This window comes from Aphelocoma coerulescens, chromosome 2, assembly GCF_041296385.1.
Source record: "Aphelocoma coerulescens isolate FSJ_1873_10779 chromosome 2, UR_Acoe_1.0, whole genome shotgun sequence".
NCBI classification, from domain to species: Eukaryota; Metazoa; Chordata; class Aves; order Passeriformes; family Corvidae; genus Aphelocoma; species Aphelocoma coerulescens.
Genome location: NC_091015.1, coordinates 156099905 through 156208117, shown reverse-complemented (window position 1 = coordinate 156208117; position 108213 = coordinate 156099905). Strand labels below are relative to the sequence as shown.

General features: G+C 44.8%; 1 protein-coding gene across 10 annotated transcripts; it reads right to left on the bottom strand.

Annotated features, from left to right (window-relative positions):
• Positions 1-11244: 11244 nt before the first annotated feature.
• On the bottom strand, positions 11245-86730 carry ZHX2 (zinc fingers and homeoboxes 2). Of its 10 annotated transcripts, none has more exons than XM_069005407.1 (5): positions 86635-86730; positions 54573-54619; positions 24588-24658; positions 17659-20346; positions 11245-12517 (listed from the first exon to the last, which is right to left on the bottom strand). In XM_069005407.1, exon 4 carries the CDS (start codon positions 20159-20161, stop codon positions 17663-17665), a length of 2499 nt encoding a protein of 832 aa, XP_068861508.1. In that variant the 5' UTR covers positions 20162-20346; positions 24588-24658; positions 54573-54619; positions 86635-86730; the 3' UTR covers positions 11245-12517; positions 17659-17662. The 10 variants fall into 10 exon arrangements, with proteins under 10 accessions (XP_068861508.1, XP_068861507.1, XP_068861506.1 ...); XM_069005406.1 differs by lacking the exon at positions 86635-86730 and adding an exon at positions 55060-55146 and having other exon boundaries at positions 54569-54619; XM_069005405.1 differs by lacking the exon at positions 86635-86730 and adding an exon at positions 55060-55146.
• Positions 86731-108213: the final 21483 nt, after the last annotated feature.

The window sequence follows — 108213 nt, the reverse complement described above, 5'->3', positions numbered from 1 at the left end:
GTGCCTGTAACATCCCTTTACCTGTCTTTCTTAGCAGTTGTCCGTTGGCTCTGAATTGCCTGTGCTTATTGCTGTTAAGAATTTAAGCAACTGGGAAAAGAAAATGGAATGTGTGTGCCTTGGGCATTGGCCTTATTTGTTTTAGGGACTTAAGCTAAGGAGTTAACTTTAACTAATGTTAATGGTTTGGTACTTTCACTCTGGAGCTTTTACACACAGAATAATTTTCTTAAAATCTGATTCGAAGCTCAGCTGCTAGAGGGTTTGGGGTTTTGAATTTATAAACATGTAGGAAAGTTAATCTTGTCATGTTTTCTGTTCTGTCTTGCTCTTCTTCCCCAAGGTATGTTAGATCAAAATCAAATTAATGTTGAAAAAATAAAGCAAAGATTCTGGGGCAGCTTCAAGAAGCCTGAAGACCCCAGAGCTTTATGCAACTGATGGCATAAAGAGCTTTTATTGTTCTTTTCAGTCCTTGTGTTGTGTAAATTCAGAAACCAGATTACATCTGTAGGGATTGATGTTCTTAGAAGATCCTGGTCAGGATCTACAAGCAGGAGTGCAAAAATTTCGTAAGAATTCAAACTTCTGGATCATCCAGCACAGTAATATTTGGGTTTTTTTCTACTCTGCAGTCTTGCTTCTGTCTTAGCAATATTCAGACTGAAGTGCAGCCCTTGCTTGTTCACAGGAACAGACATTCCTCTCTAGCTGTACCAACATCTGCTTTGGATTTGGTAGTACAAGGTGAACATAGCCAGGGGCAGGGGCTCCCCAGGGAGACCAGCACACCTAAACATGTCCAAAAAATCCTTGTGAGCTAAGAGGAAAGGGAATAGTGGGTGTGACCTGACAGTAAGGTTGATATATTTGACTTTCCTTAGTTGGCTGGGTTGAACTGGTGAGGTTGTACAACCCAGGAGGGAATAGGACAAACAAGGATGAAGAACTGGCCATGTAATTTTGAGGGAGTCCTGGTTTGCCACCTCTGGGGTGCAGCCTTTCCCAGGGTATTTCAGGATAGCCTCTTGCGATGAAAACTGCTGCTCCTGAAGGCTGTAGAAGGGAAGGCTCCTAATCTGAAAATAAAGGGGCAACGCCTTGGTGTGTGCAGAGGGGAGGTTCTTAGCTGGAGAGCCGACCTGTGTGTGCCTATGGCACGTAAGGTTTCACTGGAACAGGATTGCAAAGAAATGGTGTGTGTGGGGCGGTGGGGTTGCAACATGAGAGTATTTTATTTGAGTGATACTGATGAGGATGAAATGCTTCAGGTTTTTATTTCTAAAATGACATTTCAGTTAGCATAGGAAGTATGATGGGTTTTCTGTTTGCTTTTAAAGTTCAAATCAACCCTTAAAAGCTGAAATCAGAGCCTACTTTTTTGATTGGGGCAAAACTTTGTTTCCAGAGGTGTTATGGTGGTGGGGGCTTTTCACTGCAATAAAATTTAAAAAAAATTATATGGCTCTTGTCTGAGATGAGACTTGCATGTTGGAAAAAAGGCTTCACTTGAGTCACTGTCAATAGGTTTCTATCTCCTTTGCTCTCTGAGCAGGGAGTACCTGGAAGGGCTTAAGAACCTGCAGCTTCTGGCAGAGAGTTTCAGCATTCATGGTGAAAGCTTCCTAGCATGTCTGCTGCTCTCATTGGGGTAGCTACAATCTGATTTTTAGTTTTCATCTATATTTTAGAGTAGTGTTATTTCATTTCAATCTACCTTCCTTCTTTTTCATTTGAAACCACGCTCAAAGCATTAGGGCCAAATTTAATGCCGAGCAGGCTGTAACAGGGACTCCTGACCCATTGCCTGCTGTGACAGCCATCACATATAAAGAACTTCAAACCATTTTCAAAAGTTGCGTCTTGATCCTTAAAATCGTGTGTGCAGTAGCAATATTGGTTTTACAGCAATTTATAATCTTCTCTTGCCTTCTCTGTTGACTGTCGTGCAGGCAGTAAATTATGAATCTCTTTTTTTATTTCCTCCCATTTTGGTGATAACCAGTTTAATACCTCTTCCCTTGCTTACATCCATCTTTGTTTTCCAGATATCAGCTATTTGTTCTCTAAGATGATCTGATGAATGTAACTAGTTTAACTCAAGAGTTCTTGTCCTTAAATGCCACATGAGTTTTTGGAGGTGCTGCTTCAGAAGAAGAGTTTCTGTGCTCTTACCCAATCTTTTTCTAGCTGTTGTAACTGAGCATCTAATGGTTTCTCCAAACCTTCTCCTTGTTTCTGTACTTCAGAGCCACCCCATGGAGATGTGCATGGACTGTTTTGGGAGCAGAGGGGAGTGTGTAGTCATTGCAGTGTCATTGCAGACATGTCACTCTTCCCAAACAGAAGGGAATCTGTGATTACCCAAGTGGTGATCTCTGCTTGCTTCTCACCTGGACTGTCTGACACTGGGAGGTTGTACTAGTCTGACTCCGTGGATGAACCATTGCTTTCACAAGAGATGGATTTGTGGGGCTCACAAAGCTACTTGTTAAGAAATTACTTTTCTCATCTCTAACAAAGCATTTCCCCCCTCTTGCACACATTATTCTGTCCTTTCCAAATAGTGGATTCCTCTGTGTAACATATCTTTTAAGAAAAGAAGAAAGAGAAAAAGCAATTGATACAAGTTGGTGTCATCTAACCTTCCTGGGCAAGGTGATAGTAGAATTAAAGGAGAAAAAATCCTCTATTGGAGGTGTAGGTGTGGTGATACTGCACCTCGAAGGTCTACTAAATCTCTGGGAACTGTATCAGTCCAATTTCTCAAAAGCAGACAGATAACAACAGGCCCTAGGGCGGTATTATCTGGTTGAGTAGCTAAGTGGGCAGGGGGATGTTTTAGCTGGACGCAGTCCCTGTGCTGAAGGATCTCAGACAGCTCTGTAGCTGCTATTAGAGCACAGCTCATCGGGCCCAAATATATACTGTATAATTGAATACAAACAACATAAGCTAATGTGTCTACTCCCCTATAGAAAGTCTTTGTCCTCTAAACCTGCTCCTGCCAGTTCCTCAAAGTTGTCCTAGAGCTTTCCGTGTCCCATTGTGAATCTTGAATGAGATCAGTGGCTTCCTAGGCTGGCTCCAGTGGATTGGCTCATTCCACAGAGCTGCCCTCTGAAGCCGCAAGGAAATCCTGCTGAGTAAGGAGAGCTTCTGTTAATGTGTAATCAAATTGTGATAAGAGCAGCTAATAAAGATAAGGTTCCCAACAAGTGGCATGGGACAATGAGCAGGGAAATGGAGTATGGAAAACTCTGTGATTAATCATGACCCCTGGCTGCATTGTTCAAAGGAAAAACCATGCTGAAGAGGATGCATGGGCATGCTACTGAAGGAAGCGGGAAAAGCAGGAGGAACCTAGGGAAAAGAGTAGGAAGAAGGAAAATTATTGTTCCTCTGTGACTATGAAGGCAGGACTCTGACCCTGGGGAAGGCTGTCTAAGAGTAGTTTAGTCCTAATGCCCTCATAGCTGAAAGGCCAGAGGGAATTCATTTGCACTCTGGGTTGATCTGGTTTTTAATGCATTGAGAAGGGCTCGTTCCTGCTCGATCTCTGGGGACTTCAGTGGAACACTCTGCCCTGGACCAGTTGGTCAGCAGGGTCTGGGACAGTGGGGCAGGGCTGTGTGTCCCCTCTAGCCAGAGGAGGGGCAGGACAGCACGTGGCATCTCCCTCACCTTTGGTGATCTTTAACTCAGCACTGTTGCCACTGCCAAGATCATTTACGCTGGATATGTACCTCGCTGTGTCACTGCTTTGCTTTTTTTTGACCTGAGGTGTAAATTAATCTGTGGGCCAAATCACTTGCTATCTGACCTATGAAAATTTAATCTTTTTCCTTTTCAGAGTAGTATCTTAAAATTGCAAGCTTTGTTAAGTAAATGCCAAAAGGTAAGCTTGCTCTTAGATGTTCCTTGCTGGGCAGGGAGCAATTGTAAAGCCAATAAATGAGGGCCATTTTGTAGACTTGCATTTTTTTCTGAGTATGCCACTGTATGTCAGGCTTCAGTTTTGCTATGTGTTTGCCAGAAAAACAGCCACTGACTGGCACTGCAGCCCTGGTAAAAAGCTGGGGAACAAGGGTGGGAAGGGACTTGAAAGAAAAATTATACTGGTGCCTTGGACCTACAGTCCCTCTTTTTGAATAGCAGTTAAAACAGAGACCATTTAGGCATAACTATTTTTTCCCCACCCCTGTACATCTGTCTTGCAACCTGAATGGTGATGGGTTTAAGAAGCTCTTAGCCTGGGTCATATTTGAAGGACTGGTCTAGTGTTGAACAAGCATGTGTGTCAATTAAGAAATTTTTACCTGCATATGATAATTCAGGGAGAACATGATTGAAAAGAAGTGCTGATTTTTCCTATCTGTCAGCTTGATCCTTGACTTGCTTAGGTGCTGGTGTCCGTGGTTCAGGAGTATCAAATTAATGTAAGTTATGCAAGGCATGGAAATAAGGCAGTTCTACCTGGCATCAAGAAATGGATGACAAGACCTGATAAGCTGTAAGTAGCTCTTGTATTTAGTCTTATGTTTGGAATGTTGGTTTCTTTTTAAAAATTATTAATGCTGTGGCTGTGAAGATGAGTTAAGGACTTCAGTGTGCAGGATGCTGAGGAGATATCAGTTTTGGCTCTACAGAGAACTGGGATGAGGTTCACTGAGTATTGCTGGAAGAGTCTTTACAACAGGCCAGCAGGAGCTGTTTGTGTAAAAGCTGCTCCATGCCTGTGTCCTTAGGTTCCTTTGCAACTGTTTAGGTAAATCAACAGCTTTTGCCAAAAAGCTGGGATAAGGAGGAGACTAGGAGTTATGACTCTGGCAAGCTGAAGCTGCAGATGGCCACAAACAGTGGCTTTGGGAGAGGTGGGAACTGCTCTTTTTCAGAAGGGGTGCCAACACCACGGTGAAAATTTAAACACTGTGTAGTTTTGCCTGATGAAGGTCAGTGCAGCAGCATCTGCAGCTACCCTGAATTAGTGGGTTGTGCTTTTACTGGGTGAAAACATTTCTCTCCTGCCAATGGCCACCTGTAAGTTATTTGTAAGTAAAGGAGCAAAGCTTCATCAACCTGTATGACTTCAGTTCCCAAGTCACTTGTATAAAAAAAATCACCTTCTAAATGGATAAGCAGGGGTGGGAGGTGTAAGAGGCTCAAGAAAATAATTCAACACCCTGAAAGGCCAAACACATTATCAAAAAGCCTATTCTGCTACTGCCTAGTTGAGGACAAAGTGCTGAAGACATTCTTCAGTGCCACCACCTGCTTGCTCCCTCAGGGAGAGGTGTTGACTTTTACAGGTTGACTTGGCTTTTGTTTAGATGCTGAAATGCCCTTGAAACTCAGGCGCAGGTTGTGATTCTTAAATGCCCTGTGCAGGGCCAGGAATTGGACTCAATGATCCTGATGGGTCCCTTCCAATTCAGCTAGTCTATGATTCTATGAAAGCAAAATCCTCTGAGAGGGGGTGATTTGGAGATAAATTTCCATTTGGCAAAGCCTTGTCTGTGCTGAGGGGCTGTGATGTGCCGTGGTGGCAGCAGCCCCACTCTGGGACAGTGCTGAGCACAGTGACACCATGGCACTTCGTGGCCAGCACAGTCCTCAGTCCAGTGTCCCTCCCTCAGATGGCACAAAATTACTCTCTGTGAGTCTGAAAAGAGAGTGGTGATGTCCAGGTTCAAGTGCAGGCCAAGTATGAAGAAAACAAAACAAAGATTCAGCAGCCTCCTGTGATTTAGACAGGCAAAACTCCCACGCCAGAGGACAAAACTGTGCTCTTTGGATAAGCACTTATCGTTCTTGAAGCTGGCACAACAGAGCAGAGCAGTCCATGCTTCAAAAAGCAAAGCAATTAATTCTCCTTGCTCTCAGCTGCAGCAGTCTCTGATGTGTAAAGCTGCACTGCAACCAGGCATGGAGAAACTTTCTTCCCAATCAAAAGAAGTATTCATTTTTTTTGCTCTGATACAGCAGGGTTGGTCTTCGTTTTAGTATTACTGGAGACAATGTCTTCCTTGCCTCTCCATGACCTTCAGTGTTTGTGCTTTGTGTTAAAATTTCCATTCCCCCTCCCTATTCAACTGCTGGTATTAAAAAGAAAAAAAAAAGATTAAAATTCCTTTTGTTTAAATTCCTAATAAAGCAGCCTTAGAGCATGCCAACCTTCAGATGTAGGAATAGGTCTTGGCTTGCACTCCTGGCTCTGGACTCTTCACCTGGGCCATACTGGGTCAAAGTCCTGGACCCTCACCCCAACGCAAGTGCTCTTTGCCTGCTGTTTGCTCAGTTGTGGTTGAAGTCTGGTGGTATCTGAATTTGGGCTGGAGAAGAGGTTTGGAGCTGTGCTTCCCAATCTGGGGTATTTCTACTCACCCTCTGTATAATGGGGCTGACAGTGCCTAAACCTCTGGCATCCTATTTCTGTAGCAGATGCTCCAGTTGTGTCCCCTTGCTCTTAGCATGTGTAGTGGCCATCTCCAAATGTGTCACAAATAATAATGAATAACTATAGCAATCAATCAAAATCAGTGCTGATTTAAATTCCTGACCCAATGCTTAGAGGGACTGCTGGGGTGATGGGAAGACTTAAAAAGCAAAATACGAATATTTGAACATTTAGGTTCAGATATATGTTACGTGCCACTGCATAGCAAAGTCTTTTGGTGTTAATGACTTGGTGTGAGTGGTTCAGAGAGGCCAAAGAGGCTGAATGGTTCCATTCCTCTTGGTCTGAGGAGATAATGCTCTTTAAACCATGAGGGGTTTAATTGCACATGCTGATTTGTTTTTAAAGCACCCCTTGGCACGCTGTGACCTCATACTGTAATGGAAGAAGAAATTCCCTCTGTGTGGGAATAAAAGAGCAGCTGCAGCAATGGCCAGAAATGCTACCCAGGCTGGGGGGAGCACCTGGCACCTCCCCCTGGGGTCCCCTGTGCTGGTTTTGGCTGTGGTAGAGTTAATTTTCTTTACAGTACCTGGTTTTGGGGGTATGTTTTGGATTCGTGCTTCATTGAGTTGAATATAGCAAGGTCCCTTCCAACTCAGACTGCTCTATGAATTCTGTAATATCCCAAAGCATTGGTCATCCTCAGCAGTAAAAGCTGTGGAAGAAGGAAGAGTGGGATATTTGGAGTGAAGGTGTTTGTTTTCCCAAGTCGTTGTTACGCGTGATAGGGGCGCTGTTCTCCTGGCAATGCCTGAACACCTGCCTGCCCATGGGATGTGCTCAATGAATTCCGTGTTTTGCTTTGTGTACGTGGCTTTAGCTTTACTTATTAAACTGTCTTTATCTCAATCCATGAGTTTTCCCACTTTTACCCTCCCAATTCTCTTCCCCATCCAGTTGAGAGGGAGTGAGTGAGCAGCTGTGTGGGGCTGAGGTGCCAGCTGGGGTTAAACCACAACACCCCCCAAAATGGGTCTCGAGAAAAAGTTGGATGGAGGATGTTCAGGAAGAGACTTAAAGGTGGAAGGAATTAAGGCAGGAAGGTGAAAGCTTTGCCTGGAGAGTTGGGCTGGAGAAGACACATGTCCTGGCAGGACTGTGTGGGATGAGGGTCTCTGAAAAGCCCCAGTCCCAGCCTGCTCATTTCTTCCCTTGTGCCTTTGCCTCTTGTAGAGGGAAAGGCTTTGAGGGAGAGGCTTAGAAATGCCAATGAAACAGCAATGATTTGATACAAATATAAAATGAAGCTTCCCTGCTGAGGAGTCAAGACAAGGCCAAACTGAACTCTTGCCTTAACACATTTACTCTTGTGAATATCTACGTACATCTCAGTTTCTCTGTCCATAAAGTTGGGTTAATGCTACTATTCCTTTATTGTTTTTTAGATTAAAATTGCTCCACACTAAATTTTACATGATATATTGCACTGGGATGATCTAGACTTTTAAGAAAGATTAAACAAGAGGAAGGTGAGGGTGAGTTTGTATACTGAGGAAGCTACAAAGTTGTCCCATTTACTGTGCCTGAGCCAGCTTGCTGGATGTGTTAGGTACATGTAAATGATGAGAATTTTAATATAATTGGAACTACCATTTTGGTGCATCAGTTTGAGGGAAGTAAGAAAACCATAGACCCCCTGCTTTTGCTTGCTGTGCCCAAGACATGCTGTGTGATTTGCTCTGACAATTACCTGGTCACTCAGCTCTTACCTCTGTCCTCACCAGAGCTTGCAATAATCTGATTGGGATATGGTTCAACTGCATAACACCCGAGAAACCCTGCCTGGTGCTTTTTATGCTGCTTTTTCATTCCTTCACTGCATATCTCACATGCATTCACTTTTCCTGCTGTATTATGAATATTTTCAGTGTTACTCAAGAGCCACAGGCCCCATTCATAACTGCTTTCCATTAGTCTCTGACCAAATGAGTACAGAAGATTTCCTTCTCAGATCTCTCTTTTTACCCAGCAGACAGTAAAAAAGTTCCTTTCCATCGCCGGTGTGCTTTTTCCTTGCTAACAAGATGCCAAATGGACTTCCTACAATGTTGCCTTATGTTCTTCTGAAATTTATTCCTCTTTCCATAAGCTGGTAAGGTTTCAGAATGAGTCTTTTTGCCACCTAAGAATATCTGCGGGCTGCAAGAAGACTAGGAATGCTTAAGTGGTTAAATTTCTGCTGACGGCAAATATAGTGCATAAATATTACTTATCTTGGTTGCCACTTTACCTGCGTATTTCTCTAGATTTTTAAATTATCATCACATAATTATAATTTCTGCTCATGATCACTCAGATTTCTTGTATAACCCAGCACTTTCCTTCCAGTTTGTACTGGTCCACGTGGTGCTGGGATACGCCTTCTTCCTAGAGTGATCCCTGCAACTGCCGAGTTTTCACCTTGCAGGTGCAGGTTTCTTGCACCACTCACTGGCTGACTTTCAAAGTGACACATTAAATGAAATTCCCAAAGGTCAGAATTGGAGATTTGAGGTTAGAAATGGTGCCGCTGCAGAATTGTGATTGAAAAGTGAAAAGCTTTTTTTTTTTTCTTTTCTTCCTTAAAAAAATCCAGTATTTGAGAAAACGGAACTGAATCGTGTAGACTGCAGGGAATTTATAGTTGCTTAAGCTGCTGCCTCAGAAGTTCCCAAGGCTTGGTTAAATGGGGCTTTGAGCCACCTGATTTAGTGAAAGATGTCCCTGCCTAGTGCAGTGGTGTTGAATGACATGATCTTTAAGTTTGGATCCTTGTGATCCAAACTATTCTGTCATGCTCTTCTCTGTCATCTGTGGTCTCTCACTATTCACATTTAATAAGGCTTCTGTCTGACCTGTCTAAATTGTTTACTTGGAGTCCCCAGATCTCTAAGACCAGCAAAGAGCTTCCCAGCATCTTATGGATCAAGCAGGAGAAGTAATGTGTGCATATAATGAAAATCCATCCTCTTGTCAGCAAAAATAAGACAAAAAAGTAGAGGCCACCTAATTTGTTACCGACTTCCCAGCCATGGGTTTTTCTACAAGCCACAATTTTTAAAAGTGTTTCACAAGTTTAAAAATCTGATTTATTTTTTGTGTTTAACTACATTTCTTCTGATTAGAAAATGTCAACACTTAGGTTAAAATGCACTGTGAAAAACATCAGTCAACACCTGAGCAGCAGGGGCTGCTGGTGCTGGGGGACCCTGCCCAGGCAAGGCTGTCCTGGGCCGCCTCCTCGCTGCAGGACTTTGCCGGACAGGCCCTGCTCGCCGTGGTGCCAGCGGCAGGCTCCGGGGATGCAGGGCTGTGTGGGAGGAAACTCCGTGTCAGCAGCCTGTTTTCATCGTGTGCAACGCAACCCCAAGGCCCCGGCCGTCCCTAATGGCTGCCGTGCACAAACAATGTCCCGATTGTCCCTCGCCGCTTGGACTCTCCTAGAAACGCAGTCACTGCGTCTGTATTAATTAAAAACAAAGCCTGCTTCCAATGGCCGGCTCCTGAACCCATTCCGGCAGCCACACTGAAGCAACCTCTGTGGGGACCTGGGTTGCTTTAAGCTCACACAGAAGAGGTCCTGGGCTCGGCTTTCCTGAGGGCTGAAGGTTTGATCCCACACCAGAACCTGCCTGCAGAAACCCCCTCAGTGCCGCCAGGCTGCCCACGCTGGCAAAGGCCGTGCCAGTCCTTGGCCAGGCTGTTTGCTGGGGGACAGCTTCAGCCTTATTATCTGCATGATGACAGACTGCAGGGCCACTGCTATTGTTTTATTTGAATCGCAGAGATCTTAAAGAGCCCCAGTCCTGTGCCCTAATCCCACCGTATCTGGGATGTACAAATACAGAAAAACCCAGGAGGGTCTTGTTCTTCCTAAACCTCTCGCTGAGCTTCCTGGGAGCACTGCTAGTTAAGAAAAGTAGGTCAGTGCTCCAAACACACAGATGTACTACACACATCAGACAGGAGAGATGCAAACTGGAATATTAAGCCATCAAGTGGCTGCTACAAACTTCTTAAGGACAATTAAAATATTACCACCCTTTCATATAAGCAATGTGAACAAAAGTGTCAATTAGTTTCAGTTACAACTTTGGAGTTGGACAAGCACCTTCAGATGCATTTTCTTTTTCGTCACCTGAACTGTGCATCCATGACTACAAAGGCATCTGCCTCCACCCTGCAGATGAACATCTGAGCCGTGTGTGACAAGACATGTCCATGCTCCCTGTCTGGCAGCCTTTGTCCTGGGAGGAGCTGATGTCACTTTCCCATCTTTTGCTATTGCCTTGTGACACACAAATGCAGTAAGCAAAGTGCTGCCCCATCCACTCACTCCTCTTCAGCAATGAACCAGACAACTTTATTGTAAGGAAAGGCACTTATTGCCACCCACTGCAAACCTCCCTCTACACTTATATGTTGTGCCGATGATTAATAAAAATAACTACATATGGGTGAGTCACCTGGGGTGGTTTCATTCATTCATTCATTCAGTTTGTAACTGCAATCAAAATAAAAGGTGTTCCCCAAAGGCTGTTCCCAGGCACTATCTAAATCCCTCCTGCAGGAAAGAGCTGACTGATAGGGTGGTATAAACATCAATACTCACTGAGTTCACTTTAATCTGGTTAGTATTTGCCAAGCCAAATATTGCAAAACTAGTTAAACCCCTCATCACACCTCTAAAGAATCAAGCTCCCATGCACAAAGTTTGGGCTGAGTTTGGTTGTTTTTTTTTTGGGGGGGGGGGGGGGTGTTTATTTTTTTTATTTTAAAGTAAAATAAAAGAGTTGAGAAAAAGGTTACCAAAATTTTTAGCCTTTGTTTTATTGAGTTACAACAAATGAGCAACAAGTTAGAAAAGTTGGATTTATGCAAACTCCCTGGCATCCTATTTGTGCAGCGTACTGAAAGGTGGGCAAGTTTTCCAAACCCAGCACGGCAGAGGAACGCACTGGACGGCTCTTGCACCTAGGCTCCTGCTCTCCCTCAGTTCCCTCCTCACATGTGCACAGACACCCCCATGCAAATCCAAATTAGCAGTATTTGAAAAAAAGTGCACTCAGGAACCTAGGAGTCACCTAAAAATTTAGTGGCAAGGGTTAATAAGAAACTTCTGTTGTGTGCTACAATGTCTAAAGCTGGAGGGCAGACTGCTGGTTATGGTGTCCATCGCTGTACCAGCCACAGAAACACAAACAAGTTTGGATTATGAAGCATCTTGATTTCCTCGCTCCAACCCCTCTGGGAGTTGTACTGCATGTTTAAACAAAAAGTGCTAAAAAAACCCCCAAAACCAAACCAATAACCAAAAAAAGGCATTCTAGCCAAATCTTCAGAGACCCACAGCTGGGGCTGGCTGGTGAAAAGTGAAGTACAGGAGCTGGAGAAGACTTGCCTTGTAGGAGCATGGAAAAGCAGAGATTTAAATACTTCAACCAGTAGCAGGTGGCCATAGAACAAAACAAAAAAGTCAAAGCAAGACGAGAAAAAAAAAAACAAACCCCACCGCTCCAGAACATATTTAACTGGTCTGAAATGTAAACCAGGGTGGGGATCTGGGCTCAGGTGTTGATCTGCACCAAGACAACTCCAAAAGATTGCAACTCTTTCTTAAAACACTTCAGGAAAAAAAAAAAAAATCTCCTCTCCCTCCTCCACAAAAGACACTTCCCTCCCCCCAACCAACCCCAAAATTTCTCAATTGCATTATATGCAAGAATAGCTTGCACCTATTAAAAAAATTAACAAAATTTTTATGTTGTACAAATCTGTTCCAGTAGAGGAAGAGGCTGAGCAGGAAAGTGGGTGGGAGAGAAACTAAGAGAAACCTATGTACAAGGACCTTTTCCTCTTTCTTTCTTCTCTTTTGTAATGCAGTAGTAGGACTTTGGCACTATCAACAATTCCATGATGATGCTCCATGAGAGTATTTCTCACTGTGCCTCCACAAGCACAGTTTGAGACTTGGGAGTCACAACACACTCTCTCACCCAGGCAGGAAAATAGAGTTTTCTTCTATTTTCAGGCAGCATTTCCCCTTCAACATCAGGACAGTGTAGCTGAGGAGTACCCCTGCAAAAATTATAACAGCAGCATGTTATTTTTTAAGGCACTATGAACTGTTTGAGCTGTTAACTAAGATGACATCTGGTTTACATCCCTGCACATATGGTAACACTGTTTTGTGTTAACTGTACCCTGAGGCCTATCCTTATCACAGCCTCATGTGGTAGGGTGTTGGATTTTTGCTGCATGTTAACACCCAGCTAATAATCCCCTACAGATTTCTAACAGGGATATATGGTCCAGCCTTAGCTCAGGCAGGTTCTCACACTGACTCAAAGATGATGCACGCACGTGTTTGGGGCAACTACTTCGCAACCACAGGACAGACGGTGCTAAAGCCAAGAAGACTTCAGGTCTTTCTCCCCCAGTTAATCCCCTCATAATACTTTTTGTTTTTCATGATTTTAGAAAATTATACAAACTACATGACAATGGAAAAAGGATGTGCTTGTGCTCTGCAGAGCAGCTTCCTGGTTCTGCTAGGACTCCTGCACTTACAAAAAGGCTGCACAGTGGACCAGAGATTAAAAAATGACCCCTCAATACCCAGCCTTCAAATAGCCACCACTTCACAGGTATCCCCAGTTTCCAGCAAAAAGCAAGGGCTCTATGACAGGGATTATGCTCAGTTTTACCACACTGAGGTGTGAACGTGCAAGAAGTACAAACATCCTCCTCATCCACCCTGCAGCAGTGCTCACTGAAACCTGAGCTGACTTGTTATTTCACACCTCTTGTGGATGTTGCTATCTGGTCTGTTATTTCCCACAAAAGCAGTGAGCTCTATCTGGCATCTGCAATGCAGAAAGCAATGCAGTCAAGCCCAGGAAAAGGCAATAGGCTTGCACCAACATCAAGGGGAAAAGTCCTCCCCCTATCCTCGAGACCTTCCCACACAGGCCCCTGTTCCTCCTGACTCACTGGAAAATTTTAATTGCTGCACTGGGTTTTGCTTCTCCCTCTGAAATCCTTCATTACATTAGAGCATGGGTCTCTAATGCACCTCACTGGTTTCAGGGGAAAAAGCATGTCCTCCCTACTTCAGCCTCATTCCCTTGAATGTTTAAGGGTGACCTGAATTCTGCAAAAACCACTGGTCAATTCCATGCTGACTTACTTTAGGATGCTGACTTGGAGCCCAGCACCAGCAACAGACACTATAGTGAGCTTTTTAAATGAAACCCTAAACCTCAAGAAAAGTGAGAACTTGGGCAGAAAGTGAGAAACCCCAGTGCTGTTCACTTTTAGTGGTTTTGGACACTGAGAACTGCACTGGGCCACGGGCAAACAAGTGATCTCAGCTCCCGCAGCAGTGCAGAAGGAGCTGGAGATGCCAAGAGGACCCAGACTATTTCTGATGCTCAGTATCATGCATTCAGCAGATGCAAGGGATGACTGCCTTCAGGCTTTTTTTTTTCTCCTACTCTGCAACTTTCACGCATGGTTTTACTTTGGCAAATCTCCACAGAGCAGTGGTCACAGCCATCCAGCGACAGGGTGTTCAGCTACCTCGTTCCCACCATGAGCCACAGACTTTGGTGCCTACATCTTACAGGGTTCATGCTTAAAAAAGGAGGTCAGGAAATAACTCTAAAAAAAGCTTACTGTGGAAAGGTGGTGATGGGGGAAAAAAATATCATTCTGAGAAAAAACAAAAATTCTGATCTTGGGAAAACCCCACAGGGAGACAACACTGAAGCAAGCCAGCAGTAGCTGCCAACCACTGGCACACTCTGGTCCTGCTCTCCTGTCTGAGCTGTAGTTTGATGTATTTAATTCAGAACCAGTTTCTGTTTGTCAAGTTTGCACAAAGAAGGACAACAGACCTAATTTTGACCTGTGCTGCAAGAAGGCAGGAATCTCCCTATTGATGGAAAGGGAGCTAAAGCACTGTCCTGACAGAGCAGTGGGGCCTCACTACAAAAGGGACACAAGGCTTCATGACAGTCTCTGGAACACTTTCAGAGATGGCTTTAATGCACCCTACAGCAGGCACTCAACATCTGGAAGGCTGCAGTACCCTATGGGGACAGGTCTCCCAGCCTCACTGTTCAAGAAACCTGACCTGCTCCATGGAATAAATCCAATTTTGCCAAAAGCTTCAGATACAGACTTAGACATACAGAGCCTCTTAGTCCTGGGATGGCACTGCAGAGCCTGGCATGAATCCTGCTCTCACAGAGGCCCAGTCCCTTGTGAAATTCCCTCTTGCTGCAGCAGCAGAAGAATCTGCCAAACATGGATCAGTTTTGGAAAAACTCAGTTTTTTAAGGCATAAGGTCTGCTTAGGCTATAACGCAAATGCTCTCTAAGAGTTCAAAAATCTCCTAAAGATACATATAGGAGAAGAGAGTGCCCGAGATGGTCTGGAAGACCTGAGGTTTTACAGAAGCTGCACATGATTTCAGTCAAGAGGAGCATGGAGATCAATCACCAACAAACATTCATTTTAGACTACATAGATCAAGCTGGTAAAACAGCAACACCATCAATATGAAAGGAGCACACTTCTGCCTGATGTAGGGTTCAGCAGTGAAAGACTCACACAGTAAGTGTGGCTGTGTGAGAGCCAAGAGGAGTCCCCTTGTCAGCTGTTCAGTCGACCTCTTATATGTGGTACCTGAGGAGCACGCTAGGAAAAATCACGCTTTTATGACAACAGGCAGAAACAAGCTCTCTGTCACGTCATGCAGTCTCTGCTTTTGAGTCATACCCTGGATGTCACTCAGGATAACACCTTGCTAATTTAACACCAAAGTTTTAGCTGAAAATTTCTAAGATTGGCTGCACAATGAAAGCTTAGAAAAAGTACCTGAGATTTTTCCATGAGACCCATCAGTGCAGAATGTAAAGCTTCCAAATTCTGTGTCACAACAACTGTGACAACGCTTCCATGTGTGCACCAGAGAGCGGGCACCTACATTTCTAGGCTGAGACTCACAGGCAGAATAAAGGAAAATTAGAAAGACTTTTGTCAAGTCCCCAGACCAGCACACCGAGAAACTGGCGAAGAGCAGAGGACAAAATGGCCCTCCAGTCTTACTGCATGCTCTTTGCAGCGGAAGTCCTGCTCCAGTGCACCTCTTCTCAGCAGGTATATTTTACACACAGCCACCAGAAAGCTCTTCATCAAAAGGATCACTCAGCAACAGTTTAACTGAGATCAAAGTTCTTATAAAAATTCCTCTCTAATAACACTTGAGCACCTCCAGAGCCCTGGAGCTTTATGGTCAACATCTGTACCAGGGCACAAAGGCAGGAGGTTCACTCCAACATACCTGACACTGCTCACAAGCACAAAAATGCAGGCACCAAACCTGTGCTGCTGGAAGGGAGCTGTTGCAGAGCTTGGTTTCATAGTGGAAGAGGCTTGTAAGAAACAGTGGTTTCAGGCAACTCCCCCCACTCCTGCCTTCCTCCCCATTCCCCCTCCGAGCCCCTGGTCTGCTCCCTCTCCTCAGAATCAGTATTTGTAGCTGGAAGGGGGAAATGATCTGGAATAACAACCCTGAGAAAAAAAAAATCCCACAATGCATTTATTCATCACACATTTGACTTTAAAAGGCAGATCAGATCCTGGCTCTCCCTTCTTATGTGGCTGCACAACAGTGGCACCCCAGCGTGCCTCTGGCTGATGTTCCCACATCCTTCTTCCTTTAATCCCTGCCTTTGACACACAGGTAACACCTGTTCCTCATATCCCTAATTACCAACTTTTTCAAGAATAGTGCAGGACAGTGGTTTGCACTGCAGACTGAATCTTTAAGATATTTTGTTACATACTGTCATAACGTTTCTCAAGCGTAGCTGACAATTCAGAGTCAAAAATAATGTCATTTCAGAATTTTTTTTTTTTCAAATCAGAGAAAATGTGCAGGAGACTTCTGGACAAGTACTGCACATGGAGAAAGTGGAGTGCTAGCCAGCAGGGCTTGATACCAAAAACTGCATCTGTCCAACAGGTAGTTCAATCCAAGTACTGGTAGCTGTAAAAGCAGAAATCTTAAATACAAGTGTGGAGGCACTTCTATCAGTCCTGGCTTTTTTAATTCTTTTTTTTTTTTATTTCTTAAAGAAATGCTAAAGTGTATTTTACTTAATAGATGTCAGAAAACTACCAATATTCTCAAACAGGTGTTCTCTCACTATGATTTTTAATGCAGGATGCTGATCTTTCTATAGGATAAGCTCTAAAGTTCTGGCTTAAGGAACCTCTGGTTTAGGAGAAACAGATTCAGTTATACTGAAAAATGTTACAGGCTCCAGTGAACTCAATTCAACATGCAAGAAATGCTGACAGTGCTTGCTCCAGATTTACACCTGTGCAACTGTGATCAGAAACAGGTTTTAGATCTCCAAATAACAAGTCCTTTCACGTTGGGAAAGATCATACAAAGCCCCCATAAAGCCAGACCCTGCAGCTTGCTTTTAAATTCAATATTCTGTGAAGAAGAGCTGCTAAACACCCACACAGCTTAGTCTGGGGCACTTCCTAAGCCTCTACTGTGAGCAAGCAGAACAAAGCAAGACTGGAGACAGTTCTCACCTGCAAGAGGAAGAAAGCACATTTGCATGAGGCATTTCAGTACCCACTTTTGTTTTTTCGCTTGTTTTTGCATAAAGAAACATCTGTGTCCTAGGCCCTTCCCCCAGTGAGCTTTTGTTTTGAACATCGCAGAATGCTGCAAAGGAAGGACCTGAGATGCAAAAACAGGTGCAGCCCCTATTCAGTGATGTCTCAGGCAAGGGGGATATTAGCAACTAGTGTTACTTACTATTTCTTCGTGTGGCTCAGCTAGCACGTTTTATATAAAGTGCTGCAGAGGTTACATATGTTGTTTAAAGGCAGAAAGTTTTAAGGTTTAATCGCTTACTGCCAAAAAAAAAAAATCAGAAAAACCTCCCTTATCCAGGACTCGACCCACAAGGAGACAAGAAACAAGGCAAATGGCACTAACCCCTCCCCTACCATGCAGCTGGCTTTAATTTACAAGCATGATGGGTCTCCCTTTTGTTCAGGCATCCAGCAGGCACGAGCATCCGGCAGGGATGGGCTCCAGGGATTTACACTGAAGAGGGGCTACAGAATGCTGGAAGTACACCCAGACAAAGGCAGGCTCAGAGAAACAGGGCACCATCAGCATTACCTGTCTATACGTGGGAATTGTCTCCAGATATACTTTCAGAGTCCAAGTCTGCCAGCTCTGTGTGGCCCTCGGGGGCCGTTTGGCTCCAGCTGTCCGTACAGTCCGAGGCAGCGTCATCCTCGCCCACCGTCACCTCCACCCAGTTGACCTCCGCCGGCTCCTCGTTCTCCTCGCTGCCGTGGCCATCGTGGCTGTTGCACTCCAGCCTGTCCACGCCCTCTGCTTGATTCCCTAACAAAGAGTCTTTCAGTGGTTCGCAGTCTCTTTTTGCTCTCACCACTGGTTTCCCCCCATTCTCTTCATTCAGTTTTTTATGCTCCTGGTAATGCTGCCGAGACACCTCATTACCATTCTTTGGACTCTCAGCATGTTTTGAGCTCTTTTTCTGGCTTTGCTTGTTATGACCATCACCAGCATACTGCTGCTGGTACTGGTCAATCCATTTAAGTGACCCTGTTCTTAGTGAAGACCGGTTTTCCTTGAACCAGCGAACTATTTCAGTTCTCGTGAGCCCAGTCTGAGATGCCAACTGGTCATACTCCTGGGGTGATGGCCACTGGGTCCTTGCAAATGTGCTTTTCAGTAGATGAATTTGCTCTTGTGTTTTCTTCAATGTGGTGGAGGACCCAGATAAAGCACCAGGGAGCTGAGAGCTACTCAGAAGTTCTGCCTGGCTTATTGCACCATTGGGAGTTCCTTGATCCTTACTTTTTCTGTATGATCCCATTGAGTCCAAGACAGCTTGCTCCATGCTGTCCCTTATCTTTCTCCGCTCAGAGAACCATGAATCTATCTCCCTCCGACTCAGCTTAGTCTCCATTCGCAGCCTATCCAATTCTCCTTGGGTAGGAAAAGAGCATCTCAAGAAACTCTCCTCAAGGGCCCTAAGCTGCTCTTGAGTTTTCTCCTTGAATCTCTGGGGAGTAAAATCTGTGTATGGGTGAAATGACCGGCCATGTCGACCAGCTGAAGGTGCTATTTGATCTTTCCCTAAAGCATCACCAGGAATTTGCACAATGCCCCTCTGACTTCTGTACCTGTGGTCACTGAACCACTTCTTGATCTCACTCCTGGAAAGACCTGTTGCCTCTATAAGCCGGTAGACTTCTGCATCATCAGGAAACTGGCTTGCCATGAAACTGGCCTTCAGCTCCGCTATCTGCTCCTTGGTCTTCTTCCGCTCACTGGCTGGTGTCATGGGAACAGCAGTCAACTTGGCAGGAATCTCAGGCACCTGAACTATGTGAGGACGCTTAGCCTCTGGGGCACTTGATAAGGTCTGTATTGTCCTCTTCTGCCCCTGGTTTGGGGCAACAGCAAGTGTAATTGGTGAACAGGAAACAGTTGAACCATTTGACACAGGAGTCAAAACCAGGCCAGTCTGGCCCAGTATCTGACAAGGCAAAGCTGTCTGGATGATAGGCTGTGGCATTTTTGCAGTTGCCAAAGGAGCTGGCAGGACGGTGATGGTCTGGGGAACTGCCTGGATAGTACCATTGAACATCTTCTTTCTTGCTTCCTCCACTTCTTCAGGAGACCAACTTATACCGTGCTTCAAACGTTGCGTAGCAAACCAGATTCGGATTTGTTCTTCTGGATGTTTTGATGCTGCTGTCAACCACGACAACTCTGCTTGTGTTGGATAAGGAAACTTATTAAAGGAGTTGATCATGGTTGCGTTAGTGTCCAGTGCAGAGTTGTATTTGGTACTGTTCAGAGGGACCGGGACCTTGGGGACAAGGTTGATATTTGGTGGCAGCTGTACAGAGGGCATAACATGGGCTAACACATCCTGGAGAAGGTCTCCATTTATACAGGCAATAGCTTCAGTGGCTTCAGTTATGATGCGGGGGAGAGCACCATCCACGTGGTTTTCTGTAACTCCCTCTTCTGGCTTTTTGGATCCCTTCTTGGTCTCCCCTTTAGGTTTTCCCAGTTTCATCACTGGCACTTTATTCGCACTAATTCCCCCATGTAGTGAATCGTCACACTCTGCATTTTCTAGCCCACTGCTTGTGACAGTGACATCATTAGTGGTGGTCTCAATGGACTGCTCTAAAACAGTCTGATTATTGCGTTTAATTAATTTCAGTTTAAAGTTAGTCTCTCCCGGGTGGTATTTTGTGTTGTGGTCAGATAAAGAATCATATTTTTTGGTTGTGAAGTTGCATTCAGCACAGACATACAGGGGGTTGAGAATGACATTTGGATGCTGGGTGTCAACGTGCTCTGTAAATTCATTTAAGTTTTGTGTTGAGTAAGGGCAATACTTACACTCATAACCACCTTGGGGTTTCTTAGACTGATTTTCAGCTGGGGGCTTTGCCTCAACCACTTCACAGTCTTTGACTGAGTTTTCTGAAGGCCAACTTTTTTTGGAGTCCTGCTGCGATGCACCAGTCCCCTTGTCTTTAGGAGTCTCTATGCCCTCGGCACCTTCCTGCTCCATGACTTCAGAAGTTCGCACCATACAGGGAGTTGTGGACTTTCTTTTGCTAGCCATGGCACCTGCTGGCACTGTGCCGTTGTCCCAGATGGTCGCTTCTTTTGACAGGGTGAGCAACCAACTCAGTAGATCTTGCAAACAGCTCCAAACTTCCCTGATTATTTGACTCTGTTTTGTTTAATGAATTTCTGCCCTGGCTGTGACCATCAGCTCCACCACTAGACCTGTCAGCTGCATGACACCTGTGAAACAAAGCACATGTTGTTAGGCACTGATCTATAAAACATAAATTTAGCAGAAAGCCACAGCTCAGGGCATGTGCGTTTGCAAGGCATGTGCATATTCTGGATATTGCCAAACTCTTCCTCCTCCCTGTCATCATTTTAAAAGTCAAAAATCACCCCACAAAGAATAAAAGCAGTGGGTAATTTGCAATAAAGTGTGCCACAAGAAGAAAATCACTTTAGAACAAATAAGATGAATGGACAGGGGATTTTAATCTCCACTAGACTCAATGTGTTTAGCTGGGAAAAGAAGACGACACTGCTATAAATACTGCATCTTTTTATAGAAGCTGCAATTCTATTAATTACTATTTTGAAGCCTGCAGATTTGAAATTGAGTGTGATTTATATTGAACTTAATTACTTCCCACTGTCACTTACCTTGTAAATATGTCTACTAAATGATTGTGGTTACTAATGATGGGTGACTTCTAAATAAAACTATAGGGTCTGCCTTGGTTGTAAAAGTAATGGCAGAAAGATTTAATGCAAATCAACACTTCCAGAGGTCTGTATTTTGAGAAAAGGTGGGCTCAAAGCAACTGCTGCAGGAGACTACAGCAGATTTGTGAAGTCTATCAAGTCTTTTCCAGAAGAGAAGTTTCCTTAAAATACCACTTTTCACTCAACATTGACAGAAATAGCTACCAAAGGTCACAGAAGCCCTCAGATACCTTTTAAACAGGGTCCCTTTCTGTGACCCCACTGATGTTCTAATTAAGTCCCAACTTGAGCATGTCACTCCCTACAGAACTAAAAAAAGCCAAATCAAAACATTCTAAAACTCAATTTTTATGTTGAAGCAGTTTTGAAAGTTCCCAAATTCAAGAATTCTGTAAAACGCATTTTTTGAAGGATCTGAGGCAAACATCAGTCAGAACAAGCACGAAGAAAAATTACACCAGTTTTTCTATGATCTACCTGCACTCATCAGGACTGGGTAGAGGGAAAAAGTGGAGTTCAGTTGTCAAAAAAGTTTCATTAATCAAAAAAAGATAAAAAAGGTCACTTCCCTATTTGACAGGATGCTTTTTTTTTTTATTAATCGTTGATTCCAATTTGCTATTCTTCCTGATCTGAAAGTCTCTGGTTTCATAATACTTCTACAGTCTTGGCAGAAAACTCAGATTTAACAGTCAAGAAGTTCTTGGAATTGATTGAGAGAGGTACTGGTGTTTACAAACTGGAGCAGGACAGAAAGTGGAGATTCACAGAGTGGGTCAGGCCTGCACTGAATTCGGCAGAAGTGTTCTAAATGGAGAATCTGAATTAGAGATCCAGTAGAAGATGCCCCTACCCACTACAGGCAGGACAGACTGGATGGTCTTTAACGATCCTTTCCAAATGCACATTTGCTTATTGTGAAGATTGTAAATGATAAACTGCATCCAGAACTGAAGACATGAAGATCTAACAAAATAAAATCCCACCGCAGTCACATCTGGACACATCCAACATCAGCAGACACTTTACAACCATCTGAGTGCTGTCCCTGTATCTGCTCCTCTTGCTTGAGCCTTGGCATGAGAGAAACTGTGAAAGCAGCTGCCAGCTTCTTGGTTCTGTTTGCAGCTGAGGAATACTCTGCAGGTCTCCAGAGCACAGTGCTGCTGCTCTGCCTGTCACAGATCACACCATTCCTGTACATATGGAAACTCAAAATGATATACTGCCAGAGGAAGCAGCTCCAGCTGGGGATAAGAGCAGGGATGGCAGCTTCCAGCTCTATGCATTCAAAACCCAGCATGAAGCAATTCCCCATACACGAAACACTTCATGCGTGAATTCTCCACACAGCACCTTCATGGATAAGGCTCTTGTGAGACTCAAGCTGTGAAACACCAAACACACCATGGAGAAGATGCCATGCAGACACTATTTGTTACAGTGCAGATGCCTCTGCATAACTGCACGGTGGTTTGTGTTCACAGCCACTGCCACCCCTGCTCCTCCCAGCCCTGACACAGCCCAGGCATGCTCCTGCACACTTGGTAAAGCATCAGAGAATCTGGCTGACTTTCAAGGGTGCGTTTAAACTCCACGAGCTTCCCTGGGAAATGGAGCATATTTGCTGAGCTCTGTGAAACAGGGATGGGGCTGCCCACAGGCTTATGGCTCTGCCTCAGTCAGGATGACCCAGTGCTATCTTCCCCTAACCTGGGACCACCAACACTGTCACCACCAATCCCCAAAGCATTTGCCTCTGAGCCAACATTTACTTTTCTGTTTCCTTCTTTTCCCTTCTGCCTTTTAATGATAAACAAGCAGAAGAACAGTAAAAACCATGATGCCTGGTTTTCTGTAGATTTGTGCTGACTGACCATTAAAATGGATCACACTGAATGTTCTCTATCATTTCCACATATTCCTTCAAAATTCCCCTTGTACTTCCCCTCACAATCGTCCTTCCACAGATATTTTGGCTGTGATCTGTGACTTGCTGCGTCCCACTGCAGATGGGATCAGAGGCTAGAGACAAACACACAGCTGTCCCAACTCCCATCTTCCTGATCACTGGTTTTTAACTGTGCTTGCAGAAAATGAATTATCTTTGAAGCTTCTTCCCTTATACCAAATTTGGCTGAAACAGGCCAAAAGATGAGAGAAGGGGGCAGAATGAGCTCTGTTAGCCTAGCTAGTGCTGGAAACAGGGTGAAGGTGACCAGGTCATCAGGTCATCTCACTCTTCCCTGCATATTCCCAAAACATTTATGATACTGACTTTCTTATATGAGGGAAGGGAGGTGCAAGGCAGTGCCCTGGGCCGGGGTGATGAAGATGAGGGTGGACTCATGGCTCCTGGGATGCTCCTCTGAGTCTTGCTCTCCCTCCCAGGCCACAGCTGCACCTAATAGTCTGCTCCTGTTTTAATGTATGACCTCCTGCAAAATTCATTTGGCAACATCAGCAAAAGGAAGAAAATTCAAAGGACATCAAAGACAGAGGAAGGCTTATTTGTATTTCACTGAATTTCCCCCCTCCTCCACAGGAAGAAAAAGCTAGGAACATAAAGGAGTGTGATGGAAGAGAAAGAGTGGAGAAGGAGAAACACCTAGGCTACAGCTTTGAATCAATCAAAGGTTTCTTAAAAGACTAAATGTTTTGAATTCCCCAGTCTCTGGAAGCTCAGCAAGCTCTCTGTTGCACCAAGCTCCCAACTCTTATGAAGACAAGAGGACTGACCTCAAACAAGAATGCTCCAGTAAAAAGGAAGGGCCAAGGTCCCTTCAAAACATATCTAAGTGTGTGGAAAGATGAAAAATTCTTTCTGCTACAGTTTTTCTAAAAAATTGTACAGATTGTTGCTTCTCTTCCTTCTTCTTTTCCACAGAATGTTTTTCTGCATGTCTAATTGCTAGTTTTCTAACCCTACACTTTGAGTAGTTTTTTTTTTCTGCCACATGAGAATCACAAGGCACCACAGAAATCAAGCTGAAGTCAAATATTTCTTTTTCAATACATGAAACAAATGACTTTTAGTCTAAGATGCACAGTTTGGGGCACTCATAACTAGCTACAGACTATCTTTGTCCCTTCAAGCCACACTCTGAAAGATGGGGAGGAGGAAAAGCTCAACATTTGCCTGAGCAAGTAGAGTTTATTGGGACCTCCAGGCTATAGGACCTTAATAAGGATGTAATTTGGGATAAAGCAATAGAAAGTTCCAAAGGAGGATGGGACCCCCCCCAGACACATCCTTGGGAGGTGCACCATGTACAGTTGCAAGGACTGCCACAGCCTAGCCCAGAACATTAGAGGAAGCATCAAGAGCATCTCACAGCTTTCAAACATGAGCCACTTGCCAGAACATCAAAGCCCCAGCAGACAGCTTTAAATACGTGGTGTTGCTCCTGACAAAACTGATAAATGATGCCACTTCAGCTCCTGCAATGCAATGGCTTTTAGCAACCAGCAGCACATCCTGATGGGAACCTGAGCTACACTTTATCACCTGAGCCCTGTCCACAGGACATGCACTCCTTCAAGGGGCAAAATTCACATCTGATATTCACTGTGGGGCTGCACCACAGTCAGGTCAACTTCTATCCCTAAAGCTGGCCCCGTTCACTTTATATTTTATTATGGACAGGACCCTGGACAAATGACCTTTTTTTGGCTGCTGCCACTGTGGAGTACCCACAGGAGTGGGGTGCAGGGGTGCAGTCAGCAGCTTCTTTGTGAGCTCACTGCGTACTCACTGTGCATGGAGAGGGAAGACAGTCCTCATCCCTCCAGCTCACATGCCACATCTCTTGCTTGTCTCCCCACACTGCAGGGGGTTGAAAGAAAAAAAAATCTCATTTTTTGAATTTTCTTTTTAAATGAGAAAATGCACAAAGCAGCAAAAGGCAACCAGGTGAAAAACAAAAGTGCTTGGCTCCAAGCAGAATCTGTCATTGTGAATGAGGTCTAAACCAAACCACAGAGAACCTGTGTGCAGGAACAAAAACTTTCGATTTGCTTTGCTTCAGCAAAGACATCCAGGACAGGACCACACAGGTCAGAAGCAATGCCTTCTTTTAAACTTATCTCCCCAAAAGTGCATCACAGCACTTAAGAGTGAGGCCCTAACCTGTCTTCATTTAATTTCTAAAATTTGTTTAAATAATGAAAGAATCCAGTCACAGTCCTCTGATCAATGTTAAAATGGCAACAGAACATCTGAAAAGAGAATGAAGTGGGATCTTAATGGCAACTCTGTGCATGACTGAGGAAATGCCAGATTTCCTACCTGATCGTCTGGCCCCAGAGTGGGAAAACTGCAGAGACTCACACAGGGAAAATAAACCATGTTTTTAGGCCTGGCTGGCACTGGAAAACGCTTGCCTGTGTAGCAATGCCACCTTCCATCAGCATAAAGTGACTGTACAGTTCAAGCTAAGGAATGGTAAAAACAAATTCAAAAGGTTTCTCTTGCTGAATACTGAAATCTTTTCACTCTCTCCTATCTTTACCTTGTGCACATAGCTAATTTTATGCCCTACTTCCCCCACAACAAAAGGCAAATATTGGGGTAGAAACTGAACTCCTTTTCTCCAGTGTTATTCCCACAGGCTCCTCCAAGTTGGTGGCAGAACAGGAATTTTCCATGGCACCTGGGACACAGCTCAGTTGCACAAGCCCTGTGAGCTGTGGCTGGGGAAGTGGTAGGGCAGGGGGGAGACAGGGCAAGATGCTGCCTGTTTTTCCTCATACCCCAAAACATGACTGAGTCTGGAAAAGGCTGTCTAAAGACAACCAAATTTGAAGGTATGTCTAATTAAAAAGCACAGAAAACCTTACTTTCAGCAGAAAGGAAAAAGCGCATCAGAAATATCATCGCTTTGTGCTGCATCTTGCTTTCAGCCAAGGGCTGGAGTAAACAGAGGCTGAAAGAGTTTGAACCCCCCAGGCAGTGCAAATGGATCTTTACTTTTCACAGATAAACCTTGCTTTTAGAAACAAACAAACAGAAAAAACCCAAACACTTTAGGGACACTTGTGTAATTTGCCAATAAAATCTTCCTTTATTTTTTCATCTTGCTGCCTTGTTTGCTCTACCCTGTGCTGGCAGAGAGTTCCCAGCACCTGGCCTCATTTGAAAATGAACAGTGGGAAAACCACCAGCATGAAGATATCTGCAAACAAGCACAGAAATATAGCAGTGCTCATTTGCAAGGGCCGATGTTTGAAGAGGGTGGAAATATTTTATTGCTTTACTGCTTAGGAGCTCAGTCTCCACAAACAGCATCCTCTCTGCTATGCAGGACAAGCACCAGCAAATTACACTCTTGTAACTTAACACCCACACCCCCCTTGTCTGAACATGACATTTAATATCACAAAGGTACAAACTCCTCCTTACAGCTTTCCCACGCCCCTTCCCCAGCTTGGCGCCGCAGCAGAAGTAACAAGAGGAGGTACACAGCACAGAGCTCACTAGAAAGGACTTGTTGGGCACCAATTGTTCACTCCCTGGGTTCTTTTGGAAGAACATCCCACTTTATCTCACAGTAACTGGATCTCAGCAAACCTCAACACAGATGCCATGCTCTGCCCTTGGACATCAGCCAGGCTCTGCTGCTCACCGCCTTGCAAACACTGCAGGTTGCTTTTAAAGCAGGGACACCCTTTTTCAGGAGCTGAAGAATTTGCCACCCCTTCCAGGGTGTGTGACTGACCACACCATGATGGACCGCAGTACCTCTGTTCATTCCTGGATATCTTCAACCATCTCCTCTCATAACCTTCCAAGCCTGCGGGTCCCTGACTTCCCTAGGACCCAAATGCTGTCTCCCTCTGAGCATCCCGGATTTTAACACTTGACTACAAATTCCGTGGCTGCCTAAAAGTCATGCTCAGAGAGTTCAGAGCAGAGCAGAAACTAACTGATACTACTCAACAGCATCATAAGCCCCCATGACCATCTACTCGTTGTCCATGAAGGCTGCAGCAATGCAAACACAGGCAGCACAAAACAGAGCTGTCATCCTGCTCCCAATCAGAGATGCTGAACTCACATTCATTAAAGTCGTGGTGACAATTTTCTCCTACAAACACAAGGATGAGAGGGGAGATACACATTTCACGGTGCAAAAAAAAGGAACATGCCTAGGGTGATGTTTTTCCTTCCTTACAACTGTTTTCAGCATGCAGCTGCTACAGTAGTATCAAAAAGCACATCAGCTAGCACAGCAAAAAACATGCTGTTTCTCTCCTCTGTGATAAAACACTTTAAAACATTGCTTAATTACATACAGAAAAATAAGTGGAAGCAAACCAGGGCAAATAATTCCTGCATGATAGATTGGGACTGTAACAATTTACAAAAAAAAAAACAAACAAACAAACCAACAAAAAAACCCATACAGAAAGGCAGGTTTTGTGAACTAGGGCAGAGCTCTTAAAACAGCATTTAAGTCAGACCAGCCCAGAGCTCCAATACTTCTCTACAGTTCTTTGTGAGCTGAATAAATCCCAGTTAAAGGGGAGGTATACAGATTGTTACAGCAGTAAATTTTGCAGGCACGTGAAAATATAAAATTGACAGTTTGCATATGTGGGTGCAGACATTTCTAATTATAAAAATATTCCCACATTGATGTCTGTTACAGGATGCCGTGACCAGGAGTATTTGTCTACAGGGAGCAGCAATTGATAATTTCTCTTTCTTTTAAGGATCAGAGACTCACACCTTTCAAAGGTGATCAGCAAACCAAACTGCCTCCAGGACTCCTGACTTCCCTGGCAACACATCCTGTGAAACTGGATGTCAACAGATGAACGGGGGCAGAACCAAACCCAGCGCACATCCCACCTCTGCCCTGCATCCCCTACAGCACAGTCACTGAGAGACTCTGTAAAAACACACAGATAAAACAAAAATCAGAAGTATTGGTGGGCCGAGGGTAGAATGAAAGGGTTTTTAAAAGGCAGCAACAGCTGTAGAAAATCCTGGAGCAGTGCATAATGAAATTAATTACATGAAAGCTGCTTCTTAACATTAACAGCTCAGCTGTGATGTGACCACTGTGTAGAGATAGAAAAACTTACACTGAAAAACACAGGTATTTTGGGGGAAAAAAAACCCCGTTAGTAGGCTTCGCCAGAATAGGTTGTGTGGCAGAACCATGCAATCGAGGCTTATTTCAGAGTACACTGCTAACAGGCTGTTCTTTTGAACTAAAATGTTCTCATTCAAGCTGCTGCTAAGCCAAAGATGCGGGGAAAATGGTGATATGAACACAAGAGGCCGAGCCCTTCCCATAAAAGGGGAAGTTGAACATTGCGTGCTGTGAATTTTCTATTATAAGTACCAATCTGCAATCACTGCCTTGTACTTTTTTCCCCCACTTTTTTTAAATGCAGGCTTAATTCAGCTGTTAAAAACTGGATTAGGCCCGACTAGTTTTGCTTTCTGAAAAAAATCTACTCATGATTAGAAACTGCACTTTACAGACTGGTTCATGCCCTGAAAAAATACTTACATTGTAGCAACAGTCACTTATTTCACCTAAAACAGTGGCCTTAATCTCAGTGTAGGCAGGAGATGGTCCTTCTCCAAGAGGGCACACACCGAAGCAGATGGGGCAACAACAGGCAGGAGGGAGAGAACTGGAGTGCCAAGGTGGGGACAAAATCCAGGTTTCCTTGCTTCCCACCACTGCTTTCTCCTCCAAGAAAAGGGCTGGCAACCCACAGCTTGCACATGAAATGGCACATGTGGGTAACTGTGATTGCTGCAGCTTCCACTGGTTTGTGAAGTTGGTGCAGTCTGGGAAAAGCTTTTTTACTTTGTAGTGTGTGCTTCTGCCACAGGCACATGCATCCATGTCCTGCTGAACATGTGACTTAGCTAGTGCCCTTCTCAGGGACACAAAAGGACCCCAAATCCCAGTGGCACTTGGCTGCGCACACTCAAAACCCAGAAGGTGATAGTGGATGCCCTGCTGAGGCATCGCTCTCTTCTTTGGGAAGGAGGAATACAAACTGACCTCCTCCAAGCAAGATGATGCACGAACAACCCATGCAAGATTACAGTCAGATTCATCAGCAAATGTTCTCAACACCCACAGAGGGGGCTGATCCTCTGTCCATCACCCTCCATTGGTGGCTTCCAGGGGTAGCAAGCTCCAAAATAATAGTCACATGCCCTATCAAAATTATCTCCTTTAATCAGTGATGTGTTTAGTGTTTACTCCTAGGGTAGGTATTTGCATGTTCAGAAGAGAGAAATAAAGACCAACAGACTTCTTATGAGAGAAATAGAAATGCTAAAAAAACATTCATTCTAATTAGTTTAATTACTTGTCTGTGCAATTCCTTGAGTTATCATCATTGGACTAAATTAAAGTCACTGGATATAAGTAATTTTTCATATTTAGTTTTTATCCAGCATCATGTGGTAGGGGGACAAGAGACTCACAGACACAAAATAAAAATTATCTGTAGACACTACCTTCAGCTTAGTGGGTTAAATGCTGGATGTATCCGTCTACTATTTTATGCAGGAAAAGAATAGTTTATCCTGTTAGAATTCAGCTTAACTTCCTTTCAAATATGCTTTAAAGAACGATTTTTTTTTTTTCTGGGAAAGGGTGGGTATGTTAAAATAAGTATTCTTTGCTTAGAACAATTTTAGTAATCATTTCTTGTTTGTTTAGATCAAATATCTTAACAGCAACATCTGGTCCCCTTTCTCCTTCATGTCATCTGCCATTCCATAACTGCCACCTAGACAAGGAACAGCTGTACACATTTCCAATGCAACTATATATTTTATATATTATTACATATTTTCTCTCTTCAGATTTATTGTTACTATAGAGACACTCTAAATTAAATTTCTTCCAAAGCAGAAAGAAGAAGAGCTGTGACAGAATCCAGACATTTGATTTCTTTTCTTTGCTTACAAAACTTTAAGCAACAGTGCAGAAGTTTTCCTGCTTTAGTACTTCTTACACTACTTGTATCCCTTCTCAAATTTTTCTGCTCTGGAAACCAGAGCATCCTGCCTTTAGTCAGTTAAGTGTCAACTTTTCCAAATAGAATTATCAAGGCTCTCAAACACTTTTGCAGGTCAATTGCAAAGGAGAAAACAAAAATCACATGCACATTCTAGGTATCCCTCTTACAAGTCTGCAAGATAGAAATGAGCTCAGAATTTCTCAAAAAAAAAACCCCCAAAACCTTTCACTTCTCAAAAAGTAGCCCCTAGAGCCCTGCATGTCTTGGCTCTGACACATACATGGCACATACCACAGCCGGAAATGGGAAAAAGCGCCCAGAGGCGCTGAAGGAGGGGAAGGAGAGAAGGCTGAGGCCACAGGACTGTTTTGGTGACCACTTCTAAAAAGTGCTTAGATTTGAGGGAAAAACAAAGGAGAAGAAACTTCTATCACCAGCATGTCATGTCTGAACAAGACAAGGCGTACACCAACACCTATGGGCGGTTTGGCCAACTCTGTCCTATATGGGAAGCAGCATCTCCATCAGCCTCATTCACCACAACTGCAGCACTGAAAGAATCTACATAACTCACAAGAGAGGAAGGGGATCAGTAATTAACAGAAAACATTAGTAACCTCGGTGTCTATAGCTGCACAGCTCCCTGCTTGACTCATTCACAATGTTTTCGGAAAATGCAGATGGTTTGTGATTTATACAGCTGATGAATCACTGTACCTCTTTCTTCCCTGCCAAGGGCTTCTCTGGGTATCTTCATATTCCCCAATGAGAAGTGCAGACAAGAGGATAACATGCTACAAGCAGAGCAGCATGACGTCCCCCCCCCACAGGATGGTTTTACCTGTGGCCCACAAGCACTGCTGCTCTCTCCTGTCCCCATTTCCCTATCCACTCACCACACATTGGTGAACTCAACAGCTGTTGCTTCAAGTCATCTTGATTGACACTGCTTACACAGCCTGAACCTCTGCACTACTGGGAACAGCTTCAGTACACAGTAATTTTGCCTTTTAAAACATCAGGTCTGACTTATAAACTCTAACAACTAAAAATATTAATTCCTGAATGGAAACTCCTGAGCTACAGTACCAGATGCTGTTGAAGGAAGAAGCCCAAAAGCTGGGTTTGGGGTACAAAGCTGTGTCTTGCAGCCTACCACACTGAATACTTGCACAGTAATGAAATGGGAACGTTTCACCTCAACACTTCCAGAAGCAGGAATTTCAACATATCTTTTTCAAAACAAGACCACGCCTGGAAACTGCCACACGAATTTTCACAGGACCTGAACACCCAGTGACCTCCAAACTCAGCCAGGGGATACCAAACAAACCTGGTGTCCAAGGCACTTCAGGGCAGCTCCAATTTTAAGCACATGAAGCATCAGCTGTTGGCCGAACTCACACAGTTCAGCGACCTGATGAACCGAGGAGGCAAACCTCAGGTGCCCCATGTCAAAATGCCATGAGCTGTTTGCCATGTGCAAGCAGACCCCATACAAGCAGAGCTGCAGACACCCATGCTGCCTGTGCCCAGAACCACCCTCACAAGACAAACTCAGATGAATGACCTTAAAGCGCTGGCAGATGATGCATGTGTGTTTCCCAGCCTGGATCTCTATTTAGGAGACTCCTGTCTGATACAGATGAACCCTTATACTGCTAGGAAAAGACATCTTCTTCTTCAAACCCAACACAATTTTTTCACTACTATAGCCAGACCCCAATCTCCTAGCCAAGACAGAGACAAAAAGCAGCACGTTGGAAAGTTGTCTGCTGCTGGCTAACAGGAGTGAGATGCTTGGAAGAACTGCATAGGCAGTGCTTTGCATCACTCTGATCTCCTCGGCTTCCTGGTGATGAGCAGATTTGGTTCAACAGAGGAGAACTGCAAATATCTTGGTGTAAATAATTTTCACTCACTCTCATCCCATTTTACGTTATCTTTTGTTGTGCTCTACTTGCTTAAAGAAAACGCTGTTTTGAAAGTGGCCAGGTATCAGACCATGAAAAATGTACATTCCACATTTAGAGGCTTTTCTAACAGCAATGACATGACTTCCACTCACCATGTAAATCATGTATCTTTTTTAGGGCCTTTCCCCTGATGTAGGAGTCTGTCTTAGATAGTTAATGACCTGTGGTGATCACAGGATCCCACTGGTCCAATATTTGGAGTCTTTACAGCTGTTAAGACACCTATTCTCACAGCAGGCTTTTGAGTTAGGGCACTGCTGTTATTCCCATTGCTCAAATGGGCAATTAAGGCATGAAGAGAGCATGGCAGAGGCTTTGCTAAGTGGCCAAGTCAATTTACACATTGCTGCCACCAAAACAGGGAAGCACAGTGCAAAAATCATGCCTTTCCAAGGTCTTCAGCAGGGCTGGAAACTGCTTCGAGGTTTTTGGTTACTGCTCCAATCTCCAGTAAATTCAGGTTATTCTCCGAGCTCACAAGTGGAAAACATTTAACAGCCCCTGTGAAAGGAGCTGGTAGTCATAGATTAGGTCCCAGCAAAAAAGCACCAAAGTCACAAAACCACCACAACTTTCTCCAAGGGGAAGTCTAAATATAAAAGGTCTGAACTCTTCTGCCTTCTCTCAGAAATCACTCCTTAGGCCAGGCGCACATATACAAGAGAGAAGCTTCTCTACTGAGGTTGCTAAACCTCCCCCTGTCCTTACCCAAAATAAAAGCTACCGTCCTCTGCAACCGCTGCACAGCATATCGTTAGCAAAAACCATACCAATTCCTCCTGGTCTTCCTTTGCTTGAACCCTACAGTTCAAGAATTCTTCCCCTTTCCACTTTTTGCCATAATTCTGGAAAAAAAGAAGTATTTTAGGGAGGGTTTCCATGTGATGGGAGATCTTCTTGTGACAATCCCATCTCACACACATCTGTGGGCACCATCAATGCACTTGTTCTCTTCTCTCTCTCTGGAGGTCCTGGATGAGTTGACCCACACCATATTCAGTCAAGAGCATACATTTTTTTTTTCTGCTTGTTGGCGATACAAGCTAAGCATTCCTAGCATGCATCACATTATTCCTTGGTCAGTTCCTCCGTCATCTCTGAGGACAAATGCTGAAAAGAGCGACCATCTAAAAGATGCTTAGTTACACTGCTTTCTGTCATTTTAATCACATGCTGTACCAGTGCTTGTTGAAGTTGTTTTACTAAATCTGCTGTACTTCATTACTTGCAATTCCCACTCAGATCACCCCTACACATAATTTCCCCCTTATTACCTTCAAGTTTTATCTCAGTACTTTGTTTTCAAAGTGTATTTAATTATTTCTCCTTCTCTTAGTAAGCACCCAGTCCTCATACACATGCAAAACACTTTGTTTTAGAGTAATCCTATAAACTGTGTCACAGAGAACCTACCATGTTCCACAGTAGAGGATGAGACAATAAATAGCAAGTCCAGCAAGATCCTTTTGAAATGTTTGCATGCTTTCCTTTCACTGCAGATTACAAAACACTTTCCTCAGCTTACTGAGCATTTAAGGCATCTAATATAAGACCAAGACACCAACTACTGTCTGCCATCAGAAACCAGAAGCCAGCTGAAGCATCACTGATGTTCCAGATGTCTACACCCTACGAAGTGCGAAATCAAAAGCTGTTTGGAGTTGAAGTTATTCACCGAGTGACACTATTCTAATTTCTCCAGTTGTCCAACAAATATGCTCCCAATCAAATATTTATTTTCCCTAAGAAAATCATTGATTATCAATATAATTTTTAAGTAAAACCCCCCCAAAACCAAACAAAACCCCCAGAGTCAGAAAGCCTTTCAAAACTGTGCTTACTTATGGGGAAAAGGCCTGTCTTGCCACACAGGACGCTGAGGTTTCAGGTGGGTATGTACAGTTTAAGTGTCCCCATAGGCACCTATCAGGCAGGCACACAAACGCCATTTTTCCCCTGGAGATCACGGGATCAAATGAGTTTCCTCTTCCTCCCTGCAGCACCCGTGGCTGCTGCAATTTGTCACAGGGCAGAGCCACTGCCCTCTGTGCACAGTAACAGTTTTGCTGCCGGGAGAATTTGGCACAGCCACAAAGGACCTTTGTCCATGCCAGAAGTTGAGCACACAATGCAATCCTTCCTCCTTGTCACACAGTTGGGTTTCCATAGCTGGGTTAGAAACACTCCCCCAGTGACTGTGACCCAGAAACCCAAACACCGTCCCCCTCCCCAACATGAAATCCTTCTTCCCATATCAAGTGCTGCAGGCCAGTGGAGACAGGGGAGCAGTCACTGCTTTTGGGAGCCTTTAATTCTGGTGACCTTGACCCAGACTTGCTGCAAGGATGAATCTGAGCAAGTGCCAGAGCTCTCCCCTCCATCTCTCTGCACAACTTTTCCTACTTGGATACTACAAGACCACCTGAATGTAAGGCTCTCCAATTTCCAGGTATATTCTTGTCTTCAAGAGGCCAGAAACTTGGCAGACACATCTGATCTCACCTAACAGCATGTGATTCCTTTGTGCAACATTTCTCTGTGTTTGATCTGCCAGGCTGTGTGTGCACGTATACGTAACTTTTTTTTTTTTTTTTCAATGTAGCAGCTCTGAATCCAGCCTGTCCCACCTTTTCCTCAACAGGCCCTTGAAATGAGGGTCCCTAGGCCAGGACAGGAGCTGCCAGCACCTTGGAGCTCTAGGAAAGGATGCCAACATGGGACGCAGGGGACAGAGGATGAGGACACCCCAACACTATGCTGCTGGAATAAAGTGGGATTTCGCAGGATGCAAATATCTCTGCATTTTCATTTCACTCTGGAAATACAAAGAGGAAATGATTACTGGATCATTCACAAACTATTTAATGCTCTAGTTCAAAAGAACCAGGGATTCTTCTGGAAAAATACAGTGGATCTGGAAATATACAGTGGAGAGTGAAAAGGATCTTTGGAAGTAAATGAAGTTTCTTAAGACCTGATACATATAAAAAAATAGTAGGAATTGACACAGTTGTAAATACAATCAGACTAGCACAATCCATGCCTTTGGAGACTTTCTCCCCAGCACATGCCACAAAGAAGGACATGTTTTGTTTCTTCTACTTCTCATTTTAAGCATCAAGGGATGCTGATCAAACCAGTTCCTACTTTCATGACTGAGTTTGATCTGGACCATCCACAGCCTGGATGCTTTGGCACGAAACACCCCTGGAACACCCCTTACAATCGCAAACCACAAAAGGAACCATGTTTCACATGGAAAAATTATTACTGTACTGAGGAATAAAATGCCAAGGAAAACAACAACAACAGAAGAACTGGCTAAACCTCCCATTCATTTATTTCTTACCAGTGGAAGGGTTTACCATCAGAACACCTAAGTGTGACAAAGTACGCCTGGCAGTTGCCTCCTCCCACACATTTTAATCCCAGCATACTCACTATTCCCAGCTCTGGCTCAGAGCTGGAGTCAGTGCAGGCATCAGCCTCTCTGTCTCCCTGGTGCCTGGATTTCCCCTAGGGCTACTTCATAGCTCCTCCAGATGAAGAAACTGTAACAATGATGCTTGAGCAATACTTGAGAAATGCAGAAAAGGAGGAGCACTGCTCCATAAAACGGCTTCTCACTGAAGGTTATTTGTTTAAATCTTTTTTTAAAGAATTTTTTAAAACTTGGTTTCTTCTCCTCCTGTTCCTGGGATGCCAGGACCAGGCCTGCAGTAGCGTGCCCAGGGCTTATCCTCACCCCCACCCTCTCTAGCAAACCCTCCTCCTTCCTGCTCTCTCCTCAGAGCTGCAAAACAGGCTCCAACCATCCAGTCATCAAAATCCAGTGGGACACTAATATTCAGTATTTGTTTGCCAAAACACATGTGTACTCCTTCCAAAGGAAAGAACAAAAAACGAAAAAAATCCTTAATGATATAATTTCAAGAGACACTGATTCTGTGACCAGCTTGCATTAATTTAGATGGTCACCCGGTTTTAAAATGTTTGTGAAAATCCTCTCAAAAAGAAACAGCCACCAGACACTCCACCATGAACTCTGTGTGATGTGGCAGTTCTTTCCATGGCAACCCACCAGCACCAAGCATGCTTTTCTCCGCAGACTTTGCTGCACAGCAAAGGAGAGCAGGGAAAGAGCCTGCTGAAAACTCTGGCTGTTGTTGCCATCCTGGCAATCCTGTCACCCCTGGGAACCAAATACACTGGGGAAAGGCAGCACTTCCACAGCCTCACTGCTGAAACGTGTCGTAGCTACTGCTAACCAGCTGCTCTGTCGTTTGCAGGTTGGTTGGTTTGCTTGCTTTGTAAGCCCAATCAATCTATTTTGTTTCCTAAACAGCATAAAATACTATCCTTGTAGTCCCAGAATCATTCTCCACACCAGAAGGGAGTGGAATTAAGGCAATTGGGCTATGTTCTCAGATGGTCTCGACATGTAACAGCAGGATGCTCACTGAGGGCATCTCCTTTTGGAGGACAGACCTGCCACTGCTGTGGGCAGCCCAACCAGTGTGCAGGGCAGGCAGGGAGGGCATCCACAAGCTCCCTGATGTTCTGCTAGGACCAACTAGACACCAGCTAGGCTTTCAAACTTGTCTCTGCAACTATACATTTTCCTTCAAAACATGCCCCCTGCCCACGCTCTTTGATGAATACTTTAGCAATTCAGCATATCCCAGAGGGTGTAGACGTGGGAGCTATGACCTTGGCTTTGGCTAGCCCTCAAGCTAGCCCTGTAGCCAAACCTCTCATGTAACTACTGGCAATCCAAAACTGACCCACAAGCCATCTCCCCAGGACTTCCTCCCTTCCACCTCATCTCAGAAGCACTCCCTTCCTGTCTTATCACCAGCAAGAATGCCTTAAGCACTGTGAAGACCCAGACTGAAGCAGTCCTGGGTTATTTCTCCTGACGATTTACGTGAAAGCTTAATTACACAGCAGTTTCTGAAGTTTAGGAAAAACCATGTTCCACAGCAAGAGCTGATGCTATTATTTGACATCACCTGAGCCCAAAATCCAAATAAGAAGCGGGGAAGGGGACAAGCAAAAGTGCCATCAATAAGGCTGGAGATGGCAGACTTGAAACCAGATCTCAGAGGACCATTAATCAGCCAGGACCTCTCATATCTAGCCTGGGTTTCAGACCCCTTTCCCAACAAAAGCATTGACAAAACACACTTATGCGGAGAGCTCCACACTTAAGTGGAGAGCTTCAGTTCCAGCAGATCAGCTGCCTTCTGGCAGGGAAACACTTGCCCATGAATGTTCCCTGAACCAATTCCTACCTCAAGATTTCTGTGATACTCAGGGAACTAGGTCAAGACTTACTGCATGCTTCTCATCTGAAAGAGGAGCCCAAGAAAAAATAATTAATTATTGAATTACTTTTGTCTTTTCTCCCCAAAGCAGCTCTTCTCTTCATGGTTTCTTTGCCTTGTGGAAGTGATCTGCTTCTCTTCCAACACCTTTTGTCTTCTCTACTCTCACCAAAACATTCATGAAGTGAAGGAAGCTTAGGCAGAAGAAACCAGACAAAGCGTTCACACAGTTCCTGACTTGTGTGGTCTCTAGAAATGCTTCAGAGAGGCAGTCCCTGCAGAGAAGGGCTGCTTTGGGCTTGGAGCGGAATTGGGCCACACATGACCCAATGCATTCTGTTTCCCTGGTACGTCTTGTGGACTCACAACAGTAAATTAGAGGGTAAAACTCAGAGGGGAGAGAGAGGGAACAAACAAGAAAACCTTTAAAAGCCCATCCTGCTCACACAGGCCACGGGCCTCTGCTGCCCTTTTGAAAAAAAGATAATTTCTAAAGCAAAGTCATCCCATGTGTGGTACTGCAAGAGGAGGAAAGAGAGCCAGGAAGTGGGAAAAGGCTGCAGAGCCTGCAATGGAAAATCCTCACTCAGTCACTGAACAGGCCTCTTGTAACACTTATTTTAATAAAGTGAATATGATGAAACACAGCCCAATTGTACACAACACTGCTGAGAAACTGGATCCCACTGCTGAAATCGGCTCTCAAACCCCTACTCTCCAAATACTGGCAATTCACATCAGTTAATTGCATCCAAACCACCCCCAGACAAGAATGGACAGGAGAAATGAGACAGGATGGGTCAACCCAGATTTGATTCATCTTCAGAGTAGGGCCAGTGTGTAAATCTTCACTGGTCTCTTTTGTCGCTTGCCAGGGTTCAAATGTGGCATCTCTGGCTGTTTCCTACTGATGAAAGGTGACACTAACTAAAAGACTTCAAGGGCAATGTCCATGGAACTTGGCCTTAGCTATTGCATGAGCAAGTGAGAAAATAGCCTTCATATTAGGTATAAGAAAGAAAATTTTAAAAGGGCCTGTTTTTTTCTCGTTTGCTTTTAATTCTAGATCTTATTCTTTTAAAACTGAATTCAAACAAGAATAGACAGATTTTCCTCCTTTTGTGGAATAAATCAGCCCAGCTGCTGAGGTCAGTGTTTTCAGACCAACACATGAAAGCAGAAGATGTGTCTGAGGAAATTCAGCACTGGCTGATTCATTCTTTAGAAAGGATGAAGAACAACCATCCTGGCACGTCAAGTTTGTTCCTTTGAAGGAAAAACAATTTAGTGCTGGTATCAAGACAGCAGGAGCTGGAGGGAAAAAAAAAAAGCAGCAACCCTGTCCAGACTGCCCTGAAATATCTTTTCAAGGTTTAGATGCTGAATAACAAAATAGCCTCCATGGTCCATCAAATCTGCACTGAACAGAAGTGAGGTGAAAGGCATCCTTCCTCATTCACTTCTTGCATGGTGTCTCAGCACTGCTGGTCTCCCCATACTCCCTGCCAGAGACAGGCACAGAGAGACCAGGGCAGCAAAGGAAGAGAACCACAAACTGTATGACCCACTGAAATGATTCCAGATGGAATCCACACCTCATGTTTGAGAGGAAACAAAGCACATCCTGAAACTTGTGAAAACAAAACTGCACAGCAAAAGCCCACCAAAAGCACAGTATGAGAGAAAGAGTGAAAACAGAAGTGCACTCAGATTTCATTCAGATTTGGAGAAATCAAGAGGGTGTCAGTGCAGAAAAAAAAAGGACGTATTTCCTCCTTGGACAACCCCATTTTAAGATGCAGGTACATACACAACGTGTATCAAGCTATACAAAACCAGCACATGCCATCACTATTTCCTTAGGGTGTAAATAGCATCAGGAAAGAAACACCTTTCAACCTGGCCTTCTGCTTGCTTTCAGTCCCAAGTGACTCATAAGAAGGGCTGTGTGAAGATGCTCAGTAGCAGGTCAATCTTTCCCAGCAGGTAGGAGAGCTATAAATCAATTACTTTAAAACAGGGGGAAAAAAATTAAAAAAAAAAGAAAAGAAAAAGGAAAGAAAAAAAACCAAACCAAAAGACCCCTGAAGCTTTCTGGGAAGAAGTAAAATTGGGGGGAAAAAAGATGTAAGATGAAAAGAACCTGTAATCTCTTTAATGCAGCACTGAACTTCTTCTGAAGAGAAAGCACAGAAATGATAAGAAAACGAAAGAAGGTAAGGAAGAAAGCAGCCCATTGACACTAGGTACAGATATTTTTTAATGGGCATTAGGTCAGCAGTGCCTTTTCCGTCTGCCCTTCTTAAACCAGAGCTCTGATGATGTTACATCTGTGATTTTAATACAGCATTTATCCTGGTGGGACTGTAAGTTTGTTTCATGTGTGCATGCATATGGATACTTTGATGGGTTTTCCTGAGGGGAAGGGCAATTTGTAGGCAGATGATGAAAACAGCAGGTGTTGGGCTGCACCTCTACTGGTTTTGGGGTTGCTTAGATGAGAAAGAATTGGCAGCAACAAAGGGCTACAAGGACTTTGAGAGGAAGGAAAGAGGAGAATGAAGAAGAAACAACTTTGCCCTCAGCCTCCTGAAGTCCCCCTCTGAGTTTAGCTCAATGGGCCAAAAGGCCAGCCTTGCTGCTGTTACCAGCAGAGCCCTGGTCAGAGACTCCAGGCTTTCTTCTCCCATGCCAAATACACAGGAACTGCAGTACCCCTCACTCCCGCTCAGTTTTTAGCCCAACCTCCAGGCATGCTCATCTTAACTCAGAACCCTGGTCAAGGCAGCAATGATAAACACATTTTTCCTGTGTTTTTGTTAGTCATTTGATGATTCACATAAAGACCATCCCAGCCTTCCTCCTTCAAAAAGTTTACATAAAAAGGAAAGATCACAATTCCACATTCTGCTTTTCTTTCAAATTCCAAGTGCTTTTCCAATCTAATTCAATAAGGACTATGCAAACTAACTGGAGCCTGCAAGAGTTCCCAGTTAGCTGCTTGAGTAACACAGTGGAAGTTAAAGAAGCTTAGTAAGAAGCTGAAGTCAATGTTTAAAACAGAGATTAGAGACAGGTTTGGAAACTAACTCAGAAAACCATACCCTCCCTACAACTTCAGTAATCTCTTAAGTTTAATTACCATGGTTTTAGGATAGGTTACCATAATTAGATTAGTCTATACATTCTGTCAAGGTGTAAAAGATCCCTGGAGAACACCACCATTAGTGCCAGCACCAGTTCCCTACACACTTAACTACATGCAATGCCTTCTAGTTGAACATATCCTAAATAAACCCAAAACAAGCCTAGACTCTTTTTCTGTCCAGTGATATGCAGCAGTGGTATTACCAAAAATGGTCACTGTTTCAGGAAACCTGAAGACCTGAAGAACAGCTAGCAGACCTGAAGAACAAAGCAGAAAACATCTGTATCTCTGTGGGGAGCCTCCACCACGTGCAACAGAAGTGTGTGCTACAATGGATGGTGCAGGGATTCACTTTGTCCTTGGCGTGTGAAGCTCGGGAAGGAAAAAGGCACTGGAGACCCAACAAGAAGCTTAACCTTCACAAGCTGCTGTAACAGCAACCAATGGGTTAACAATTTACAGAGGTTTTACTTTAAAAGGGGCAAGATAGAACTGGGGATACATTTTCAAATTTAATTTTACAGCCCATGAAGATTATATTCCAGGAAACTGCTCTCTTCTGTGAATATTGTTACAGCATGACATTTTGGTCACATTATCTTAGACTCTTTTCGGCACATCTGTCATATGTGATTCACCATATATTTAATGATGTGCAACACTGGTTCAAATATATTTTACTAATACAACAAGTTAAGAAAACCTTTTTCCTTATGCTTCAGGTTACAACTTAACTCAGAAATGCCTTCACACAGTACTCATCCAATTTTAAGATCTCCCATGTAGATTTCTGGAACTTTAAACAAGAAAAGAACACGCCGCCCCCCCAAGACAGATAAAAACTGCTTTACATAAATTAGAGAAAGACAAGATACAGTTTAACTGCACTAAATCATGCCAATCCTAATACCTTCTCCAGCATTTTTGAGTTATTCATGTGAAGTAATTTCTTTGTATGATTCCTAGGCAGGATTTCTATGGCAAGAAGGTGTATCCAGATCAGCAGTTTTTCTCCAACCACAATGTCACTGCTACAAACCCAAACAAGCCCCACTCCTTGTCCCAAAGAGTTTACACATTATGTCCCTGCTAACATGGGAGTCAGAAGGACTATTAGTTATAAATTGCTTTGAAGGTTAAAAAAACCAAAGGTGTTAAATATTGCTGTCTTCACCAGTCAATATACTTCAAAACACCCTGCTAACACTATGGTAAAAATAGCAATTTTGAGCAACAAGATGATGTTCTACAATTGGTGGCTCAGGAGCAACAAGCAACACCGAGCATTACTGTCTCTGACAAGAACCCCTTGCAGGCAAATCTGTTCTAGGGTTAAACTGAACAAATTTCAACTCATGCAGTCAGACAGATTTTGTTCAAATCCTTCAGGCAATGAGCTGAGTGTACCTGTACCCTGCAGAGGGCAAAGAGCAAGTGGTATCCACCAGAATAACACCAACCTTTGCAAAAGGAGGACCACCATCCTGGACCTCCTGGACTTCCTATGAAACACGGCTCACTTTGGGTTAATTGCTGCTGTGCTGAAGGTTTGTGTGCACAAAGCAATCTGACACCCAGCCTCTGCTGAGGAGGGTCTCAGAGAAAGGGATAAGGAGCAGCAGAGGAACACCAGGCACCTCCAGTAACCCACACAGGGCAGGATACACAGACTGCCAGCATGCATCGATCTAGCCATGCTGTCAGCCACCTTTTCAATCAAGTAAAAAAAAAAAAAAAACAAAAACCAAAAAAAAACCCCAAAACCAACTCACCAAATTCACTCACTGGAATACAAAGCCCTCCCACCCCCAGCTTCTAATTGCCTGGAATAAAATCCAGCCTGTGTAAAGGAGACACAACCTAATTTTCCTATGTGTTCTGTACTCAAATCTCCAATGTTATTTAGGTCTGTGCTGCCATCCCAGCTGAGGCTCCCACCAGCAGGAAGAGCCAGGGAAAGCCCCTGGAGACACAGTGAGGTCTCTACAGAATGCCCTGGCCAGCAAACTGGACGGCTGGCTCCTTGGCTCAAGCCAATTGGGGAGTATCTAAAAAGGAAAGTGCAGCTAATTACACGAGCTCTTTGAACATCTCTGTTTCCTGTGAGGTGACCCAGGGTTGTCCAGCCTTTCAGAGTTCTCAGGGCTGAGTGTTTGAGGAAAAGGAGAGGCACAGAGTGCTGTCAGACAGTGCCAGCAAGCTTAATACCGGCTAGAGTCCTCTGAAAAGCAAACTGACTGGCAGCAACCAAGGAGGCTGCACAGAGGGTGGTTCCTCCCCAAAAGAGACGTGGTGCTGCACAGCTGTGGCGATGACACAAAACGTGAGCACGCTCAATACGCAGGCAAGGAGCCTCCACCCGAGCAGACACTACACCAGGCCCAGATGAGGCCACAAACATGCAGTGCAGGGGGCAAGAGCCGATGTATTTGAAATCTCTTTTCTTGCAGAATTCTGGCATTTGAAAGTGATACAAAAGCAGCATGTGTTAAAGGAGACATTCAGTTAACAGACAGTTTGTATGACATCACATCAGTGCTCAGGGTGTTGAAAAGGGGTCTTGTAAAGGAACAGCTTCTGGAAAATTGCAGAGTTGTGCATTGCTCACATTGCTCAGAGCTCATTATGATGATGTTACCACCACTAAATTTACTGATGTGTTTCAGCAGCCAGGGAAAAGGACACAACACCTGAGCCCAGTGCTCCACACCCCTGACACATCCCAGAGCACAGTACATATGTTGAAGAGGAGAAGCCACAGTTAACAGGTCTCTATCTATGACTAGCCTCAGAGACCTGATGGATACAGCTATGTGTCTGCTGGCAGGTAAGTGACGTGTTGCAGAAGCCAGGTGTCAGAAGCAGGGACTGTGATTTGCAGGGGTAATTCACCAGCTATACCTCCCAGTTGCTTTACTGTGTTTTTTTTTTTAATATTTGCTAAGTGGCAAGCCCCAGTCACCAGCAGTGGCACAATAAACCTTCTCTCGCAAACCCAGCACCTCTGGGCAAGGAGAGCATGGATGGACAAGAAGAGGGAGGTGCTAGACAGGTATGAAACCAAGCCTCCATGAGCCTGAAGCAAACTAAGATACCGGAATGATCACATGGCTCTCCTAGCCCTGGGATACTGCTGAGAGATGCAGCCTTGAAACTCCCCACCGTTATAAATGAGATTTTCTAATGTTTATTACTTTTGCAACTAGCTTATGAAACCCTCAAAATACCTTCTAATTGTTTTGCTATTTAAATGCTCTCTGGAGTCACTTACCCCTCTACCAAGAGCAGCTAAATCACTGTTTCCCTCCTCTCTGCCACCACAGCAGCTGTTGGGAGGTCACCATCTCCCTCCTCTCCATTCACCCTGTCCCCAAGAGCACAGCTTGGTGTGTACCAGACATATCACAACTGCAGAGCAGTGCTGGGGCCATCGCAGGGGCTGAGCACAGGTTTTTTTTCTCCTAGTTAGCTTCAGGCTTAAAGGACACACTGAAGCTGTTCTCTGCTGGGAAAGAAGATGACCACTGCCATTCCCTCATGCTTGCCCATGCCACCACCGTGGGCACATACCACATGCCAGGGGATGCAAACCTGACCCCAGCCAACCCTGTCTCCCTTCCTATGCTCAAAACCACTCTTAGGAATCCTCAAAGGTGATGTAAGTTATGGCAGGCTCTCGAAGCTTTACACCGCTTTTAACACACAGCGTGTACCTCTGATTTCACTGCCACCTCCAGCAGTCAGGGCTAGCACAAGGCTAATGTATGCATCAGGAGTTTGTCCAAATGACACAGTTACTCATCCAGACTCATCTGGAAAGAGATGCTCAGAGATCCTCATGACATGCACAAAACGCACCTTTCAGATATTCAGAGTCAGCAAAAGGAGGTGCTTTTGGGTCTTCTCTTACAAAAAAGTGGCAGAATTTCGACAGTAACAGATCAAAACTTATTGCTGCTACAGACAGCCCTACATGTTACACTACCAATGAAGAGATGTCTTTCCTTTTGATAACATGCACCAAAAGAAACGTATTCATAAAGAAGCAACATTTATTAACAAGGGTGTGCTCCCTTCCACCCCACAGGCAGATAAGCACTGCTTCTCACCTACTCACAAGTGCTTTCCCCTAGTGCCTTGGGAGTATTTTTAGAGGGCTGATCCTGGCTCATTGAAGTCCTCTGAAATTTTGCTACTGACTCCAGCAATAGCAAGATCAAAGAAGAAAGCTGCTTCTTCTCTGCAGTCCTCCAGTATCAGAGGGATGGCCTGTCCATGGCCACTCAGAGGGCTCTTTTACTGAAGGTAAAACCATCGGAGATGTTGAAGAATACAATCAGTGCAGGTAGTTCGGTGAGCAGCTGCAGTGAGAGCTGCAGATTTGAGCTCTGGGTGGAGGGACCCCGAGGGAAGAGCTGGCACCAACCCTGTGCACAACAAAGGGCACAGAGGACCCGTGTGCAGCCAGGTGATCCGATACTCAGAGACACAGCAGGAGCCAAAAACTCAGCAGGAAGAGCCCAGACTTTCATGCACTTAAGACTGTGCAGATGTAAAAGCCCAAGGATTCCTTTGTTTGGGGTCCCACCTCCAGAGGCACCAGTTCAAGCTGTTATTCTGTTATTGCACCCTGATTATTTTAAGAATCCAGACAGCTGAGACTCAGCTGTGGGAAAGCCTGGGTTGAACTGGGTTGAAAGCCTGTTCTGACTGAGTGTAGGGAGGCAAGCGGGGCACCCCACAGTGAAAGGGCTTCGGTCCTGGCTCAGGTGGTGTGGGTGCAACTGCCAGAGCAAATCCTGGATGGTCAAACAGGAGAACTTCCTGAACAGGAAAGCAAGGTCACATCAAGATGGGAATCTACTGAATGCCTTATAGCAGAGCTAAAAGAAAAAAGGCAGTTCTTCTTTGCATTCACAGAGTATATATCAGCTAATACCTACTCAGTAGATACAATTACATATATAATACAAATAAAAGAAAACACATTTTAATTCAGTATTTATAACAAATCCAATAAATGTAAGGCCATTCCCTGTCCTACTGGAGCTCGAGTCTCCTCCTGTAGATGCTCTTCCCAAGCATTGCACCCCCTCCTCGCCCTTCCCTACAGACACTCACAGCAGCACCTGAAATGCAGCTGCCCCAAGCACTGTGGGGTTTGATTCATCTGTTGCAAGCCTGGCTGGATTTCAGAGCGTGGCAAACACAGCAATAGTCTGGTTTGAGGCACGCAAGCAGAAGAGTGTACTTGGAGAACTGCAGACAGGAAACATGCCAGATTGGTTATACCTGAGTCATAACTAACGTTGACAATGAAAACTGAGTCAACTCAGAGACAACTACTGTGCTCAGTGCCTCTGTGATGCTCTACCCTAATGCCACTAACAGCACAACTGGGACTAAGCACGAATTACCCATACAAATATCACAGTTTTCTGTGTGAAACTGTTGGTGATACAAAGCATGTGATACCCCCACTGGATTTGCTGCCTCAGGAGACAGGAGCACATTCTCCAAGACACAAGCAGACTCACAGGTCCAAGCGCTCCTGCTTTCAAGACATCGGGCTCCTGACTTCCACTAGACAACTCCATCAGTGAGCAGCCACTGAGAAGACAACACTACCAAAACCTACTGATGGCAGCAAAAAAAAAAAAAAAAGAAAAAAAAAAAAGAAAAAAAAAAGGGAAGGTCTGGAACAGGTGGAGATGGGAAGCTGCAGGAAAGTTCACTGCAATTTTTGTCACTTCTAACCTCTCTCCTCTCAATTCACTTAACTCTATTCCATCCCTTGATGTTCTTGCTTATCAGGCAGACATGGAAATAGCAGTGTACCTTTTAAATCCCCTGGGACCAGCGAAGAGGAAAGCCAGCAAAGCCTGGTTTAGCTTTAAGTGGAGGGAATAAGGGTTTAAGTGAGGGGAGAAGACTCCATGCTCGGTTACATGGGGATTTGCGACACATCACGGACTTGCCATGCAAGGTGTGTACATGGATCCCAAATCACCATAAAAAAAATCCCAAAAGCCCACGACCCTTGGACTTCATTTGGGGGGAGTCCTTGTTACTGCAGTATCTCTGAGCACTCCCTTGGGTAAGATGTGCCCTTTGCTCCCACACAGGGCTTTCTGCCAGCTTGGATCCACCCTTATCCTCAGGTGGGAAAGTCAGACTTGCTTGAGTGCATGTCATACCTCTGCAGACTACATGCAAGTCCCAAATTACTGCAAATTGAAAATCTGTATAGCACATTACATCCATACAGGGAGGCTGAGTAGTTGATGCTGAGCTGAGGACCTGACAGGTAAACTCTCTCACAGCAGTCTGTGTTTGCTGTGGAGCATTTATTTCCCATTGTAAATCACATTTCAGCTTTTCTAGTACAACTCCAGTGCACATCTACCCAAACAAAAATACAGACTCCCATCTTCTACTTTTCCCCCCTCTTGATGAACCCGATTTCCCTCCCTGGGAACAGCTTTCCAGGGCAGATCTGACTACCCAGACCTGCCACCCATCACAACACTCAGGAGCATTATGCATCAGGGACCCCCCTAAAACACTCAGCACCAGGTCTGCTTCACCACACAGACTCCTGGCACAGCCATCCCTCCCCGAGAGCCCACTTCTCACCTCTGCACCAGCTCTGCTCAGGGACAGGGACAGCAGAGCTCCTGACCTTCCCTGCTCCCCCATCTGCTGTACTGTCAGTATTTGGGCTATCAGCCACATCTCTCTTACCCATAACCTGGGGCCTTTTCTCTTAGCATGTGGCCTAAACAGGATTGCTCTTCTCCAGCACTTCTCTGTATTCTTTGCAAAATTTCACCGTATGATGAAAATTTTGGGTAGAAATGTTATTTCTGTACCTTCTCACAACAATTCCCATTTCAGCTACTTAACTAACTGCCTTTTGATATTCAAAAGCATCACTGCTCAGACTTCTACCTTTGCCAGTCACCATCAACCAAACCCTTCTCACCTCCTCCCAAGGAACAGTTCCACAAGTTCCCTTTGGTCGGGGCATTTGGTTCAAACCTCTCAGCCCCCCAAATCCCTCTGAGGAAGCCTGATCACATCTACTAACATAGCAGCACTCACCTCTTCCACTCCACTGGTAATGCCAGCTTCATCCATCTGCTTGTCAGCTTCTCCCACAACAGCCACTGCCTGTCCCCCCACTCCCTGCCCCCCACTATGCTGCCCTTCCAGCACAGCAGGACTTCCCACCATCCCTCTGCAAAGCCTGCCCTGGCTGCTGCCTTGCAAGCCCCATGGAGACCCACGTTTGCTATGAAACCAGTAGAATTTGGTTTTTGCAGTGTGTTTCAGGTCCTTGGTGGAAAAAAACAGTAAGGATTCCTTCCCAGACCTTGCAGGAAGCAGCAGTTGACACAGGTGGCTGCAAGCATGTGCTGCTTGGTGGCTGTCGCTATCCACCCAGAGACCCTGCTTCCATCACAGCTCCTGCCACATCCTGGGATCACCTTTGGATTCACTGAGATTGCCATCAGCTAGCAGAGGGGTTTAAAAAGAGAACAAAGAATTTAGCAAGAAGTATGGGATGCACCGTAGAAGGATTTTTTTAAAGAACTGCCTAACACACCCATACTGCTTGTTGTATTACTGCAGCAAAAACATTATCACTCTAATTTTGTTCATGACAACACACCTTCAGTGTAAATAGGAAGGAAAGCCTTAATTCTCTTCCTGGCTTGCTAGAAGAGTTTAGACAAATCTTTAGCACCTTATTTTACATGCCTGGGGACTGGTTTTGCATCTCTTTCCGAGTTGTTAATCTCTGAAGCCCAGCTGTGAGCAATGTGTAGCAGAGATTAGCTCTGCTGCTTTGGAAGGGGCACCTGACACTGTGTGACCAGAGCAGTGTGACAAGGACATCCTGCAGCCTGGAACAGTGTTATGAACCACCTATAGAAATTGTATAGAAGATCCTTTGTCAGGGTGGCATTCCTCTGGGCTACTTCTTCCCCATCTAGTTTAAAGCTCTGAGTTAAATGGGGAGAGACAAACAACTCTGAGGGCTAAGCCTGAGACCTGCCTCAAACATCTGTCCTAAAGCAGGGTGAAACATCTCTGGAAATGGTGTAGGTCTTTCAACTGATGGTAGAAGTGATCAGACCGCTACTACAGAGTAACTGCTTAACTTATAGGCAGCTGGGGCAAAACACATCCGAATCCATCTCTCCAGGTTTACTTTCACTCATTTATAAAATGGTGTAACAGCACCAACCCAGACTCTCAGAGTGAGAGGCTGAGCTGATGAATTCCCAGGTCCTGGCCAGCTACCACACTGATACATGATGGAGGTAATATAGCCTCAGACCCATCTGCATAAGTCAAAACCCTCAACACCCTTCCCCTCCCCTCAGGAAATAAAGGTGTTACCTTCCAAATAAGGTTTCAGTACAATATGAAGGAATGTGATGTGAATAGAGACAAAGTGTGCAATATTGAAGTTAATCACAGGAAATAGGGGCTGGAAGGGAATCCCATGAGAGCAACACATTCATTTCATTATTATATCACAGATGACATTAAGCATCCACTGAGTCCCTCATGGCAGAATTCTTGCATAAAAAGCACCCCCACTTACCAAGCATGATAGAACCTGCAACTGTTCTATAAATAAAGTTATTTACAAAGAGCTGTTAAATATTTATTTTTCTCTGGAGACTGAGTTCTCTGTTCATTTGTCTCCGTTACAGAATCATCTGGTATCAGGGAGCAGAGGAGCTCACCTAAAAAAAGACTAGGAATCCGTCCAGAGCCTGATCCGGACACAGCACCAGCCTCCTCCACAAGCTGGCAAGGGAAAAGCATCCAACCTGACACAGAGGGAACACGAAGCAAACAACACAGGAATGATCTCATTCAGGAGGCAAAGGTAGAAGAAGAAACACCAGTGACACAGCAGCGACTAATAAATGCTATCACACTGCTTCGTCCTTACAGAGCTGCCTTGGCACTGTACATTGAAAGAAGTGACAACCTTCAATTGTGAAGAGTAACTGCAGATTTGCATTACATTTGCTTTGTGTCTTAGGAACAAGAATACATTTCTCACAAGCAATAAATTAGTGATTTTTTACTTTTTTTTTTTAATTTTTTGAACCTGATAGATCAGAGTGGGGGACACATGACATAGGCTCAACCAAAAAACCCATGGCTCTGGAATACACTTCACTGCTAACCCTTTGTAGTAGTAATTGTAATAGTTCTTACTCCAGCTTGCCAAAAGCTGAGTTTTAATTAAATATTAAAAAGCTATTTGTTAAAATAATGTTTCCATAGCAACTAGAGAAAGCTAAAATACCCTGGCGCTTCTGACTCACAGCATATTAATCAACCAGCAGCTATTATATAATGAGCACCTCCCTGCAAGCACCAGCAGGAGCCATGGCACCGAATGCCCGAATCCAGAGCCAGACTCTGCTCTCTGTGTGCTTGCTGCCTGCTCCCAGCACAGACAGGCCTGGGGAACTATCTGGGCTCAGCTCAGGAATGCCCAAATATTTTGGGGAAGCCATGCTGGAGCCCTCAGGGTCAAGTATGTCCCTGTGGGTATACAAAGGGGGGTGGCACTGGGCAAGGGGAAGTTCTGGCGAGGGGCACACGGACGGGGGCTCCCCACATGCCTGCAGCAGTGACAGGCTGAGGTGGCTCCCTCCCAGCAAGCCCTAACCACCTGCCTTCAGTGCCTGTCTTGCAAATGCAGTGCTCATACCAGATCTATTTCTGTAATTTATTTAATTTTTTTTAACATTACTGGAATTATTTTTTGCAGCAAGCACCTTCCTACTATTAGGCCAACTGTGCAAAACTCTGAAGGTGTGATTAAATCCTGCAGGGGCAAACAAGCTCTGTTGCTCACCCAGAAAAAGCTTATTTTACAGATTCAAGAAACAAAACAAAACAAAGAACTGCAAACAACCACTCCCCCATCACATCTAATCCCCCCCAAAAGATGAAAAAAACCTTTCTATACTCTATCCGTGCACCACAAGAATGGCAGCCTCAGCCATCCAGCAGTCAAAGCTGGCTGACATGTGGCTGCTGCTGGCCCTCACTGCCAGCCTTTGGGAGGCTTTGCCCTGGGGACACAGCTTTCGTTAGAGGCAGTGGAACGTCTCCCATTGCCTTGTCCGTGAGGAGCACCACCATGTGGTCCCCAGCCACGGGAACAGTTGCAGAAGGGAGTTGAGTAGTTGATGCCAGAGCAACATTACCTCAGGGAAGAGCACTGGGAGGCAGAAGTGCAGCTACATTGATCATTTGGAGTTGGAAACTACCTTCCTCCCCCTCAGTGACCCAATTTTTCGCTTTTAAGTCCCCTTCCCTCTTTTTTTTTTCCAATGGAAAATAAATACCTAACCATGCAGTTATTAACCAAAAGGAATGTGATGAATATTACAGCATTTGTATGCCAGCTTTGGTTTCCTGCTGCTTTGTTTGGGTGTCACAGACTGTGGCTATGACAACCACAAGCAATTATTGTACTGATGTCATTTGTGACATCATACTTAAGGGAAAAAAAAAGCAAGAAAAGACATTATCAAAAATAAGACGAATGGAGCAAGATCCCAAAGGACCATCCCACTGGGCCTGCTGGAGAGCCAGGCAGCAGCAACCCTGTCCTCACCAAAGCCCAAGCAGCACTCAACTCTTGGGAAAACCTGCCCTGGGCTCCAGTATGAACTGCGTATTTGCAGTTACATGAAAGAAATCCTGTCACCCCTTCTCATCTGGGAACTCTAATGGAGACTTTTGGCTAAGCCTCATCTCTCCTGACTAAATTTCTCCTGCTCTCCAACCAATTTCTCCTCCAAACCTTTATCCTTAAGATAGAGTAGTATTTCCCCCCCTTTTTAAAAATAAAACACAGTCTTTCCAAAATTTCCAGACAGTCGCCTGATCAACCACTGGGAGAACGAGCGCTGATTTTGTGAGGAGCACATTGTTTGGAGAAGTGGCTTTGTGGTGACAAGTACAAGTGACAGTTTCAGCTTTTCAGGGCTGCCACAGCTAGAGCCCAACCTCTTGCCCCATATAATAGCAAGGAGGCAGCACCACTGTTGCATTTGGCAAAGCTGTTTCTGTACATAGTGCTGGCACTCCTAAGACACACTGTTGTCATTTCTCTGCAGAAAATGTTAGTAAATTTACTGCTCAGGCTCCAAGTAACAAAAGTAACCCCAAATCTATCTAAATCTCATCTGATAAGAGAACACTTTACTGCAACAAGTGTTATTTTTTTAAAGTTACACATCCAGAAGCCTTGACATAAATGAGTTAATTTTTCCAAGCTACTTTTGCCTAAAGGACAGCTTCTCTGTCCTTCCTGCTCCCCCACCAGACCTGCTGTGCCTCTGCAGTCCAACGCTGCAGCCTGCCCTGGGCATCCTGTGATCTGCAGCCACCTCACCAACCTGTCCTGCCACAGAGCATCCTGGGGTGGGAGGGCAACCACACAACCACACGCCAGCTGAGGATGCTTCTCCTCCAGCACATATGACCTGAAAGAACCCCTCCCCTGCATCCTCTCAGGGCTTGGTTCCCCACCAAGAGATGGCTCTGCCTTGCACTGCTCAGAGAACAAAACTCCATCAGGGCAATCCTGCCTGAAATAAAGTGGGTATAGCTTTTAAATAGCAGGACAGAGATGCTGCCTTACAAAGGGATGGTGTATTTTAAAGCCTAACAGGTGAAGCAACCGCCACTCGCAGCTTGCTCATAAATGTCCCCAAGCCCACTGGAAGTGGCAGGAGCTTCCCAAACCAACACTTTCCCTGACAGCTCATAACACAGTGTGTCAGCTCTTGGTCTAGGCCCCTCTGCAAGAGTGTCAGCCAGAGCCACCCCAAGCCACTGTTGCAACCCACGTTGCCACCCCTCACAGGGGACAGGCACCTCTGGGAGCAGCCACTGGCAAGTTTCACCTCCAGGTGCTGGCAGGCAAGCAGAGAAAGGGAAATGACAAGAAAGCCTCTTTTTCCTTCTCTCCCTCAATTCTCTTACAGAACAACTGATCCTGAAGCATTTTGCAGGGCAACACTGCAAGAGGACAGAGAGAGCAGACACACAGGAGCCGAATTCTTCCACCTCTGGGTTTTCCTGAGCTTCTGAGCAGGAGATGAGTTTTTCCATCAGCATTGTCCCACTGCAGCTACCTTATGCTCCCCTGTTCCTGTCATGCAGCCAGAGTGTGAGAAGACAGGTAAATGGGAACTTGCAGTCTCCTTTCATTGCTGAGCTGTGACTGTATCTTGCTGCGGTAATTTCAGAGCCATCTGAGGCCATACACCAGTTGCCTGAAGAGCTCCCAAGGAGGATACTCTTGGCTTTATCTCTCATCCTCTTAACACAGCTATAATATATCAGAGGCATCTGTGGATTACATGCCTGCATCAGCACTGCTGTTTTACTTTGACTTAATGACACAGACAACATCTACCTGGGACCAGCAAGTCCCCCCTTTGAAGGGCAGGGGCAGCTCCCCATGTTCAACCCCTTTGTGGAACCAACCACCACAGGGGTCCATTAGGATGTAGATTCATTAGGACCTGAGAAAACACTTCCCAGATTTCAACACTGCTTACCTAACGAAAAACAATCAGGTTTTGTTTTTGAGATGAGCAAAGAGCTTTTCTAGCATGTGGATATACTTTGAGAGACACAATATAAACTACATGGATACTTGAATTGGTATCTACTCTTCTCATCACTCTGAAGCCAACACAGCTGTAAATAAACAGAGACCAGAGACCACCCTGTGCAATGCTTTGTAAGTGACTCACAAAAAATAAGCCCCACAGCTCAATTAGCAAGTCTCGTGTGAAAGTCTAAACACCAGGGAGTTAGAAGAAAACATTTGTGATTCAAAGGAAGAGTATGAACCATGGATCTTACTGAGGGAGATCAATACAAAACACTGTCATCATTTCACATCCCTCTTTTCCTCCAGTAACCACACTCATTGCCAGTATCCTTCACAGAAAGCTGAAAGAAGGATTCGGTTTTTTTGCTTACCAGTTTCTGAATGCTTGATAGGTGTTTATTGGGGAATTTCTACCACATCTTTACCAAACATGGAGGGACTCAGTTCTTCTCCTTTAACAAAACTAGCCCTTATTTTTTCAGGCTAATTTCAATTTGGGTTTTTATTCCAATCTAGCCCAAATAGATTTTTGTTACTGTAACAGAAAACAGACTTAAGCCACTGAAATGAAAATAGAAACAAAACTCTGCTGATGTCCAACTAACCACAGATTTTCACCACCACAGAACAGGAGTTGAGCTGATTATAAAAACCTCAAAAAAACCCCTTATTCACCCCCTTTGCTAATAAAATTTACTTACAGAAAGCAATAAAGCCCAGAGCAACAGCACCCAAACTTTTGCCCTGTTATCCAGCCTCACAGCAGATCAGAGAAGCTGCCTCAAGAGCCTGCACTGTGCCAGGCACACCGTCAGCAACTCCAACCAGGACTTCCTGAGGTTCGTTTAAAACAGCACTGGCTGGTCCACCTGGAGAGCTGCAGACCAGCCACAGCTGATGGGAAATCCCAACCCACACCATTTAGCAATGCATAGGAAAAGGTCATAGGGCAGCTGCTCTTTAAATATACATTTTCAGGGTTCAGAGTTTTTTTTTAATAGATATATATATATATATATATAAAAGCTCCTGGCTAAGCTGCTTTGAAGCAAGTGTGCAGGTGTCTCTTGTGATATAAAACTTTCTTCAAAGCTATTTTATCACATCAGGGAAGACTCAAATACTGAATAGTTTCCTGTTTTGATGACAGGGCTCAGGTGCTGTCCACACACACAAAAACAACCTCACAGCTAATCTGTGCTCTTTTTCCCTTCCAAAAGATGTAAGCTCACTTCCCAAAGAATGCCTCAACTCTTCAGCAAGACTCTGTCTTTCCATAGCTGGTAAAGCTTGGAAACAACAAACAAGCTTCAGATGGTGTTAATGATCCATTCTGCTGACCATATTCTCAGTTAAATGCATTCATGTGGTTTATATCTGTAGTGAGAGAATTATTCAGCCTAGGTGGTAATACAATGCTGACTTTATTTTGTGAGTTGTAAAGAGGTGCCAAAGGCACTCAACTGGTTCCAAAATACTGGATTTGCTCCCTGTAAACATTTCTTGAAGTGTCTTTAAAAGAAAAAAATTAGAAGATTATCCTTCTGTTTGGGCAAGCTTGGACTTCTCATGTAAAGGAAAATGGAAAGAAAAAGCTACTCACTTACAGCACTTGATTTCTTACATCCTGGAAATCTCTTGGTACTTCTGATACCTAAAAAAGTGGGAAAAACCATGTAAGTCAGTGAGAAAAATAGAAGAGAAAAAAATAGCAGCCATCCCTTCCCCTCTATGACTGGTAATTTAGTTTTTTCACCAGCACCAGGAATGCCAGCAGGAATTCAGCAATTCCCTTTTCCACTGACCACCACTGACAAGCAGAATTTGAAAGATTTGGTTCTCCAGCCCTTTTACAGTAACATGATGAACTTTGGGAGCCTCTCAGGGAAAGAAAAAATCCACATTTCTTAGGCCAAGCAGACAGTGGAGAGCACTCACACACTGATGTCCTGAGATACCACCACTGTGGTTTGCACTGGAAAAACCCACAAAACAGCTGCTGCAGCTGACACATTCCGGAACAAACTCTTTTATTATTGGGAACTTCTACAAAATGCCATCAAAATTGTCCTTCTCCTCCTTAAATGGACTCACCTGCTGTCTCCCAAAACTAAAGCTGGCTTTCCTCATTTTTGCCTTTTTTTTTTTTTTTCCCTAAAAAAACAGGAGAGGAAGGTTTAGCTTCAGCAGCTGCAAGAGCAGGAGTAAATAGAAAAATATTCCCCTTTGGCAGTGGCTGTATACACACCTGAAAAACACTGTGCCTGCAGGTCTGCAAGAATGGCTAAAGAGATAATAAACAGCCAGGGGACAGCTCTGAGTAAAAGAAATACAAACAGCAAACCACCCCACAAGCCCCCCAGGAAAAGAGGCAGAAGCTTATTGATTGCTTCAGCAGGACTGTGAACACAACATGCACTTTCCGTTCAAGCTGAAGTATTTGGGTTTAAAACTCCAGACTCCTGTTATCTGGCCTGAGGAAGGTAGGCTGACAAACCCAAAAGAAATCACTTGGAGTCTTTTGCGGCTTCCCAGCAGGTTAGGTTGATATTGTTTTGGATCTTTTCAAGGGAAGATATGACTTGATTTCCTGAAAGAGAACACTGGCTACTGCAGGAGCTGGGAAACCAGAAGGTATTACACAACCATAACCATATTTTAAGAGCTTAGGCTAGAAGAAGCTGCATGTTTATTCACAGATAGAAGGGAAGCTGCTTCCCGCTTTGCTCCATCTAAGAGTAAGGCAAAAAAATGCTAGTTTCACTGAATTGTAAGAGAGAAACAAAACACATGGGATAGCTGCAGATTTTGTGCTATTTATACCTCCAATACTTTGGGACCCAGCAGGCCACCTTCTGCTGCTCTTCATCCCTCTTTTGGGTCAGATTCTCCATTCTCACATGGTAGGCTTAGGATGAAGCTGTTTCTGTATTTAAGGGGTTTAGTCCAGTTACATTTTACTAAAACTGCTATCTGAAATCCTGCTTTTTAAAAGTGCTGTGTCCAACACACGACAGTGACCCTACAGCTTGCCAACAGAAAGAAATAAACCCAAACCTATGAATAAAACACTTCTAAAGAACAACAAAATCACCTACAATGCAACACAGCCCACTCCTTCCCCCAGTTTCAAATCTCTGCTTAGAACGTTAAGTAAATATATATGTGTATGGTGCTCTTGCTTCTTGGGACTGTATACTGACCCTCACAATTTTTGGTACTTCTCCTAAACACCCAGCTGGTGAAGCTTCTGCAAGGATCTCCACTCTTGGAAACATAAAGCAGAAAGAAATCTTCAGGGTTATTAAATCCAATCCCTTGCTGTTTTACTCGTACTGCACGATCCTCTTCAGAAAGTATGCAAAAAGTTTCTGCCCCTCGTGGCTATGAGAATGATTTGGGTTTAATGTAACAGCTCAGAAACAACTTGGTAATATATGTGTATATATATATATATATACACACACATACATATTTCAGCTCTCTCAAAACTATTTCACAGTTCTGGGAGATCTGCTACTGCTTTTGAATGCTTGGAGTTAGGCAACAGTGAAATGAAGGAGTCACAAACACATTTCATATAGAAACATCAACTTTTTTCAACAGGTAGGTAATTACTAATGAAAACTCTTGCCTGAGTTTGTTTGTCTTGAGTCTCCCTGCGTAGGCAGCTCTTGAGCAGCCTCCCATGGGGACATGCTTATTCCAAGGCAGCACAAGGCAGGAGAAAGCAGCTTTCCTTGCCATGAAAACACCACTTCCCTGAAACGCATCACAATGCTGGCATCAGGCAAATTCAGACCAGACCTGCCCTCTGCACAGGAGGCATTCACACAGCCATTATCATCTCACCTACATGAGCTGTGCCACACCAGCACCTGCAAGTAATGGACAAGAGCTGGGGAGATCTGTATCTGCTGGCTCCCATGTGGTGTCCCGGGGAGTACATGTACGGAACAGTTTATGGTGATTTATGTGTTACCACACACCTCCTGGTTCACAGGAATTGCCTGTCTGTGTGTTTACGTGGCCCACAGCATGCAGTGAATAACTCCAGCTATCCCAGCCAATCTTCATTCTCTGCACACTGAGCAGGAGACTCAGCCACCAGCTGCTTCATCATTCTAGATGCTTTCCAAAAAAAGTTACATCTCACGGCAAAACAAAACAAAATAAACAAAAAGGCTTTTAAATACTTGATAAACACCAGCACTCCACATGGTTTCTGCAACCCAAACACTACAGCACAAACCACCTGAAAATGGGATTATTTTGCTTTATTCACCATGGAGTTGTTCACAAAAAAGAGATTGTCAAGACATCTTTAGAGAGTTAAAAGGTAAATCTCAAGCTGCTGTTACAACAGAGAAGAGAAATAATGGCACTTTTTAGATGCTTGACAGAAAGTTCCTTTGAGACTCTCTCAACCTACAGAAATTATCAATTTTGCAAAAGCCTATTTTACAGAGAGAAACGGAATTGGAAGCCCTGAAAGCACTTGCTTTCACAAGCTGTGCTTGAGATGAAGGAAAATAAACCCCACACTCCTCCTGACTTCTTCTCCTGAAAGATGCCAGCTTGGTGGTTTAAACCTGGGGCCAAAAGCATCCCCACAGACCAGGTCGTGCCAACACTCCACAGCTCCACCACCTTTGGTCCTCCCCCCACAGCACTGCTGGTGACCCATCAAATGCCCTGACTGCCTCAATGCCCAAAATTGGTGTAGAGGCAACACGTCAGGAAAAACTTCCTTCACTAAGCTAATGTGCCCAGGATGTTGCTTTCCTTTGCTGCTGGCTCAGCGAGGCAGGAACAGGGCAAGCCCAGGATGCGGGGTGGGGCACTGGCAGCCACTCACCATGTCCCCCCTGCTCCTCACTCCCTGGTGTTTGTATCATACTAGGCATTTATTAACTCTTCAGTGTAGCTTACACCTATATTTCCCTAAAAACCACCATGATCAAAATTACCACCTTAGCGATGTGAATTACTTCTAACAGCAGACTAGCAATGCCTTCTATCGAATTAAATATGCACAGCTGTGTAGGAAATGGGGGGTTTGCAGCCTCTCGACTGCAGACTGTTATTACAGCATGATTAGCAGATACAAATGTTCTTGAAAGTCATCTGTCTCCACACACTGAAAATCACAGTTACCCCAACAGATCCCAAGAGCCCCAACAGCTCCCGGCTGCTGGTCCAGTCCTGGTTAAACATTCACCAAACCTGGCAGAATGCAGCATCATGGACTAACGTGCTCATGAGCATGCTTGCCTTCAATGCCTTTTCATAAAGTTATTAAAATTAACCCATCCTTGCCCCCATCCCTATAACCTAAAATATAACTGAAAATTTACATCAAAAACCTAAATATGCAGTGAAAAAGCCATTAAAAAACCTCAAAGTGCACTGAAGTCCCCGTGTAAGCTCACACACTGTGTGGATGGTGATGTTTGGAGAGACCACAGGGTATCTCCCACACCACTCCATCCCCAGCAGTCTTATCCCTGTCCCACTCGGCACTCAGCTGTCCTTCTCCAGCCTTTTGAACGAAGCTTAAAAGGAGAGGGGTATTTCCACCCCACAGCAGCTGCTGCTGGCAGACCCTGAGCTCCCCAGGAAAACCACTGGTGCTGACCTGGAAAACAGAGAGTAGGAGGCCCCTGCCAAGAGTCATATTTTCCACATCATTAGTATGACAACCACTTGCACAAAGTCCTTATCCATGCTGCACCATTTTCAGGGATCTCTGAGCAGAAGCTGTCCCAGACAGTCAATCCAAGGCTGCACTATGCTTCAGCTCTCCAGCCTTAGCTTCCTCCAGGAAAATTTCTATAGACTACAGGAATAAACCAAACCCCTCTTTGCAATGCCTTCTTAGTATTACCAGCTGTTTTTGGAAATATTAACAGCAAAATAAGAGTAAATAAAAACAACAAAAAAAATTAGCTGTCTTCAAAAAAAAAAAAACAAAACAAAAGTAAATTTCATAGGTTTAGGCTCATTTTCACTGTGCAGCACTGTCCCAGAAACTATTACCCCTCTCTTAGAGCTTCAGAAGATTTCAGGAAACGTGTTCTCTATCAGGATGAAACTGATCTGATATGCCTCTAGGAGAGAAGCAGGAGCATGATACCCCAGGGAAGTGGATGGCTGAGCCAGGCAGCCTGGGCAGCCACAAGGCCACCTTCACCTGACTGTCACCCCCAGGGGACTGCTCCAACCCCTTGGGCACAGGCTGCTCAGGGCCAGGTTGTGCCCATCCATAGTTTTACCTGAAGCTGGTAAGAACTGGTTTGGCTGCTGGCAGCAGCTGAGGTTGGCCTCAGCTGCAAGGTGAGATAGGGGCTGGTGAGGGTCCTGGACTGGCTTCCCTGGCACTGGACAGACAGACAGACAGTGATCCTGCCACTTCTCATCTCAGTGCTCTCTTGAAAAATTTGCAAATGAACAACAACATTAGTCCCACAGCCCTAGCATGGGGGATGATCCCCAGCCTCTTCACTGAGGTCCTACAGCCCTTCTGTACCTCACTTTCCATCAATATGTCTAGTTCACTGGGAACCAGAACACCAAACCAGAATGAAAGAGAATGGGAAAGCATTGCTCAAAGTGAATTATATTTACTTTTCAACACATCCCCCAGTTGCAGATGTCAGCACAGAGAAAGGTATATTACTTTCTTTCCTATCTCCTTAACTGTTCCTAGCTTCCTTCAACAAATCAAAGTGTTTTCTTGAAGGGTGAGAAATCTCAGTCTCATACTATTTTAAACTGGCAGCAAGGGGTTTAGAGCAAGAAGAAGATTTGATCACATAAGGAAATTCAACCAGAGAGAGAGAGTGATATCCTGTAGGGTTCTGGATAAGAAAAAGTTACTAATTTATTTGGCTTTTAGTAAGGTTAAACCACATTATTCCTCTTAAACCTTTCAGACTGTCAGTCTCTGGTTAGTTACATACTTGCCCATAGTAATAAATGTGTTGGAAAACAGTTGTTGGACCCCTCCTCTGCCAGGGCCATGACTGAGAACTGTTTTCCAACAAAGTGGTTGCTGCACTGTTGTTGGACACTTTTTCTGCCCAACATTTGTACAGCAATAACTTTCTATTTTTAAACAACCAAGCTGCTGTGGACTGTTAACGTGCTAATTAATTTTCAACACCATGGGATGTCCCCTTATAGAATCACAGAATCATTTATGTTGGAAAGAACCTTTATGCCAAGTCAACCACTAAACCACTTCCCTAAGTGTCTTAAGTACCTCCAAGGATGGTGACTTCACTGGACAGCCTGTTTCAGTGCCTGACCACCCTTTCTGTGAAAACCTGTTTGCTAATATCCAATCTAAAACTCCCCTGGTGCAAGTTAAGGCCACTTCCTCTCATCCTGCCACTTGTTACCCGAGAGAAGAGACCAACTCCCCACCTGGCTACAGCCTCCCTTCAGGGAGTTGCAGAGAGTGGTAAGGTCTCCCCTGGGCCTCCTTTTCTCCAGGATAAGCACCCCCAGCTCTCTCAGCTGCTCCTCATCAGACTGGTGCTCCAGACCCTTCCCCAGCTCCGCTGCCCTTCTCTGGACATGCTCCAGCATCTCAGTGTCCTTCTTCAAGTTGAGGGGCCCAGAACTGGACTCAGGATTCAAGGTGTGGCCTCACCAAAGTAAAGAGAGACAATCACTGCTCTGGTCTTGCTGACCACACTGTTTCTGACACAGGCCAGGATGCCACTGGCCTTCTTGGCCACCTGGGCACACACTGGCTCATATTCAGCTACTGTTGACCAGCATCCCCAGCTCCTTTTCCTCCAGCCAACCTTCCAGCCACTCCTCCCCGTGCCTGTAGTTTTGCAGTGCCTGTATTCAGATCCATCCAGGTGTCATACAAGTTTGATGGAGAGACATAGCGTAAGTTGTACACTGGGGACAGAGCCAAAAATCACACACTCCTTCCACTACCCACCAAATATCCAAGCTCCTAACAACAGCAGTGTTAGAGTGGGAAAAACCAGAAGAGTACTGAAGTGAACACAACAGAAGAACATGCTACCCCACATCAGTCCCTGTGGTCCAAACACATGTGCCAATTTGGGAAGGACGGGGGTCATCACTCAAGGCTGCCTGTAAGAGCAGGCAGGTGGGGAAAGTGTTGTGAGCAGCAACTCATCAACACAACTTCACATACGGATGATGCTACACTGCAGCCAGAAACATCACCAGCTATTTTCACTGCTTAGATCCACTGTCAGAGTGACACAATTCAAGGCCTCCCAGTATGACTGTTAGGTTTGGCCTGGTCTCTCCAGTTTCAGCCTGATTTCCTCACCACATGACAGAGCTCGGCAGCAATCACTCTTTTCCCTTGCTCTTTATTCATTCCCTCTTTTGTTTCCCTCAACCCTCAAGCTGAAAAGAAAAAAAAAAAAACAAATAAAAGGGGAAAAAACAAGACTTATCAAGACCAGACAGCAATTACATTTTGCTGCCATAAAAGTAAATACAAGAGGAAGGGGTTTCCCTTTTCCGGCTGTTTAGACCATTTCTACTTTTGGCTGTAAGCACTAATGTGCTTGCAAATTCCTGCCAAACACAGAAGCCATTGCTGCAAAACTGGTGCAAGAAATGAAATGAGCACAGGATATAAACATAAAGCAAAAAATCACTTTGCTCCTCTCAAATCATTGTGTTTGTGCTTCATTTGCTCATGAAGACCAGCACTGTTACATGTTAGTGGATCTCTTGTTTTCAGTAAGAGCATCCATGTCCCTATACCTGGAAAGGTCAGTGAGGTGCTCCTGGGCCAGCAGCGCCATACATTCATGCCAGTGGACCTATTTTCAGCTACCAGTAATCACAGAGCCACAAACAGACCCTCAGAAAGTTTGCCCAGAGTCCCTTATGTGTTGCTATACGTTCTTGCTTGGTCCTGAGCTTCAGCTGCTCTCCCCACCGCAAACTCCTGGAGCTCCTGATTGATGAGAGCATCTCCCGGGGCATGTTCCTGCCTGCTGCACTTGTCCCAGCTGCACAGCTCCGGCCCTGTGTCTTCAGTTTCCCCATGCTCCAGTAAATGGAGCCAAAAGGGGAAAGTCTGCATACACTGAGCATTTAAAAAAAGCGACTGACCCCAAGGACTGGGAAGGGTTGTGGAAATCCCCACAAAGCAGTTGCTTTTGTGGCCTTTTCTCCCTATCCTGGGGATAGAAAACAGCCTGGGCAGTGTGTCTGCTTATTCTGTTAAGAATCAGTAACTTTAAGCCCATCCTTCCCCTCCAGCTAGACTTTAACTTTTAAGGCCAAGAATACAAAGGGATGGAATGAAACTCTCCTACAGCCTGTCAGTCTTGCTGTACCACAAATTTATCCTATCAATTTATCATCTTCACTGCACTGATGTCTGTATTGAACAGTAATTTGTTATGTGTCCGGGTACACAGCCCTGAACAGCCTGGGATGTTTTTGGAAACCAAAGCAACAAGAGGTTCACTGAACGTGTGATTCCTCCAGATCTAAGTGCTGTACTGGAATACAATTAAGGTTTGGATCCACCTTAGTATGAGGAGTGGACCCATGAGAACTCATGAAGTTTAACAAGACCAAGTGCTGGTGCTGCACCCAGGTTGGGGCAACCCCCAGTATCAATCCAGGCTGGGGACAACCAGATCAAGAGCAGCCTTGCCCAGAAGGACTTGGGGGTGCTGCTGGATGAGATACTGGACACCATCTGGCAATGTGTGTTTGCAGCCCAGAAAGACAAACAGTCCTGGGTTGCATCAAAAGCCTATGGCCAGCAGGTTGAGGGGAGTGATTCTGCCTTTTCTACTCTGCTTTGGTGAGACCCCACCTGCAGTGCTGTGTCCAGCTCTGGGATCCTCAACACAGAAAGGACATCAACCTGTTGGAGCAAGTCCAGAAGATGCCACAAAGATTACTAGAAGGATAGAGCACCTCCCCTATGAAGAAAGGATAAGAGAATTGGGATTGTTCAGCCTGCAGAAGAGAAGGCTTCAGGGTGACCTAATTGCAGCCTTCCAGTACCTAAAGAGAATTTATAGGAAAGATGGGTTAAGAATATCTACAAGGGCCAAATCAAAGATGAATAGGTTTATATTAGATATTATAAAGAAATTCTTTACTGTGAGGATGGCAAGACACTGGCAACAGGTTGCTCACAGAAGCTGTGGGTGCCCCACCGTGGGAAGTGTTTAAGGTCAGGCTGGATAGGGCTCTGAGCAGTCTGGTCTAGCGGGAGGTGTCCCTGCCCACGGCAGGGGAGTTGGAATGAGATGATCTTTAAGGTCCCTTCCAACCGAAACCATTCTATGATTCTATGATTCTAGTGGAATACATCTGGAACACCAGATACTTTTTAAGCTTTCTACCTGATTCACAATGGAGGACATAATTTCATTTCAGAGAGAGAACCCTGCTACTGCTTAGATACACCTTTGCCACTCACTCCAGCAGAAGCAGGTTTGAACCAAGGAAGATAAAGTGCAATTCCCATCCTGCTGTGAAGACTGTTCAGGAGAAATGCACTTTCACCTTTTAAAAATCAGACAAAATCAGAATTCATACAAAATTTATCTTATCCTTCCACATAACCTGCAACATGACATTACATTTCTTCTGTCTCACGATATATTTAATGAGGGGGAGAAAACCATACAAGTGCACACCCCTTTCTCCAGTACTCCTTGGTATTCTTCCAGAACAATTCTTCAAAGCTGCTGAGATCACTGTATGTTACCTCCTTTTTGAAGGATCAGATACATTGCATCAAAAAGCATGCAGGAAAAGTTCTAGGGCATGAAACCAATTTTTGCGCACTTTTATCTGGGTCAGCTTTTCTATTGATTCTGCAAATACTGTATCATTTCTTTTTAAGTTAAGGGTTTTCTTCGTTTAAAAAGAAGAAAAAGAGAACATCAGAATTTAAGTCAAACATCCATCTGAGCCAAGGACTGGTTTTGCTGAGTGATTCCAGATCAAAAAGGTAGATTTTGAAAATAATAAAATCCAACTAACAGTGAAAGGGCATCTGGATTGACTTCCAAATTCAGTAAATGCCCTCTTCCCATACTGCTTCTATTTTCATTAATAGCATTAATACCATCTTTGCTGTTGGGTGTACAAAACAACAGCTGACAACATCTAAGAAAGCTAAAATGAAACAAACACATTAAAACCACTCAGCCACATTTTAGCATTAATTCATCCCTTCCTTTCTCTGCCCCTCTGCCAAGTTTTCCTCCATGATTATGAACTATTTTGCACAGCCTCCAGCTTTGCTTTATATTGTTTCATCAACCTGATGTGTTTCTTGAGGTGCTCTGAAATAGAAATAATAAGTAAGAACTGGCCTCAGGTGACATCCTGTTTTAGGAGGAGATGACTTGTTGCAGACATCTTGAAGATCTTGTATCAACTTCATCTATACACACATAAGGTAAATGGAGATAGGACACTTCTCAGAGGACTCCCACCACCAGGTGACAGTTTGTAGTATGGACAAACTCAGAAAATTTGCTTACAACTTCAGATGACAGCAGAAAAAAAAATAAATAAAATAGTTGGGAATTCCAATTAGGTTGGTGAAAATAAAGAGCTAATGAACTGTCTCTCAAGTGCTTTTCCAGAATGGAATGCTTTAACTTCTGAGAGATGCTTTTTGTGTATTTTGGTGGTGGTGTGATGCTGAGACCACCGTGACATTGTCCAAAAGTCTGATTATCAAGTGTGCTTCTGCTGGAAGCTGGGTGCCTGCTTTGACAAGACCTTGTTCCATGGGGATCTGGGCATATAGCAAGAGAGACTGTGTACTTCCAAGTCAGAGCTCAAGAAGGGTCTGACTAAGATGAGCATTTATTCCCTTGCTCTGGGACTTATCTGGCATGCTCAAGATCCAGAGGATCGTCTGGACAGATCCATTAACCTTTTTATAGTCACTTTTCCCAGTCTGGAGAGCTGTGATGGAAAGATGAGTAATCATTTCCATCATACCTGCTGTGTGACACAAACAAAACCCCCAGTCTAAATGACTTCTGATATGCAAATAATTAAACCCCAACACTTTCCTGCCATGATTTTACCCAATAAAGCCTTGTCTTCATTAGGAACACACCGTCCCAGTCCTGCACTAGGCTGCTGGATGCTGCCTCCAGCATCGCACATCTATAACCAAAGAGCTGCAGACAAGTGAGCTGCCCTCTCTGCAGCAGGGCTGGAGGTCCCTTTGCCCAAGGATGGCCCTCCTTCCAGAACCCCACCCTGCTCTACTCCATCCATGGCCCAACTGCAGTTATTAATATACTTCTAATTGCAGGAATTATTGCTCTGTTACACTCTGTCTTCTCTCTTCCCCCATGCATTAACTGGTTGCTTGGAGCTCTGCAATCTTTCAAAGAAAATGCTTTGAAAAACAAGACTGAGAAGACTCACGTTAAATTGGGAAATGAGCACGCCTTGCTGGCTACCCCGGGAAACTAGGACAGGCTTCTCTCGACCAAATCTCCAGGTATCTCTGAGGCAGTAACAGTCGGCACAATTCTTAAAATACGCACAGGCTGATTAAAGGCTGGCTTACAGCACTCACTAGACTTGCAGCATTAGTGCAGACTTTTAAAATCGAACAGACATGATGATTTATGAAAGAAACCTTCTCCAAATGCAAGGCTGCTGCTTGCTAGACCCCCTTCCTTGCTCTCCCACCTCACAACACACCAAAAGCTCCCCTTGGGAAAGCCTGAGGTACCAAACTGGGCATAAGCAGAGGTACCCACACCTTGGATGTCAGTCCAAATTCAAACTAGCAGCTGTTTCAGTGTTAAAGTCAGGTTGTAATCCACACTTTTCCAGGGCTCCTGCTCACCAGCCGCCATCCTGCTTCCTCTCTTGCTGGGATATGCAGCACAGATGTCTGAGGAGAAAGTGGAGGGCTGAACCGGGACAGCTGGCCAACAATCTCCAAAATGTCGGAGGAGACAACTGCACAGCAGACTTTAAAGCAAGTATCCCTTCCCAACAGGACGCTTTCCCTGGGGGAAAGGTTTTCCCCTGTACACCACATCCCAGGCCCTCTCATTCATTTGCTTGCCTCACATTGAAAAAGCTTCGTTAGTGGAGAGGAGCCGAGTGCTGCCCGGCCCTGAGCTCTGCTCAGTGACCGATAAAAGCCGGACTGAGTAACCAGCAAGTACCTTCCTCTCCTTCCCCTCACAACAGGGGGAACAGGGGCTGCTTCCCTTCTGCTGCCTTCCCCACCTTCCTCTCAGCACCCCCATTGCCAAAATGAATTTAATATGGTGTTTTCATCCTCTTATTATGGATGAGGCAGAGCAAGACTAATAGTTTGGGTTTATTTCTGTTATGTCAGTTTAAATTAAGGCAAGGTTGCAAATCTGGCTTTGTCGCACCCATTACTTGGCTGAGACCACCACACCCCAGCAGTGCAAAGTGCTGTCTGGTTACAACCTCCAGCAGGCTTCAGCTGTGGCAGATGGTGCCCTGGCAGGGTATCACCCTGGCCATCACTGCTGGCTGCCATTTCTGTGCCAGGCTCAGGGCTGTGGCACTCCAATGCCCGTGGGAGCAGGGTGGGCTCCAGCTTCCCTCGACACCACCACCCTGCACCAACACTCACTCCACAACCTTGAGCATGCATTCCAGCCACCTTACTAATTTAAATATTTAGGCCACTTTGCCACAAATGTAGATGCTTTTGTTCCTCTGCTCTTTCACGTGGACTTCAATAAACAGGTTTTGGTCACCTGTCCCACAGGTGATAATACAGGGGACAGTTTAGCATCTTGAACAGAGCCATCAAGCAAATAGGTTGGCGTATGAATGTTAATGTACAAATATGCTGAACCTAAATGGACTCTCTTGTATGAGATTCAGAAATTACTACAGGAAATATAGTCAGAGGTCACCAGAGAAAGCTACTGGTAATTTTCAAATTTATACAGAATCATAGAATAGTTTGGGTTGAAAAGGACCTTTAATTATGTATTAATTACAATTAAAATGGACCATAGTCCAAGCCTCTGCACAGATACAACTCCTCAGTGAAGGAAACATTGGCTCTGAAGAATATCCTATAAAGCAAATTAAGCAAACACCTTTAAACCAAGCTCAGCAACCCTCCAAACCCAGGCAAGGTAGTTACAGCTCTCTTTAGCCTATCCTTCATGGATCTTCAAAGCAGTCTGTGGAATCAGTCATAACTTTCCCATTCGTCCTTTGCAACATTATGACAACTTCTGAATAACTGGGAAGCAGCACAGCAGCATCAACTAGAACATGCTCCACTGTCCAAATGCAAAATGCAGAATTTGGATTTAATTTGTATTTATATGGCTGTGTTTTCCAGATGAAATGTGTGGTCTCAGCAAAAAACAGACCCAGAGTCTCCACTGCCTTCATCCAAACTCAGCCATATGCTCTCACATGTCCCTCTGAAACAACCAGTGCCCCACCTGTGCCCCAAAATCCCTTAGAGCACTCTGCCCTTGCAGGGAGCCTGTAATGCTCTGTTGAGAGATGAGCAGTGCTCAAAAATTTTATTCTTGATAGAGGCTGTATTTAAAAAGTTTTTCTACTGTCCTCAGATAGTGTGGAGTTTCACATTTTGGATGTGTGACAAAGCAGGCATCGTGTGCAAGGAATTATAAATTCTGACTGCACAAAATTACCCTGAAGCTTGAACTTCAGGGCTGGATACGGACTGAACTTGACCCCTTGAATCAAATTGCTCAGATCTTCTCTGCTGCTAAAATAAAGGCAGAATTTTGTCCTGAAAGATTCCTGTTCCTCCTCAGTTTGCAGCAGAGTTTAACTAGAGACCTGTCAAGTTTCTAGTCTGCACCTCAAATAGCCTTGTCAAGTCATACAACCTGCAAGAAGCAGCCATGGTAGGGTTTTATTGTCAGGGAATGTAAACAAATAGCAGGCGGTGCTGTTCAGCTATCTCAGGTTGGTGCATACAATTTTAATTAAAGCATTTATGTAAATACAGATGCAAATGAGGTTCAGTATAGCATCTGGCAAATTACTATCAAAGAGCTGAGGCTACTGGCAAATTATCAGCATGAGCTCTCATGATGTGAAGGTACAAAATCCAGTCTTGGTCCAGACACTGTATATTTTATTTGGCTTAAATTGGCAGTAAAACACCATACTGATACATACAAAAGAAGTTAAATAGTCTTTCATTTGAAAAAAGAGCACTGAGGAGGTAAAACAACATCCTTAAAATTCGTCCTTTGGACAGCCTGTGTCTAGCAAGAAAAAACCCCTTTTTGTGCATTTCTGCAACACCTATCAAAGAAACACAAGGTGTCTCTGAAATGTTAATTAATCCATACTCTCCCCAAGGGATATCTATTTTAAAGATGGTTATATGGAGTCTGCATTCATCTCTCATTTGCCAAAGGCTCGCAGGGGGAAAAGCCACGGAGATCAAACCTGGACTTTGGCCCTGCTTCTCTGCATTCTCATCATAAGACTTCCCTCCACAAAAATCACAAGAACTCACTTACACCAAAGAGGTGTGAACCTCTTTGGCCTAGATATCACTGCCTCAAAGTAGTGTTAACTTCAAAACCTTGTTAAACTTGCAAAGGCTATTACAGGACAAGAAAAATAAAGGAAAACAAATCACACGAGAAAAAAAAACCATACACACAACATTTGAAAACTGAAAGAATCTTTAGATCATGCTGAAAGGATCTGATCTTTGGAAAATGAATAGGTATGACCAAGGTAATCTTCACAGAAGTATCAGCATGAACTTCTGCTGACTATTTCTTCCCTCCAGGTTCAATTCCATCTTTAGGGCCTTGCAAGGGGAGAGCAATTCTCCTTCTTTCAGAACTGCCCAGTAAGACCAATGCTTGGAAAGAGGCAATAGCTCCCAAGGTTTCAAAGCAGACTTAACTTGATCACCATCAATGATGCTTAAGTACATGCTTAACATTTTCCCTGCAATACCCTTGCATATTTCCCAGGATATGAAATTCCCACTGGCACTGACAGAAGTGAAATCACATTTCCAATTTATTTGGAACAGATGCATTAAGTTCCTTGGAAACAATTGTCATTATTGGTGATGAATAAAAGGAGGAAAAACACAGTACGGTTTAGAGCTGTACAGGTACATTCACAGTGCGACAAAATGTGACATACACATGTCATATCATTACTATGACAACAGTGTTTGGAAGATGTGTAACCAGCATTTTGTAAGCATATGGTCATATACTGGCCCCTTCCTGTGCTCAAAATGAAAAACAAAACAGAGGGACAGGAGCTAAAGGCATGAAGCCACAGACTGGCCAGTTTGCATTCCTTTGCCCTGATATCAGTTATAATGACTGCACAGTCATTCAAATGCTTTGCCTATTGACTTGTTTATTTGTCTTTAGCATCTTGCTTCCAAAAAAACCCAAAAAACTCCAAGAAACATATAGAAATAGCAAGTGTTAGTTTTGAACATCAGGGCACCAGTGTGAATTCCTACAGGAACTGTGATTTCGTGGCTGCAGGGAGAGTGTGGAAGAACAAGAAACAGTGATGTAATTAAAAAAATGATACTGAGGTCACACCTCCTATTATCTGTTGGAATAGGCTAAATGCAAGAGCTTTATGCTCTTTATGCTCTTGGAAATTGGACATCCCTGCCTTCCATGGCTATCAAGAGATACATATATGTGCATATATGTATATGAAACTTGCTGGAGAGCAGTTAACACTTCAAGCTCTGCTTCTCCATAGCATGTCTGCACTTTAACTGGAGTACCTGCTCTAGAAAAATAATTTTCTGGGTCCCCTTTGCAGGAAGAAACTTTGCCACTGGAGGGGGGGAGGGGTCAAGACTGTTACAAAGGATGAGACACCTCCCATACTTTGGGAGAAAACCAAGCCAAAATCACAGCCTTACCATGTACTGGTTTCAGGTCAGAACCCACATTCCTAAAGGAGGCCACGTTGGCCATCTTGACGATTTCTTCTTGATAATCACATCTCAGTAGACTTTTATCTTATCTGATGATTTAAGCAGGCTATTTCAATAGATTGAATGATTGCACTAGTTTTGCCAAAAGCAGTAAGTTACTTGCAACATACAAGCAGAGAAATAAAAGACTTGCAGGTCTGATATGGCCTCAGCTGGCACATCCTCAGTAATTCCTTTGGAAATCAGTGGTCCTATCCTGTACTGACAAGCTGAGCCACTCAGGTAGCAACTCATTACCCAGGGACATGGGTGGACCAGAGGAAAAGGAGAGGGCAAGAGGGTATGGTTCCAGCCAGGGTATGGGAGAGGTTTTAATTCCCTGACCTTGTGTAAACCGTTTTTATTCCTCAGAGCTTCTTCACTTAATTCTTGTAACAAAACTTTCCTGTATCACAAATACTGATATGGAAAATAACCAAGAGGATACAAGGTGCTTGTATTTTAAGAAATACGAGATCAAATAAGCACCAATAAACCACTCTCCCCTCTGCTTCTCCAGTGAGGCTGGGGATAACCTTGAAGTGTTCTTCTTGAGCAAAGAAATGTGTAACTCTAAAATGCTGGGGAGGAAGAGAAGAGCAGTATTTCATCAAAGAACCTGTACTAGCAGTGTAACAACATAATCTCTTGAAGGGAGCCAAGGATTAAAAGCTGGTGTGGAAAGACAGAGTAGGTAGTAAAAATACAACAGTATCCATCTTTCAAGACTCAAGGAGTGAAGCTGTGCTAGATAGAGGGAAGGAAGCTGCTCTGCCCAAGAGGTAAAGTTGTGCCTTGTTTCCTCTGTCTGAAAATTTTTCCACCTTTTATTTTTGGATCTCGCAACATTATCCAGCACTAGATGGCACATAGCTAGAATAACAGCCACCATACCCTGCTCAGAGCACAGCAGGAACACTGGAACCGCCCGGCAAAGAAAGAGGGCAAGAGAGAACATGGAACATTAAAATGCATCTCTCACCTCTGTTTTACTCAGGAGGATCAGAAAAAACACCTTTAAAAATTTACAGCAACTAATTTCCCAGAAGTACTCCAGCAGCAGAGGAACACCCGTGTAACCTCACAAAACGCTGCTCAATGGACAGGGCTACTGCGGCAGAGCCGGGCCCACAGGAGCCCAGCACGAGTCACTCCCAGGCTGCAGGAAGGGTGGCTTCCCCAGCACAGGCACGCTGTGCCTCGGGGCTGTGCCAACAGCGCCGCGTCACTCAGGAATCGCACCTCTCCACGCGTTTGGCCGGGACAGTGCTGCTGGCAGGAGTCGGTAGTGTAGGCACGGCTTAACCCCGAGCTATTTTCAGCAGAAGGCAGGATGCGAGCTAACTCCTCAGCATACAGTGCAGCCTGTGTCGTAATACAAAATCCAGCCTTTGTGCTTTGCCACACAGATCTGCTCAGTCCACTGGAGGCGGGGACCATCGGATGCTGTCAAGTAAGAGCCAAGATGCTGATGCCATGAAATAAATGGTTTTATAAACCCCCCAACAGCACAGTTTTCATTGATACATAAACTCTGGATGAGTGCTGTTTTGGGCCCCGTCACATCAGGCTAGGGCAGAAGGACCCCCCTATACAAGCAGGGCAGTCAAAAGGACAATCTGCAGTCCTTAAGCCAAGGCAAGCACAATGCATAAACGGCATCAGAGGAAAAAATGAGGAACTAACACATCTCAAAGGAGATTAAACTCTTCTGAAAAAGCCAGGTTTAGCAGGTGTTCCAAGATAACCTCATCCCAGACTCAGCCAGGAGCCATTTCATTTGTCTGTCTGACCCGTGCCCCCATTTCTGCCTATGAACTGATTTTGCCCTTTCTTCTCTTAACTTTAGATAATTTGGATAACATTTTCCTGGGTCAGAATTTACTATAACCCAAAGAGGCTGCTGGCTGGAGTACCCACCAATCTAAACACACATGAAAACTTCAACTAACATTTCCAACCCTGTGTATCACCCCTAGGGAAACAGGCAAACACAGATATAGCTAATCAACAGCTGGTTTCTACCAAAAATGCTAGAGACCCACAAGTCCCAATGAACTCCCAGTGCTCCACAGATCACTCAGACACCAAGAAAAAGGCTAGACTTTAGAAACCACTTTTCATAAATATGAACAATCATTTTTATCTTGACATGACTACACTTCCAGAAAAGGAAAATTAATAATGAGTTGTAGCATCCTCTAAAGCACAGTCCATTTCTCAGTCCAAAAGTGTTGAAATCAGGAACTTGCCCAAGACTGCAAACACGTGCTTTCCCCTTGGAAATGTAGCTCACATCTGAGCAGCAGGCAGAAGATACATCTGGAATTTCTCTGCTGCCAGCCACCGTTTTAGTTCATGTTATGATACCAAGAACTGAAAGTTGTTGTTTCTACAGAGAACACCTCCTTCTTCCAGTTATTTCATAGGATACAGTAAGTTTCTACTTACTGGAAGTGTTAATTATCACAGTTTTCTCACATAATTGATACTTGATAATTGATGCCTTTGGCAATGATAAGACACGGCCCCCAACATTTTGAATTACACTGATATTCCCTCCGCATAGGAAGAGAGATTTTACATCATCTCTTACCTGTGATTCAGCCTCAAACTCAGAGCTGGAGGAATGGTGTCTGTTTTGGATGGCAGACTCCTCCTAACTACCAAGGAAAGGGTGAGGAAAGGGCTCCCAAATCTTGGTGGGCTTGCTGAGAGGCATATCTTCCTTGAGGAAGGGAGCAGCTCTACAAAAGGAGAAGTAATGGCATCCACTGGTAACTAAAAACCACCAACGATCTGCTCTGCAGCCTCCACTGCAGCTGTCTCTAGAAGAGCTGCACCAGCCAACACACAGGGACTCAACTCTTGCACCTACCCATTTGCCAGCTTTTGGAGGAACTGCCTCAGTAAAGAGCCACAAAAGTAGCTTAAGATCTGGTTGTTATTCTTGTAGCAGCAGAATCCCAGAAGTCTTCCCCAGAGACATGCAAAAGCAGGTGGCAATCAGTATGCTGCTGGAATACTGCTGGAGATCAGCTTGACAAGGGAGTCCCATCAGTGCCTACTGAAATCATACAGGGCACAGCATGACCACTAACTTGTGTCTACCACATTCACCTTGCCATAGCAGCGTGACATAAACATTAACTTAAACACTGTTTCAGTGAAGAGCTTTGAATTTCTACCCTGCATCTGCCCTAACTTTGTTCAAGCAATTAAAAGGAATAGCTCCAGGAGAGAAAACAAGCATCCCTTGCAATTTGATATAATGTGGGATAAAATATTCACTCTATAAGAAATAACAATAGAGTTGTACCAGAGAATGTTTCTGATATGGATTTATTTTGCCACCCGGCTCCACTTCAGCACTACTTGCAAGCCCAGAAGCTCAAATACTATTAAAGGCTGGTCATTCCTGACACACCCTGCATCTTCCAAAGACAGAGGACCTTTTACTCTGAAGGCCAGCTGCAAATGGAAAATATGTTAAACATTGTGCAGACCAGTCCTCATTCCTGGAGTCATATGGAGGAGGGCTTCGGTGGATCAAGGCCGTGTTTGTCCCTACTGGGTCCCTCGTGGACGGCTCAGGCGGCGCTCTGCCAGCACCTACGTGTGCACACAGTCTCACCTTGGCAGGTGGTCGCCAACAGCCGCTCACACCCACAGTCTGTGCATGAGACTGAGAGGCGAGAGGGGCTCTCTGCAAGCCATTCCAAGGTGCTTAATGGCAACACCCCGAAGGGAACAGAGGCAAGAAAGAACAACAACTAAAAGCCCGTGCCAGTTTTATCCCAAAAACTCCCAAAGGCGGGCAGAGCATCCAAAACCAATAGTCTGAGGGCTAGGGGGCAGAGGCAAGGTTGAATGACATAACAGAGGCCAATGGGAAAAGGGACTGGGGGGGGAAGAGGACCAGTGACCAGCAGAATCTAGACAAAGGGAGAAGTTTCTAGCACCGTGTTGTAAGGAGAGACAAATTTTAAGGCAGCTTGGGGAGTGTAAAGTGGACTTAGCCACCGCAACAGAGTCATACCTGTTCTCTTTAAAGTGTATCTCCCCACTTTACAAAAAAATGCCTCCCACGTGTATTTACACCAGTGTCTGCTCTGCAGATGGCTGTGGGAAAGAAACAGAGATTTTAATCTGCCTGGTGCACCACCAGCTGAGCTGCAGTTGGGATTCAGTGGACAGTCTTTATTGATGGTAGACTTAAGCATGAGACGAACACAGTTTTACCTCCAAAATCTGAATGGAGGGGTAAAATAGCTTCCCTGCTGTTTCTTGGCACCAGAGAGAACTAAAACAAACTGGCTTCTTCCCAGAGAAAGCACTACTCAATGCTCCTCTCTGCGATCATGTAGGAGCTCTGGAATGGGACAGGAATGACTCGGAGCATTCAGGTGAGGCTTAGCAAGCGTACACCTATTTGACACTAACCAGACTTCAATCAAAAGTAGCACAACAGTTTGGGCACAACATTTCCATCCTCTGCTGGCTTTCTATTGCTCAGCTCCAGGCAAATTGTTCAACTTCTGTGCCTCAGTTTCCCCACCTCTTAATAAAATCTCCCCTGGAGGTATCAATTACACCATGGTGTTTGTGCAGGAGGATGCAAGGAAAGCACTACAGGAACTAGAGATCATCAATAAAGCATCCAAGACTCTGCCACCGATGCTTCAGCAAACCACCAGCCCACTCGACCCCTAGAGCCAGATGTGCAGCACTAGCTCAGAAAGCCAAAAAACAGAAAGAAGCTGCCAGCTTCTTCATATTCATGATCTCTTTAATAAAGCTCAACAAAACTTGGAGGCATGTTCTCTGCTGTTGCTCTTGCCCTTTCGCACAGCGAGCAAGTCATAAATATTTCAGGGAAAGAGTCCAGAAAATTTGCAAGATTGGTCCTAGCCTCTTACAGCATTAATGAGCAGGCCATTAATAGTTAATGAAGCAGCTGCTGGTGATCTCAGAGGTAAAGGCAAGACGAGAACAGTAGTGTTTGCCCATTCACTACAATGTGATAATGTGAAGGAATGGCTTGATCCTTCTATCAAATTCTCCCCGTCATAGCAAGACCCAGAAGCTGGATCACAGGACTTCCAGCAGAACCACATGCAACCCCCTGCCCCACTGCTGTCACCCAGCAGGGATGCAGAAGTGGTCTGAACTGACCATCCTGATGCTCTGGGCACATCTGTGGGACTGAAAAGGCCTCAGTGCTGTGTCTTAAACCTAAGAGTAATGTTCCAAACACTTAATCAGGTAGGACCACGCCATGCCTATGTGCAGGTGCGTGTGTGCACCCCACAGCAATACAAATGTAAAAATGCCAATAAAAAGAGTGGGGGTTGAGGCCTCTTAAAGGTCTCAACTGTTTGTTCAAAGCTGCGCTTTGAAAGCCAAATTCACAATACAACTGGGAAGCCACCTTCAAAGAACAGTTTCTGTGATTTCAGCCTCAGATGCAGTGAGGACTTTGGTGAAAAGGTATCTTTGCTGTACTTACACTTTCATATGTCTGAACTGACATCCCTTGGCTGTATGTTTGCAGACAGGAAAGCATGTCACCTTATGGCATTATCCCTGCCAGTATCACTGATTTTTAAAAGATCTGTGAGGTTTGTTTTTGTCTTCCTCCACATTCATGTGTATGTGGGTCTATCAATTCCAGCACAGTAACTTCCTACTGGTTTAATGGAAACAGGGTGTGGAGAGACCCCTACCACTCATGCTCTGGAGAGTGGTTAGTCTGACCCAGTGCACGCAGGAATTCAACACCACAAATCAAACACACTAAAAGCAGTTTGCGTCGGTCCTGCTGGCCCCAGGAATAATCAGTCTCCTCGATTTCAGCTCACATCACATCTGGCTTGTCACAGATTAAGCCTTTTCTGTGGTTTTCTAATAGGGGTCTGCACAAAAAGCAGGGATTGGTAGCAGAGAGGCTCCCTGAAGACCCCCAGGTGGATAAGGACAGTACAGACCCACCTTCCTCAAGAGCAAACTGAGCAGGGTTTGGATTCAATCTGAGTATCTCCCTTTTATGTAAGTGTCCTTAGCACAGAGTGCAAAACTTCTCTGTTCCAGGACTGGCAGTCAAGAGCCTTGCATTCAAAGGGAAGAGAATAAGGAAAAGAAAAGCTTAATCTCAAAGTTACAGTCTTAATTCCACCCTCCAAACCAGAGATGTTTTAGTAGTGCAGGAGTCAAAGGCAACCGCAGCACCGGGCCCTTTGTTAAATAATTAACTACAATTTGCCTAATCTATCTGCAGGTTCTCACTGAAGAGACAAAAAATTTCCCCATCAACACCCCACTCTCACCTACGAAATGAGCTTCCTACATCCCCTCCTGGGATAATCCTCTAGTTTTTAACAAAACTGGTCCTTGACTTATCTCACCTTCAAACATGATTCTGCCTGCTGCTTTCAATGCAGGTCAAAGGCGACCTTAGTAGATCCTTACTGCGCTAAGACATAAACCAAATTTATTAAGTTAAATTTCAAGTTATTACTTTATACTGTAATTTTATTAAAAATTATCATTTGCCAAACACGCTCTGGAAAAAAAATTACTACTCAGACTCAACAATAAGGTACATAATTAGCAATGAATGCATAGTGTCTCTTTTTAAAATCCACAGCATGTAACACTCCTTCATGCTTTGAGTGGGGAGTGTCTTAAAGTCCGTATAAACATTGATTTCAAGACTTTAATACCTTAAACTATTTAAATCACATTAAGGCTGAAACTTCATATAGTTTGAAACTTCAAACCCTGCCAAATCCAGATGTCTGTTGGGCTGTTCCTCACTCTCACACCATCTAGTCTACATAATTTAAGAACAGATATTTTAAAACAGCAGACAAGTAAAAAAAAAAAAGTCTTTAATAACCTAAAAAACCTACCCAACCTCAAATGTTTCTTAATCAACTTCCTATTAACTGCCTGTTTCATTTAAAAAAGAAGAAAAAAAAAAGTTGGTATTTTACCTTCTCCTACAGCTACACTACAAAACTTTCAGTGCTAAGTGTGCGTAAAATTTTCTTTCCAACCCTTTGATAACTTAATTTTTTACTGATTTTACAACACAGCAAAGGAACATGGGCCACCCATGCACTAGCCAAAAATTAATCAAGCTGCAACTCCAAACAAGCCAAGTGGCCACAGCAGAAGTTGAAGAGTGTTCCAAACTGAGTATCTGTAGGCTGCAAAGACCATTAATAAAGGGTTGCAAATCACAGTCCTTTTCCGCTGCTGTGCTGACCAGCAATCATGAATCTGAGCAGAAGAAGGGTATGTCAGCCAATCTGTGCCAGCAGCTCAGCATGGGAACCCTTCTAGAAGATGCTACAGCAGGGCCTAGATACACAAACTGAACAGTGACCTCACAACACACAGTAGCACCCTCCACCCTGGGACTCAGTAAAAGGGTCAGGATAAGACAAAAGGAACAAATAAAACCCCTATCTACATAGGGATGAACAGATTAAAAAAATAAAATAACTAAAGCATGTTAGATGAAAACATGAACCAGTGTAAGTCGTACTGCTTGTGCCAGTGAGAGGCAAATAGGAAATAGGAAAGGATGCCTTGAGTGCAAGGCAGATAACTAAAAAATAGGATCAAATTCCAACCTTGGCTGCAGAAATCAATAGAGAGGAAACTCAGGTATGAATTTACCTTTCCTGTGCAAATACACCATTCAAAATGCATCAAACTACATCTCACATCACTCCACACAACGTATCTAAAAGCTAAAAGCGTGGCAGAGCCCAGGTGGTAATTCCCACCCCTCTTGCTGTCTGCTACCATCTGTAAGTAAAGCAGCCTGCAAACAGCCACAAATGCTTTGCCATACAGTACTGCATACCATTGACATCACCACCAATTTTGGGATGCAGCTTGTGTTAAATACCCAATATCTCCTTGCAAAGTACCTCGAACACTTTTCCAGCAGTGCTTCCCATTCAATAGCACATTTCAAAGCAGATCCCTCACTCCATCAAGCACCACAACAGTGCTTTCCCTGCAGATGGCAAGGTGCTTTCCCTTGTCCTGCAAGCACCCTGCCACAGCAAGCTCCCTGCTGGGATCTGGATGGAGCCCTCCAAAAAAATATCAGGGTGGGAATAGACTGTTAGGGGAAGAGCTGAAGCAAGAGGGTACTACAAAGAAATTAAAAATGCAAACCATGTACTCAACAATGATCTTCCTCCTAAACTGGGCACAGGGTGCAGACAGGGATTTGTGGACATTTTTTAAAATTATTTTTTATTTAGAAGAACCCCATATTTAAGTCCCCCTGAATATTTGTGGGAGAGTTGCAGAGGGCTCAGCATGGAATTGAAGCCAGGTGTCAAAGGGTGTCTGGTGCCTGCTCACACCTTGCACCCTAGGGCTGTGGACCCTGAGGTTGGAAGCACTCACCCTTGAGCACTTTGTGGTGAGAACAAGACCATTCACCACTCACCAAGAAGAAAGAATAGAGTAAGCAAAAAGGAGTTCAGATTTCAGGAGATTAACTTTAAATCCACCAACTCAGTGCTCTGATTTGCTGCTGCAAAGGGATGGGGCTGGAGCTAAGATCATTCCTATGCAGAAGTTCTTTTAAGCATAAAAAATACATTGTGACACTCCTCTCCTGACTTGGACACGTACTAAGTGTTTGCACGCTCTCCTGGACCATCACACAGAGGGTAAACACATAAAAATAAGTTCAGTAACAGGACAACAGGACAAGCAAACAGAATCTAAGGCACTCAAGCATATTTAGGGTTGAAAGCAAAATCCTTCAGAGAGCTAAGATTTTTTTCCTTTATCTGATTAAGCATGGATCTTGAAGCTTGTGTTTGCCTTGAGCAGTATTTCCCAAACCACCTCACCCCCCTGACATCACCAAGGCACACAGACAATAAGCCAACAGATACACAGAAAACGGGCATCCTGTGAAAACTATTCTGGCAACAGTAAAATTGTGAGGATGCTCTAACTCTAAAGACATGCCTATTTAAAAGTAGTTAAGAAAATAGTTCCCTCCAAACACATCATTCTTTCTTGTCACTCCAATTGTTTTAAAACACACATGGAGCTGACTCCTCTCTTGTGCTCAAGAATCCCAGTCAGGTAGAGGGAAGTAAAGGCTTCTTTAGGCAGCACTTTACTCTGAATTTACTCATCACCATTTGTAGCTGGGAACTTCCTACCTGCTGAAGCTGGGCAAAATCCTGCAGGTTCTCAGTGGCCAGCAGCCCCTGCCCTCAGCAGCCCGGCATGGGCGCGCTGGGGACTGACGCATTTGCCCACTCTTCCATGTGGCAACCCCTGGCACTTTCCCTGGTTTGAAAACCCCACGTGAAGCTTTTTCAGCAGCATCAGCCAGCTTTTTCAGCTGGCTTCTCAAAGAAAACTAAACCTAGCCCTCACAGTGGTCACAGAGTGGAGCTGGTACCTTCCTAGCAAGATGCATGTACCCAAGCACAGGTTGGGAGGACCTGTGCCTTAGGTTAAAGCCCAGGTAAAAGGGCTACTGTCTCAAAAAAAAAAAGGATGCAAAGTCCTGAGATGTGAGGAACGGATCCCAAAAATCTGCAACCGCAAGGTCATGACTCCTGGTACTGAATATCACTTGATGGTAATGAAAAGCAGCATCATAATGGTGACAGGCTGCAAGAGGTGACATGGGGATGCTAGATAGTAAATACATGAGCGATAAAGGACTCTGTAACTACCTTTGGCTGAGCAAAAGGAGGGCACTGGTGTGCTGGTCCCATGGGTGGGAGCAGTGACAGACGTGGACTTCCAGCCAGGCAGCCAAGGGCTCTCCCCAGGAGGGAGCTGAGCACTCAAACAACTTCCTCGCCTGTTAATCACATGGAAATAAACAACACTCTTCACAGAAGACCAGGAAAGGGGATCTCTTTGGAAAAATGCAGAAAAAAACAGCTTCAGGGGAAGCCGTGATTCTTTGAGATAACCCCATCTTCCACAATTTTCAAAAAACTGTACCAAAGTCCAAAAGACAACAAGCACCGAAGACTTTAACAGCAGCGTGCTCCCAGCAAAACATTTAAATAAATCAGTTTCTGGAGAGACAAAAGAAAAGGAAAAACTCCCTGTGATGCCTGACAGCTTGTGCTCAAGAGGATGCTGAACAAAAAACCCCACAACAAGACATATTTTCTTCTGAGGTGGGCAGTAGGAAGAGGGGGGGGGGGGAAGGCATATCCCCAGAAACACTTGAGGCCAGAACCATCAGGACTTTCCTTCATTTTGTGTGAAAGTGAATCAGCAGTGCTGTGCCAGCCCGGCAGCAAAGCCTGGAGATACTGCCGCTGTCTGCTTCGTACTGGCTTTCACTGGAATGAGAGGAGGCAAAAACCTCCCTGCACCACTTTCCAGGCCACCATCCCGGCACACTTTGAAACCCTACTAAACTTAACTGCTTCCAACTGGTATCCTATTGGATATTCGTCTTGCTAATAAGATTTAAGAAAAAGAACAAGTATTTTCCCACTTCTGCTATCAAAGTGAAGTGCAACATTAAATAACTGAAACTAATAAGCATGAAATTAGGTTAAGAAATGTAAAAAACAGATGTCCAAAACTTGGAGTGAGAAAAGGGAACACACACATCAGAGGCAAGGGAAGGGGCACAGAGTTCTTGAGACATACTGGTATTTTATTAAATCCCTCTGAGGGTGCCTTCAGCAGCAGCTCAGAACCTGCTTTTTTTGGGTGGTATTTAAAAAAAAAACCCAAACCACAAATAACAAGATTCTGCTTAAAAGAAAGGAACCACATTCTTCCCTATACAGTCTTGCTCACAGGACTTCTTCCTCCACTCATCAAACTGGACAAGAGGTTAAGTAACACTGAATCTGAGGCTTCCTTAGTTAAAGTCACTGACTCAAAAGAAGCAAGAAAATCTCTTTCCATTTGTTTGTTGGTTGGGGTTTCTTTGTTTATTTTAAGCTCCAGTGAGTGAAGCATCAAGTTTTAACACTTATTAGAAAATTGTGGGAACAACATACAATCAACTACAAGAGAAGCCAAAATAAACAGGTAATTTGAGGTTGCAAGTTTTAAAAAAATATTTAATATTTAAGAGGGGGAATAAGGTTAGGACAGGAAGAATGGGGGGAAGAAAGGGAAGGAAACCCCAAGATTTCGCGCCTCTTATAGGACATGAAAAGCAGTGCAAAACATTCCCATCCCACCCCATCCACTGCTCACATGAAATTAATTGTCCCCTCCACCAGTGCCAACTGGGACCACACTGTAAATCACACCATCAAAATGGTACAGGTTAAAAGCTAACACTAAAGATTTGTATCTTTACATGTCACTTATGAAAGGAGGGAGAGAAGCAGATGGCTGTTTCTGTGCAAAGCCACAGCTAAGGGTTTGCTAAGTGAAGTAACACAAGGCAAGTAACTTTGCTTTTCATCTTGCAACATTTTTCCAGGGAAGAAGATGAATTTCAGGCTGTGGATGAATTTACCAAGTGAACTGAATTACACTGTGGGCAGGTAATACCGGTCTTCAGGAAACTCCGTGACTTGCACAGAGCCATTGCATTTCCCGGGATGCGCCCATTCCTGTGATCCCAAGCCTACAGTGCCTGTACCTGCAGGAGGGTCTGCTCCTAACTGCGGCTTAACTCCAGCAGTAACAAGGCTTTCCCAGAGGGGAGAGTTGATGTGCAGACATCAAGAGCTGAACACGCACGTGACAGCAGGAATGTCTGCACGGGCACATCTCATTCCAGGTCTGTACCACTAACCTTGTCAAGCGTTGTACCTGCCCAGGGCAGGACACGTCACTGAAGCAGCTGTGCTGGCAAAACCCATCAGCAAAAGGGCTGTTACACCAGCAAAGGGACATTTTTGCCAATGTCACGTACTGAGACAGGGTTGGGACGATAAACATCAACACATTCACCCAAGGATAAAGTTTTTGGTGTGCTCATGGGATGCTGACCAGACCAAAGTGCCTGTGTGCTCCAAGGCCCTGGGTACCTTTCCTTATGAGATATTAAACATACACATTCTCACTTTTTATGAAAGCCTGTAGAGATGGGACAAGGAATAACGGTCTTAAACTGAAAGAGTGTAGGTTTAAATTGGAAATAAGGAAAAAGTTTGAAGGTCCCTTTCCACCCTCAGACTGGGCAGTCCCAAATGAAGGCAGCACGAGACAGAGACCTACATGATTTCAGAGCTTTTGAACCAAGCAGATGGAAACTGAATCCAAGGGTGAGCTTGGACCACGGTACTGTTTAACCTGGAGTCTGTGTGGGTGGGAGGTGTAGAGATCTGCAAATTCCTCCCAGTAAGTCTGTAAAAGTTAATTTGAGAGGCAGACAAGTGGTGAGCAGGCTCCACTTTGCTAGACCGGGTCCCTGCTGGACAACAATGTGGAGAAGTTATAAACTGCAGATGTTGTTGGGGAGGCTTGTTCTCAGAGCAAAGCTGAATTCCCTGCCTGTGCCCTGTTTTCAGCACCCAGCATGTGCCCATGCCCCCCGCCAATTTGCAAAAGGTTGTCAAAACTTGCTGCAAGCTCACTCCTCCACTCCTGATGTGCAATTTCTAACCATGCAGGTGTTCCAGACCACCTTCTTTCCCATTTGCTTCCCAACCCTTCCTCCTCAGTCACCCCTCCAGATGGCAAACGCTCCCCTGTCAAGCACTGACATGAGCCTTCCCACCGCCAGCCCCATCGGGGCATTGCCCAATGCAGGCCAGGCACGTGCAGTCTCATCCATGAATTCAAGGAGATGTTGCACCATAATCCACCTCCTCAGCTATCAGAACCTCCCAGGATGACTTTTCTGAAGTCCCCTCCTGGTTGCCAACACCTAAACCTTCTCTCCTTGCCTGTGTCGTTCTCTCTCTGCTCACAAACAAAACCCAGTGATCTGAGCCTTCTGCAGTGCTAAATACACAAAATCATTTTACACCTCTCCCTGAGTTTCACCAGCAGACTCACAATACTGGTCATTCTATATAAATTCCGCTTACGGAAAATTCAGTTTTCACTTCAGAAACTGGTTTGAGGTCTCATGGTTCTGAAAAAAGCTTGCCAAATGCATTGTCTTATTTTCAAACTCAACATTTTTGCAACAACCCCAAGTGCTAATTTTTAAAAACAAAACAACCAATGAAACAACCCTTCTGCCTTGCAAAGGCACGGCAGTTTTGGGGAGAGGGCTGGCTTGGTGATTTCTGAACTGTCTCTGGAAGGCAAGGCTGGAATTGAATGCTCTTCCCTTCATCTTCCAAGTGCCCAACTTACTTTATTTCCATTTTGCTACATCTTCACAAATTAAACTCTCAAATACTACCCTGTATGAAAAGTATTTGAAACATTCTGGAAACCAACAGCTCTTTCAGCTGCTCAGAAAGAAACCCAACTTACTGTTACCCTGGGACTGAAATGTACCATTACATCCCGTAAACTTCAGATCTATTTTTGAAAGCTTGATAAAATAAACTAACCACGAATATTAGTTCCAGATGATGGGACACATGTAAACACACCTTGACAGAGGAGCAGCAATTATTTTAATGGCTTTAAGTTAAAGCCTTCATAGATTACTTTAATGCCAATTTTTGTTTATTAACTTACTTTCAGTATGAACAGATACCATCATGCAGATGTGCAGTAACTTTTAGGGAAAGAACACACTTGCTGAATTACCCTCACACCTGAAAGAAAGTCGAACTACAATTACACTCCACACAAAATGTAAATGCAGCTTTACCTGACAGCCATGCTGAAATCTCAGGAAATTCAGTTTTGACACTGCATGTTTCTGAACAAATTCTAATTAAAACACTCTTTTGATTTATTTTCAGTGGATGTTTCCATTCCTTAAGTGGACACAAAGAAAAATAATTTAGATATGTATCAAAACATCCCTGCCAGAAGAAACTCCAAATAGTATTTCTGAAGATCATCCAATTAGGGCAAAGCAAAAAGGAATAAAACCTGAAGATGTTGCACATGCAAATACAGTGATGTCATGCCTGGCATTAAACTCTTTGTCTTTTACGAGGATGAGCAAAACCTGCTGTGTTCTCATTCCAGCCTGGAGCAGTTTGAAACTGGTCTGAAAATGTAAAAAGAAGCTAGTAACTTTACTAAATTTAATGCTGGCTTTTTTTCACTTTTAATAAAAACACAAAAAAACTTCCCCCCCACAAGAAGAATGAACCCAAATATGACACTACAAACTTGGGCTGTTTCATATAATGGATTATTCACTTTACAGACATTGTCTAGAAATTGCTGATTTTAACTAGAGTAAAAAGGAAAAAAACAAGTGGTACTTTGAGAGAAAGCGACTGGAAAGAGTGTGCTACTTTCAAACACTGACAGCAGGAAATGTCCTGTGTGACGAAACTCTGACAGGCAAACTCCTGGGGTGGACAGGCAGGAAAAATGTCATTTTACAAAGGTGAGTAATCACAAGGTCTTTGGGCTGATAACTGAGATATACAAACTGATCCATGCTTTCTGGCACTGAGTTTATCATGGATACAAGAACAGAGGATAAACATGGGAGAGCTCTTAGCCATTACTTTCTGCAGAAGCCTGAGGGGATAAACACACATATGGGGGCAAAGTAAAATAATGACCAGCCAATTCTTAGCATTTATATTCTTCCCAATTGCTGGCCAATACCTTGCTTTCCCTGATCGGAAGATCAATTTGCAATTCTGTTTCAAAGAGCTGCTGAGTTCATACAACACACTGAAGCCACATCTACATTAGAAAGGCTTCACCGGGACAGAAATACATTATCCTGGCAAAGCACTTCGGTCACAGATACCTCTTAAACAATAATATTACTCATCTGCTGGTCTAATAAAACCACGGCAGCACACACCGCTCTTAATTCGCATGCCATTTCCCAGTAAGGCTGCATGCACGAGGTTTCTGCTAGACACATCAGACCTCCTCTAGTCACACCGGTGCCTGCACGACCACCCCAGCCCCGGCCAGGAGGGACAAACCCCGCACAAAGTTTAATCTGTAGTTAGAAAACAAAAAAAAAGGCACCTCATTGACAGCCTTGCGCTGTGACCCTGCTATTGCTGCAGAAAATGCCCTGTGCTGCCAGAGGTGCAGCTTCTCTCTGCCACTCTCATCCGCTGCTCCCCGCGCTGCTGCTGCGGGACCCGGCGGGCAGGAGCTGCATATGCCCAGGAATCCTGATCACTTTCACACCCAGCCAAGAGCCCTCCTCTTCCCTCCTATTCCTACTTCTTTGGATGTTTTCTCCCCTTTTGCTCTCCACCTTACAATCCAAAACTTTTGCTGGATTCCCCTGCACGGCAGGACACTCACAAGTTCACAGGGTTTCCAAGGAGCACCTGCCCCAAGACAGGATGGAGAGCCGCCATCGGAGAGGTGCTTGGGCAGCCAAGAGGGGAGGAAATCAGAGCCATGCCCCGCCCCCCCGGCCGTCTCCCTCAGGAGGGATTCCCAGGCTCTGAGCGAACAAAAGTGCTCAGGGAAGAGCTTGGCATACGGATACCCCAAAGTCAGACAGGTACATCCCTGTATCATTTCCAAGTTCTATTCCTGGGGGGAAGGGGGGGGGGTTGGGAGGGAAGAATAAATCAGTGTCCTTCCCTGTCGCCTTCATCCCAGAGGGAGAGAGAGAAGGAGGAAAAAAAAAGGAGACGGTTCTGTGATGTCTTTGGAAACCGGCTAAAAAAACGGGAAAGTCACCCCTCATTAAAAAAAAAAAAAAAAAAAAAAAAAAAAAAAAAAAAAAAAAAGAAGTGGATGCAACGTGCCAAAGCCCGAATTTCCCCAAATCTCCCCATTTCAGGGAAAATAAAGTGCCACGGGAAGGCAGAGCCTTTCACCGAGGGTGGTGGAGGAGGGATGGAGCGGGGCGCCCCGCTCTTCCCCGCCGCGGTCCCGGCTCGGTGCCGCCGCTCCGCCTCGCCGCTCCCCGCAGTTACCGGCAGCGAGCCCCGCGCCACGACCACGGTGTCACGAGTGGGAAGGGGGCTGCCAAAGAGGGGAGGGAGGGCAGGAGGGGAAAAAAAAAATAATCAAAAATTAAACCAGAAGAATCCGCTGCCAAGTGCGGCCGCGGGCGCGGAGCCACGCGCGGCGACGGCGCCGGGCCCCTCCCGCGCCCCGGGGCGGCTCTGCCCCCCCGGCCCGGGAGCCCGCGGCTCCTCGTCAGGGACCGCGCTGACAAAATCCCCTGCTCGCCTCTACGTAACGCCCTGTCGAAAGCGGACGCCATATTTTGTGTTGCTGATGTCGACATAGACAAACGTAGACATGTTCCCCCCCCTCCTCCTGCTTTTCCCCCTTCACCCAAACTTGCGATCGGGAGGCGGCGGGGAGCGGGAGAAGGGCGGGGGGAGGAAGGCTGCATGGCCAAAGATGAAAAATACAAATAAAATAATGAAAAGCCCACCGCGAACAACCCTCCCGGCTCCCACCCCCGGCGGTATCCCTCGCCCTCCCCCCCACCTCCCGGCTCCCTCCGAAGTCCAGGGAACCGGACAGTTTCTTGCAGGAGGAAAAGTTGGGTGCGAGCGGTCGGGGCGGGAGCGCCGGCGAGCGTCCGTGCGCAGGGAGGGGGCGGCTGGGGAGCGCCGCGCACCGGGGGAGGGGGCCCCGCCTGGGAAGTTTCCTACCTGCGCCCAGGGCGGCGGCACCGACTGTCCCGGGCGGAGCGGCACCGGGGCTCCGCTCCGCGCCGCTCCGCTCCGCGCGCCGCCCGCGGCCGCGGGACCCCGCGCCCCCCGCCCCCGCCGCGCCGGCCCGCGGGGAACACGCGCGCCCCGCCACGCGCGCACGCACGGGCCCGGCCCCGCCGCGGAAAAAAAAAAGGGGAGAAAAAAAAAAAAAAAAAGGAAAAAAAAAAAAAAAAAAGGAAAAAAAAAAAAGAGCCCTCGATCGGCGGGGATCTACGCCAAACCCCACATGATCTCTGACGTCAGCCTGCGTATTTGCATACGATACCACCGCCGGCGCGGCCGCCGGGGTCCCTCGGCGTGGCGGAAAGTTGCGCGCGGGGCCGCGCCCCCCCCCATCGCCCGCCCGGCCCGGCCGCGCCTCCCGCGGCTCAGCCCCAGCAATGCTCCACGCACCCCCCGCCCCCTGCCCCGAGCGTGGGCTCCGCCGGGCGCTCCGCTGCCCGTGTGGTGACACCGCCGGCCCGTGCCCGGCCCGGCCGGTGGCATCGCCGGTCCTCGCCGCTCCCCGTCCCGCTCCACGGGCGGAACCACACGGACCCTCCCGATCGTCCGGGTGGAGCCGGGGCTCGCAGCGGGGACCCCTCTCCCCGCCCCGGCCCCGGGAGGTGCGAGCGGTGGCGATGCCGAGGGGGATATGGACCCTTGGTAGAAGGGCTGGGAGTGAGGATCCTCGGACCAGTATCCCGTGGGCTGGACCCTCCCCGTGTGGGGATGGCAGCGGCTGGACCCTCGTTCTAGGACGTGGGGACCGGACCACCGTCTCTGCATCGCATCCCTGCTATAGAGACGGCGGGGGCTGACCCCCGCTGTAGGCACGGCGACGGGATCCTGAGGGTCTGGATGAGGCTATGCCGTTGCCGTGAGACTGCCCCTCGGAAGCGGGGCTGATTACCTGGGGAGGTGGGAGGCACTTCTGCATCTCCGGCTTGTGATAGAGGTTTTCCAAGCTACAGTCTTTTGGGTGGGCTTCAGGCGGTGGTTGTTTGTTGAAGAAGGTGGTGTGTATTTCCAAGGGATGCTACTGCAATCTCTGCTCCTCTGCTGCAACGCAGGAATCCTTTCCCCAATTTAAAACTGTCGTTGAACTCTTTGCCTTTCTTCCAAAGAGATGTTGACAGATAGGACCCAGGCTATTTTCTGTTTACTTCAATGAATTAATTAAAAGAAATCATTTACCGATTGTATCTTGCTACTAGATAGCAGATCTTCCAACAAGTCCAGGCTAATAGGATTTAAGAGTAGCATAATCTCACTGTAACTTCAGGGGTGTGCTATCTAGATGCAGTATCTTTGATTAGATCGCATTAGATTAATCTTTTAATTATATACTTAGTGCTCTACAGGCTTTAAATCTCGGCTTGCTTCGGCTCTCACCCAGCTCATGTCACCAGCGGGGCGGCCAGGCTGCAGCCCTTAACCCAGCTGAGGAACTTTGCTGGGCATCGTTTTGTTTCCCTTCCCCGTGTACGGCTGAGGACTGGGGACTGGCTCGTGTTTGAGTGTCAGACGAGGAGCTCTAAGTTATTGCAACTGAATAATCGCAGAAGAACGTAAATATGTCAAAGCAGTGTCAAGAGATTTCTTTGCAGGGATACCCTTATCTGAGTAGGCGTGTTTTTGACTGCCTGACTGAGTATAGTCTCTCTGTAAGTATTTGATAACAGGATGGATTCCTTCCTTACTGCCACCAGCCCTGAGATGTCTGCTAACTTTTCCTCTTCTTTCCAGATGGAAGCTGTTAGGCAGGGACAAGTTTGGGCATCCTCTCTGCACTTGTTGGGAGCACACAAGATGCCCCTCAGAGCTCACTGATACTCATCAAACTCTGGTGTTCGTCCCTAGAGGTGTTTTTGATATTTTTTATGGAAATTTCTTTTTCTTTTAAATATTATTGAATATATTTTGTTTAATTCTTCAGTAGCTGTCCAGCCTGAAAATGTTTCTGATTTTTGAATACTCGGGCGCAAAAAAAAAGTTATTTTAGGGTGCAAAGATTTTCTGCCAGGACACACGTTTTTCTTACTGTCTTAAATTCTTAGCTTCCTTTTCTAGGATCTGGAAAAAGAGACAAGCCTAAGTGTTTTAATAAGACTACTATTCTTTTGAGTATAAAATGTTCTTGAAAGGGCAGATCAATGGAAAGCAGGTGAAAAATCGTCTGCTTGCTGTTGCCCTAATTGACACGTACTTTAAGGCCTGTTTAGCTGTTTTTTCATTTCCAAATGCAGAAGGCTGTTTGACTGATTAGGTGATATGGCAGCTGATGCTGCCTTTCAAGTGCAAGAAAGGACCTTCAGTGGGAGCCGGGTGGGGGATTTCAGACCTTAAGCCCGGGTTATAACAAAGACCGTTCTAATCTGAGGCCAAAGAGATCCCTGCACCTAGTAAGGCCCGCAGTGAGGCTTAGCCACCTTCCCCAAAATCGTGGATGGTTCCACACAAATTAAGAGCTGAAAGGTCGTTAAAAATAAGGCATAATTCAGTGTATTTAAGATGAAGAGGATATGGGTTTAAAATTGGAGCAATTGTTACTGCCATCCTAAAAGAATGGACTAAGGACAACTTTTTGAGCACCTGAGTATTCAGTGTTACTGCTAGAGAAGCTGCTCACACTGTGTAATCTAATTAAGAATACCTGCTTGTGGGTGACTTGGCATTTTCCCACATGGAGGTGCAAAATACAGTGCACAGAGATTGGTTTTGTGAATATTTTTTGACTTGGTCCTCAAATTCCTCCTCTGAATCTTGAGCAGTGGGACAGACAGGCTGTGTGGCATTTCTACCTGGATGCTGTCTTTTAGGAAACTTGTAGCTGGTTGGTTAGCTCTGATTCTATCAAATTTAATTGAACTTAAGTGAAACGATCAAAAGTTTACTGAGGGATGGGAGAACTGTGTTTAAGGTTATAGTTTATAATTACAAAGGCCTTGATTCCTTGGGAAATCACACAAGGAAAAAAGTATCAGTGATGAATGCAATTCGAATATTCTAAGTCTCAGTATGTAATTCATTTATAAAAACCTGACATTAACGTGATGCAGGGTAACATAACAAAATGGAAATTGCTTTTGCAGAATATGCAAAAGGAAATTTGCAGTTTTAAATTTCTTTTTCGTAAGGCCTCTCTTTTTAATTTGCAACACAGTCAAAGCCACACTGATTACAAAGCACAGTGAACATGCATGCACAATTTCCCAGGAAAGGGAGGGCGGAGTACTTGCTTGCTTTAAATCTAGTGCCCTCTCTGTTCCTTCTGTGCACTGTCTCTGGATTTAAAGTGACATCTGCTCCATGAAGCCCTCAGATGAAGTTGCAGTCTCGTCTGTGAAATAATGCCTTGGTCAGACATAATGAACTGTGTACTAATACGTATATATATTTTTCTTACGGTGTGGAGATGAGTGTCTGACATATGTATTGTCACATACATTTCAGTCTTTCTCAGCTTAATGGTTTCTTTCTGACTGTTTAATCCTGTGAAATTGAAGGCTGAGTCAGCATTACAGATCTGATTCCCTGTCTTGGAGGTGCAGCTCCGAATTTTGCTCTGAAAATACTGCATAAATATCCTAAAAGGGAATGTACATCCTCTAAGAGCCACAACAGAGGCATGCTAATAAAATAAGCATTTTCTGTTGAGTGCATGGCTACATGTTGCTCATTTTTATGCTGGCCTGACTCTGTGAGATTGCAGGAGTTTTACCTACAAGACATAGCAGCAAATGGGTAGTCTGTGACCTTTGGAATGGATGTGTTTGCTTCTCCCAGGTCAAGGGGAACCAGCCCTTGGCTGGTGGGCTAAGCTACTGCCATAGAGCTCGTCCTGGGAAAAACCAAGCTCAGATTCTGTTGCTAATTTTACACCTTGCTCCTATCTCCTCTTCCACCCCATTCTTCTAACCCTACAGGGGTGTAGTGATGCACTGGCTCTCTGTTTTTAATGCCAGCTCAGTAGTGGGATCAGGCCTCCTATACAATCAGAGGGAGGAATTAAGGTAAAAACAAATTAAAAAGAAGTCAGCAGACAAACACTGCTACCTTTTTTCCCTCTCTTGTGGACACCTTGATCTCTATTCTGAGGGCAGGAAGTGGTGCTTGACTGGTGGTGTGCATATCAATGGCTGAGAAACAAAGCTCTTTAGCCTGCTTTTTTTTCCCACCCCAGCAAAACAGCTTCCCAAAGTAAGCCTTCTCCTTTGCTAAAACGCTTTGTCACCCCTATCAGTGTTCTCAATCACCCGGGTGTGCAAATACAAGCTGAAGTAGTAAGCACCGATCAGATGTGCTGTCTGCAAAATGAAATGTTAATATAAATGCACAAAAAAGGAAAACAATATCAAAGTCTCATCCAATTATAAGGGCTGATCTTATGATTTGTAGTGCCCTTAAGCTGGGGGAAGCCGTCTGAACGCAAGATGCCTCCCCTCCTGGATGAAGGGCTGATGGGGAAGATTAGTTGCTAAGCCTGGATAGAGAGAATCCCCTGAACACAACCTCCCCAAGCATTTGCACTCATTGCCTGAGCTTAAGATGGGTCCTGGCAAGAGGCACGCAGGCATCTGTCTTTTTCTGTTTCAAAAACTCCAGGAGAGCTGATCACTTATCACGGGAACCATCTGGCTTATTCTTAGAGAGATCAACAGTTAGTCACTGAATGAACAAGGAACAAGCTGCATTGAAGTCTGCTCTCCCCATTAAATATGAGGACTCAGCCCAAGGTCCCTGAAACACCACGTGCTTTGCCTGCTGCAGGCGGAAGGCAGAGAGATTTAATTCTGCCTTGAGGTTGCTGAGCTGCTGTCATGTAGAAGAGAGCTTCTGTGGGGAGCCAGGGGACGTCGGCGTCTCTGCAGTGAGCTGTGGTGGCCATGGGGATGGGGACCCGAGGCTTTGCTTCCTCAAGGTGACCTCTGCCAGGGATGGAGAAACCCGAGGAGGGAGTAGGGCTGCACCATGGCTATCTGGAAAGCTTGACACCATCTGCTCTGCCTCCATTGTTTACTGTTGATCTCAGTTCCCAAGTGCCAGGGCGATAGGTGGGAATGGGTTATCATTCTGCGAGAGTTGCTGAGGATGCAGGACAAGGCCTGTGTAGGCTGCTGTGGGTCAGTGCTGCTGGGCTGTGAAAGTTAGGGAGCCATGGTGTTTCACTCTTACCTTTGAGGGGTAAAACTCCACCTTGTCCCTGAAGGGATGCTACCACATCTGTGTGACTCTGTGCTCTTCGTGCTTTATTAAGAAGGACCGTAGAAATAACTGAGCTAGATCCTTGCTGAAAACTTCTGAACTCAGGCCACCGTACCTCCCCTTGTGTCAGGCAGTTAGTGTTTTAATAAAGCCTTTGGCAGCCTCTGCCTTCCCTCTGCCATTCCTATCAGGTCCCTGCGAAGGGCGGCTGGCTTTGAAATGCACTGATGGGCCACGGGGGCTTTGCTCACCCACCGCTGCCCTGGGGCTCCTGTAGCCAAGCATGCTCCAGACATTTTTGGACCTATCAGTGACCTGACAAACTCAGTGAACTTGGAGCAGCAGCTTGGCCTTTCTTGTGGATGGCCTGAAGATCCCACATGAATCCTATAACCTTTGCTGAGAGTGACAGTTTGGGGATTTTTCTTCTCTTTTCAATGTTTTTTTTTATTGCTCTTGCTAATTACTAAAGCAATTTTTAAAATTTAAATGAGGGCTTCCTCCCTCACAGCCCATCTGCTGTGAAATCACAGCGCACATCCTTTGTGACAGTTCAAGCATTGCCATGGCAACGTGCTGTGATGTGATCAGCCCTGAGTTATGACCTCACTGTGGGACCAGGCAGGCCAGGTTGCTTTGGCAGAAGGAATAAAAAGCAACTTCTGTATTAACAAAAGTGGTATCTCAGCTACAAGCTGATGGGATTTGTCCTGGCCTAAAAGCCAGGCTAAATCCCTCTCTGGAGCTTTTTACAGAACTTCGGTGCTAAGGGCTGGGGGGGCATCCACTTGAGAAATCATATATTTGTTTCTGTAGAGAAAGTTACTTTCTTTGAGAAGTCTTTCCCATCAATTTATGGCACTATTTCAGTAGAAATTCTTTGAATTTTTAAGACTTTTTTTTGTCCTGTTTTTTTCCTTCCTGTTTATCTGTAGTGCTGGAGACTGAACTCTCTTTTTCCTATTTGGAGGCAGGTGCTGCATGGCCAGTGGCAATGCATACTTCACCTATGCTCCCCCGTGGCTTTGCCCTGACCCTATCCAGAAGATAACAGGACTGGGGTGAGTGGTTTGACTTTCTGAGGCATTCATCTCTCACCTTCCTGCTGAGCCTGGCGTGAAGGGTGACAACAGTTGCAAGCCTTTGCGGGCAACTGGAGTGGATTAGTGACCAAAGACTGCCCAGCAGGTGTCATATCCAATGTTATCCATTTCCAATTAACCAAAGACCTGGTTCAGAGCCTCTGGTTCAAAGTAGGGGATTTTTTTTTTTGGTGACTCCTGCTGATTTTGGATCAGTTTTTAACCGTCAAGCTGAGCCTGCTCTTCAGGAAGCTATTTGCACATGTAACTAATTCACCGAGACAGCTTGTATATTTATCTGTACTGTAGAATGTGTTTCAGAATGTGTCTTTATCTGTCCCTTAGAGTAGAATACAGCCTCTTTAGACTGATGGTGCAAACAGAATTGATGGGGATATTTGGCAACTCTGGAGGGGCTGGTGATACAATTTGCCACCTGTCTAGAGACCTGGAAAGTTCACAGGCAGTCTAGTTTCTCTATTTTATTTCATGCTGGTTTTGAGGATTTAAACAATACATGGCTATTAAATTATATGCATTATCTGAGAGGTGTTTTGGGAAGGGAGGGGAGGGAATCTGGGGAAAATGATGTAGTTCCAAGTGGCACACTCTGCAGAGGAGAAGTATTAGACTTTCAAGTATTAAGACTTTGTGGGCAGTTCTGTATGGTGGTATTATGGAGGGGACCACAGTGGCTCTGCTCTGCCAAGGTCTGTATGGTGACGGAAGAGCACACAGCCCGTGGTTGCTGTAGGTTCCCCTGTCCCTTATGGCAGGGATGGTGCATAGAGGCTTAGAGTCCTCACACATCTGTTCCTCCCCTGTCCCTTTCTGAACATATACAGTCAGTGTAGCCCCAGTGCATTATTGATCAGGCCATTTAACTTTGCGCTGATGACTCTGCTTTACCTGTTGAGTCAGAGAGCTGGCAATGGTTGCTGTAGTTTTGCCTTTAAGCCATTTTGGAAAGACAGCCTCAAAGATCTACATAATTTTTAGGCTCACAACCAAAAGGGGAGCAGAGGGGGAAGGACTCAAGTATAATAATTTTCTCCCTCCAAAACTGTCTTTAAAACTACTCCCTGGCTTAGCCTCTTTATGCCATTTTGCAGCCTCCAGCAAGTTTTTACAGCTGAGCTACTTTCCAGCCCCAGAAATTGCAGTACAGCCCCTGAACTATTGAAGTGCAAATGACTTGACCGTAATCTAGGAAGATTCAAGAGAAACAGGTCAAATGTTACACTATACACTTATGGCAACATATTTCAACAGCAGGAGGACAGAAGCATGTTTACCCTGGTCAGGTTTAACGTGAGAAGATAAAAATCTCTTTTCTGAAGGTGTGTTATCAGTTTACTGGTCTTTGGCTGTGCAGGCTCAAAAATAACAATCCTTCTGTAGCTCTGTCTAAACCAGGGTCTTAAGATACTTATAATATTAACTTCATAAGCTTCACAGCACACTCATAGTCTCAGCCCCTGTGGTTATCCCAATTTATTGTTGGGAAACTAGAGCTTGAGAAAACTGGGGACAAGGTCTCCAATGGCTTTGACTGTGGCCAAGCATTCATAAAAATCAGCGCCAGCATTGGGGCTCTTGGGACTTTTGGCAACCCCATGCAAGGGACTCATGGCACAGCCAGATCCCTGGAGTCTAAAACCACTGGCTTGGCTACGCTGCACGTCATCCACACCGTCACTGACACCAGGAGGAAGGCTTAGCTGGGCTTGCTGCATGTTGAGGTAAATATTTATAAGATTGACCTGGATCTCAGCAGTGGCAATAGGAATTTTCCTTCTTTCTCAGAAACGTGCATCTATACCACACTCAGAAATATAAAAGCAGTATCACAGTGCTACAGTAACAATTTGGAGTTTTTATCCTACTGGGGCTCAGCCAAGAGTTTGTGTCATCTTCTTAGTAGGACACCTGCCCGTAGGTCCTCAGCACATAGATTTTCCTTGCATGCTGGGTTAGCTCCAGGATTTTGTTTTGCTCCAAGGCCATGCTAGTAATAGCTTCTCTAAGTTTTGGAAAGCTGGATTTGCAAAGCCAGCTCCTGGATAACATGGTAAATTACAGGTTAGGCTATGTGTATTTACCACAACTAAAGGGAAATGGTTTTTTTTCTGATCTTGAAAATCCCAAAAAGGCAGCTTTCTCAGTGAAAAATATTTTGTCACAGTAGCCATCTTAAATGTCACCCTAGACCAGTGACAAATTTGTGGTGAAATTTTTCAACAGAGATGGTTAAACTCAACTCATGTGCTCCCTGTAAAATACTGATTATCCTGCACTCTGAGAGTGTCTGGAGGAAAAAAGATACTGCATGTAAAACTTGATTTATAAAAACAATGTGCCTATTGCTTCAATCCCTGGGTGCATTTACATTACAAGACACAAATTAAATTTAACATCATGCCGCCAACAACTGTGTTTTATCCAGGACTGAGCAGGCAGGATAGGATTTAGCTTTTCAATAAGTGGGTGGCAATTTAGGGGGAAGCTTGGAAAAGGTGGGGGGAGACACTAAGAGAGTAAGAGATAAAGGTGAATACCTTTATAAAGGCATGGACATCCATTTTGCTGCTTATGAACTGTACATTACCATCTGGTTTCAGAATGACTCCTTCCAATATTAAAAGATACGAAGATAAGGGAGCCCTCTTCCCCAAGACATTGAATTTATTTGCCAGAGTTTTTGGAAGTCAGTAATAGAAGGAAAAATATATGTATATTTTCTGTATGTTTTCTTTAATGCTGTAATATTGGTGCAGACCTTTCAGAGAAGTGCTGGGATCTACTGTCTGGAGGAGAGGTGGGAGAGGCTGTCCCGGTCCTATTCACTGCTTTTACTTATGTCTTAACACATTAATGAAATACCTTTAAAAATAATTAATATGCTAAGGATGGTGTGATGGATACCAAATTTGATGCATAGTGATACAAGTGAAGATTAATATTAGTCATATCTGTATGATTTAATGAAGGATATAATGCCACCTGCTGTGTGGTGGAATCAAATTACTGCTTCTTTGGTTGTTTTTGACTAGTTCTGGAAAGAAAATTAATTTGAACTAAGCTAATTTCCCTTTAATGTCTTAGATTTGTAATTAAAGATTCACGTGTTGCAGTTAAGCATAAATACTGTGTAAAATCACACATAGGAGAGGCCTATGATGTTAACCCACCATTCCCCAGAGGGTACAGCACCCAGCATCTTCTAGTTGAGATTAGTAGTAGTTTCCTTTTCTTTTTCTCTGGGGACTTGGAACACATCCTCATACATTTCCCTGCTTTTTTACAGGTACAGAAGAACATCCCTTGGAGGCCATCCCTTGGCCTTTTATTCATAGAGCAGTGCCAGAAGGAGATGTATATGCATACACTTTGTGTGTGGCACTCTTCAGCTCCAGTGCAGGGCCATGCTGTGTTGGGACATCTCTTTGGCAGCTCCTGCCTCAGTGTCTCTCAAGCCAGGGATGGCATATGAATCCCCAGAGGGAGCAAAGATGCTTGGAGCAGGAATCTCTGCTGGATGCAGACCACAAGTGGCATCAATAGAAGCCATTAAAATCCAAGCAGTGGCTTGGATCAGTTGCCACCATGGACCTTTCTGAGGACTTGGAGTTTTGGGCTAATGGGTTGCTTTGCAGCTCAGGATGGCCAATCCAGCCAGAGCTGCTGTGCTGGAGTGTGCTGTGCCTCCTTGCTGTATCTAAAGGCTGCATGGCCTAACTGCTGGATGGCATATTGTGTACGGCAGACTGGCAAACAGCAGTAACAAAATGATTTTGTCCCCCAACAAAGTTAATTGAATGAGATTTAATGTTGCTAAGAGATTTGGACTGCATCCCTCGAACTTCAGGAGATTAGGCTGCCAAGCAGGAGGCACTGCAGAGAGGCTGGCACCATGCCAGTAAACAAAGCTTTATCAGGATGATATGTTAATATTTGTGTGTACTGTAAAATTAAAAAAAATATAAAAAGGCGGGGCAGAGTGGTGGACTGCCTCATCTGCCACTCTGGCATAGAAATTCCCATTGAAGCTGATGGTAACACAGTAATGCTTCCGCAAAAAATGTAAGTGATTTCAAAACAGCTTGGTTGCAATGGAAAACAGATGCCTAATGCAGTCCACCTTCATCTGTGGTCCCAGCAGACCTTACATGGGGAAATGTTTGTCTTATGAGAAGGCCCAGAGGCCCCAGCTGACATCAGAGTTGGGTTTGGTGAGGGGCTTCTTTGGGATGCAGCAATGCTGACTCAGCAGGGTGTGGATGGATACAGGGTCTCACTGCCTGGGCACCAACCTGGCCATGCTTGGGTTCACCATCATTCAAAAACTGTGTGACCATGTGAGTGTAGGACTGCACTCGAGGTAGCAAACCATGATGAAAAACTCAGCCTACAGGAAAAAAAAGTGAACCAGCTGATAAGAAATGCAGGCAGGGGTGAGACTCTTGGTTTCTTTCATCTGACACAATATGGATGGGGAAAATGCCAGGAGCACAGCAGTGGATCTTGCAGGCTGAGGAGGTGCTCCTGAACTCCAGCTTTGGACAATTAAAGCATCAAAGCTGGTGCCAAAGTGGATTTTTGTGGATTAATTGCTGGAGAGAAGTTAATGGGAGAAGATGATGGAGTAGATGCTGAAGGTAAGAAACAATAGGATGGTCATGAGGGAATTCCTTGTTGGCTTAGCTAGTGATGCGTGGCAGGGTTAGAAGAAATGTTTTCTGGATGTGGATGTGTGTGAGAGGTTTGAGAAGGACCCCTGGCAGTGCTCCAGCCTGGTTCTGACTGGCTTACTGCTAATAGGTTTTCACCTTGGGGATTTGGAGACAGTGGATCTGAGTGTGCTGGATGCTGGAAACACACAGGGATGAGTGTAAAGAGTGTCACCGCTCCGGTGACAGCTGACCTGAGTCTTATCAGAAACTCTAGTGATATTTTCATCTAAGGACCACTGCAAATGTGGTACATCTGCTGACTATATCATCAAAGTCTAGCATGGACTTTTTTCACCATATGAAATCTGCAGGATCTGCATAGGTGGTGGGAGAAAGGGGGAAACCTTGGGGGTTTCAGGAGATAAAAGACAGCACAGTTTCTGCCCACAGAGCTTAGCAGTTTTAGCCATGGTTGTAACAGAGGAGCTACAGCTTTCCTTTCTTGCCAACAGGCAGGTAAAGCCTGGGCTGTCCAGATCACACCTTTCCCTCTCTTCCAACTTACTGCCTACTTTCATAAGCTCTTTGCCTGAAATCCTGGTCGCAGTGAAGCAAAATGGCAAATATCTCCTTCACTCCAGTGGGACAGGAGCTAATTCTCAGCTAAAATGACATGCTAGCCCTCTGCACTGGCTCAACTCTGAACCTACACACCCAGAAGTCACATAAAGACAACACCGAGGTCATGGGAAATCCACATTTCCGATATAAAGCACAGTCTATAGGCTGACACAGCGTATCTTTAGATCACTGAGAGGATGAGTAAGGCTTGGGAGCCTTGTGTAGCTCAGCCCAGATACAGGTTCAAGTCCAGCCTGATTAGATGCTGTCCTCTGTCTCTACAACATAGTTCAGGGGTGTCTGCCTGGTTTTTAGTAAACAAGTTTGACACCAACAAGATGCTTCCCCTTTGCCACCCCCCTATCTGCCAGCACTGGGGTGAGGTACAAGTGTGACATTTGTGCTGTTTCTGTAGCTGGGCTACAAGCCTGCCCAATCCCTAAAAGACCCAGACTCCAGGAGAGGAATGCATCAAGATGAGGAATGCATCAAGAATTTATTGACTTTTCTGCTGATAACTGAAGATAGATATTTGTGTGTGTCCTGTTATCTGGGTCTGGGAATAAGGTGATGATTCACTCTAAGTGCTTTATCACAGCTCCACATCAGAAGGGAACTATACAAAAAACTTATCTCAGGACTGTCTTGACTTTTTCAGATCTGAATAATTATGTAGTTCCAATTGGTTGTAAGTTTTATATTCCTTTAATGAGGCTTTCCCATCTCAATAGTCAGTTGTTTGCACAGAAAAACTCCCACTTCATATTATTTTTTATTGCCCTAGGCTGCATGTGTCTAATTTTTTCTGTATCCCAGAAAAGGTCTCTCCAGTATTTTGGGAGGATTCAGCTTGAGTGCTGACCTGCCTTCTTGAGTGCTCAGGAAACACAGAGGCTTGCACAGAGCAGCACTCTTGTGCTGGCATACAGCAGGAACTAGGAAGCCTAAAGCTAAACTCAAATTCATCCTGGTAGAAACTTTATTATAGTGGATGAACTATATCACTGAAGAAAAGCTGGATTTATCTCCAAACACCACATCTCCCAACTCCATAGGAGTTCAAATGAGCTAATTCTAGCAACTTTAAATGACGTAAGGCAACTTTCACTCCAAAAGCCTTTTCTCCTGTTGATTTTTTCTTGTCCATTTTCTCCATTTATGTGTATTTCCATGCTCAACTGGCATCAGCAGCAGAGAGGGAGGAAAATAATAACTACAGCAGTCACTGCCAGAGCAAAAAAGAAAGTGTGCAATTTTTTTTGTAATGTCCAGAGCGGTAAAAACTATGAGCACAAACTTGTGTGCTGAGTTAATCTTAACATTCCTTCTAGTAAGCACTGATGTTGTATTTAAAAAGTTAATTGGTGAAAACTGGCCTTATATTAAAAAGTATTAAAAATATATTGAAAATATTGTCTCTGGTTTAAGAAACACCAGCAGAAGGTTCTTTGTTCATATTTTTTTCTCTCTCTGGGTTGCAAGGATTGATTTGTCTGTTCAAGTAAAATGCTGGTACTGAGACCATCACCAGGGCTGGCCCCTTGAAATAGCAGCTCTACATTTCTCTCCTCTGTATTTAGCTGGAAAGGGGCTCGCTGGCTCCATGGGGAGCTCCTCACTGACAGCTTCCTTCTGCTGGGGCTTCAGGAGCTGATGGAATGAGGGGGAATGGAGAAGCTAAACCTCCTTCTCCTTTGGTTTTAATGTCATTTACAAAGAAAGTATCGGAAGTTCTTAGTTTCACATTTTGATCTCATTTCCCATTCGGCAGCTCAGTACAGATGTGGATTTTCCAAGCCATCTGATATGTTTGGATAATAAAAGCCTGTTAGCTCTTTTGGGAAAAAGCTGATATATATTTGCCAACGCTTTTGTAGATGTTTTCCAAGCACAATTTTCCAACTGAACCCCAGAGGGTGGGCAGGCTGGGAGCTGCTGGAGGGCTGTGTGCTTATTTTCATCCATTTTTAACATGCTTAAAAAAAGAAAGAAAGAAAACAATGCCCTTTTCTTGTGACCAACATCTCTAAAACAATACAGTTCTGGAGATTTTTGCAATGAGAACTTTCTAATAAAATCTTAATTCATATATTTTAACCTAGTTTTCTGTTTTTCTGCCAAAACATTGAAAAAGTTGCACTTTCCTCCCCATCCATGAAATGATGAGAGATTCTCACATGCTGTGAATCAGGAAAAGGAAATTAAAATCCTATGCTGTGTTTTTTAGAAAGCCGTTAGAGCTGTCAGTTCCCTTTGAACTCTGGGAGTGGTGGTAAATGTGTAGCACTTCTAGAAATAATGACGTAGCTGCTAATCCATGAGCTCCCAACATGACTTTCCTCTCCTGTGTTTTATGGACTTCTCCCAGTGAACCGGGCTGGTAGTGTTGCACCCACCACCTTCATAGCAGTCCTGGCATATGTTACATTCGTCTTGTGGGACTTGGGAGTGGTGAGAAGCTCTGACCTCTTCTATGGCATGTCTGGATATACTCACAAGGTAGAAAAGAGTGTGTTGATAATAAGTGATTCTGGACTCCCTACTGCTGGGATGCTCTTGGCATTGGTTCTTGGGAGACCTAGCTGGTATCCATGGGGAACACCCAGGACATGCTCTACAGTGAATTTTGGGCCACCTTGCAGGCCTACTGTGAGATGGTCATTTGTCCAAGGAGATGTGCCCTGGTCCTCTGTGCTGCATGCTTGGTTCTCACTCCCTTCTGCCATTCTGAGTACCTCTACTCTGTCTCTGAGAAATATCCTTTCCTTCTGAAATTGATCCTTTCAAGTTTCTTCACTTCCTTTGTTTTCAGTAGTTCTACAGAATAAAATAGAGGAATGTAAATTCCCCCTTCATCTTTTCTACCTTCTTTCTTAGGATATGTTCTCCCACTGAAAGGGCAAGTGCAGTCTTTATAACTGCTCTTCATGAGCTGGAGAACTTGCATGCAAGGCTTTGCATGGATCCAGTGCATGTGGATCTAGAAATCAGTGCATCAAAGTGAATCCAGGACTCAGCACACACAGATTTTCCAAGACTAAGACTGAAAACACCATTGCTTTATAAAGCTGTGTGCAGTGAGACCCACTAGAGAACTCTCATTGGCCTCAGATGTCAAATGCAAACTTTAGCCTTGTCACAGTAGAGCAAATGACATAAAAGCAGGTATCTGCTCCCCAAAAACCTGCTTAGTTTAGCTGTTATGTGTGAGCTGAAAAGCCTCCTGTGCCCACTGAAGAAGGAAGATTTTTTTTCTTAGAACTCTAATATCATTAGAAGATTATTCTCTTAGAACCTAAAAGCAGCAAAGAAACTTTGAACAGTAGGCAAGAAGACTGTTAACAGGTGACACAGCTGTAATTTGCAGACACTTTAATCAGCACAGTAACACAGAAGATCATGATGCTCTGGCCCCTTTATTCTTTCCTCAGCTGTTCAGTTAATGGATGGATTAATTGGTAGCTGTCAAGCTTGTGCTGAATGTACTGAAGGTTTTTGCAACACTGCTCTGTCCACTTGAAGGCAAGCAGTATGGTTGGTTTCAGAAAAATGTCAATTAGAAAGTAATTTCCATGCATTCACAGCATACTCAAAGTATTATAATTTCACCTGCTGCTTTCTATGCTGCTTGCTCTTTCAATGCTCATCTATTTATTTCTGTTATCTACATTTTTGTAGACTCCAAGAAAGCAGACTGTCTCCTTTATTGTATACATGCAAAGTGCCCACTGCAGTCTGGCTTTCCTTCTTGCAGGGACTCACTCCAAGGTGCTTCTGCGATTAATGTGAGGATGGAAAGTTTGAATAACCTCCTTGTAGCTGCTCTGAGTGACGAATGTGTGTGAGGAAGTCTCCGAGGATTTTTCCTATAATAAAGCATTATTTTTCACATTAACAATTCCAAAATAACTGAACTTTGACTTGGACTTTTCAGTCCGTGTTTCCCAGCATATGTATTCACTAAGCTGTTCTGCTGCTGAGAGTGAAAATCTGGCCCCTATGAGCTGTGCACAGTCCCAGGAAGCAGGGGCCAGCCCAAGTTGTCTTTTGCTGCTTGATTTTGAGGAGCAGATTTTTTTTTTGGTTTGTGCCTCTATAAACTTTCAGATCACACTATAGCTTGAGCACATCTCTTCAGAAAGCATGTAGAAGTATTTCAGATAAATGAAGATGCATTTTACAAATAGATATTTTTAGGTGGTCAAGAAAAAACTGCTTATTAAAGGGCAATACTCTTTTTACAGGTATATCACAGTGATGGGGGTATAGGGATGGACCTGGTGAAGGTTGGTGGCTTTTTAGCTTAATTTGCAGTCTAACAGTTAAGATAAAGTGTTAGGACTGGACCTCAGAGAACTGGGCTCAAAAAATAATAATCCTACCCTATATTGGTTTTGGTCTCACTGCACACAGCTTTATAAAGCAATGGTGTTTTCAGTCTTAGTCTTGGAAAATCTGTGTGTGCTGAGTCCTGGATTCACTTTGATGCACTGATTTCTAGATCCACATGCACTGGATCCATGCAAAGCCTTGCATGCAAGTTCTCCAGCTCATGAAGAGCATCTCTTGCTACATGAAAATCTTGTCTGTAAAGTGGGAACTGCAGACGGGAGTGGGAGAGGTCTGTGCCATCGTGACTGCCACTGCTGCTTCTGGAACTGCTGTGCCACCCTGCCCCGGGTGCTACCTGTCTGGAGGAGGGAGAGGTTGTGAACATCTGTCAGGCAGTTTCTAAGACAGAGCTTGTTATCTGATGGGCAGGGCTATGTGTATCTGGGGAGGTCTCTGCTAACTCTGTGCTTGTTTTGCAATTTGTCTTACCTGCACAGTGAAGCAGCTGATTTCAGCAGGTTTTGATGCTTCATTAAAACATTAACAGTGCAGTCTCACAGTGCAATATGTTGGATGACTCTTGCAATGATAATTCTCTCAGAACTTCTTTCTGAAAGCATTCAACAAGGGCAGAAGAGCATGGTGGAAACGCAGTGACATTTTAGTGTTGTGGTTGTCCATAGGATTTGGTCTTGGCACCCATTTAATGTTCCCTACACTGTGCCTGGATCCCTCTGTGAGACCACTGTCAGGCATCGAGCTAATCTGCAGAACTACATCACTTTTAGCCATTTCCCATTGAAAGGCTGAGAAAAGCTGAGATGAGAAAGCCCACGCCTGTGCAAGCAGTGGGTGTGGTTGACTGAAGCCCACTTGGATGCCCAGTAGTACAGAAAGTTTGAAAAACTTTGGATTAGGCTGTCACAAGGATATGGCCTAAATCACCAGATGTGAGGAAAACCAGAGGTGATATGTAATGAGGGCTTCCTTGGTGTTTGACTTACCCCACAGAATTTCAAAGCTGTGGATGGTCATGCAAACTGTATGTGTTGCAGAGAGGACAAATCTGAGTTACTGGTGAAAGGGATTTGCTGTTCCTGGGGCCTGGGGTCAGGGCTCTTCACCCAGATTAGCCCAGAGGGGTTTGTTTGTTTTTTTTTTTTTGTATAGAATAAAGATTATACTATAAAAAAATCCAACAGATGCTTAACTGTCATGTTATGAATGGCATCACTGTAATTAAATGCCTCAGCTTCTTGCCTTAAACAAGTAATTTCTTTGAGAATTCATCACTGAAAAAAAAATTAAAAAAGAAGAATGCTGTGATTTGGAGAGGGCAGAGGGGGAGACTGTACTTTCCTTCATCCTAATCTTGATTCAGCACCTAAAGCTCCCCCTAGCAGGACCTGTGTGGGGATGATGTGGGCAGCTTTCCCTGGTCTCAAGTCCCATGTTCTGTCAGGAGCTTTATGGAGGAGCGTGAATACCTTAGTCTCACTTTGCAGATGGATGCATCAAGACAGAAATCTTTAGCTTCCACGCCATGACTCAAATGCTGCACCACTGTGAACCTAGGAGCATTGTGTTCAGGTGACCTGCTGTCCTGTGAACTCAGGCCTCCCACTTGGGAATTCACAGTGGGAGTGGGAGCCTAAGGCTGGGATTTGCAGACATCTGCCCAGGTGGGGGGAAATGCCCAGGTGTCAAGTCATGTTCTTGAGTGAAGCCTCTTTCTTCTAGTGGTTCCTAGCTGTGAGTGGGGAAAGGCTCAGCTCTTTCCTCTGACATGCACAGGGTGCTCTTTGAAGGCACAAAGACTCTGGTCCCTGTTTATTCTTGTCTGCCCAACTACATCTCCAAGGTAGGCACTGATCAGTGGGTCTTCAGGGCAGCCTTGGTTTCCCTGCTGAAGCTGGATGTCCCCATGCCCTCCATCTGCTTGCACATGGTGTTTTGTCTTTTGCTGAAACACACCCTGAAAATACAAAAAGTGGGGGCATCTTCTGGTCTGAAGGTCCCCTATGGAGCTACATCCCCATTTTGGGACTATTTAAGGGCTGAATGTTACAGCTGAGGCAAAATATGAGTGTCAGGAATACCTGAATGTTAGACCCTGCTGTTAGAAAAAGTAGGTTAGAAGCTCTCATTTCCTACAAATCTATACCTAAAATTACTTTCCAAGGTGAGGAAAAAAAAAAAATGAGGCTCAGGGATTTCTTGTAGGTGCAGAACAGCCTCTTGATTTCCCTTTTCACAGTGTTTTGTTTCACTCCTTTCTTTCTTTCTGTCACTATTCAATCCAGGCCAAATCCTTCCAGCTGCCCTAAAGAGGGTTGTCCCAGGTCTAACACTCATGCCTCCTTTGGTTCAGTTAAAACCAAAGGGCCTCAGGCCAAGCATCTCATCTTGAGACCCTCAAAGTTGTTTAGATTCTCAATGCCCAAGACGAAGGATGGCTTCTTACCAGTGGTGCTGTGCTTAGGAGGGGAAGCCTTTCGCACACAAGACAGTTAAAACTTTGGGTGAGAGATGTTTAAACACTGGGGCAGGATCTTTCGGGATCACATACAAACTTGCAACGTGGGGAAAGGCCCCTAACCTGTAAATCCCAAATTTCAGCCCAATTTTCAGCCTCTCCAAGTCCTTCTGAAACAGCCTGCCCTCCAGCGTATGCCTGTCCCCAAACTGGGGATACTCTGGGGATACCTTGCAGAGAATGCCCCCAGTCCCATCAGGCAGCTCATTAGGGGAGACAAGATGAAATACTGGTCCCAGCACTGGTCTGAGGCACATGTCCAGTTCCTGATTAACAGCTGGACTTTGCAGTGCTGGTTGCACCTCCCTCAGCCTGGTGGCACAGCCCATTTTCCACCCACCTTATTGTTCTCTTATCCAACCCACATTCCACCACTCTGATGATGAAGACAATGGGAGACTGTGTCAAAAGTTGAGGGGTGCAACACTGCCCTCTCCTTCTCCGGAGTGCTGGTTGCCTCATCACAGAAAGGAGATCTATACTAGCTTAGGCATGGTTTGGCTTATACCTGAACTCAGTCAGCTTTGCACTACACTCCCTCCACCTTCCAGGATGTGGTTCCATCTCCCTGTCTCCCCTGGAGCTGACATCCTTCCAGTATCTCCTCATGCTACTGTAAAAGCAGTTGAACCTGGTACTGAGCAACTGACTCTGAAACATTCCCTACAATTATCCAAACCACTTGTATTATGGGAGAAATACAGATGATGACATGCAAGATGAAATAATTACGTAGTGAAGTCTTGCAGTATTTATGTGAGAGGTTATTACACCAGAGCTCCAAATGTTAGCAAAATCACCTCAGGAAAGCAGCATGCAGGGTTTGCATGTCTGTCTCCCGCTCTCATAATGCTCACTCATGTTTATGTGCAGACTTATATGGGGTTTTATTGCTAATATCCTTCTCATTATTAGCCCACTTGACTTTTATGGTATATTTTTTTGGCACAAAATCAATTGAGAGTTTCCAATTAAGTTTACGGAGAGACGATGCTGTTTACATCACGCTGCTGTGTAAATGTTGGACAGAGATATCTATGTGGGAGCATCAGGCATGGTGCTGGATCAGAGACACCACAGGGTTATTTGCAGGACTTCTGTGGCCAAGAGGACAGAGTTTGCTGCCAGTTACAGCATCTTCTCTCAACTGGATGCAACAGCATGACTGAAGCTGTGGGAGGGACAGGAACTTCAAACATAGGTGGGCTGGGAAATGCAGGAGCTCATATCCAGTATTTAGCTGAAGAAGGGCAGGAGCACTTTGGGCAGTGGTGTGGGTCCTGCCCTTGGTGAGGTGGGACCTGCCTCAGTGCAGAGCTCTCCATGTGCACTTGTGAGGCCTCGTATGGGCACACAGTGCAGTGTTAGGCAACATGCCATGTAAATCACTTTGCAGAGGCTGGAAAAATGTAACAATATATGGAGCTGAGTTTGAGGAAAGAATTGAAAGCAAACGTCATAACTTGAGCATTTTCCTTCCATTACAGCTATTCACATGTGCTACTGATGCTTGATATGGGCCTCCCTGCTCACTGGGGAGATATCTGGAAGTTGTCAGTGGAGCACTTGCTCTCCAGAAGCCTTTCACCAACTCTGTTTGCAGCTGCTTTGGATGAGGAGTGAATTCTGTGCTGACCTGAGTAAAACACAGTATCTGCTTCCCTTCACAAACTTCATGAACTTCTTGCACATCTCCATAGCCTCTGAGTTAGATTGCATCTAAACCCAGCAGCTATTATATAATCTGCACTGAGGGTGTTCAGAATGACTTGATAAAGAACCTTATAACAGGCAGGGACTCACTAGAAACCAGGTTCTAGTGGACACAGCATAGGCACATACACATCTGGTTAAAAGAGCATAATGACTCCAATGTAGTCCAAGCTGGCAATACAGCTCCAACCAGGAGATTCCGTTCTTTCCCCCAAGAAGCACAAAATCTTGCAAGCCAAGTGGAACCCAAGTGGGTGGCAGCCCTTGCTCTGGTTAGGATACTAGAGGATACAGGTCAGGGGGAATATGTTTTGCCTGCTGCTACAGACTTCACATGTGACACTGGCTAACTGGTCTCTTTGGACCTTGGGTCTCTAGCTGTAAGAGGAGAGAGGAACAGTGCCCTCTGCCTTAGCTCTTTGCACTCTGACTTTTGCAATGGGCATGTTACCATACCTGAGGAGATTCAAGCCTTACTCTAGGAACAGAAGCTGCCAGCAAATTAAATCATCTTAGAAAAAACCAACTTGAATACAGAAAGGTAAAACACAAGAGTTAGAATAGAATAAGCTCACCTGGAAGCAGGATCTCAGCAAGGGGTTTGATGGACTAAACCCACAGCATTGCCAGCACTAAAGATATGTCTGTTTAGGGCTATCAAACAATTCCTGTTGGGGCATCTCTGTTGGTCAAGCTGCGACCCAAGCTGTGAACATGCACATCTGCCTCACTTGTCTCCAGCCTGGAGCCCTGGCAATCACAGAAGCAATCCTTGTGATGTGGGAAGACCATGGCTAAACACTTCATTTCCTGGCTGTTTTTTGCATCCTCTCTCAGGGCATTATCATTGCATTCAGCACTGCATCCTGCTAATGAATGGGGCTGGCGGGGGGGTTCATTGACCTCTCTCAGGGGCTGGTTTTAGGTGTGAGAGTCTTTGGGAGTAACTCACAAATTTCACCATTAAAATTGTGCTCAGTGCTCTTGTGATGTCCATTCTCTGTCTCCTGAACGTGAAGTTGGTTATACAACTCCAGCTGAGCACCTCCTCAGGATGTGGACCTCAAAAGGCAGCACTGTGCCACATGGTGACATCATTTAAAGTTTCTCTGTCAGATGGGACTAGTGGAGACAGTTTCTGGGACTGTCACAGGGCCCAGGGCTGGGGAAAGGAAACAGGAGAGGATTCCCCAGCTTGGCACTGAGTGGGCAGTACGAGGTGCAGAGGTGTTTCCCAGGCTGTGCTGTTGACTTGGGGCCCTCGGGGCCCTTAGGGCCTCGCTCATCCAGAGATAGGATTAGCTCCTGTTTGGACCAGGGCTCACTGTCCTTCAGAGTGGCTTTTTTTGAGAGGCAGGGATTTTTGCTTGGG

Bases quoted from the DNA above. Each gene is read 5' to 3' on its own strand.
- ZHX2 (XM_069005413.1), bottom strand. From the start codon at position 20,161: ATGGCTAGCAAAAGAAAGTCCACAACTCCCTGTATGGTGCGAACTTCT.